Source organism: Zalophus californianus, chromosome 4, assembly GCF_009762305.2.
Source record: "Zalophus californianus isolate mZalCal1 chromosome 4, mZalCal1.pri.v2, whole genome shotgun sequence".
Lineage (NCBI taxonomy): Eukaryota > Metazoa > Chordata > Mammalia > Carnivora > Otariidae > Zalophus > Zalophus californianus.
In genome coordinates this window covers 66,022,840-66,167,018 of record NC_045598.1, presented here as the reverse complement: position 1 = coordinate 66,167,018, position 144,179 = coordinate 66,022,840, and the positions used below count along the sequence as shown (strand labels likewise).

Sequence of the window (144,179 nt, the reverse complement as noted above, 5' to 3'; positions counted from 1 at the left end):
TGAGCAGTGCAAAAAAAAGAAAATGTTTAGGTAAAGGCCCCTACCTGTAGTTGGTCTGTCAACACACATCTATTTAGCACTAAGAGTTCCTGAGGAACCTATAACCTAGTGGGACTTGTGAGCTAAGTCGGGAATTGAATGTTAACTTCAGGTGGCTCCACCTTAACTAGATTTTTTAATCTCTTTTTCTTATGGTATGGCCTTCATGTTAAGGAACATAGGTTAGGTAATTCTTCTTTGAAATACCTTAAGATTAACTACTTAGCCTGTTTTACTTACTAAAATACATTGCAAATTTTCTCTATAATTCTTCATTTCTAAAATGTGGGCTTGGGTGCCTGGGTGGCTCAGTTGGTTAGGCGACTGCCTTCGGCTCAGGTCATGATCCTGGAGTCCCAGGATCGAGTCCCACATCAGGCTCCCTGATCAGCAGGGAGTCTGCTTCTCCCTCTGACCCTCCCCCCTCTCATGCTTTCTCTCTCTCTCATTCTATCTCTCAAATAAATAAAATCTTTAAATAATAAATAAATAAATAAATAAATAAATAAATAAATAAAATGTGGGCTCAACTATAATGTGGAGACCAGCCGGTATTCACAGCTGATACCCTGTGGCAGGCATAAGTTCTCAGTAACTATTTGTTAAAATAATTAACTAAAAAACTACTCCCCACCCGCCACCAAATCCTGGGCCTGGAGGAAGCAATCCCGTAAGTGAAAAGAACTGATTATGTACAAAACAGCAGTCCTCTCAGAAGTACTAAATATACTTCGCAGGCATGAGTCAATCCACGTCTTTCCTAAATATGAAATAGGTGTAGGATATTTAACTTATTTATAAACCAAATAAAGTAACTGGAAGGATGCTTTTCTCTAGGCTTATGAAATTAAACCTATTTGGGGTTCATATTCCATCTTCGCTATGAGGGAAAGATTAGAGTGAGCGTCCCATGGATAAGAACTCCCTTTCGCTCACTCCATATTCATATATTAATCAGGTCTGTCATAGTCCTGGGCATTGTAGTTTAACATGTTTTTCTAATATTAATTCAACCAAATTCAAAAATCCTTTATTCTTGGGGCGCCTGGGTGGCTCAGTTGGTTAAGCGACTGCCTTCGGCTCGGGTCATGATCCTGGAGTCCCGGGATCGAGTCCCGCATTGGGCTTCCTGCTCAGCGGGGAGTCTGCTTCTCCCTCTGACCCTCTTCCATCTCGTGCTCTCTATCTCTCATTCTCTCTCTCTCAAATAAATAAATAAAAATCTAAAAAAAAAATCCTTTATTCTTCACCAATCTTTTGATTCAGGAGATTGTCTTTAAAAGTTAGAGGATGAAGATTCAAACAAGTGGATGGTTGCATTTCTTAAAATTCCCTTAAAAATAGTCTAACAAGAAATTTCAAATATACCCCAAAAAAGAAAGCATCCTGACCCAACTTTCTCAATGAACTCTAAATCTGAGTCTTACAATACATTATATATAAAGAGATTTTTCTATACAGACTTCTCTTAACCATTTCTTTTTTTAGCTACCAGACTAGGGAAAGTGCCATTTAAATAGGTATTGCAATCAAAATATCAAAATTATCTAAATGATATCAATACTTCCGGAGAGATAAAGAACAATGATAGTGATTCAATATTAATTACAGTGTTTTCTAACTTAACAAAACCTTGATCTTTACCAAAAATATTTTAATTTCCTAAGATGTGAGAAAATCAGAAAAGTAAATAATGGAACTGACTTCTGCTCTCTCTAAAATGCAACGTTCCTAGGTTGACTTAAAATGAAATTGTCTTAAATAATAAGAAAATCGGATAAGAAAATTCTTAATTGGCATACGCACTTGCCCAGAACTTCAATTATTCTTCAGAACTTGTGGTCTTAAAAATTTGGAGAAAAATATAAAGATTGATTGAAGGAAAAATAACCTCAATAGTTTTCCTAAGATATGAAATTCACATGATTTAAAATTTAAAATGATTTGAAGCATCGACATATTTCACGTAAAAATCAAGAATTTCAATTATTCTTGCTAAATTTTCTTCTTTGGGGGACCTTATGAAAGTGGACAGAAACCTATGTATGCACACATCTTACCTCTTCCGCCAAGAGGCTAATAAAACATCTTTTCAGTTCTAGTCGCCAGATTTTATTCAGCTGTTAGGTTATGGCACCCCTAGCCCAGCCTAACAGAATAGCAGTCAATTCCGGCACAAACTGAAGTTTAAAGGGAGCCTTAGAGAATGTACATAAAACACGGGAGCTTTTTAAAAATATTCTCAATTTCAAGGAGGTATTTTATGGGGTGGTAACTATTTTTATTTATTATTGTTTAGAATTTCTGGTATCTAATCTGTTCTGACTCTGAATTGTACCAATTGCTGGCAAAGTACAGGAAGCTGATTTACTCTAAAGATAGCATGGAACATAAACATATCCAACAGATTTTCACACGGTTCTCTAAATTTTTCCCCCAACTCCAGGTCATCAAAGAGCCAGATACCCAGAGTGCAAGTATGAAATACAGGACATAGATGTGATGGATATTGACAAATCTTTTGCTAATAGGCAACAGCTCTTTGGAGGAAAAAAAAAAATATATATATATATATATATATAAATACACATATACATTATTTAAAAATAGATCTGAATAAGACATGTGTGGCCACCATTCAGAAACGATATTTACCATTATTGTTTTATTTGTATATTGTACATTAAAGAAAGAGTTGAAAAATGAAGAATTCTGATGTTCTTATAATAAATTTAAACTGACTTTGCTTGTCCTATCTTTGAATCTTCATGGTTTCCTTATTAAGCTACAATGACTATTTCTAGCATATCTTAATAGTGCTGCTTGCATAGCACCTGTCAGTAGGAATTCAGCAGTATAAACCTTAAAGGCTTTGATGGGAATGTAAATGGAATACCAATTTGCCAATGCAGCACTCAAGCCTGTACTATTCATGGAGTTCACAGGATTCTGATTAGTCTGACATTTTTTGCAGACTTCAGGAAAAGAACTATTGTAAAACTTGGAAGCAAACAAAAGGTAAGTTTCCTCACCTTACTTAGCCCATTTTAGATCTATTTGCAGCAGGAATACTTGAAAGGCAGCTTCCTTTATTCTGAGATACTATAATCTAGATACTGTAATCACTCGGTCAATGTACATTAAATTTAATTTAGTCTGACCACCACTACTATTCAAAGACCAGCAAATTGATTGTGTTACTAAAAGGTGATCGCTTTGATACTGCCATTTAATGAACTCCATGCTCGTACATTGCTCCTAATGCACGCTATTTTAGATCACTTAGTCAACTGCACTCTAATTGAATTTATCATTTGAAACCTTGACTTGATGCTAATGGTCCAAAATAGCTGAGTCTTTCCCGAGTAGTCCTGTCTATGAAATGCCATATATTGATGTTTTCCTACAACAAACACTTGTCTTTCTTGTCTTTTTGGCAGGGCCAGTTGTCAGTCATGGAGGTACAATTATAAGAAAACTTGCATTTTAAAAAAGGTATTATTGACCTCTGCAGATTGACTGGCCACATCAAAATTGAAAAGTGGAGCTCTGGCAGACTTAATGGGATATATGCAAATTCTCCAAACACAAGCCTGAAACTGTCATATGGCTGCTGTTATTTTAAGATACGCATGATCTCCTTTTTCTGTTCCACCCGTTTTATTTTCACTAAATGGAGGCAGCATGTTTGCAAGACTAGTCTGGATTGAGAGAAATGGCAACAGTATTTACTGGGTACCACAGTGAAGGATCATCACCGGTGCCAGTTGGTTTTATAAGCCAGAGCTGGGAAAAAAGCGAAACTGATGTAAGGTGACATTAAACCCGGAAAAAGGAGTCTAAAAATGACATGATTTCTGTAAGTTTACAAAATCAAGGTAGCATTGTAGAAATTAGAAAAGAGTAGAGAATTGTAACTGATTATGCTTTAATTTTTTTTTTGTGAAAGAAGAACCTAATTTAGTGTTGCATTGTAGTTCAAAAATAGCTCCGCATAATTCATAAGGTGCTGTACTTGAGGAGCACTGAAGTTCCTCATTATGATAATGCTTTTTGATAACTTTTATTGAACATAAGCATTCCCATGATTAAATCTCTTAATAGGCATCTCTCTTCAGTACTGGTTGCCATAATTTCAAAGCTGTGCTACACACATTTCTGTGCCGAAACAAGATGATATCTGACACTGCTAGCCAAGAATCTAATGGGGGGATAAATGCATGGAAAAAATAATCTAATTTACAGTAAGATTTCCAATGAAAAATTACTACTTGTACAAAGTTTTAAGCAAAAAAAAAAAAAAGGATTAGTCATCATGGGTTTTACTCATAGAACCCAAGTGAAATAAAAAAATTAAGCATATTTTTGAAGTTTCTCCAATTTTTAAATTCCCCTTTCTTTTACATATGTGTGCCCTGTTAAGTTCAACCTCATAGGATCAATTAGCTAATCACACCTAGACCCATAATGTCTTCCTCCTCATTGGTTATATGGGGCTTCATAAAATTTGAATGTCCTGATAATTAAAAGTTAGTCATGACCAGGAATGCTCTTGTCAGGTCCCTTGTTGCTCAAATCCTACAGGATGACAGGAAGTTGTCCAGGAGGAGACTAGCATGCAGTAGGTTTGCTTCAAAGTTGAGGGACCCTGAGCTAAGGAACCCACAACCTTCTGTAATGATTATAAGCAAATCTGCCTAACTGAACCGGGAGGGGAGCATTATAATATCAATTATCATATTGGGCAGCATACTAACCTGTTCTTTGTTGTGAGGGATACACTATTTCAGCTTTCTAGGCTGCTTGATGTATAACGTCCATAAAATGATAATCTGGAACAAAAGAATCAGTGCTTCTGCTCACACAGAAATACAACAGACTCACAGAGAATCATCTCTCCAAACTCTCCTTCTGAACTCACATAGAATGCATTTTTTGCTCTGTGTATGTTATCAGATATATCTTTATGCTTTCATCAGTACATCTGGCATCCCCAAATCAACTATAAGCTCCCAGAAAACAAAACTCATTCTCATAGCAACATATATCTTAATGCCTAATACAGTGTTATAACCTGATTTGAGCTCAATGTGTATTTAAGATTACTGATGAGGCTGAATGATTGAGTAACTGGTTGATGGTGGAATGATTCTAAAACTGAAAGTTGCAGCCAATTTTCCAGAGGTTTTGCCCTCATGATGCCAACCGTCTAGATGTTTACAATCTGGAGAATGTTTGATGGTGGGAGTTACTTAGAACACAGAGTTATACAATCCACAGAGTCTCACTCTTTAAACCACGCATTTTGATATGATGTGGAAATAGTCTTTGTCTACAAACCTGAGCTGGTGAAACATATGCACGTTTAGTTAGAGGAATTTGTGCAGAAAATGCCCTTGAGACAAAAAGAAACAGAAATTTAGAATGAAGGGGAAAATAGAGTTAAAATGAATTCTAAGCCAAAAGTCATGTTCCCTTTTTGGCAGCTAATAGCTAGAAAGCTTGATTTGCACTGTGGAAACAGGGACCTGATGTTCAAAGTACTTCACTGGTAAAGTGCCTGGAGTACATTTCTCTGGTACACACATGTAGCTTGAAAGTTTCATTGTCTTTAAAATACTACTAAGGACTCCTATAATATATTTAAAAAAAAATCCTTACAATCAAGATTTTTTTTTAAAGATTTTATTTATTTATTTGACAGAGAGAGATAGCGAGAGCAGGAACACAAGCAGGGGGAGTGGGAGAGGAAGAAGCAGGCTTCCTGCTGAGCAGGGGAGCCCAATGCGGGGCTCGATCCCAGGACCCTAGCATCATAACCTGAACCGAAGGCAGACGCTTAAAAACTGAGCCACCCAGGCACCCCACAATCAAGATTTTTTAAAAGCACATTAGGGATCAACAAACAACTGCATAGAGAAACAAAATAAGCTGCTTCTTAAGAATTAATACATTGCTTATATCAATTGAATATCTTATCTATCAAGTGAAACAAGAGAGAGAATGCGGTTTTGTGGACAGCTTTAAATGTATCTTCATATTTAAGGTGAATATGAGAAGAATATGAAATCAACATACTTTGCAAATATCATGGCTCTTATTTTGTACAGTAAAATAAATGAAAGCTCAGCCAAAGTCTGAACCAAGAAAGGGCCAGTTCTTTTAGAGAGAAAAAGAAAATCATTTGAGATGTAAATATCTGACAAATAACGTACAGCAGCAAAGGGAATTTAAAAGGGGTTTTGGAAAGAAATGAACAGTTTCTAGTTGTTAAGGTAATTAACCTTTTTTTCAAGATCATTAAAAAATGTTTTTCCTGCACACTACTAATTTTCTTTCAGGTTATAGGGGTCATTGTTTAGCAGAACAGGAGGGGAAAAATTGAGAGCTGGTATTCATCTACCTAGTGCAAAGGGGACACAAACAATATTAACAATCAGTGTTACATTCTTTCTTTTTGGCCTGTGTCTTCCTACCCTGGAATTCTACTGCAGGGCAGTGAGATACACCTGTAAAAATAGCACCCATTCAAATATTAATTACCGGTAAAAATTATCAGTGTAAAATAGTTCCTTCAGTAATTTTTTTAAAGATTTTATTTATTTATTTGACAGAGAAAGACACAACGAGAGAGGGAACACAAGCAGGGGGAGTGGGAGAAGGAGAAGCAGGCTTCCCGCGGAGTGGGGAGCCCGATGCGGGGCTCAATCCCAGGACTCTGGGATCATGACCTGAGCCAAAGGCAGATGCCTAACGACTGCGTCACCCAGGCGCCCCATTCCTTCAGTATTTTGAATATGTCTCACCATCTCCACACTATTTGATGGAAGGACTGATGTTCTTTTTAGCATTCAATTTTGCCTGAAACAATTTGTCCGACTGTACTGCAGAGAAATTTCTTTTTGATTCCATGCCCTGTGGAGCTGATTTCTAAGGGATGGCTACATTAAGGACAAAAACGCTGTTCTTGGAGTACTCTCACAAAACAGAAATGCTGAAAGGCTAAGGCGAGGGAATAAACAGCTATAATACCGTTCTGGCCAAGCACATGGTCACGCTGACCTCCTTAATTTCATAATTGCTTTAGCTTTTCATATGAAGAAGTTTTATTTTCATGGGTACTGAGCAATTTAAAATACCTCTGACTTTTGTAAGAATCCTTCGATAGAAGTTGAGCTCATGAGCACAATTTCATATGTATCTAGAAATTACAATAACTGAATCTGACTAATTGCCCATGTGAGTTTCTGGCAGGCTAATCCAATCTACCTAGTTACCATACTGTTCAGTTTCTTTACTCAATATGAGGACAAAGCAGATAAACCATTTACAGTGTGATTGTTCAAGAGTTCAACTATCCTGAAAATCAAACCAACAAATAATAAAGCTGACGAGATGATAAAGAACCATGGATCTCATCTACAGATAGAAGAAACATGATATAAGAAAAAGAGGAAAAGCTTTGAGGTTAGATAAGCCTGGGTTTGAAAGCTTACCAATTGCCTTATTTAATAGAAGTTTTATTTGAAGGATGTATATGCACATGTACTTATGGAAATGTGAACAACGCCTCTTTGGTCTCCACAAGAACTGGCACACAGCTGAGCTCTAGTGAGAACCTGACACATGGCAGAACCAAGGTGTCGGGCCTGAATGTGAGGGCTCTGCTTCTGTATAAGACTTAATTGCATTTAGCTTATCGGCCTTTTTTTTTTGTCTCCTAACATATCTGCCTACTGGTAAATGACAAACTCACTCATATTTCTATTTCAGATTCCTGAAAGGGAAATGGAATGTTCCCAATGATCTTTTCCTACCTGGTTTGCCATCGCTGATCAAGCTGTCAATGAAGGCACCAACTGAAGGTCCCAATAGAGTGTGTCTGGGGATGGAGGTAGCCCTCTGGCGGTAGCAAATGTGACAAGGTAAACCCTCTCCCTAAGGGCTAATGGACAAGCATGGCAACTGACATCATCATTCGAAATTCTACCTTTGGAAGTGTGGTGAGGGCTGGCAGGCACAGCGTGACCGAATCTGTGTAGTACTCAGCAATTGGCAGCTGTGCTATAGCCTCATGCTTAAAGAAATAGTCAGGAATGGGTGCAATTTAAGAAGTTCCCCAAATATTTATTTCCCCAACTTAACATTCTTAATATTACCCTTATCCTTCTTACTTTTAGTTGGGCCTCTGGAACAGGTGGTCATTTTACCAGGAAGTAAAGTTACTGATTCTATTCCCCACTCTGTGCACAGATTGATATATTTTTTTTTAAGATTGATTTATTTAGTTGAGAGAGAGAGAGAGCAGGTGAGGGGCAGATGGAGTTGAGAGAGAGAGAGCAGGTGAGGGGCAGATGGAGAGGGGGAGAGAGTCTTAAGCAGACTTTGCATTGAGCACGGAGCCTGAAGTGCAGCTGGATCCCAAGACCCTGAGATTATGACCTGAGCCAAAACCAAAAGTCAGCTGCTCAACTGACTGCACCACCAGATTGATATTTTAAAGAATAAATATGAACTTTCCCTAGTTTAAAACCCTTCACTGGCTCCCTATATTCCATTAGATAAAATTCCAACTTTTTAGAATGTACTTTCTTGTTGGTTCAAGTTTGGTTTTATGTTTGGCTTTGTCTTTGATATTCTCTTTCCTTATCAACTTCAAACCCTATGTTTCACTTATATTTTTTTTCTCCCTTGCTAGATGCTGAAATTACTGAGGTCCAAACACCATACCAAAAAGAGTATTTGATCACCAAAATTCAGTGAAATTCTTTCTGACAGAGATGGTTCCTGATTTTTATATTGTGTCTATAATGGTTATCATTATTAAAACTCAACTATCTGTGAAATGTAACATATCTAACTTTCTAATACAACTTTCTAATAATTTTCTAATCTGACTTTCACAATATCCTCATGAAGGACATATTATACTAATTTTGCAGTTAAGGAAAGAGGCTCTAGTAGGTTCGAAAACTTGCCCTACAGCTAGTCAAAAACAGAGCCAGACAGAAGTCAATCCTAGGTCCATTTGACTTTAAAATTCATGTTCTGTCCCATAGTAAATGTCATAAGAATGGAGAATCTAAGAGCCACCCATAATAGAAAAAATAAGTGATTATTAATCTTTGCTAACTCATGAAGGAACACCAAATCTGCGAGTATGTAGGCATTTTTGTTCCTACTTTCTACTAATCCTAGTTCTCAAGAATGGGATGTGGATACAAGCTCCTACAGTTTATTGTCTATTGTATTTACTCTTCCTGCAGTAGCTCGGTGTCCATTTTTAAATGGTGGGTAAAAAAGTTGTTTGCTTCCAGCTGTGACCATGATGTGAAGAGAATCTGACAATCAGGTAAGAGAGTCAGGATAAAGTATAAAATCAGGTAAGATAATGGTTTGTGATTACCTCCTATACAGGAAAGAAAGAGATCCTTTATTTATTCATTTATTTTTGCACAGATGTGTCAAAATTCTAAGATACTCCATTTTTAGGTTTTCCTAATCCTTTATTTTGTTTTATTAGTCTTGCTGCTTTTGAAAACAAATAAGTAAGTGCTTCTTTGCTGTTGTTTTGCTTTATTATTAATTGGTTGTTGAAATAAAAAATAAGCATATTTTATAAAATGTAATTTTTTCTCATAGAGATAAGCAGTTAAAAAATTTCAAATATTACAATAATGAGGTTCAGAACAAATTCAATGCAATAGCATGTTACAAAGTTTCTTCACTGTTAATTTCCCAAAAGATATAGTACCAGTTTATAAAAAGATGAATTTATCTCTCACTTTCAGATATAATATGATAAATATATTTTAATGTAGATTATAATTACACATTGTAAACTAATATTAAAATACAGATATTCAAGCATTTCATAAGCTTGATAAGCCAAACATTCCAGTGAACCCCTAACAGGTACTTACTACTTGGGCTGTCCTTAGAACTTTGTAGAAAACCTATTATTACATTTCACGGATATTTGTTAACTTACCTTTTCCTCCTGAAACCTCAGAGCTCTTATCAGTGACAGATCTTCTCTTTTTGACCAAACTCTAGGCAGGATTTTCTGGACTCGTTTCTCAAATAGGCCCTGACTTTTGGGTTTTTCCATGTTCATTTCTGCATTGTCCAATGTTAGCAAAAATCCTGCTAAGTCCAGTTCAGCCATCTTCAATATCTGATGAGTCATAATATCTGATTACTGGGTAACTGGTTCTCCACCACCTCCTAGGTGATAATCTGCTTACACTGGCCTCCTTCCAGCAAGAATCCTATTAGGTCAGTTTAGCTAGAAGCCCCCTGTTATCTCTGATGTTTCTTTTTAGTAATTTTCCGTTCACTTACTCCCACTCTGTTCCTTGGTTATAAATTCATCACAAGGGTCCCTACATTTATTGTGATGATCCTGGATAAAGTCTGCCTTACTGCTCTTTAACAAGGGTCACTGAAGACTTTTTTCTTTTTTTTTTTAAGATTTTTTATTTATTTATTTGAGAGAGAGAGAATGAGAGACAGAGAGCACGAGAGGGAAGAGGGTCAGAGGGAGAAGCAGACTCCCCGCTGAGCAGGGAGCCCGATGCGGGACTCGATCCTGGGACTCCAGGATCATGACCTGAGCCGAAGGCAGTCGCTCAACCAACTGAGCCACCCAGGCGCCCAAGACTTTTTTCTTTAACATCAATTTGCAAGGACTCCACAAGGAAGTCTTTCACCCTGTAGAGTTGTTTTGAGTATTTAGTAAGTTAGCATAAATGACAATGCGGAGCTTAATGCAGACACTTAAGAGACACTCAGTCTTTAAATGCTATGAAAGTATAATTTTCAACATGGTGAAATCATGGCTTTCATCAAACATAAAATGAATACTTATCAAAGATTTTGTTTAGCTCACCAATTAGTGAGGAAACAAAAAAAAAAGTGTTAAAATTCATTCAGATGAAAATGTCATAATGATTTTTATTCTCTACTGGACAAAATTTATTTGCATTTCTAAGCACAAGCAACATTTACATTGTTATCAGTTTCCTAAAACATAACTTCTGTTCTGATAAAATTGTAAAAATAACCTAGTCAATATAAAAGACAATTAGGGGCGCCTGGGTGGCTCAGATGGTTAAGCATCTGCCTTTGGCTCAGGTCATGATCTCCAGGTCTTAGAATCTAGCTAGCTCAGCGGGAAGTCTGCTCTTCTTCCTCTTCCTCTGCCTCTTCTGCACCCCCGCCCCTCCCCCAGCTCACACGCTCTCTCTCTCAAATGAATACATAAAATCTTGAAAAAACATTATAAAAGACAGTCAAAGGTGCTCAGCCTTATATAATCAGACAATCCCCAGAGGATCCAGTAAACAACCCAGTGCTTCACTGAAAGGACCCCCACAGGAACCTCATTTGTTATTTCCAAGTCAATTTCTTTTTGATAATTTCCCATTTCCAAGACAATTTTTTGACACTTCCTTTTTTATACAATTGCTTTATTTTAGGATTAAGACTTTATTAATCTTTGTATCTTCAATACTTAATGTATGCTTAGTAGTCTAAAAAATGATGGTTTAATTTATTTATTAATAACCACTCCCATTTATGTATCAATTTATTATATGCAAAAGAGCTTTCTTGTGTTTCCGATCATCCATTTGATTATCTCACACAGAGCACCGAAAAACAAAACAAAACAAACAAAAAAACAATAGCAGTTACAACATTATTTTCAATTCAATTTAATAAATATTTAATGAGCACCTACCACATACTCCCTGAAAAGAGGGGAGAAAGCTAACAGGACTGGCTTGATTTAGATCTCTTCACTTTTCCTCCCTGGTGGTACACTGGGCTTTTCTTTTCTGTCCTTTCTTTAATATTATCACCATGGAAGCACTTCTGGAGTTATAATTCTGCTTTTTATATGGTGTTTTACTCTGAACGCCAGAAGACAATATAAAAGGCATAACTACCTCCTACTGGTTTATACCTCTATCCTCACAATAGCCCTTTCAACAAGCTTATGGGGCATTGTAGATTGCTCCAAGAGGGAGTACAAAGCAAAGAAGACAGAGGACTGTCTTGAGATTACACACAGTTAGAGCGCCCCCCTCTCCGCTGTTTGCTGCTCTGTCTCAGGGACACTTTTCAAGCCCATGCTTTTTATCAGCTGACTATCCCTTCTAATGAATCAAAAACACTTTCCATCCCTTGGGAATTTCACCCTTGAACTTGCCTTCAAAAGCAAAGGGAAATGCTGTCTAACTCTTCTCTTCTTGGCTGATCCCAGTGATAAGGTTTTTAGGAAAAAAAGAAACTAATGCTGCTTGAGGCCCTGGACAGATTCAGATGCTTTGAATAAATGAGCCTTCAAACTGGGCACATTACATGGAAGAAAATATAGCTCAGAGAGCCTAAATAGTTTAATTGGAATTAGGATCTCAGAGGTGAGATCCAAGCTCAGGATTCAAGGTTTGCCCAGAGGCATGGAGTGAAAAAGACCTCTGCTTCCATTGACAACCATGCTCTGCAACTGTCAGCAAATTACTTACCCACTGGAATTCTTCTAGAAATAGTAATAGTATGTACCTAATAAGGTGGTTGTCAGTATGTAATTAGATATTGCCTGAAAGGCAAATATTCAGTAATATTTTAACTTTCAAATATTATTATCTCTAGTTAATGCTGTCTGCCAAAACTTTTACTGCTAATGAATACCAAGAACCAAACAGATAATAACAAAAATAACAAACATGAAGAAGTTACAAAGATGGACATAAAGTCCATAAGGTCTATATAGTTGTAACTGGGAACATCTAGGAGTGTCTACTTTCAACATTTTTTCTTTTCCATTTCCATTACAGCTCTCCACCCCAATTCTCTCCTAATTTTCTAATTTTCCTCCTTCCATTAAGTGACACTTAACTCCATATTTTAGGAAATCCCCTATCTTCGCCCTGGGCTATTCTATTCATATCATTACTTGACTCAACTGTATAATTTTCATTTTTAAAGAAGTAAACTCCATCATAGTGGTCCACAGCTGGAAGTAAGGAAGGAAGGAAGAAAGGAAGGAAGGAAGGAAGGAAGGAAGGAAGGAAGGAAGGAAGGAAGGAAGGAAGGAAGGAAGAAAGAAAGAAAGAAAGAAAGAAAGAAAGAAAGAAAGAAAGAAAGAAAGAAAGAAAGAAAGAAAGAAAGAAAGAAAGAAAGAAAAAAAGAAAGAAAGATAGAAAGAAAGAAAAAGAAAGAAAGAAAGAAGAAAGAAAAAGAAAAAAAAGAAGGGAGAGAAAGAGGGAGAGGGAGAGAGGGAGTCAGGAAGGAAGGAAAAGGATTTCTTATGTACACACTTCTCACTTTAGAGTTAAAAAATAATGCATATTTTTAACATTTCTTCTTTGTATACACTCATAGAGATTCTCATTTTCTGTACAAGTCCTTAACAAGTCCTAAAACAAGAATGGCGCATCTGTGTCTAAGTGGGCTCAATCCTACGGTACCCCTCATATGACAAAGCTGGATTTCTATAGGACCCTCTTTCAGTTTTTAACATCTCATTCCATAGGGCTCAGTCAGGCCCAAGCTTTTAGATTGATTTAAGCAGTAAACTACTGGTCCCATTCATTTGTTTCAGTTTATCAAGGATTCCAATTATGGCAGATATTCCTTTTCCACTGCTGATAATTTTTTTTATCTCAGTAGTAATTTTTTTGACTATGATTTATTGACCCTGCTCTCTTCCCTTATAATAGGCAATTAGTAATCTCTTATTCAGACCTTCAATTCTACTTGTCACAAACTCACGTGAAAAGAGAAAAATTGACCCAAATCTGGACTAGGACAGAAACTTTGTTCACATTGTAATTTACAAATCCTTTTTGGGGAAAAAATATCATTCCTGATAAAAGGTTTAATTAATTTTCCAGTAAATTTTAATGAGAATAAGACTACTACTGAGAACTCAGCTATCTACTCCCTCAGTGGACTATTAATCTCGGGAGGGGCCTAATTACCTTTACCCAGTCTTGAAGGCATTGTTTAATAAATCTCAACTAGGTTCTTTGTTTGTCCTTTCTAGATAGTACAGCAATGGTTATCTAACCATCCACTTTACGGATAGTATCTCCTAAAGAAAAATAAATCTAAACTGACTTGTTAAAAGTCTTTTTCCCCTGTACCCAGATTATAATAAAAATTTGCACATGTTCAAAATTAAATTGTCTAAACAAAATTTCACCATGTTATTTTTTTTAATTACTCTTAGTTTTGTGGTATTCATCTTTTCTCCCACCTTACTAGCTTTTAAATATGTTGATGGTAGAGGATCCAAAAATATTTTTTTAAGTTTTCTTGAGTCCTTATACCCAGCACAATTCCTAGCACATAGTGACTAAATAAAGATCAAACAAAAAGAAAGAGAAACAGACAGAGAGGTAGGGCATAAAGTAATACTAAGGAGACCGAAGAAGGAAATGAGGTCAGAGTACCAGTGTGTTTCTGCGTATCTGGAATGCTATTCCAACACAACAGATCAAGAGCATTATCGAATATTAAGGAGCAAGCCATTAAGTTCTGAGGAAGTACATACCCAAGAAGACGTATAGAAAACATTTTGTTGGATTACAAATTTGAGAACACGTTGAAGATGGCTAATGAAGCATTAGTTGCATTCAAACTTGGAAACTCATTGAGGATGACTAATAAAACAGAAAAAAATAACAAAAATAATGCTCATGATTTGACCAGAATAAGGAGAAAATAATATAACCCCCAAATTTCTCTGAAGGGAGAAGAAGGGAAACCTACTACTCAGGTTTACGTGGAGGCAGCACCCTTGAAATAGGTGATGAAATCAGGATGCTCAAGACCTGTTTGATGGTGAATGGGGTGGTCATAGGTGGGGGAGGGGGCAAGATAAATGCTTTTAGGTACCCCTGGAATTTGTCTTCATGCAATCTGTGCTTGTCAAGACAAGGGACATGTGAGAGCAACAAAGACACTAGTCAGACTAGCAAGTAGAAGAAATAGTTTACTTTTTTCTTTAAATAAAGTTTGCTCCAAGAGGATATTGTTTCTTTTAACTATAGGTCATTTAGATAAAAGCTAAAGTACTTGGACAATGTTCAAATTTTATCTATGCTCAGTGTGGAACAGCAAATGTTTATGTGCTTTTCGTTTTCAGTACCATACTAGAAAAGAGAAACAAACAAACAAACGAATAAGAGTCATTTGGAAGAACAATTGCTAATCATCTGTCTAGTACTTACTTTATGCCTGGCAATGCCCTAAATGTTTTATAATTCATTTAATAGTTTATTTAGTTCTCAAAACAAGCCTGTGATGTATGTACTGTCATTAGCCCCATGTTGTGGATGAAGTAGGTGAATAATCAGATGAGGAGATTAAATAATGTTTCTGAAGTCACACAGTTGGTAAAATAAATATCCAGGCAGCCTGGCTCTAAATTTGACTTAGGGAGCTTCTTCCATGGAATCCCCATTTTTATCACCTCTTGTAACTTTACAATATTTCTCTGAAGTTTATAAAAAGAAATTTTCTCAGAAAACAGAGTCAACTGATTAAGATCTGTGATTCCACTTTGTGACTGGGGTTAAGTTGGGGAACAGGTCTTTTTTCTCATTGTTTAAAATAATAATAGTTTCTGCTTCATGGGGTTATTATAACAATAAAATTAAAATGTGAAATGTCTATTATTGACCTGGCACAGGGTATATATATACCTATGTCTATATTTATGTTTAGTTATGGACAGAGATACAGATTGATAGAATGATAAGTATAGATAACTGTCATCACTAACAATATTAAAATATTACCTTAGAAATGAGGAAACTGAGAGTCAACGTTAGGTTAACTTCTTGAGTCACAAACCTCCTGGACATCAAAATATGAAAGCCAAGTTTTCTATGGATTTTTTTAATACTAATGTATCAAAGACCCAAAAGTTCCACTATTTAAATAAAAAAACCTAATAGCTATAAACAAATAAATTTGTGCTATACGCCTATTAAAACCTCAGAAGTCCCTTTCTTCACTCAACAACTTTTATATCCTAAAACTTGTCACATTGTCAGTTTTTTTCCTCTTATATCTCATGCACCCATAGGTCGTATTTCTTCTTTTTCTCTGCACTCTTCCTTTTATTATGTAGATCACTTTATCAGGTTCATCTGCCTGGCCTTGAGCCCATAAAGCCTCACACTAATTTTTTGTTGTTGTTGTTGCATAATATTCTCTGTAATGAATTTGACATCTTCTAGAGAAGATCAAGTCCTTCTCCAGACACTTCATTTGCATTGTCTTGCATAAATGTGTTTTGCATTAGCTAATTATTCAAAGTACTTTTCTGAGTTTCGGACAATCTGAGACAGTATTCACTGCTCGTGTTTGTTAAATTGCTATTTTTCAACAACTTAAAATATTTATAACCAAGAAACATAACTGTGGTCTCTGGTGGGCTCTAGTATTCCTAGTGGGCTTTTTCTTTCATTTATGTTCAATCATGTACACAAGTGGAACCGAATGCCCTCTCGCTCAGCCTTTGCAAGCGCACATTCGTGGAGATTCTCTCAAACCTTATTTAATCTCATTTTGTGTAAAATCGGTTCATATGTCCGAAACACATATTGTACTGACCTTAAATATGTTGCAGCATATTAAATATTAATTTTTTAAGTTAAAAAAAGAAACCTAGAGGTACAGCAACTCTAAGATTTGTTTTTCCCAGGATAGAGACTAATTCAGCTGCAGCTAGACTGGATGAATGTTCTCTAAAAACATGAACTCCCACAAAGTACAAAAAAGGTTCTGCAAGTGTGGGTGAGCTCTGTTCATTGACTAAAAAAAAAATCCTTTGCATTTCAAGGAGCAGTGAGCTACAACCCTGAATCATGAATACAGGAATTTCCCAAGTCACTTGTGATAACTCATTTCTGGCATTGTACACCCTATTTGACACCAAATAAAACTTCTCTTTCATATCAGAGTTAAACTGTAATAATCTCTTGCTTGGTCTTCTGCATAACAGGCTCGGAAGTCTAGTGGAGTTGATGAGATCTCTTACAATATCTATTTTCAGCTATTGTCACAAACTACTGTGCTCTAGGGGTCCATGCTGTCAGCACAAAGCAAAACAAGGAACAAACAAACAAACAAAACAGAAAAACAACTTCATTTGAATTACATTACTAGAGTCCACCTGGGATCTATATTTTGCTCAGAAACTGACACCTATTGAAAGGGTACAATTTACATTCATAGAAGAACTAGCAAACTAGACATTTTCACTATGGCTGTCAATATAAATCGGAATACTGAGAGTAAAGTCTATAAGATATTAGGTCAAAATAAGCAACGTTGCTGGCAGTGATTTCTGAATTTCCAGAAGTGTTGACTGCTAAACTGTGATTCGTTAATGGCCTCTTTACTCTCTTACTTTAAGAATTTCCCATATTAAACTTTTTTTTTTTAATTTTCAACCTATAGTTTCTGGTATATGTACTAAGGAGAAAATATCTGAAATGTTTATTTCTTGTCATTTCTTATCTCTTACTCCCCATACAATATCCAATGGCTCGTAATTCTAATTCCCAGAAAATACTGCTGGATTTTACTGGAACTTATGTATGTATAATATAATAAGCAATTAGTAGCATTGTCCTTTAGGGGCCCACAGATTTGAATTTAAGTTCTGCTTCCACCATTTATGAGCTAAAGAATCTTGGAAAAATCAGGTTGGCAGAGTCTAAGTTTCCTGAGTTGCCCTATAGAGCAAATGAAACACTATATGAGAAAGTATTTTAGAAATGAGACTATGATACAAGAGTTTGTAATTGTTGTTATGACTATATCATATGGGCAATACTCAGAAAACTTGATTTCTAATTCTTATTTGAATCTATAGGGGAAAAAAGGATTAATCCATTTGGTTTTCATATCTTGAGTGTTTTTCTCTCAAATTAAGCACTCTCATCATGTATGTTTTTAAAGACATTTAAATGATAACATAAGAGCAAATGTGTGAAACCCTGAAGATTTTGCTATTCAAAGTGTCAGCTAGTTCATAGGCATGCTAACAGCCCAATTGCAGGGCCAAGGAAGTGTTTTATTCCTCATTTAAATATTTGACTTCATTCCAATCTGACCTAATTCACTTGACACTATCTGAACTGCAGGTGGCTAGTTAGTTGTGTAATTACAGTTCCACAGTTTCAGTTTAATACTTTGGACTCAATTTAGTTGTACAAAGAGAATGCAAGATCACTACATAGATTAGTTCTTTAAAGACTTTTGATCCTTTTGTATTTTAATAAATTTTCCAAATGCTATTATTGCTTCTCTTAAAGACGTGGTTCCTGAAAGCATTTGCTCTTTACAAGCTTAATATCTGCTGAAGAAAGCTGCAGAGAAATGTTCAATAATGGAAATACTAAGCCTTCATTTTCATAATCAACATGAGCTTTGAATCTTTATCAAACCTTTATCAACTGTTCATTACATTCTATCCTTTAAGCTCATGCTGACTTCACTATTGAACTCTTCGTTGTAAAGTTTATATTTCTTTTTCTTTGGCAAACACTTTTTTATGTATGTTTTGACTTTTGGAAGGACCATTATTTTGTTTTTATATTGTACATGGATTTTGTCAGTGTTCAGTATTAATGATGGGTTTCTACTCAACAACATCCCCATCTAAGTAGAAAAGTTTATTACATAGGAGGAAGTTCACAATTCATATTCCAGTTAAGGGACAGTTTGTCTATAGTTAAATTTATCTCAAAAAGAATTTCGTAGGTGGCTATTTTCCAGATGACTTTTAAACAGTTATCTTTAATCTCTACCTTCATTTATATAAACAAACATCATCATCTTGTGACTTATTATTTTTTATAATTTAAAAGCTAAGTTGTCAGTAGCAAAAATGATAAAGGTTCTTTGAGCCAAAATGCCTTTGTGTTTATACATTTATTTATCCCCTTAGTTGTTCAACAGTGATTAATTTGGGGTCACTGTGCACTAGAAACAGTTGTATACTGCGCCGGAGAACAAAGCTGAGTAAGATATACTTCCTGCCTTTAGAGGACCCATGGTCTAGTGAGTAAATATAGCAAGATTAGTGCTTTAAGGAATATGACGTAAGAAGTGACTGGTATATGACCTTCTCTGCCTTAAAGATTAGAGAGAGATTTCATAGGAGGGATGTTTGCATTGAATTATGAAGACTGCATAAGACCAAGATGAAAAATGCTTAAAAATGTAAATAAGAAAATAAATAATAGATGGAAAGGTTATTACAAATAGGAATATGTTGTTGCCCTTTGAATATCACTGGCCTTTCTCTAGTATAAATGAGTTAGAGCTTTCCTCCCTGTTTTGATTGTGTAACTTGTTGGAAACCCTATTTGTAGATCTGGTGTCTCACAAGAGCTTGTGCCCAAGGCAAAATCCAGCCCTGGCTTATATTCAAACTGTTTCAGCTTCACAGATGCATACTTTGAATGATTATTTAAGATGCTTAAGGAAGTTGAGAAGTTCAGAACTTACAGCCCTTTACCTGCCCCCCGAAATGGCCTAAATACTGATTTTTTAGGCATTCTGTAAAAAAGGGAATGTTCTATAATTCGAAATCACAGCTTCTTTTGGAATATGCCCTAATACGCAACACCTCATACTTGGAGACACTTCAGAAAATGATGAGAGGAGCAAGAAGCTGAGCTTCCCTCTTGTTCTTGACTTTCTACTTCCCACTATGGGATTTTCTAAAATTAACACTCTTCAATGTGACTACACAGCTATAAAATTAATACATAATTTACATTCTTAAGAAGACAACTCTCATTTATTGTTTCCCTCCTTTTTGTTACAGTTCTATGGCTTTATTCTAATACCAGAACCCTGTAAATAAGTCTTACTATCCCTTTTATTTGCAGAAGAACCAATGCTAAGTCAGGTTTGGCTCTTGCCTGTTTTCTTACTATGGCAGAACAAGGATTCCCACAGTATGTACTATGTCCAGAAATCGTAAGTCTCTCACTTGGGAAGTCGTGTAACTGGACTATTATTTTTTGTTTTGTTTTGTTTTTGTGTGTGTGTGTGTGTTTTTTAATTTTTTATTGTTATGTTAATCACCATATATTACATAATTTGTTTTGGTGTACTGTTCCATGATTCATTGTTTGTTCATAACACCCAGTGCTCCATGCAGAATGTGCCCTCCTCAATACCCATCACCAGGCTAAACCATCCCCCCACCCTCCTCCTATTATAATAGTGGATTAGAAAATGATTTTGTAGTTAAAAATAAATAAGGAAACTCTATGGTGAAGAATGTCAGACCAAAAAAAAAGAAAAAAGACTAGATGAAGAAAAATTTCAATAAAATTTCTGATTCAAGTATACTTTTTCCACTGAATTATAATATATTTTTCTGGTGTCAAAATTCTTGGCAGAGCAGAACATTTATTTCAATATAGCGAAAATTTAATAAGTCCTTATGATGTGCCTCTAACATTGTGATAGATAAGACCCACCGAATGGAAAGTGAAACTATGTAAGCCAGGGAGGGCTTCCCTCAAGACCCAAGGCCCCAGGAAAGAGGACATAGCACCTCAGGTGTGCGAGGCTAAAAAACAAAGTCACAGGCACCATTCATTGAATTGTAAAACTAAAGTCCATGAAACTGTTACTTTTCTGGAGTTTTTCTTTTAAAACATCCACAGACATATCCATTACTATCACAAGGGCTGTTCGAATAGGATTCTCCTTAGCAGAACTTCTTAACGTTTAGTGCTATTTGCTGAAGAGATCAATGCACAGGATCACATAATTTTATTAATACATAAGGATTGCCAGCGATTTCCTAAATCTTCCTTCTTGACAAAAGATCTAAATTGTTGGATGTGACTGTCCCTTCCAACTTACAGAGCCTGCGTGCCATAGTTTCAAAACCATTATTTTTGTCACCCAGACTAATGTATGTTTTCACTCATTTTTTCCCAACGGATGAGGGTTGAACAAGTAAATATTATACTTTGGAATCATCTTTGATTCTTTTGTTTCACACCTGACATCCAAAGGATCAGAAATTATTTTGATGCTACTTTCAAAATCTACATAGAAACGAATCACTACCTCCCTAACCTACCTTAGTGGAAGTCGTCACGGTAGCTTGCCTGAAAAATTTCCAATAACTTTCTAATCAACTTCCTTTGTCTTCCTTACAGTCTATTCTCAACAAAATTGATTGCCAGCAACCCTCAGATCACTTCTGATTTACTTTCTTTGATTTCTTACTTCACCTAGCGTCAAATCCAAACTCTTTTCTATGGCCTACAAACCGTATATTATTCTGATATTTTATCCTGCTGTCTTTTCTGCCCACATCTTCCATCACTCTTTTCCTCTCTGATTTTGTTCCAGCCACTGTAAACTCTTTATTTGTTCTCTAATGCAAGTAACATATTCGCACCTGAAAATCTTTATACTTGTCCTTCTCCCTACTGGAGCATTCCGCTCTCAAGTCTTCAGATGGCTCATTATAGCAATTTATTTATATGTGTGTTCACATGGCAGTCACCCTATCTGAGAGCCCTCCTTGACTGTCCTATATAAAATGCTATGTCTTATCCTCCCATTAATTCCCTGACACCACTTTTTTTTTCTTCCTAATGCTTAACCCCACCTGGAATATTACATAATTATTATTTATTTATTGTCTATCTTCTCTTATATCATTATAATAAAAACTGAGGACAGTTATATCTATTTTGTTTACTACTTTTTTTAAAATATTGGTAGCACCTAGAACCGTGCATGGTATATATTAATGGCCTATTTTGCACTAAATGAAGGTCAAAAGGAACACTGTATAGTCTTTCCAAATAGGAGTACTGACACACATTTTTTTTTAAAGATTTTATTTATTTATTTGTCAGAGAGAGAGAGAGTGCACACGTGGGGTGGGGGAGCAGGCGGCAGGCAGAGGGAGAAGTCGGCTCCCCACTGAGCAAGGAGCCCCATACGAGACTCTATCCCAGAACCCTGGGATCATGACCTGAGCCAAAGGCAGATGCTTAACGAACTGAGCCACCCAGGAGTCCCCTGACACACATTTTTACTTTAAATAAGAGTATTTATTTAAAAGTCCTACACCTTATGATAATTATCATATGGTTTCACTCATATGTGGAACATAAGGAATGGTGCGGAGAACCACAGGGGAAGGGAAGGAAAACTGAATGGGAAGAAATCAGAGAGGGACACAAACCATGAGAGACTCTGGACTCTGGGAAACAAATTGAGGTTGCAGAAGGGAAGGGGTGAGGAGATGGGGTAGCCAGGTGATGGGTATTAAAGAGGACACGTGTTGTGATGAGCCTGGGTGTTATATGCAACTAATGAATCATTGAACCCTCCATCAAAAACTAATGATGTAATATATGCTGGTTAACTGAACATAATAAAAAAAAGAAAACTTATGTTTACACACACAAAAAAATAAATAAATATAAGTGCTACACCTTTCCTTATAAAGCACTATTTCCAAATAAGAGCCCAAAGTCGGATCCATAAATTCTTTTTTAAGTTGAGAGGTTTCTCTGAAACAGGTTCTTGATCACACCCCAACACAACTGCACTTTGCTTCTCAATCTAGTTCAAAGGACAAATGTAAAGTATGTTGGGAAATGCTGTTTGTGCTTTGAAAAGTATTAGGAATTACAGGTGTGATTAATCTAAATCATAATAGTTTATTTAAAATAATTACCTAAATACATTTTCTTTATAAAATATCTAACTCTTTAGAAACTTTTAGAAAAAGACATGGTTAGCTCCCTATATAGCAATTTTTATAGTTGTTTACTTGACCACTGAACATAGATAAATATTACCATATAAATTAAAAGGAACTCTACCCATGAGTCAGTATGTTCAAGTTATTATTCTCCTAATTTAATGCTGACAAAATCCAAATTTGAGTTGTTTTTTTTAGAAACTCTCTAGAAGTTTAGAAACAAGTAGAATGTAGCCTTCTCTCATTTCCCAAATATTAATAAAATCATTCTGTTGCCCATAAAGCTAAAGGTGTATTTCCAACTGATTTTATATCAATCTTTTATTCTGAACACTCATAGGTTTGACTTTGGCACAGGCTACAAGAAATACACTTTATAAATCTCTTGCTCCCAAGTCTCTAAATTGCACATTCTGAAAAACTGGCTATTTCTGCGCATAACATAGAGATTGAATGCAAGGCTATAATTCACTTTCAGGTTTTCTGCTGATGACATAAACCACCAGAGCTTGTTGGTTTATGAACAACAACAGGACACAAAGATTGAATTATGGCATGTGTCAGGGATGAGAGATAAAGAATTGGCACCCACAACCCAAAGATAATAGTTTCATTCCATTTAAATTGGAGACATGGAGAAATATTTTTAAACATTTAAGAACAAGTCCATCTCTATAAAAGTTTATATTTTATAAAAGATAACTAGCAAGTGCAATTTAAGAAAATATCAGATCTATGCTCAATAGAACATAAACCAAAAAGATGATGTAAGAAAGTCCATAGGCTGACCTGGCACTTTACATAACTGAGATATTTTTAAATTTGCTGAGAAAAACTACTGTTTCTCCCTTCTGGAAGTAGCACTTTATAAAGCATTATATTAGCTCATTCATGACCTTACCTTGTGAAAGTGCTATACTTATTAACAGTGTAGGAAGAGGTTTCCTTTTTATTTCTTGATGTTTTTTGAGAGGGAGAGGAGAAGAGAGGTATAGGTAGAATAAGAAATGGCCACATTATAGTATTTTATAAAGGTAGCCAGCAAAGTGCATTCTGACAACATTCTTCATTTTTTAAGTTCCCACAGTGGGTCAGGTGCCATGTTTAAAACAGTCAGCTGGGTATTAAACTATGTAGAAGGAGTAAAAAATAAAGAGTTTCAGTTTGGTTGTCCTAGAGTCAATGCCTAACACCCAGTGCTCCATGCAGAACGTGCCCTCTTTAATACCCATCACCAGGGTTACCATGAGAGACGATGGACTCTGAAAAACAAACTGAGGGTTCTAGAGGGGAAGGGGGTGGGAGGATGGGTTAGCCTGGTGATGGGTATTAAAGAGGGCACGTTCTGCGTGGAGCACTGTGTGTTATACGCAAACAATGAATCATGGAACACTACATCAAAAACTAATGATGTAATGTACGGTGATTAAAATAACATAACAATAAAAAAAATAAGGTAAGGTTCTAGAGCAAGTATTTTATTTGAGAGGGACTGGGAACATGAGTAGAGAAAAACAATGTTACAGGAAAAAGAAAAAGCAGCTACTAAGGGGTGGGTTATTAAACCAGCTATCTCAGTGGTCACTGGATCTTTGTACCAAACGAAAACTCCGGGCAAGGTATAAAATGATGCCTTAGCATTATCCTATGGGAGGGGTGATGACGTGGGTTAGTTATACTCTACAGTTATTGGTTCAATGACCAGGGTAGAGGAAGGCTATGTTAATTCATAAAAAACCCACAGTCCTAAAAGAAAATACACTGACAAAAGTCAAGGTCAGAGAGTTACTGACCAGGTACTAGCACTGTCTGCTAGAGAGGGAATGCTTCAGGACACTGCCACCAAGAGAGGTCCAGAGTGGCATGACTTTTATGGTCAGCTCCTTCACTCATCAGAAATGCAATTGTAGGGGGCACCTGTGTGGCTCAGTCGGTTAAGCATCTGCCTTAGGCTCAGGTCATGATCCCAGGGTCCTGGGATTGAGTCCCGCATCAGCCTCAGGCTCCCTGATCAGTGGGGAGTCTGCTTCTTCCTCTTCCTCTGCCGCTCCCCCGGCTTGTGCTCTCTCTCTCTGTGTCAAATAAATAAATGAAATCTTAAAAAAAAAAAATGCAATTGTGAACAAGTCCCAATTTCCTGCATATCTGCAAAAAAAAAAAAAAAAAAAGTTTAGAGCAGGTGATTTTTAAGGATTCACCCATTGCAATATTTTACAAACTAGGAATTTCCCATGGAATTAGATTATTAAATTCTTTAGGACCAAGGACCGAGACCATTTCTTAAAGCTTCAAGGCCTGGCTTAGCATCTAGCACCTGACACCCTCCCCATACCTGCATGCCCTCCTCACACCTGGCACTTCCTATGGGTAGATGGCATCAATATCCAACCACCTCTTTAAGATTCTGATTTGTTCTCACCCCACAGCCAATTCATTAAAAGTCATCCTGATTCCACCACCAAAAATACATACCAAATCTGACCATTGTAAACATCTTCACTGTTACCAACCAAACCCGAGCCACCCTGCTCCCAGCCTGGCCTGAAGAAGAGCCTTCCATTGTTTGTCCTTATAATCCTTTCTTCAGAAAGTAGCTGGTGTGTCCTTTTAAAACATAAATCTGCTTTTATACTTCAGATAATTTCTATTCAAATGAGTTTAAAATCCATATTCTTTTTTTTTAAAGATTTTATTTATTTATTTGACAGAGAGAGACAGCGAGAGAGGGAACACAAGCAGGGGCAGAGGGAGAGGGAGAAGCAGGCTTCCCGCGGAGCAGGGAGCCTGATGCGGGGCTTGATCCCAGGACCCTGGGGTCATGACCTGAGCCGAAGGCAGACGCTTAACGACTGAGCCACCCAGGCACTCCTAAAATCCATATTCTTTTATCATGATCTATAAAACAGACCTTCCTTGATTTTTCTCTTCTGCTTAACTCATCAGTATTGCTTCTCACTCCTCTTCCTCTTATTTCCTCTACTTTAGGCACTCCGGAGGCCATCTTGCTGCCTTGATTAAAAAACACTCTGGCCTTCTTCTCTGTCTCTCTTGGCTGAATACTTTTCTTCTATCTTGGCAGGGGGCAGGGTTACATCCTTTCAAGTCTCACCTTAGATTCTCTCTCTTCAAGAGATTGTGCTAAAGGAGCCTTCGGCTATCCCTGTGCAGCCCATTACTTTACTTTCTTCAGAGCACTTAACTATTATTAGATATTATTTCTTTTACCTAGTTTTCTATCTATTCATTTTCTACATTCTCTAAATGGAATTTAAGGTCCATTAAAGCTGAGGTTTATGTTGATGCATTCATTTCTATTGCCCTAACATCTAAAACAATGCAAGAAACTTGATAATGAATAGACACTCGATCGACATTTGTCTCATGAATGAATAGTTGCTCTTCAATAAATGATTGCTAATTTAAAATGAACAGAACTCTTCATTTGCAGATATATTCATTGATATCTTAGATTTTTAAGGAAAGGAGAAACAATATAATTGGGGCAAAATCACTATGTGGAAGATACTAAGGGGCCACTCTATAGAATTAACTTGAAGGGGTGCTATAGTAAGTGGAATAATGGCCCCACAAAATGTCCATCCCCTAATTCTGTGAATATGCTAAATTACACAGCAAAGAGGAATTAGGTTGGAAATGTATTTAAGGTTGCAAATCAGCTAACCTTAAATAGGGAAAGTATCCTGAATAATCTGGGTAGGCCCAATGTAATCTCAAGGGTCCTCAAATGTGGAAAAAAGGGACAGAAGAGAGTCAGAGGAAGATGTCAATATGAAAGAAAGGTCAGAGTATGCAATGTTGCTGGTTTTAAAGATATTGACCAAGAAATGGGCTAGTCTCGAAACACTAGAAAAGACCCGCACCCTCCCCTAAAACCTTGGTTTTAGCCCAGTGAGATCCATTCTGCACTCCTGACTTCTAGAACCATATAGTAATAAATTTATGTTGTTCAAGCTGCTTAGTTTGTGGTGATTTGTTAAAGTGGCCATAGGAATCTGACACAGGTAATTAGGACATTGACATAATATCTGAGGCTGGAGAATAGAAAGAGCAAATAACCCAAAGAAATAAAGAATGTTATTTCAGTCTCAATATAAATACATGCCTTAAGTAGTTCTAACAATTCTGTCGAATTGTTTTATATTTAAATCTTTCCTTGCCAGGACGCCTAGGTGGTCGGTTGGTTAAGTGTCTGCCTTCGGCTTGGGTAGAAACCCAGGGTCCTGGGATCCAGTCCCTGCATCAGGGTCTTTGCTCATTGGGGAGCCTGTTTCTCCCTCTGCCTGCCACTCCCCCTTGCTTGTGTGCTCTTTCTCTCTCTCTCTGACAAATACAGAAACAAAATCTTTTAAAAAATTTTAAAAAATAAATCTTTTCTTGCCTATGAATAGATCATCATAATGACCCTATGAAGTTTCAGTATTCCTATTTTACAGATGAAGGAACTAAGGTCGTAAGAAGTCTAGGTGCTTTGTCAGAGACTGCATCAAAAACAAGCAGCAGATTCAACACAGGAAACGCTAGGTGGTATATAGGAATGACAATCTCTACTTAAAGACTGTAGAAATTATAAAACAGAATCGTTCTGAAATTGATAGCCAATAAACCAATGAAAATATGTAGAAAATCAGCTTCAAGATATTCCATTTGTTGGTATAATAAGTAGATCCAGAAGTAATCTAATGTATTTATGCTTTTAAAGAAATGTTTATTTTTTTATCCAAAGAGATTTTGGCAAGCAACAAAAGCACAGAAAAGAGGAGGAGTTAAAAGAAAGCAAAAAACCATTGGCAAGGCTTTTTCAAGTGTCCAGTATGTGAGAAGGAACTCTAACCCAGAAACAAGAATGCTCTATTCATCAAGCAAATATGATCCTTTATTCAAGATACAATTACCATTTTTGGCAAAATGAGTTTATCCAATTCTTGGTGCTCTGATTCTATGTTCACCAATCAAGCTTCTAAATTACTGTTATTGTTTCTTCAGCTAATATTAATACATGAACTAATAAACTTATCTATGCCCTATCTCAAGTCCTCCTAGCTTTGCCATGAGTTTGGTACTTAGACATCCATTTTGCAGACTACAAACAGATGCTTTAAAAAAATGGTACTTTTTCCATCACACTCCTTTTATCTCCATACATTTCACTAGAGAAAATGTGCCACTTAGTGAGATTGTAGAGCCAGCTACTTCTCAATAAAAATTAATAAATCTGCATTTTATTGTTATAACGTAATCTTTGGTGTTTTGTAAACAGGTGCCTGGACATCCCCTTGAAACCTGCACATCTTTTCAAATTGTACCAGAGCCTGGGCCTTCTGATGGCAGGTTTTCCCAGAATGGAAAAAAATGCAGCCCTGGAAAAGAGAGAGTGAAGCTGAGATCATACAAGGTATGAGGGTTAAAGTAACTTTTGTGGGAAAGGGATTTTTGGCTCTTATGCTAAGCAGCAAAACACTGAGACACAAAGAGCTGGACTAGGAAGGTTACCAGATAAAATGCAAGACATCTGGTTAAATTTTACTATCAGATAAACAATGAATACTTTTTTCAGTATAGCTATGTCCCAGATACTGCATGCTAACCACCCTGTGAATGTGCACTATCTCTGTTCTGAAAGGGCCATACTTATATTTTAAGAGTATTCATTGTTTATTCGCAATTAAAGTTTATGCATCTTGCCTTTTATTTATTACACCTGAAGTGGATAATGGGCCCAAAGCATATTTGTATGGAAATGTGTAGGCAAACAGTTCTGTTGATGGATGTGAATCTGGGATTCTGGTGGAAATCCAAGAATCACTATAATTTGAATTTGCAAAGCTGCATGAAGGCAGCACCATATAGTCCACTATTTCGGAGCATCTTTGTGCCTTGGAGTCCGACAGGCCTGGCTTGGAGTCCTGGCTCCTCCAACTCATACCCTACTTGTGTGACCTTGGGCAAGTTGCTTACTTCTCTGAGTTTCAATGTCTTCCTATCTAAAAATGGAGATAGTAAGCTCTTGGTGTTCTTAGGAGGGTTAAATGAAATAACACACACAAAACAAATTTTAAAATACCATTGGGTAAAACATTCGCAGGAATCCTCTTACACTGTTACTCATAGGCTACTTTTTTTTTTTTTTTTAGCCCATTTGAGAATAAACAGCAATTGAACATGTGTCGTAAACACACTGTTGAAAATTGCAGGTAGAATAGACACTCAACATCCAAGCCTTGATACAATTAAAACAGAAACTGTCTAAAAGACTGAGAGTTGAGAGGTAGAGACTTTTATCTGTCATTTTATACCTCAATGCAGTGGGAAAAGTTTTGTTTAATTTTTCTCTTTTACTCTATACCTGGATTGTTTATTGAAAATGTTGAACAAGAAACCATCTAGTGGTCTCTGTTGAACCTCAGTGCCAAGTTTCCTTAAAATCAGTACTGAGATAAGTTTTATTTTAGAGACCTCTGAGGGGCAGACAGGGAAACCAGATGAGCTACAACTTGAGCTATCTGTCCCATCACTGTATTTGTCAACTAGGGAGTCAGTGAATTTTTGGTGACCTCCTTCCTAAGAGTACTACCCTCTCTTCAGTGACTTATCAGCTCCCCAGAGTTTTATTAGCAGTAAAATATCCAGAGTTCATCATACAAGTTTAATTACAAAGGATAATCACTCAATGTTATTGACCATATCAGCAGCTTAATTAAGAATTCTGCACATGGTAATGTTAGGAAAGCTAACATATTTTCAATATCAACTGTCATTACTCAAGCCAAAAGTGTAACAGATGTTTGTTCAATAATACTCAGATATGTTGTGGATTGGTGTGGGACAATTAATATCTACTGTAAACATAAAATCTTGTATTGGAAAAACAAACTTTCCAGACCACTGTTATTGTTCTTAGATACAATCGTATTTCTCAGGTGAAAAAAAAAAAATGTGTAAGCTATTTACAAATAGACGTTGCATTGAATCATGCAGAACAACACTTTCATTTGATTGTAATTTAAAAAACAATGAGAAATATAAAATGCAATCTGTACACGATAGTGGAAGTCACTTCATACTGAAATGCTGGAGACTCAGCTTTAAGTCCAGATTCTGCCACTGATAACATTATGACATTAAAGTATCTGACCTTCAGTTTTCAGATTGTCTAGGGAGTATGGGTAAGTTTTTCAGTGTTTTGGGCTAGTGAACATGTTTTGAAGGTAGGTAGAAATTATGTTAATTCTTGGCTACGATAACTCCCTGCTTTGTGTTACTTAACCACTTGCAGTCTTATTTTACTCTTTTGGAAAGTAGGGATCATAAGAGCACCTACTTGAGTGAGTTTTTCTGAGAACTGCCAGAAAAGCATTGATCATGGTGGGTAGCACAGAGCAAGAGCTTGAGAAGAATGGTTCCAGTTCCTTTCTTATTCCTTCTCTCCCACAGCTTCTTTGACAAAGTTTGTGATTTTTCATTCTCACACAGGACTATTACTTTGTTTAGATTTAATAATATAAAGGCATTCATATACTTTTATATCTCTAGATGACTTATTTGTTACTATGAAATATCAAGTGAGTAGTTATAAGGAAAGTAAGAAAGTTTATTATGAAAAATTATAAATTACATTCAATACAATAATGAACGTGGATAAAATGGAAAACTTAAGAATGGTTTACTGAAATTCTAGTATGAGTTAGAAACAATCACTTGCCCATTTAGAAAAGTTCAATGAAAAGAGAGCTATTTCCATCTCGATAGTTCAGCACTAACATCTCGATGTTGGCATGTGAAAGTTGGAAGTTGTGTAGATTGTAGAGTTGGTAGAAAGAGCGTTGTACACAGAAAAAAGCATAGCAGAGACGCTGAGTTTGAAAGTAGCTAGAAATGCACAGAGATATGCAAATACTCCGTTTTGGCTGTAGCATAGAGTACAAGAAAAGGAAGAGTGGGAGGTAAGCCTGGGAAAACAGCTTGGCAAGAGCTTTTGGAGAGCCTTCAATGGATTAAAGGAGTTGCAAATGTTTTCAGTTAATGCTGAGGAATCATCGAAGGTTTTCCAGCTGGGAGTGGGAAGGTACATGATCAAAATTTCACTGTAGGATTATTAGCCTGGCAGTATCAAGTTATAGAGATTAGAACAGGAGGAGACTAGAGGTCGGGAAAGATTTTAAAGGGGCATTTGGCAGTTAGGGAGGGTAGATGATATTGAATTCATATACCTGAGCAGGGGAATTAACAAAGAAGAGGTGGTTAAAAGAATTATCAGATATTTATTACAATTCTCAAGCACTCTAAATGCTCTAATTATCCCCAGAAGCTGTGTTCTTTCATGTCTTTAGGCCTTTTTATGTTCTATTTCATCTCCCTGGAATGTCTTTTTTCCACTTCCTCTTCTGGTGAAATCCTCCTCATCCTCTTGGAAAGAGCTCACATATTGCTCTCTTTTGGAAGGCTTCCTTGACTCTGTATAATTAATTTTGTTTTTTAAAAATGTATTCAATCTCTATCATATACCAAGTGCCATTGTTAATATAGCACTCATTCCACCTTCTAAGTAGTTTTTTCTTACTAGAAGATGGATAACTATAAAACTGTTACAGGGACTTGTTCATTCATTATAAAGGCAAATGTATATTGAGATCCTATGGTGAGCCAGGTATGATTCTTCTAGATGCTAGAGATAGAGCAACAAGTGAAGAGACAAGATTTTTGACTCAATAAATGTTACATTTTATTAGTGCTACAGGCTGGCAGTGACTGGAATAGAGATTTTTTTAAGTCAAATAAATTAAAAATATCATTTTATTTAGTAATGAATGTTCATATAAGAGTATAAATTCACAGAGTAGGTATTCTGGTTTCTGTGAGAGGATTAGGAAAGGCATTTCGATGGAGAAGTGAAGACTCAATTAATAAAATGGAACAAGCCATAACTAGAGTCAATGGAAAAGGTGTACAGGAAAGAGCATATCCAGCACAAAGGCCTGGAGGGGGCCTAACTTGGTATACTTGAAGGAAAAGGCTCTAATTACTTTGGTGAGTGAAGGTGTAGAGGATTTTGAAATGAGATCAGAAAACTGAGATGACTCTTATAAGACTTCACAGGCTTTGGTAAAGAGTTTGGATGTTTTCCTAAGTGTAAATGAAAGTCATTGGAAGGCGTAAGTAACCGAGTGACATGCTTATGTCCTTACAGGATTGCTCTGGATGCTGGATGGAGGGCGGACTTTAGAGAGAAAGAGTAAAAACTTGGAGATCATTTAGGAGGCAGTCACAGGAGTCCAAGCAAGACATGATAATGTGCTTTGGGCTTGGGTGGAGGCAGTGGGGATGGAGAGAAGTGGAAAAGTTGGAGAAACATTTCTGAGGTTGCATTTGAGGGACAATGGAGAGGGAAGAATCAAGGATTTTGCTTAAACAAACTAGGTGGATAACGGTTATCAAGAAGGGAGATACTGGTGATGGTACAGACCTGAGGGATACTTGGGAATTATTCTGGGGTTTACATGATTTTGAGATTTATCCCAGAAAACTAAAATGTGATATCAAGTTAGTAGCTAGATTTTTAAGGCTGGGTCTCCAGGGAGCAACTGAGACTTGAGATATATAAGTTTGATAGATATCGGTTTATAAATGCATTCATAGCCAGGGGACTAGCTAAGACTCACAAACTCAACACTACAAATAAAGAAGATAAGGTGCTCCATGACCAAAACCTTACATAAAACCAAATATTTAAAGATGCTATAGAGGAGAAGAATAAAATAGTCAGAGGGAGCTGAGGGAGAAAACCCAGTTTGCAACATGGAGGTTATCAGTTGACTTTGACAACAATTGCTTCACTGGAGTTGTGGGGAAAGAAGACTATTTAGCATGAGTTGAATATTTGAATTTGAGATGAGAGAAAGTATGATAAAGGAGCAAAAACAATTACATATTGTGATGTCCTTCTTGAGCAATCCATACATACTCCTCCTTGTGGCACTTGACTATGTTATAATGAAGTTATGATTGGTAAAAAACAAACAAACAAACAAAACACACACACACACACAAACAAGGCTATAGAAGGTTACTAAAAAGTGGATAATGTGGAAAAGGAGGGAGTAAATGAACAGAAAGTAGTTTTTAAAAGAAATTTGATGAGAAAAGGGGGAATAGGTATTCTAGTTTGACAGACTAGCAGAATAAAGGAAAGGTGCTAAAAAGATTATGAAAAATTCAGCATGCTGGTTTGTAAAGTTACAGAAACTCTGATCATCCCATTGGCAGACATCATCATTTCTTGCATGATCAGCTATAAAAACCTTGACTGCATCCATTCTTGCTACTTCCCAATCAATTGTCTAAGGCATAGCCATAATTATTTTTAAGGGGTTCAAATTTGATAAGGACATTTATTGACTTTACTTAATGATTAAGTCCAAAGACATTAACATGGCTTATGGGATCTTGCTAATCTTTCATATTTTTTACATATTAGTATCTCCATCTTCTCCTTGATAGTAGTAATTTTTCTGACTCATGAACTAAGTCATGAATTTCACCTCTATGTGTCTCAAAATGCTGTGTTTTTCTCTTATAGTGATCACTACATTTTCTTTTCTCTGAATTGCCCATTCTCACTAACAGTTGGTAAGTTCTATCAGGGAAAGGACCACGTCTGTCTTATACAGGCAGTTAGCACAGAACCAGGTACCTAGGTTCCTCGATAAATATTTGTTGAATGAATGAATGAATGACTAAATCTCATATACAATAATGGGTTTATGATGTAAGACGGAGAGATACAGAGTCCAGGCAGAGTTGGGATGATGTAAGATCTCGATCACAAGGTAGTAAAGTGGGCAAAGATTAATAAATGTGAGGTTCAGAACACAGAAATATGATTATTTTATCTAGAGGGTAACTCTCTCCAATCCAACCATATGGAGAATTCCTATTTATATTTTAAAACCCAAGTTGAGAGGCTTTTCACAACCCCTCACTCCTTATCCCCACTCAGATATAAGTAATCACTGTATCTCTATATCTTTATGTAGTTTAAAAAATATAATGATGAATTTAGTGCACTGTGTTATAATTTATCCATAAATTACTTATGAATACCTTATGGTAAAAACTGTGGCATTCTCCAATATCTCACACAGACCTCCCCTATAGTAAAAATTCAATTACATGTGACTTGAACAGACTGTTGACTCTTCTTATTAAGAAAAAAAATCAAAACATGATTATATGTCAAAAATGGAAGGGCAGGGCAAAGGTGGAGTGCTTGAAGAGAATAGAAGCAGTGTACCACCATTGTTCTTTGGAGTATGCTAAGGACTCAACTGGAGATTAATAAAAGAATTGATGAACAATAGCAAATGAAGCCAAGGTTGTTGTTGTAATTGTGCAGGAAAATAAATTGGTCTAGTTTTATTCACTAGTACTTTGTTGAATGCATATAACTCATGACATTGTTTTAGGTACCAAAGATGAAAAGATGAATAATACAGTCTCAGATGTTTAGAAATTCACAAGCAGTTTCATGATGTGCATAATAGAGCAGCCATGAGAAAAACAGTAGTTAGTAGGGTTTCACAAATACGTACTTTATTAAAGTTAATAAGACTTGCTTAGGATGAGGAAGCCTCTGCTGCTAAGGAAACGTGATTGGGAAGACTGGCCATGGAGTTGAAAATGGAGGCATGGGAGGTGAGACAGAAAGCAGTATACCAAATGAGTAGAAACAGACAGAGGACATACTGAGCAGGGTCAACAGGAGAAAGAAAATGGCATAGGAGATTATGGCTCAAGAGGAAATTTTTAAACAGACTTTAAAATTTTTAGGCTTTATGTGTCAGTCAAGTTAAAAAAAATTGTTCCAAACATTGCAGGGTCTCCAATATGTTATCTTATTAAGGAAACCAGATATAGTAAAAAAAAAAAAAAAAAAAAAAATTGCTTTGAGGAAACCATTTGGGCAATCATTATATGTGACAATAATGAAAACAAAATAGAACATATTCACAAATATCTGCTTTGATGTGAAATGACAAGTGCATATGGACACAGAAATAGTTGCTCTGCAGCTTTGAATCTAAACTTACTATTCAGTTGTTTCCAAAGTGTTTAGATCAAGTATGCCATTTTCAAAAATCTACAAAGCAGTGGTAGGGATGTATTATAGAGCCAGAAAATGGTTTCAGAAACATCAAGACATTATTACTAGAGTCAAAGATTTTGGGAGATGTTTGTAGCTTTCATCATGTTTCCTATCTGAAGTATATATACCATTTTTGTTAAATGGGTGAAGAAAATATATGAGCACTTCATAGTACAAATTTTCACTGAAGGTAAGTTAAGAGAGGTAAATAAGTGAGTACAATTTAGCCTATGGACATGTGGAGCATTTGCCAGTAAAGCATCTAATTATAGAATGTTAATACAAAAATGTATGGATCAGAAAGGCAGACTGTTGTCTCACGTCTTCTGTGCTTTGTTTTTCTCTGTAACTTTCAGTAGTCAGCACAACAGAATTGAAAGCATTTTGAACATGAATGTAATGTTGTAAACAGTGCCTTAGTAGTCACTTGGAGTTTTAAAAATCTCTCCGTTGTGAATGGAAACCCTCCTACACTGTTGGTGGGAATGCAAGCTGGTGCAGCCACTCTGGAAAACTGTATGGAGGTTCCTCAAAAAGTTGAAAATAGAGCTACCTTATGACCCAGCAATTGCACTACTGGGTATTTGCCCCATAGATACAAATGTAGTGATCCAAAGGGGCATGTGCACCCCAATGTTTATAGCAGCAATGTCCACAATAGCCAAACTATGGAAAGAGCCAAGATGTCCATCAACAGATGAATGGATAAAGATGTGGTATATATGTACAATGGAATATTATGCAACCATCAGAAAATGAAATCTTGCCATTTGCGACGACATAGATGGAACTAGAGGGTATTATGCTAAGCGAAATTAAGTCAATCAGAGAAAGACAATTATCATATGATCTCACTAATATGTGAAACTTAAGAAACAAGGCAGTGGATCATAGGGGAAGAGAGAAAAAATGAAACAAGATGAAACCAGAGAGGGAGACAAACCATAAGAGACTCTTAATCTTAGGAAACAAACTGAGGGTTGCTGGAGTGGAGTGGGGTGGGAGGGATGGGGTGGCTGGGTGATGGACATTGGGGAGGGTATGTGCTATGGTGAGCACTGTGAATTGAATAAGACTGATGAGCCACAGACCTGTAGCCCTGAAACAAATAATACATTATATATTAATAAATTGTTTTTTAAATCCCACCATTGGGAAAAAAATGAAGAAGAAAGGAAAGATTCAACCATGTTTGTTAGACATAGTCAGGTTAACACCACACTTAAGTCATGCTGGGTGTTCTGAACAAGGAGGTGGGAAGATGGGGTATGATTTTAGGCCAGGAGCTCAAATCTCTATTTTCAATAAAGTATAGAGAAATTGATTTCGGCATTGATATTCAAGAAGTGCAATTTTAGGGGGCTGGAATGTCAGGCTAAGAATGATGCTAAGTAAATCTACCAGATTTTAGCTCAGACAGACTTTCATAGATCAGGACAGCACATGAGAGTAGTGTCATGGAATCTAGGTGTAGGATCTGGCCTCCAGATGTAGGGGTAAACTTCTAAGAGAACAGAAGGAGGAACAAAGAAAAAAGTCATTAATTCCCCCTAAACACATGAAGTGGACATTAGATAGGAAGTTTACAAGGTGTTGTTTATATAGATATTCAGTGAGTTATACCTATAAAAGGCACACAAAAAATTGATGGTAAAGAAAACATATGACTTTATATTCTAATAACTAATAGAGGAAGCGTGGGTAAGAAATGGAATTTACATGGTAGAAATTAAGAATTGACCACATGACAATCATTGTGATAGGATCCCACTTTATGTTATTTTTTAATACCCATTTATCAAAGGAGACAAGTGAAGTGCAGAGAAGTTATTTTGTCAGAAGTCGTATAACTAATGTAAAGAGAACTCTAATTGAATCTATATCTACTGACTCTAGATCTACTGATGTTGCATACTAGGAAAATCAACTGCCATAGTCTTCCACCAAACCTAGCTTTTCTTCATTTAGATAATTAGTAGAAGTGAGTCTAAAAACTGCCTGTCCTAATTGCTGATGTCCACGCAGGCCCACAGATGTCAGTTTTAACACAAGGACAGTTTGACAAAACAACACTTCAAGCCACCACTTTACTTCTATCCCTGTATCTCTGTGAAATAGGATAATACATGAGCTGTCTCACTGATTATTGTTTTAAAATGATCAGATTTATAGAAGATGTTGGCAGTTATTCAATTTTAGTTAATAAACACTAGAGCATTTTGTGGGGTTTTTTTTTTTAGTTTTTTAAAAGGTTTATTTATTTATTTGGGGGGGAAGGGCAGAGGGAGAGGGAAAGAAAACTAGGTGCCCCAAAACTTGAGCATTTTAAGATGTGACTTCCCACATTGTCTCAACATATGCTAATATTTTAAAATACAGGTAGATTAGTTTTTTTCAGCTCAGGGCATAAACAAACAGCTAGTCATGAATTCAGAGTGAAGAACCAGATATTAGAGAAAGGAGAAAAATCTGAAAAGGGAAAATTGAGCATAACATGGATTTAAACTGTGAGGGTCCACTAACATTGGGATTTTTTTATAGTACAATATTGCAAATGTATTTTCTGTTCCTTATGATTTTTTCTTTTTTTAAAAAAATATTTATTTATTTTAGAGAGAGAGAGAAAGTGCAAGTGGGGGAAGGAGAAGAGGGAGAGAGAGAGTCTCAAGCAGCCTCCACACTGAGCATGGTGCCCAACGTGGTGTTGGATCCCAGGACCCTGAGATCATGACCTGAGCCTAAATCAAGAGTCAGCCACGTAACCGACTGAGCCACCCAGGCGGCCCTCCTTATGATTTTCTAATTAACATTTTCTTTTCTCTAGCTTACTTTATTATAAGAATGTGGTATATAATACATATAACATACAAAATATCTGTTAATCAACTATTTATGTTATCAGTAAGGCTTCTAGACAACAGTAGGTTATTAGCAGTTAAGTTTTTGAGGAGTCAAAAATTACATGCAGATTTTTGACTCCATGAGGGCCAGTGCCTTGAACACCTGCATTATTCAAGAGTCCAACTGTGGGTGGCTCAGTCGGTTAAGCGTTTGCCTTTGGCTCAGGTGATGACCCTGGGGTGCTGGGATCGAGTCCCACATCATGCTCCCTGCTCTGCAGGGAGCCTGCTTCTCAGTCTGCCTCTGCCCCTCTCTCTCTCTCTCATGAATAAATAAATAACAACTTTTTAAAAAGACTGAAATCATTTTTTTTTTTTTTAAAGAGTCCAACTTGCATTATAGTAGTTCTTAACCAGGGGTGATTTTTTTTCCCCCAGGGATATTTGGCAATATCTGGAGACAGATTTGGTTGTCATGATTTGAGGCATAACACTGTAATCTAGTAGGCAGAGGCCAGGGATGTTGCCAAACACCCTCAATGTGCACGACAGCCCCCTACACCAAAGAATTATCTGGTTCAAAATAGCAAGAGTGTTGAGATTAAAAAGCCCTGGATTATTATGTTACTCTAATTTAAAAGTCTGAAATGACTACCTGACTGTTCTGTGAAAATAATAGTAAAAGTAAGATCACTCTCACATGGATTTAGAGTTTATAAAGAGGAAAATGAATATGTAAGTGATGAATCACTAAAATCCACTCCTGAAACTAATATTACACTAACTAACTAACTAGAATTTAACTAACTAGAATTTGTTAACTAACTAAAATTTAAATAAAAACTTGAAACAAGAGAAAAGGAGGAAACTGAGGCAGCATATTCAGAAAAGCAAAGCATCTAAAAATATTATACCTATCTCTCTATACATATAAACACATATTTATCAGCCTAATTTGTAAAAGGAACATATTCCATTGCAAAGGGTATACTTTTTATTAAAATGATTACCCAGTGATTATGTTCAATTAAGACATATTAATCTCAAGCTCAGAGTTAAGAACTCTGAGATCTCAGTTGGAAGTTAGAACTTTGCAAATTTTGTAGACTTTGGCCTGAGTGCACTGCAGCAGAAAGGCATTTCTGTTAAGATACAGTTGTCTTTTAAATCGCTAAAAATCGTTGAAAAGATAACTACAAATCTGCTCTTCCATCAAGTGCCAGTTGCAGAACCTTTTTTTAGACATAAACATGGGTAACATAAAGAATAATAGCATATCTCAAGGGATATTATAATTCCTTCGAGGGTGCATGTAATGTCATAAATTGTAGGAGCAAACTCAAGCAGTTTAGTCATAGGAAGCTTGAGATGAAATTACAGCTTTTATAATCCCCTGAGAGGATATTCTTTTGGTATAATGGAAATTGTAGTCGTTTAGAAATACTTTGCACCCTTGGCCCCGGAAAAGTACAATGGTCATTCACAGATTGAAAAACACTAAGCAGGTGTCTGAAAAGTGAGTTGAACTCATCATAAGAATAATAGAAAAATTATATTGAAGTCATTATGATATCTACTAAGTATAGCACAGTTCTCTTTCTAAAATAAGAGTTACCAGAGACATGTACATAAATTACAGCTATAAGAAGAGATTTTCCAGGTGTAACATAAAGATACTAAAATACATATTGCTGAAGCTTAGCCAGCTTTGCATTAAATATATAAAAACCTTTATAGCCACATGAGAAGACAGATCCTTTATATTAAATGTCAGTAGCTAAATAAGCAAATGTACCAGGTTAAAAAGAATAAAATTAAATATCATGGAGTGTTGAAACAGCAGGAAGTTCACAAAATATCATAATTATAGATCTACTTAAGTTTTGAGTTATAAGAACCCCAAGGCTTATTGTTCAATTTCAAGACTCTTGTATTACCATGAATTGCATAATGCACATATTAACAGAACCAGTTTCCCTTTGATGAGAGTAATCCAATAGGAAGTTAAGTTTGGTAAACATTTCAACTATATAATGAATGAATGTAAGAAGATAAGTGAACTATTTTAAGCAAATAAGTATCATCCTTTATGTGTCTAATATTGTCATAATTGTCAATTAAAGTACCCAGAAGTCCTGAGGATTAAAAAAAGTTGTATCATATATTTACACAACCTATGCCAATATTTATGGAACACTTTTATGGTTTTTACATTAAAATAAAGGGAAAAATAAGTTGCTATTAGAAGATCCTGTCTAAAAGAGGTCGAAATATTAAGATTCTGAATTCATTTTAGCCAGTTTCCTCATTTTTCTTAGGATGGTATCTAAATACAAATTTCATTAAAAGATACATTGTCTAAGTAGATCAATGCACACGCCTGTTTAACATCATGTTGCTTTAAATTTGCAATTATGAGTGTTTCTCTGTAAGCCAAAATTGTATAATAAATGAGGTTAAAGCAATTTGACCACGGAAATTAATTTTTTTAACTTACATTTTCATAATATGTGCTTTCTTTCTTCAGCAAATAAAATAAATGTATATGAAGATACTTAATGGCCAGTAAAAAGGAAAGAAAAGAAGTTCCAGATTGTTAGGTTCATCAGTGGAGAATAAAACTCACTACTGTTTGGTTCAAATCTTGTCAGAGCTTATAATTTTACATAGGCGACTAAAACTGGCTCCAAAAGCAAACTAAACTGCTTGCTTTTGAAGACTTATTTCTTCTTAGGTCATTCTATTTGTTTTTTGTCTACTGTCACTATATTTGTTTTATTTACTATTATATTCTAAATTGCCACTACTTAATTAGCCATTGACTTGTAATTCATAGTATGATTTTTAAACATAATCAATATCATCAAAATCAATAATAACAAAAGGTCAGGCATTTAAGTCTTGCATAACATAAAATACACTTTTCCTGCATTATTGGAGAGATCATATTAATAACAAAGATATGCAAAAGTGCATAAACATAAAACCGTTGTTTCAAATGATTTTTTTTTTCTTTTTAGAATCTCAATGAATTCAAATGTATGTTCCAAATTTCTCTTTGGTCTTGCGAGGTTGACAAGTGCAGAGTAACCTAAATTCGTTGTTTGTTTTTACATTTTAATAAAAGGTAAAAATTCAAATTTTCAGAATTTCATTGACTTGACAACTTTTTATTTTTCAAAAAAGCATAATCAAAACCTAATACCTATTATGAAAAATTATTTTATACAATATTTTAACTTCTAAGATGTAAAAGGCAAAAGGAAGATAGAATCCCATAAGAGAGACTGAAACTTTGAATTGAAAACATAAAATTTTAGGAGAAACACATTGCTAAATGAGTTATTATTACATTCAGCTACATATAAAAGACACCATTTACTCTGACACACACATGCACACAGTAGTCGTTTAATATGACAGGAACGCATTTTTGTCGGGTGAAAAATGGCTGGAGGTAGGCAGCGCAGGTTTGGTGTGGAGAACCTGTAGCCATCACTTACCCAGATTTCTGTTACAGTATTGTTCTCCCATTAGAGCATCTCAAAACTGCTAAAATGGCAGTTGAATGCCAACATCACATCTGTATTTCACACCATAGAAAGATTAAGAGACGAGTACAGCCTCTCTCATCAAAAGAGACCTCTTGGATTTCTCAAATAATATTTTCATTGTCCCATCATTAGCTAGAATTTAGTCACATGGCCACATTCAGCTGCAAGGGAGAGTAAGAAATATAATCTTCTTGATGGAAGTAATATGCCCAAGTTAAAACTGGGGTTCTATTACTAAGGAATAAAGAGAGATTGATATTGAGTTGCTTTTTTTTTTCTCTTTTGGAACTGACACAAATTTATCATTCCACAATACTGGACCAATGGGCTTTGGAAACTCTGACCTAAGACTGCCCACTGAGTCTAATTTATTCCCAAGAAATATTGCATAGTGGGAAGAATGCTGGGGTAGAAGTAGGGAGACCCAAGGGACTTTGAACATTTTACATAAAATTTTCTAGGTCTCAGATTCCTTACTTATGACATGAGATCAATATCCCATTCAACAAATTGTTCATTCAACAAGTTGTTCATGCAACGAATACATATCGAGTGTTTATTGTATACTATCTGCCTCCTAAAAATTCTATATTGCAAGCATCTCTATTTGTGTCCCCAAAGCAGAGACTAAATGCTGCAGAAGAAAGAGAGTGAAACTGTAGGTCAATAATCATTTTTTCATTGGTCAGAAATTAAACAAAACACTCAGTTTAAGGCAGCTTCAGGAAAGTGTTAGAAGTCATCATGAGCCCTTAGACTCATAATGGAGAACGTGAGACATCTATTGAAAATGGCACAATTCCTCCCAATTAACTGTAACTATACGAGTAGCTCCAAGCTGCTGGGCTGACTTCAAACCTGAGTTGGGCTCATTTTGAGAAAGAACTGAGGTTCACTTTATTTTTTTTAATTTTTTATTGTTATGTTAATCACCATACATTACATTATTAGTTTTTGATGTAGTGTTCCATGGTTCATTGTTTGTGTATAACACCCAGTGCTCCATGCAGAACGTGCCCTCCCCAATACCCATCACCAGGGTAACCCATCCTCCCAGCCCCCTCCCCTCTAGAACCCTCAGTTTGTTTTTCAGAGTCCATCATCTCTCATGGTTCGTCACCCCCTCCGATTTCCCCCTCTTCATTCTTCCCCTCCTGCTATCTTCTTCGTCTTCTTTTTTTTTTCTTAACATATATTGCATTATTTGTTTCAGAGGTACAGATCTGTGATTCAACAATCTTGCACAATTCACAGTGCTCACCATAGCACATACCCTCACCATTGTCCATAACCCAGCCACCCCATCCCTCCCACCCACCCCCACTCCAGCAACCCTCAGTTTGTTTCCTGAGATTAAGAATTCCTCATAGCCGTGAGGTCATATGATACATGTCTTTCTCTGACTTATTTCATTCAGCAAAACACCCTCCAGTTCCATCCACGTTGTTGCAAATGGCAAGATCTCATTCCAGGTCTCCTGCTCCTCTGCCATCTTGCTCTGCCAGGTTCACTTTATTTTTATTTTAATTCATATTTTTTGTGTGGTCCTCAGTGCAAGTGTCATCACCTCTGCAGTTTTTCTATGTTGGATTACCAACATGAGCTGTAGACATTTCCCCCAAGGATGAAACCTTTTTAAAAGGGAGGTTGGAAATCTTTTGGTTTAAGAATAAAATCTGAAAAAGAAAATGTGAGGCTCAGTATTAACATAAATACTTTGATCATAAGAAACACTGGTCATTGGGCGCCTGGGTGGCTCAGTCGTTAGGCGTCTGCCTTCAGCTTGGGTCATGATCCCAGGGTCCTGGGATCGAGTCCCGCGTCGGGGTCCCTGCTCCGCGGGAAGCCTCCTTCTCCCTCTCCCACTCCTCCTGCTTGTGTTCCTGCTCTCGCTGTGTCTCTCCGTCAAATAAATAAATAAAATCTTAAAAAAAAAAAGAAACACTGGTCATTTATAATAAAATCAATAGAGTATAACATTTCACAGTGTTGTTTTCCCTTATAGCAGTGAGGTCATATGATACATGTCTTTCTCTGATTGACTTATTTCTATAAGTCATATATAGATATATATATAGAATATATATAGAATATATATATTCTATATATTACTATAATGATATTGTTTTAAGTAATGCCATTTTGTAAAATAACACTAGAGTACTTTCAGATTTTTAATTTCATGTATGTAGTTAACAGTCATCTAGTTTAATACACTGAATTACTATTAATTTTCTGATTATTGATATTATCTTAAGTTGTTCCATATTTAGGGAAGCAATAAAATAATTGCTCTTATTCTGTGCTAGAGGTTATTTTTAACTCTTAAAATAGTGCATAGCACTATGGGTTTTTCATAATTATTTAATATTTATTTATCCAGATTCTTCAAACATGTAAAATGATTCAAAGCATTACGTGTTGAAAACACTATATAGTGGTATCGAATAAATGACTGCTTTATATTTTAAGTATTTCCACAGTTGTATGTTTTAGTCACATAGTAATACATAAACTAGAATACCTGTTATTCATTCTATATGCTCTTTTTATTGTATATTATATTATTTCAGTATTTTACAGGTGTTTTAAAATAACAAGAATTAAAAAACTTTAATCTATGGGTGTGTATCTAAGTTTTTACCCCAATCATACATGAGATATAGTTTTATGAAGGATATAGTACAACTTTAATAATTCATTCTAAGGTAAATGAGGTTCTGTTAGTGTTGTCTGTTTGTTCTTCTCTAAATCCTTGCAATTGCAATGCTGCAGTAAAAAACTTCGTATCCAATCCTAGGTATGTTTCTAACCGTGAGAGGTTGGCCCACCTATATCATCGCTGTACCCCCAAATTGTTCATTTAGAAGTGAATGAGGCATTTCTGAGATCAGGGTATAATAACATTCAAGATTTTCCAAACATACCATGTTACTGTCTTAGAGATGTTGTTACAAAGTACCATGGATTAGGCGCTTAAAACAAATGTATTCTCTCCCAGCCCTGGAGATTCAAAGCCTAAAATCAAGGTGTTGGTAGGGCCATGCTGCCTCCAAAGTCTCCAGAACAGGATCTTTTGGCTCTTCTAGCTTCTCGTAGCCACAGAACTCCAATCTCTGCCTCCGTGCTTACATGACTAGCTTCCCTCTGTGGCTTGGCATTCTCCCTTCTTTGCCTAAATGTCCCCTTTTTCTAAAGACACCAGGCATATTGGATTACAACCCACTCTATTTAACTTGATTATGTCTTCAAACACCTATTTTCAAATAAGGTCACATTCACAGGTGCTGGGGATTAGGACTTCAATATATATTTGTGGGGGAGCGGGCACAATTCAACCCATAATACATTTTAAACCATAAAGTACTTTTCCCCCCCATAGACAATACTGATACCTGTATTCCATTAGGTGCCCTTCCACAAGTCCTGGGCTATCTAGATCAGTGCTACTCAAAGTGGACCCCACAGACAGGTGTCTGCTTGTGAAATGTTTTACCCATCCACACTGAGAGAAATTCAGACCATTGAGAGGAGGGATTTTACAAACTTTTATAAAAATCTTTAAAGCAATTTAATTTAACTCTCCCTATTGTTACACAGTTATCCAAGACAAGCCGACCATGTTAAGTTGAGAAAAGATGATATTCCTTCAGTTATAGCGTGGCCATCTAACAGCTAGTAGCCAAAAGCATTGAACAAATTCACACACGTGTACAACGATGATGTATACAAAAGGTTTTAAATTGAGAACTTTACATATAAAGATTGTTTTTGCAGGATTCATTTCTGGGTCCCCTCCCCTGCTAGAAAGGGAAAATATGAACTCTCAACTCCTGTCTGCACACTAAGAGAAAGGGCCTTTGGAGCTGGACTTGTGGTGGTCGAGACTCAGAGAAGGCTTTGAAAATCCTGATTCTTAATAAAACTGAGGTCAAAGTACAGGACCGGGAGCAGTGGCAACAGTAGTAAATAACAATTATCAGTGTGGACAGTAAGGTAACATGTAATCCTGAGAGGTGCGAGGCAGTTCTAGTCTGACATCTGCGATGGAGCAGCTTTCATAAAAGATAGTCTATAACGAGTGACAAAAATGAAGGCTGCCTGACAGAGAGAAAACTAGAAAAACCTTCTTTGATAGCTTTCTATTTTTGTGGTTTCAGTTTCTTCTTAGAGCTTGTCTGAATTCCTTCTCTCGAGGTCCATGAAACATTCCTCTATAATAAAACTTTTTTGCTTAAGGTGGTTTCGTTATGGGCAATCAAGGAACCTTGACCAAAATAATACTTTCCATATGCCCTCTCATTCTGAAAACCTCCAATAAGTGACCATTGCTTACAGCAGTGCTTCTTGACCTCAGTACCATTGACACCTTGGCCCAGATGATTGTTGTAAGAGCTGTTCTGTGCATTTAGGTTGTTCAGCAGCCTCTACCTTCCAGGTGCTAGGAGTACCCTGAGTTGTGACAACTAAAAGTCTCCAGATACCTTCAGCCCCCTTACTCCCAGATGGAGGGGGGGCGCAAAACTATCCCTGGATGAGAACCACTAGCCTACAGTAAAAGCCTAATGCCAACCAACAGTAGTTATAGAAGATTCCATTCAGATCTCCTCTGGCATTTTTTCTTCAATTAATTATGCCACAAAGTTTAAGGTCCCTTACTTAGCTCACTCAAAACTGTGGAAGTCACCAATACGGCCCATCACAGGCCATGCCTCCATCTGGTTGTGCTGGTTGCCTTCTCTCTAGACGGGTTTCTAGGCCCTTCAAAAGAATGAATCTCCAGGTCCTTCCTTGAAGCTTCTTATACATGGATTCCCTACCTTTTTTCTGCTCCTCTGCTTTTCATTTTCCACCTTGTTCATAATCAGGCTGGGAGAACTTCCATTTAATCATCACTTCCATAGAGACCCACAGACACATAGGCAAATAGTTGTAATACTATACACTGAAGTCCAAACTCTCCAAGGCCATTGCTTAAGTCTCTGGGTCTCTGACAGGTACAGCTGTATAATTCTGTGAAAGGACATTTGCATATTGCCCTAACCAGACTATCTTAGTCACCTTTGGCTCTGTCAGGATGACGGCAAAGATCTTAATCTCTTTGGGTAAAGCATTTCCTGAAATTCTCTGGTTTAGGTGATAGGACATAGGCATTAAAGTTAAGGTTTCTGGTAACTATAGGGTGTCAATAGGGCCATTTAGATGACATGGTCATCCTTCCTGACCTCAGCAGGCTTCACACTGAGAAGCTGTCAGGACTACCCCAGATAGTAGCTTTGGGCCATCTACTACCTTAATTATGCAATGAATACTCATTGGTCATCTGTTGTGCGATAGATAGCATTCTAGGAATTGGGAATCCATAACTGAAAAAAAAAGAAAAAAAATGTTTTGACTGAACTTATATCCTTTAAAGGGAATTATATGTAACGGTTACTGGCATAGAAATAAGATAAATCAACCAAAACGCACCAATGGAACTGGGAAGGCAGAGTGGATAGTTTAGATAGCATGACCTTAGAGAGAGTTTTTGAACAGGAGACAAAGAATTGAAATTTAGTGGTGAGAGGTACATAGCCAGGTGAAGATCTGGAGAAAGAACATTTCAGGAAGATAAAACCACAAGGGCAAAGTCCCTGATGTATTCTCAGCATGGCTGGAGACTAGTAAACTAGGGACTGAATGATAAGTAGTGAGCCTGAAGTGGCAAGAAGAGGATAGATCATCTGAAAAATTTGGGCTTTATTTTAATTACAATGAGAAGACATTGAGCAATTTAAAATATATGATTAATAGGGTTGGAAACACAATTGGAAAGAGTTAATTTGATTATGACTGATTTCCCAGAGATATAGTCAGATAGAATGAGACTGCATTTCTCTCTGTACGTTCTTGGCACAATGGTTGCCAATGAAATATTTGAGCAGCTGGTGTCCTCCAGAAATCTCCTGTATTCCCTACAGAGGTAAATCTTTGATTCAGAACCAGTAGTTCATATTTACTTTGACTTTTCTGGATTAAACACTAATAAAGCTATATTTGGAACTTGTGTGTATCTGAACTTGTAGGAAAATTAGGAAAAATTGGTTAGCTTTCATACCACAAAGATAGAGGAGGAATAGAACAATAAACAGGGCAACTGATCCTCAGCTGGTAAGGTTTTACAGTCTGGCATTAGTAGTTTTGTCCCTCTCTTCTATCAATAAAACAATATTGACATTCTGTCAGTATAAATTAGCCTTTCATTCCATAGCACTGTAATTTATGGGTAAGGGGAATGGGACTAGTACAAAATCTTTATGTCTATTTTTGAAAATTTATAATATACAGAAAAGTACCCAAAATTTCAAATCTGACAAGTATTGTTGACTAGATATCCTGAAAATCCTCCTGATACAAAGTACCTAGAAATGCAGATATGATATTCTCTTAAGTGTAGAGTTCAAAACCATCCGATGATATCGGTGATGCTACAAGTGAACTAATCGTGGTGATCAAGAAGCTAGGGCTGCATTAGGCAAGAGGAAAAGAGATAAGTTTTGGACAACTTCAATTTGGTAAGTTGGAATAGACTCCAGCATGAATTTCTGATACTCTAAGAAATCCACCATCAGTGTTCAGAAAAATTAAGCATCCCAGCAAAAGGAGACAAAGGAACTCATCTGTTTTGGCCTTTGCTCTGAATGGGGAGTAAAAATTTCCTTTGTAAAACCATAATGTCAAGACTGTCTTCACATGGGTTTGACATTTGAATTTTCCAGAAAACACACACACAAAAATACACACATGAGTCCATGCTAAAAAGTTACCACACAGCAGTCTCTGGTAGCCAGTCTCTTCCTGGGAACTTTTGGGAAGACCAAAGCCTACCTCTTTTCAGTCCTCAATGGATGTCTACAGAGAAAACCTGATGAACATGGATTTGCCATCCAAATTCATATCTAGTATATCTCATTGATTTTCAAGAGGAAAATAATACTTACAATTAAAAAGAGGGGCTGTGATGTACAACATGATGACAATAGTTAACACTGCTGTTTGGTATAGTGGAAAGTTGTTATGGGAAAGGAAGGATGGAAGGAAGGAAGGAATTAATTTACATTGAGACACCTCATTGTAATATTGACTACAGATTATAAGAAGGCATTCAAGTAGAGCCTTATTAAGGAAAATTTGATAGCATTTATCAAAATTTAAATTGCATGTAGCATTAAATGTGACCACTTTAAAAATGGCACCCCCTCAATTTTCCTGTTCCCTTACTGCACTTTTTTTTTCTTTATAGCACTTAATCATCACCAGGCATATGATTTAAACATAAATTTATTTATTGCTTTTTGAAACCACTAAAATATCAACACCATGTGTGTCAGTTTACCAATCCAGTCCTATTTCCAAAACACATAATATGGTTTCAATAAAAATCTGTTGGAGATATAAAGAAATATATGTATATGCATAGATATGCATACATATTTACATATAGTCATATATGTATTAACAAATATATAATGTCTAACATAATATTTATAATACATGTGATTTTGTATACCATAAGTAATATTATAAATATTTTTTAGTCTAGCATTTTACGCTACAGTAAAATGTAGAAATAACCTAATTGCCTGCAGCTAGGAATTCCAGCACTGTGGCCATACTACTCTACACAGACCATGCATCTATATGTCCTGACATGCAGAGACATAGAGGACATATTAAATGAAAACAAGTCATAGAGAAACATGAGTGTAGTAGGTAATCATTTATGTAAGGTATTATTCCACTCAAATTTTTGTTCCAGAAAAATACTACAGATACGTAAATGTAAAAGAAAATTTTTCAAAGGATCAAACCAACATGCTAGGGCAATAACTTCCGGAGAAGATAGTAAAAAGGAGGAGGGAAGCTGTGAGTGTGTTTGTATGTGGTGGGGAGTTTCACTTATATTCTACATACTTCTGAATTCTTTGACATTAAAATAAAGATAAAGGGACTATAACTATAGAAAAGATTATTTCTAAAAATGTTTATAAAGTTTTTTTAAAATAATTTTAATACCTCTGACATTTTAGCCTATATACAGTGAAACATTTTTGTTCATTTAACTCCAGTCCAAGTTAACTGCCACTTAATTACTTAGCTAAAAAAACAATTTTCTTCCTAAACAAGTAGTTGCTATTTATTTCAATGGTAGTTATGCAACATGTAATTTTGCTTCTTGTCAGAGCAAAATAGGTCATTAAAAACTCAGATTTATCTATCTGTATATCTATGTGTCTATTTGCCTATTTACTGATAAAATGACAAATCCATCATCTATCAAAATATCTACCCATGTCTATGTGTCTATTTATTGATAAATTGATAAATCTATCCTCTATCTATCAAAGTATCTACCCAACAAATTCCATTTGTTTGCAGCACTTTTCAAATCATAGAACTACCTGCTTTCAATTCACTTAGGTTTCTTTTAAAAAATTGATTGAGTGAATATGACACCTAAATCACAAAGAACAAAATTAAAAAAATGCAAATGGGACTACATCAAACTAAAAAGTTTATGCATAGCAAAAGAAACCTTTAACAAAATGAAAAGAACATATGGTATGGGAAAAAAATTTGCAAATCATATATCTACTAAGGAGTTAATACCCAAAATATATAAAGAACTTGTACAATTCAATAGAAAAATAAAAACAATTTAAAATGGTCAAAGGACCCAAATAAATATTTTCCAAAGAAGATACAGTAATCAACAACATGTACATGAAAGATACTCAACATCACTAATCATAAGGAAAATGCAAATCAAAACCACAATGAGCTATCACCACACATGTGTTAGAACGGCCATCTTCAAAAAGCAAGAGAAAACAAATGCTGGCAAGAATGTGAAGAAAAGGGAATCTTTGTGCACCATTGATGGGATTGTAAATTGGTGTGGCCACTGTGGAAAACAGCATAGAGGTTCTTCCAAAAATTAAAAATAGAATTACCATATGATCCAGCAATATATCTGAAGGAAAAGAAAATATTATGTCAAAGAGATAGCAGCTCCCCCATGTTCATAGCAGCATTATTTACAATAGTCAAGACATGGAAACAACCTGTGTACATCAGTGGATGAATGAATAAAGAAGTTGTGGTATATATATATATATATATATATATATATATATATATATATATATATAAAACAGAGATGTATATGTATAATGGATATATATGATTATATATATGATCAGTATTATTCAGCCATAAGAAAGAAGGAAATCCTGCCATCTGCAACAAGATGGAAGGATCTTGAGCACATTATACTAATTGGAAATAAACAGGCAGAGAAAGACAAATACTGTATGATTTCACTTATACCTATATATATTCTTAAATACTAAAAAAAAAATCTTAAGAAAAAACTCTTAGAAAAAGAGATCAAGTTTGTGGTTACCAAAAGCGAGGGATGGAGAAAGTAAGAATTGGAGGAAGGTGGTCAAGAGTTAGAAACTTCCAATTATAAGATAAATCAGTACTAGAGATGTGATGTACAACACGATGACAATAGTTAACACTGCTGTTTGGTATAGTGGAAAGTTGCTCAGATAGTAAATCCTAAGAGTTCTCATTACAAGGGAAAAACTTATTTTTTGGTATCTATGTAAAGTGATGGATGTTAACTAAACTTATTGTGGTAATCATTCACAATATATGTAATGAAAACCATTACATGGTACACCTTAAACTTATACAGTGTTCTCTGCCAACTGTATCACCATTAAACTAAAAACTAAAAAATAAAAATAAAAAGCCAGAATTAAAAACAGGAATATAAAAGTAAAGCCTAATGGACTACAACTGAGACGAAAAAAAAAAAAAAAGATTCAGGATAAGACTATTTGAGGAAGGGACCGGAGGAGATATGGGTTTTGTGCATGTTTCCTAGATGTTTTTCTTCCCAAGCTTTGAGAACCACTATTATATTGACAAGATATAGAAACTTGAATCAAGATTAGGGAAATGTAAAATGTGTGGACAAAATGGACCCTTTTTTTGATATTTCAATGAATCAGATATCTATAACTAGGTATCTGCTACTACCAGAATATTCCAATTTTCAAAACATCCTCAAACTTAATGCCCTGCCGTTCTCCTACACACCACCCTCTTGACATTGGTGCTGAGACTCTAGGATTCCAACTCTTATACCCCTCCTATTAGATCTGACAGTGATGCATGGGCTCAACTCTGAGCTCTCAGATAAGAAGTCCTCCTCTTCAAGTCCGAATCCGCTTAGCTGAAAAGAACCAAAATTATTCTTTATTTCTTTTCTCTAGACATCATCTTCATTTATGTGATTAGCACTTCCGTTTGCTACTCTTTTGAAAAACGCTGACGCTTTGATCTAACTTATAATATCTTCCAACCAATCCTCAAATAATCACTTTTTCCTCCCTCCTTGAAGAAAGATAAGGTTAAGAAATCAAAGAAAAACGATTTCTCTATCCCTTTGATCTGTGTGTATTTTATATATAACTCTGTGCTATATTGCTCACAATGAGCAAAAAAATTTTGATGAATGAATTATTAATTTAACCTACCCCATACCCTCTCTTCATTAACAAATTGTTTAGGTAAACAAATATGTATTGAATGTCTATGATATGCCAAGCTCTGTGCTAGGTTCTGGGGCTATAACAGTGACTAAAACAGACCAATGCTCTGCCCTCCAGGTGTTGACATTCTTGGAAAAGAGAACTGATACATGGACTCTGACAACTGCTTCTCTCTCTCTCCATCTCACCATGTCTACTTTTCCATTGCTTGTGATGCTTGTGGTAACTGCTGTCTCTGCATCAAAAACAGACAAAAAATATTAAATATATGGTTCTGTTAAAAATAGATATTATTTTTCTCTTATACCACCTTTTTAATTTCTAATTGAGGTAAAATACCCATAAAATTTACCATTTTAACCATTTTAAGTGTACCGTTCAATAGTGTTTAAGTACATTACATTTTTGAGTGACCAAGCTCCATAATTCTTTTCACTTTCAAAATTGAAGGTCTGTGCCCTTTGAACAACTCCCCATTTTCCGTTCTTTGAGCCCCTGACAACTACTTTCTGTGTCCATGGATTTTTACTACTCTAGGTGTCTCATATAAGTGGACTCAGAATCTTTCTGTGACTGGCTTTTTTTACTTGGTATACCATCTTCTAGATTCATCCATGTTGGGAGCATCCATCAGAATAATATTACATTATATGGATCAAACACATAGTGCTTACTCATTCAGCTGTATATGAACATTTGGGTTGCTCTACATTTTAGCTATCATGTTTATGAGTGTTCAAATATCTCTTTGAGATCCTTATTTCAATTAGTTTGGGTATATACCCAGAAACGGAATTGCTAGATCATAGGGTAATATGATTCCCCTATATTTTCACATGAGCTCAACTGCCAACATCTTTGCATGACTGTATCCTTTTGCCATTTCCATCAAGAGCTTAAATAAAAAGCCTTCCTGAGAAAGGCCTTTCCCACTTGGTCCAATAGAGGATAGTTACCCATTCATTCTTTATAACAGTAACTTATTTTTTTTAATTTTATTATGTTATGTTAGTCACCATACATCATTAGTTTTTGATGTGGTGATCCACGATCCATTGTATCCACGATCCATTGTATTCATATAATAACACCCAGTGCTCTGTGCAATACATGCCCTCCTTAATACCCATCACCAGGCTAACCCATCCCCCCACCCCTCTCCCTTCTAAAACCCTGTTTGTTTCTCAGAGTCCATAGTCTCTCATGGTTCATCTCTCCCTCCGGTTTCCCCCCTTCATTTTTCCCTTCCTTCTCCTAATGTCCTCCATGTTATTTCTTATGTTCCACAAATAAGTGAAACCATATAATTGACTTATGCTGCTTGACTTATTTCACTTAGCATAATCTCCTCCAGTCCCATCCATGTTTATGTAAAATTTGGGTATTCATCCCTTCTGATGGCTGAGTAATATTCCATTGTATATACAAAGACAAGTGAAACAAAAGCAAAAATGAACTTTTGGGACTCCATCAAGATAAAAAGCTTCTGCACAGCAAAGGAAACAGTCAACTAAACAAAGAGGCAACCCACAGAATGGGAGAAGATATTTGCAAATGACGCTACAGATAAAGGGCTGGTATCCAAGATCTATAAAGAACTTCTCAAACTCAACACCCCCCAAAAAAATAATCAAGTCAAAAAATGGGTGGAAGACATGAAAAGACACTTCTCTGAAGAAGACATACAAATGCCTGACACATGAAAAATGTTCATCGTCATTAGCCATCAGGGAAATTCAAATCAAAACAACACTGAGATACCACCTTACACCAGTTAGAATGGCAAAAATGGACACGGCAAGAAACAACAAATGTTGGAGAGGTTGTGAAGAATGGGGAACCCTCTTGCACTGTTGGTGGGAATGCAAGTTGGTACAGCCACTTTGGAAAACAGTGTGAATGTTCCTCAAAAATTTAAAAATAGAGCTACCCTATGACGCAGCAATTGCACTCCTGGATTTTTCCCCCAAAGACACAGATGTAGTGAAAAGAAGGGCCATATACTGGCTGAACAAGATGGCAGAGGAGTAGGAGACGCAGATTTCATCTGGTCTCAGGAATTCAGCTGAATAGGGATCAAACCATTCTGAACACCTACGAACTCAACAGGAGATTGAAGAAAAGAATAGCAACAAATCTCTGAACAGAAAAGCGACCACTTTCTGGAAGGTAGGTCATGTGGAGAAGTGAATCCGAGGCGATATTCAGGAGGATAGACGGCGGGGGAGGGGTCTCCGTAGGCCGCTTCTGGCAAGTGATAGAGCCACCGAGCACAAAATCGGAACTTTTAGAAGTCGGCTCCACTGAGGGACGTCGCTCCAGTGGCTAAGCGGGGGGAGGAACCCTCATGGGACAGTGTGGTCTCAGGACCCTCGGGGTCCTGAGTGCACCAGAGCTCCCAGGTGTCGGAGCGGGGAAGCTGGATGCAGAGACAGAGCTGAGGCGCGGGCTCTCAGCTCGGGGTTGCCATAAAGTGTGATTGGTGACAGTCGGGCCACTGCTCCTCCAGCAGGGACCCAACAAGTGGCAGATCCGGGGAGACTCCCCTTCCTCCCCGGGGAGGAGCGGCGCGGGAGCGCACCGCAGGGATCTGTGGGTTTGGAGACTCCACATGGGGTCGGGCGCAAGAGATAGAAAACACTCAGTCACAGGCCAGGTGAGCAAGGAGTACGGCCGGAGACTGGGGAGACGGGAGTGACTGCTTTTCCCTGGGGGTGCACTGAGGAGCGGGGCCCCGAGTTCTCAGCTCCTCACGGGCAGAGATTGGGAGGCCATTATTTTCACTCTCGTCCTCCAAAGCTATACAGAAAGCTTGCAGGGAACAAAAGCTCCCGAGAGCAAACCGGGCAGATTACTTAGGCCTGACCGGGCAAGGGCGGGGCAATTCTGCCTCCGGCAAAGACATTTGGGAACCACCGCAACTGGCCCCTCCCACAGAAGATCAGCACGAACAGCCAGCAAGCCAAGACCAAGTTTACCGGTCAGTGAGAACGGCAGAACTCCAGCACTAGGGGAATACTGCACATAGAATTCATGGCTTTTTTACCATGATTCATTAGTCTTTCAAAGTTAATTTTTTTAACTGTTTTTTTTTTGAATTTTTCTTTTTCCCTTTTTCAACCAACATCTTATCAATCCCTTTTTTAAAAAAACATTTTTATTTTTCATTTTTAGAGTCATAATCTATCCCTGCATAGTAGTTACCCTTATTTTTGGCATATATATATATATATATATATATATATATATGTTGTTCTCTCTTTAAAATTTTGAGATACAGTTTCTTCTAAAAGATCAAAATATACCCTAAATCTCTAGTGTATGTATCTCTTTGTTCTAGTGTCCTGCCTGATCATATTCTCCACCTTTTTTTCTCTTTTTTTAAAATCCTCTTCTTTCTTTTATCAACTTCTTATCAATTCCTTTTATAAAATTTTTTATAATTTTCATCTTTACAGTCATATTCCATCCCTTCTTCATATCAACCCTTATTTTTGTACATATATAAGTTTTTCTTTCTTTAAAATTTTGGGAGGCACTTTCTTCTAACAGACCAAAATACACCCAAAATCTAGTGTGTGGCACTGATCTATGCACCAGCCTGATCATATTTGATCATATTCTGTTTTTTTTTGTTTTGTTCTGTTTTTGTTTGTTTTATCTTTATCTTTTCTTTTTCTTTTCTTTTTCTTTTTCCTTTCTTCCTTTCCTTCCCCTGGTTCGAAGTCTTTTCTGATTTATTTAGAGCATATTTTCTGGGGACATTGTTACCCCATTAGCATTTTGTTTTCTCATTCATCTTATTCTCCTCTGGACAAAATGACAAGATGGAAAGAAATCACCTCAACAAAAATAACAAGAGGTAGTACCGACTGCCAGGGACCTACTCAATACGACATTAGTACGATGTCGGACCTAGAGTTCAGAATCATGATTTTAAAGATACTAGCTGGGCTTGAAAAAAGCATGGAAGTTATTCGAGAAACCTTTCTGGAGAAATAAAAGAACTAAAATCTACCGAAGTCGAAATCAAAAAGGCTATTAATGAGGTGCAATAAAAAATGGGGGTGCTAACTGCTAGGATAAATGAGGAAAAGAGAAAATCAGTGATATAGAAGACAAAATGATGGAAAATAGAGAAGCTGAGAAAAAGAGATAAACAACTACTGGATCATGAGGGCAGTATTCAAGAGATAAGTGATACCATAAGATGAAACAACATTAGAATAATTGGGATCCAAGAAGAAGAAGAAAGAGAGAGAGGGGCCGAAGGTATATTGGAGCAAATTATAGCAGAGAACTTCCCTAATGTGGCAGAGGAAACAGGCATCAAAATCCAGGAGGCACAGAGAACCCCTCTCAAAAATCAATAAAAATAGGTCAACACCCCGACATCTAATAGTAAAAATTACGAGTCTCAGAGACAAAGAGAAAATCCTGAAAGCAGCTTGGGAGAAGAGCTATGTAACTACAATGGCAGAAACATTATATTGGCAACAGACTCATCCACAGAGACCTGGCAGGCCAGAAAGGACTGGCATGATATCTTCAGAGCAGTAAACGAGAAAAATATGCAGCCAAGAATACTATATCCAGCTAGGCTGTCATTGAAAATAGAAGGGGAAATAAAAAGCTTCCAGGACAAACAAAAACTAAAGGAATTTACAAACACGAAACCAGCCCTACAAGAAATATTGAAAGGGGTCCTCTAAGCAAAGAAAGAGCCTAAAAGCAACATAGACCAGAAAGGAACACAGAGAGTATACAGTAACAGTCACCTTACAGGCAATACAATGGCACTAAATTCATATCTTTCAATAGTTACCCTGAATGTGAATGCACTAAATGCCCCAATCAAAAGACACAAGCTATCAGATTGGATTAAAAAACAAGGCCCATCAATATGCTGTCTGGAAGAGACTCATTTTAGACCCAAAGACACCCAGATTGAAAGTGAGGGGGTGGAAAACCGTTTACCACGCTAATGGACACCAAAAGAAAGCTGGGGTGGCAATCCTTATGTCAGACAAATTAGATTTTAAACCAAGACTGTAATAAGAGATGAGAAAGGACACTATATCCTACTTAAAGGGTCTATCCAACAAGATGATCTAACAATTGTAAATATCTATGCCCCAAACATGGGAGGAGCCAATTATACAAGGCAATTAATAACAAAAGCAAAGAAACACATTGAGAACAATACAACAATAGTGGGGGACTTTAACACCCCCCTCACTGAAATAGATCATCTAAGCAAAAGATCAACAAGGAAATAAAGACTGTAAATGACACACTGGACCAAATGGACTTCACACACATATTCAGAACATTCCATTCCAAAGCATCAGAATACACATTCTTCTCTAGTGCCCATGGAACATTCTCCAGAATAGATCACATCCTAGGTCACAAATCAGGTCTCAACCGGTACCAAAAGATTGGGATCATTCCCTGCATATTTTCAGACCACAATGCTTTGAAACTAGAATTCAATCACAAGAGGAAAGTTGGAAAGAACTCAAATACACGGGGTCTAAAGAGCATCCTACTAGAATGAATGGGTCAACCAGGAAATTAAAGAAGAATTTAAAAGATTCATGGAAACCAATGAAAATGAAAACACAACTGTCCAAAATATTTGGGATGCAGCAAAGGCAGCCCTAAGGGGAAAGTATATAGCAATACAAGCCTTTCTCAAGAAACAAGAAAGGTCTCAAATACACAACCTAACCCTACACCTAAAGTAGCTGGAGAAAAAACAGCAAATAAAGCCAAAACCCAGTAGGAGAAGAGAAGTAATAAAGATCAGAGCAGAAATCAATGAAATAGAAACCAAAAGAATAGTAAAACAGATCAATGAAACTAGGAGCTGGTGCTTTGAAAGAATTAACAAGATTGATAAACCCCTGGCCAGACTTATCCAAAGAAAAGAGAAATGACCCAAATCAACAAAATCATGAATGAAAGAGGAGAGATTACAACCAACACCAAAGAAATACAAACAATTATAAGAACATATTATGAGCAACTCTATGCCAGCAAATTAGATAACCTGGAAGAAATGGGTGCATTCTTAGAGATGTATCAACTACCAAAATTGAATCAGGAAGAAATAGAAAACCTGAACAGACCTATAACCACTAAGGAAATTGAAGCAGTCATCAAAAATCTCCCAACAAACAAAAGCCCAGGGCCAGATGGCTTCCCAGGGGAATTCTATCAGACATTTAAAGAAGAATTAATACCTATTCTCCTGAAACTGTTCCAAAAAATACAAATGGAAGGAAAACTTCCAAACTCATTTTATGAGGCCACCATTACTTTGATCCCAAAACCAGACAAAGACCCCATCAAAAAGGAGAATTACAGACCAATATCCTTGATGAACATGGATGCAAAAATTCTCACCTAAATACTAGCCAATAGGATCCAACAGTACATTAAAAGGATTATTCACCACGACCAAGTGGGATTTATCCCTGGGCTGCAAGGTTGGTTCAACATCCACAAATCCATCAACATGAGACAATACATTAACAAAAGAACAAGAATTATATGATCCTCTCAATAGATGCAGAAAAAGCATTTGACAAAGTACAGCATCCTTTCTTGATCAAAACTTTTCAGAGTATAAGGATAGAGGGTACATACCTCAATATCATAAAAGCCATCTATGAAAAACCTACAGCAAATATCATTCTCAATGGGGAAAAGCTGAGAGTTTTCCCCCTATGGTCAGGAACATGGCAGGGATGTCCACTATCACCACTGCTATTCAACATAGTGTTAGAAGTCCTAGCCACAGCAATCAGACAACAAAGAGAAATCAAAGGCATCCAAATCGGCAAAGAGGAAGTCAAACTCACTCTTTGCAGTAGATATGATACTGTATGTGGAAAACCCAAAAGACTTCATCCCCAGACTACTAGAACTCATACAGGAATTCAGTAAAGTGGCAGGATATAAAATCAAGGCACAGAAATCAGTGGCATTCCTATACACCAACAACAAGACAGAGGAGAGAGAATTTAAGGAGTCAATCCCATTTATAATTGCACCCAAAACCATAAGACACCTAGGAATAAATCTAACCAAAGAGGCAAATGATCCGTACTCAGAAAACTATAAAATACTCATGAAAGAAATTGAGGAAGACACAAAGAAATGGAAAAACATTCCATGCTCATGATTTGGAAGAACAAACATTGTGAAGATGTCAATGCTACCTAGAGCAATCTACACATTCAATACAACCCCCATCAAAATACCATGCACTTTTTTCAAAGAAGTGGAACAAATCATCCTAAAATTTGTATGGAACCAGAAAAGACCCCGAATAGCCAGAGGAATGTTGAAAAAGAAAAGCAAAGCTCGTAGCATCACAATTCTGGACTTCCAGCTCTATTACAAAGCTGTCATCATCAAGACAGTATGCTACTGGCACAAAAACAGACACATAGATCAATGGAACAGAATCGAGAGCCCAGAAATGGACCCTCAACTCTATGGTCAACTCATCTTTGACAAAGCAGGAAAGAATGTCCAATGGAAAAAAGACAGTCTTTTCAACAAATGGTGTTGGGAAAATTGGACATCCACATGCAGAAGAATGAAACTGGACCATTTCCTTACACCACACACAAAAATAGACTCCAAATGGTTGAAAGACCTAAACGTGAGACAGGAGTCCATCAAAATCCTTGAGAACACAGGCAGTAACCTCTTCGACCTCAGCCACAGCAACTTCTTCCTAGAAACATCGCCAAAGGCAAGGGAAACAAGGGCAAAAATGAACTACTGGGACCTCATCAAGATAAAAAGCTTTTGCACAGCAAAAGAAACAGTCCACAAAACCAAAAGACAACCGACAGAATGGGAGAAAATATTTGCAAATGACATATCAGATAAAGGGCTAGTATCCAAAATCTATAAAGAACTTATCAAACTCAACACCCAAAGAACAAATGATCCAATCAAGAAATGGGCAGAAGACATGAACAGACAATTTTCCAAAGAAGACATCCAAATGGCCGACACATGAAAAAGTGCTCAACATCGCTTGGCATCAGGGAAATCCAAATCAAAACCCCAATGAGATACCACTTCACACCAGTCAGAATGGCTAAGATTAACAAATCAGGAAACGGCAGATATTGGCGAGGATGCGGAGAAAGGGGAACCCTCCTACACTGTTGGTGGGAATGCAAGCTGGTGCAACCACTCTGGAAAACAGTATGGAGGTTCCTCAAAAAGTTGAAAATAGAGCTACCATACGATCCAGCAATTGCACTACAGGGTATTTACCCCAAAGATACAAATGTAGGGATCTGAAGGGGTATGTGCACCCCGATGTTTATAGCAGCAATGTCCACAATAGCCAAACTGTGGAAAGAGCCAAGATGTCCATCCACAGATGAATGGATAAAGAAGGTGTGGTATCTATACACAATGGAATATTATGCAGCCATCAAAAGGAATGAGATCTTGCCATTTACAACGACGTGGATGGAACTGGAGGGTTTTATGCTGACTGAAATAAGTCAATCAGAGAAAGACATGTATCATATGACCTCACTGCTATGAGGAATTCTTAATCTCAGGAAACAAACTGAGGGTTGCTGGAGTGGTGGGGGGTGGGAGGGCTGGGGTGACTGGGTAATAGACATTGGGGAGGGTATGTGCTATGGTGAGTGCTGTGAAGTGTACAAGACTGTTGAATCACAGACCTGTACCTCTGAAACAATAATGCAATATATGTTAAGAAAAAAAAAAAGAAGAAGATAGCAGGAGGGGAAGAATGAAGGGGAGTAAATCGGAGGGGGAGACGAACCATGAGAGACGATGGACTCTGAAAAACAAACTGAGGGTTCTAGAGGGGAGGGGGTGGGGGGATGGGTTAGCCTGGTGATGGGTATTAAAGAGGGCACGTTCTGCGTGGAGCACTGGGTGTTATGCACAAACAATGAATCATGGAACACTACATCAAAAACTAATGATGTAATGTATGGTGATTAACATAACAATAAAAAATTAAAGAAAAAATAAGAACACACACAAAAAAAAGAAAAGGAGGGCCATATGCACCCCAATGTTCTTAGCAGCAATGTCCGCAACAGCTAAACTGTGGAAAGAGCTGAGGTGCCCTTCAACGGATGAATGGATAAAGAAGATGTGGTCCATATAGCAGTAACTTATTTTAATTGTCTACATAGCACTGACTGTCAGAATTTTACTTCTGTATGTGTGTATGTAAATGTAAGAATTTTGTTCATTTATATTAAATTTATTTTTAACTTATAAATTGTATTTAAATTTAAAATTAAATTTTCAGTTAAAATTTAAAATCTATGTTGTCTTTTTTTTTCACTGCTATGTACTCAGTCCCAGGGGATATAAAACCTTTAATAAATACTTACTGAATTTGATCAATTATATAGTAAGAGTGAATAACAGGGTAAAAGAAAACACAGATAATCGGTATCAACTATCTTCACTTTGGTTATGTAGATACAGCTTTAATTTTTCTGACATAAGTGTAATGACAGAATAGTGACTTTACCATTCTCATAAAATTAGTCCCAAGATGAAGAAAAATAAAGGCCACGGTCAAAGTAATGGGTCATATCCAACTTTAATATAAATGATTGAATGTGTCCATTCTGTAGTAGTTTTTATCTCTCTTTATAGTTAGAAAATACATGGAGTATTACAGTGGGGTAGGGAATGGTTTCAATTGTTGAACTAAAAGCTAGGTTTTTACTCTGTGATTCCTCATTTCATCACAATGACATAACACAAAGTTGAGAACATATAATGGGGTGAGAAAAAGAAAGTCTTCCAAATAACCTGGCAGGCATATCTTTCAATTTAATTCAGCTGTCAGCCCAGCAGTTGTGACTGAAGCCATTACGGCAGTTGGGTACCTTAGCTCCTTCCAGACTCTTCCCTCCTTCCTGTCTGCACAGAACAGGTCACCGAATCACTCCACTGACTCTGGGCATTCTGTTTGAGATTTGTAGAGTAAGAGATCTCGATCAGAACGAAGTGGCATGTCACATTTCCCCCCTTTTGATAAGGAGAGGTATTTCATCTTTGTAGCATTGAAAAATCATCTTTTTAATTCAACTACTTTATCAATGTTATTATAAATGAGAGGCAATCTACCTATGCTCATGTCATTCATCATAATGAAAAAATCATCTCATTTATTTTACTTCACAAGGCAGAAAGAAATAAAGCAAAGAAGAGAGAAACAAAGAGGATGGGAAGGTTATAGGGAGAGGGAACAGTATGTCCAAACCCGCCAGCCTCTTTTCTCAAAGTCACACATTGGCTTTACTGTGTCTGGTGGGAGCATTGCCATGATGCCCCGTGGGGAAGCTCTGCTTATTCATACGTGTGCAATAAACGTGCCCAAGGAGAGAAGAAAGCCAACACTGAGGCTTGAGTGTGAAAAGATATTTTTTTTAAAGAGGGTAAAGTCACAACTCTCATACAGTTATAAAAATGATCACATATTAAAGATTTTATATCACTCATTAATGAAGAAACCAGTGAGGTGTTACCACCCATTCAAAGGGGAATCCAAGGACAGATACTTTTATATGTAGAAATAGTGAAACGAGTGTAGGAATGGGGGCAAAACTGTTATTTCCTGGGCTCAGAAGAGGTTCTTCCTCCACCAGTGGGATTAATTTGCACTTCTATAGACAAGAATTATTTTGCAGTGCGCCCAGTTATCTACAACTTTCAGAGCTATAAAACAGCTACCGAGTAATTAGGATCAGGTAACCAGAAGGGTGTGCTGCAGACAATGCACACATCAGTCCCTGCTTGGATTAAAGGTCTGTGTGACTTCTCCACCTTCAGCATGACTTGCCCCTTTCTTGGTTCTTCTAATACCTCATGCATACAAGCACCACCAGTAACCTGCTCACGGACAGCTATTAACCAGCGTCTCAAGATTATCTGGGGCCCAACCAACATACGAATAGCCATTTTAATATACAATTTTGAGATGTAAAATATTTATAAACAAAAAACATACATTTATTTTATTCTCATTTTAGGTAATAGAAGAGACAGTTTTGGACAGAAGGCCCTAACCTGCATTTCTCAATTCCTAACACATTAAACTTCAGGTGTATGAGATTTGGGGAGTATCTCCTTTTATACGTGAGAACACAGAAGCTTGGAAAGGTTACGAAAGAGACCTAAGTCACACGTTATTTGGTAGTAAACCCAGTTCTCTCGACTCCAGAAATTAGTTTTCCATTTCTCTGAATGAGAGGCATGCACGAGCCCTGTTTGACATTCCACACAAGAGCTGGGCTATGGCAGTTTATCACCACGAATGTGATCCAGGAGTGAACAAATATTCATCTTGTGCCTCCCTTTGACTGGAAGTTTCCTCAAGGAGGTGAAGTCAGGCACAGACCAGGAGAGAGAAATGATTACTTCATTCTCCATGAAATGCTGATTCAGGACTCTTGCCAGTATTACTTAAAATAAGTCATGCAAAGCACTTAATACAGTGCTTGGCACACAGTGAGCACCAAATGTTAGTTAATGTAGTGAAAACAATAAGTATTACTAGTATTAAAAAATAAAATAAGAAGGAATCGTATGTTGAAATATTTTTTTCACAGTGCTCTCAATTTTTATGACTTGTGTGTGCCACCTTCAGGATACAAGGAGGGTTGTAGTCTACACAACATCTTAGCTTTGTTCTCACTCAGTAATGTTCATATCTTATACTCTATGGTTTACTTACATGTTTCTTACAGATGGAAGTTTGTGGGTTGGTTGGTTTCACGCAAAGGAGGCCTGTGGATATCCCTGGAAATATGTCAGTGTTCCACGGAGAGGTTATGAAAGTCAGCCAGAAGTCAGATGTTCCCAATGCCATCCTGCTCTACTACCTGGTGGATATGTTCTTCTTTCAGTCACCTTATCAGGCCATGGACCAAGAGCAATAACTGGGACGCACACACCGGCAGTGGCCATTGTGTGATTCAAACACAAATTCAGATCATCCATTCTGCCAGAGAATGCCTCTTCTGTTTGCTATAAATGCTATTGAACTTTGCCTTCTTAAAAGAGAACTATGAGCTGCCAGAGGCACAATCCATCTGTAGCATCCAGCAGGAAAAAAAAAAAAAAAGGAAGATATATATGCCTATTTTTAACTTGTTATAATTAGTACCCCAATGACCAGAGCTATTGAAGTCAGTTGGTCCAGATTTTTCTACTGAGCCTACAAAATAGGCTTTTATCCAAAAAGGCGATTTTTATATTACTATGAAAATGAATGGGAAGAAAATAAAAGTAACTTTTCAAATATATATATTTTTGTGGAGCAAATGTAAAAGAATAAAGTAACTTGTTTTGTTGTTAGGTTCTCCCATTCCTTTTTTTTTTCTTAATAAAATGCTTCCAGATTTTGCAGTCATGCCGAAATCGGGTCCACTGAAACCATTTCAGCTCCATAGTAAATAGTAGATAATTTTGTTAGTTCTTCAGGCTGAGAGTATCATTTTTTCCAGGCCTCTCTATCTCCATAAATTGAAATTCATTTCATTCGGATAGAACAATTATTCTTGAACTGAATAAATTCCTGACATTCATTTTTCTTAATGTCTTTAATATTTACCACACAATGACACTGTATTAGACACGATACAATATGCAGAATATATTCTCATTAATCCTAAGAGATTTACAGCTTAAAAGTAAAGACATAAATAAATCTCTTCTTATTTGGTGTTTTTTCCCGAGATACCAAGGAAAAATTTGCAGGGTGAGCTACATTTAGAGACTAAAGGAAATGGTTTAAAAGGAGAGAACAGAAAAACACTCAGGGAGGGCAGGGATTTTCTCAACATAAACATGATCTCATTCATTTAAGGACAGATTAGCTTCAGTAAATAAGATGAGGAAAATAGTTTGTGAGATACAAGCAAAAGAAACATGGTTTCTTTTTTTTTCTGGTTTTGAAACTTTGATGTTCTTTATTTGGGGGTCACTCTATCATCTTCAAAGAGATAATTTTTTTTATTTTTTTAATTTAATTTTATTATGTTATGTTAGTCAGCATACAGTACATCATTAGTTTTTAATGTAGTGTTCCATGATTCATTGTTTGCGTATAACACCCAGTGCTCCATGCAATACGTGCCCTCCTTAATACCCATCACCAGGCTAACACATCCCCCCATGCCCCTCCCCTCTAGAACCCTCTGTTTCTTGGAGCCCATAGTCTCTCATGGTTTGTCTCCCCCTCCAATTTCCCCCCTTCATTTTTCCCTTCCTTCTCCTAGTGTCCTCCATGCTTTTCCTTAAGTTCCACAAATAAGTGAAACCATACGATAATTGACTTTTTCTGCTTGACTTATTTCACTTAGCATAATATCCTCCAGGCCCATCCATGTTGATGCAAAAGTTGGGTATTCATCCTTTCTGATGTCTGAGTAATATTCCATTGTATATATGGACCACATCTTCTTTATCCATTCATCTGTTGAAGGGCTTCTCAGCTCTTTCCAGAGTTTGGCTATTGTGGACATTGCTGCTATGAACATTGGGGTGCATATGGCCCTTCTTTTCACTACATCTGTGTCTTTGGGGTAAATACCCAGTAGTGCAATTGCTAGGTCATAGGGTAGCTCTATTTTTAATTTTTTGAAAAACGTTCACACTGTTTTCCAAAGTGGCTGTAACCAAATTGCATTCCCACCAGAGGTGTAAGAGGGTTCCCCTTTCTCCACAACCTCTCCAACATTTATTGTTTCTTGCCTTGTCAATTTGGTTTCTTACCACTGAGTGCATCCGGAAGACCCTGCAGTTTTGTTCCAATACCACACCCCCCACCATTGTAGGACTGGTTGGTGATGAGAAGAGAGAGAAAGCTGTAAAAGGAAGACAATCTTGTGCAACCAACAGAAAGTCTAAGAATGGAAATCAAAAGCCAGCTATTGGAGTAGCAATAATTCTTAAAAAAAAACAAAGATGATTTGGGAAGAAAAATAATTATTCAGGGTTATACATTGTCATTGGACCACGAACAATAAAAGCTCTTTAATTTAATTCAACTTAAATATACTATGTTCTAAGAAACATAGACAAACATAATGCTTTATTCAATCATCCTATGTGCCTCTACTATCTACTCAAAACAGAAACCAATTTTATTTTTTCCTTAAGGTGGAAATGGGAGGCATGAAGATAGAACAGATGAGTATACATTTTTGTCATTATGATAAACTTTGTAATTAAATTTAATTAAGGTTAATTAGTCACCAAAGGAGAAAAAGAAAAAAAAATATCCAGACATGTAAAATTTCCTTTAGACATATTTTAGAACCAAAGGGCATATTTTCAATGAAACTAATCTGCTTTATCAAGTTATTGGAAATGTTCTTAATAACTACATTGCATTGGTTGTGAAAATGCCATAAGATATTAAACAAAGCTAACCATCATCTCAAACTACCCCAACACAAGAATTATAAAAGGCACAAAACAAAAAAAAATGATGTTTTAGTTTCTTAAAACAAAAATATTCTTTTGCTGATTTCCTTGATATACAATAAAATAACAGATATCAAGCAATTCATTTTTTAACTTTATTGAGGTATAGTGGCTATGAATGATTGATGATTTATACAATTATGTCTACTGTGTAATCACTGTTTCAATCAATATAGGAATTTCTGCCAGCCCCCAAATTCCCTTACCTGTTTTCAATCCAAATGACTCCTATTTCCCTCTCCACACATTCACTAATCTGATTTCAGTGGTTACAAGTTAGTCTTGTCTGTTTTAGAATTCATACAATAGAATTTACAGTAGGTACTCTTAGGTATCTAGCTACTTTCAGTCAGAATGATTTTGTAATTCTTCCACATTGTTGCATATACTAGTGATTGATATCTTTTTTCATAGCTAAGTAATATTACATATTATGAGTATACTGTAGTTTGTTTATCCATAGATTTGTTGATTGACATGTGTGGGGTTTTTTTTTACATGTCTATAAACATTTGTACAAGTCTTTTGTGGATATATGTTTCTATTTCTCTTGTGTAAATAACTAGGAGTGTAATTTCTTGGTCATATGGTAAATATAGGTTTAACTTTATAAGTTAAAAGCAGCTCTCCAAAGTGCACAATTTTACGATCTCTCCAGCAAGGTATGAGTTCCAGTAATTCTTCAACCCTGCCAAAACTTGATATTGTTTATATTTTTAATTTTAGCCATTTTGGTGGGTGTGTAGGTGGTATTGCATTGTGGTTTTAATTTACTACATATGCTGAGAATCATTTATGTGCTTACTGATCATCCATATAGCTTATTTTATAAAATATATTCTTAATCTTTGACTCATTGTTTATTATATATTTTTGTCTTCTTGTTTTTGAACTTTCAAAGTTCTTTATATATCTGGATAGAAAACTATAAAAAATATATGTACTGAAAATATCTAACAAAACAACTTTCTGTCACTTTCTTAATGATTTTTGTTGAAGACAAAATGTTTAACTTTGATGAAGCTCATCTTATCCATATTTTCTTTTTTGTTACTATTTTCTCTTTATCTCTTTTTTCATTGATTACTGACCTTTGTTAATATCTACCTTCTACTTATCTTGACTTAATTTGCTTTTATTTTCCTAGCTTCCTATATTGGAAACTTAGATTGTTGATACAAGAATCTTCCTTTATTTTAATATAAACATTTAAATTTACAATTATTTTTCTGACATCTACCTATCTTCATCACACAAATTTTGATAGTATGTGTTTCTATTTTCATTTGGGTAAAAAATGTTTTCTAATTTCCCTTGTAATTATTTATAACTGAGTTGTTTCACTTCTAATTACTTAGAGATTTTAGAGATATCTTTTAGTAATTTATTCCAAATTTAATTCCTTTGTGGCTAGAGAATATATTCTATATGATTTCAATCTTTTTAAATTTATCGAAGCCTGCCTCACTTCCGTGAAAGGATATTTTAAGGGGCTTCATCCTCACCAGAATCATCATTAATCTCAATCTTCTCTTTGAATATTCTTTTCACCTTCTTTTTCCAATGAAATCTTATTCTGTAATGTGACATGTCTCTTAGAAGCTTTCTCAAAACATAATCCTGGAGATGGGGCATCTTTCCTCCTTGTTCTATATTGCCGCTGCCCTCACTTAAAAACTTTCTCAGCTTTGAATCTCATTCCAGACCAAGACATCCACTGCCCTCCACATTGTAGCTACCTGTTGATCCTCCATGTACTAGTAACATTCCATAAATGCATTAGTACCTGGTTTGTTGGTAACTCTAACACTGTTCTTTTTTTTTTAAGATTTAATTTTACTTATTTATTTATTTATTTATTTATTTATTTATTTATTTATTATTTATTGACAGAGAGAGAGCACTAGCAGGGGGAGTGGCAGGCAGAGGGAGAGGGAGAAGCAGGCCCCCGTGGAGCAGGGAGCCTGATGTGGGACTCGATCCCAGGATCCTGGGATCATGACCTGAGCTGAAGGCAGACTTTAAATGACTGAGCCCCCCAGACACCCCTTGTCAACACTATTCTTGTTGGTGGTCATTACTGGTGGTCACAATAATCACACAGATTATTTTCTCAATGCCCTAATCCTCTTCTATTCTTAACTTCTCTTCCTCCAGTGAATTGGGTCTCTACTCAAGTGTTCAATGTGGAGACTCGATCCCAGGACCCTAAGATCATGACCTGAGCTGAAGGTAGACACTTAACCGACTGAGCCACGCAGGTGTCCCACACATCCTAGATGTTTTATGTCCCTTCTTATAACACTTTCACCTTTCTGACTTCACTACTCTCCCCATGGCTTTCTTCCTGTTCTTTGAACATATAAAGAATACTCCTGTTCAGTCCCTTGGAATTTATTTTTCACTCTTCCTAGAAAGTTCTTCCCCTAAATATATAGCATGGCTGGGTCCCCCACTGTCTTAGATTTTTAAAAATTAAAAATTTAAAAATTTAAAAAAAATTTTAAAAATTTTAAAAAAATTTTTACCTTCTCTGGAGGGTTGACTCATGATCCCCCCTGTGCTACCAAGATAGTAATGTCCTAATCTCTAGAGCATGTGAATATTTTTCCTTACATGGGAATAGCAACTTTGCAAATATAATTAAGAATCTTGAGATAAGGAGATTATCCTGGATTATCCAGGCAGGTCCAATCTAATCACAAGGGTCCCTATAAAAGGGGGTCATGAATCAGAGTAAGTTTTGGAACATGAGACAATCAGAGCAAGAGGTTGGAGTGGTATGAGGAAGGGGGTACAAGCCAAGAAATGCAGGCAGCTTCTAGAAGCTGAAAATATGAAGAAACCAATTCTCCCATGAAGGCAAAAAAGGAGCACTGTCCTGCCAAGTTGATTTTAGACAGCTGACCTTTAGAACTGTAAGAATAAATTTGTATTGCTTTTCTCCACTAGGTTTGTGCTCGTTTGTTACAGCAACAATAGGAAACAGAAATACCTTCTCACTGAAGTCTTCCTTGACTATCTTGTCTGAAGTTATAATGGCTACTTGTTGGGTTTATTTTTCTTCTTAGCCTTATAATATATGCCTCCTACTATACAACACAGCGTTGATTTTATTTAGTTATGTAGTATATTGTCAGTCTCCTCCTCTGCCATAAAGCAGAGATTGGGGTCTATGTTTTAGTAACTTCCTTTACTGCAATACCTAGAACACGTCAAACACATATTAGATGCTCAATGAGGATTTGCTGAAAATAGTAAGCGTTAAGAATGATTTTAGACTTTTTGTTTCTTTCTAATCAGTGATTTCTATTCTTTCAATGATTGTATGCATGAATCTTCTGTGCTAGCACAATGTACTCTAACAGTAAATGTGTCTGTGTATGTGTGTGTATGTGTATGCACACTATAGTCGCATATTTATATTTAACTGATAATAGCATGATTAATGGGTAGGACCACGTGGTGATTTTAATGCATAATCAATAGGATCCGCATGACTAGACCAAAAATTTTACATTTCATATCTGCTTATTTCTGCCATGGAAATGAGGAGTAAAATTAGTTGTGATGTGTAATTAAAACAAACAATAGAAAATAGACAATGACAAAATTAAGGACAAATGGCATTGTTTTGAATTTTACTTCTTAAATTCTTATATTCTTCGTATATTCCTAAACATGGTGGACAATGTAGTGAAGGAATCTCAATGCCTCTTTCACTTTCTGTATATACTCCCTGCTTTTAGCACATAATTGTAAGTCCCACCTACTGGCTTATAGCCACAAATATACCATAGCTTTTATAGAAGAAAGCATCACCTCTTAAGCATCATAGTAGAATGCCAACATCCTAGATTTTGACCTTAAGTAAACACAAAACTACATCCTCTATTTTTATCTGTATCAGTAGAGCATCAGGTTAGAGGAGCAAAAAAAAAAAAAAAAGTCTTTGAAATAAACGGACACTGTATATAAAAACAGACTGCACTTTAAGTTTTATCTTTCACAAAGAAGACACAAACAAAGTTAACTTGTGCAACTGTGCATTATTTTAGTATAAGGGACTTTTTAAAAAAAAATCCCTGCTTCTGTACTTAATAGAGCTGAATTCTCAATCAGCTTGTTACTTATTCAATATCTGTAGCATATTCAGCCTCATTATGCCATACCACAGGGAGTACATCATTCTGAGGAAGACATGTTCTTAGTGATATTTTTATTTACAGCCTATGATGTAGGAATTGATTGAGGAAAATGTTCTTTTTTATTACAGAATTAGAAACTTTAGCAACTCTTTCCTATTTCTGCCCCCAGGATTGACTTTGCAGTGTAAATTCATATTTAAAATATATCGATAATTCTCAGGAAGGGGGTTTCATCCTATTAATCCTATTAATTGGGATCTCCAAGAGGATTCAGTGGGGTTAAAATTAAAGCTGTTTTGAGTCCTTTCTTTCCAGCATGCAAAAGATAAACACTGTTCCCTTGTCACTGTAATTATACTGAGCAGGTGAGGCATCAGGGTATGGACTGGGAAAAAAATAGGCCATTGCCATAATTCAGTGTTAAGGTATTGATATCACACCAATGGCCAAATAAAACTCCTCTGCTGATAGAAAATTAGTGACACTGGCAGAATCATGCTCAGAGGAGAAAAAAAAAACAAGAAGAATATGCATTTCTCAAGCACTTTATGTAAAAAGTACCTATGTGCTCACTGAAAGAGGCTTATGTGTATTGTCCAATAGGCCATTGGAACCACACACTTAGGCATATTCCCTTAACATACAGCTAGCTCTCCTGACAAGCTACTCTTACTTGAAAAGTGAAAAGTGATATCACAGCCAGCATATATGTATATATAAATGCTTTTTAAGTATTAATAATACTACATATATAAATGTCAACTTTGATCAAGGAACTCAAATCGCATTGCAGACTATGCTTCTTTAAAGAAACTAGCTGCACTATAGAGGTAAGGAAACTGAAAAATAAAGTAAATTAATTACTTATCCAAGGTCAATTTCATAGGTCAGGAATAGAATCAGAACTAGACCCTCTCCATTAGAATAGATAGAATAGATCAACTCTCTCACTTGAAGTTGGCATATTACATTGAAGGTAGCATCATACGAGTATCTAATAAAGACTTTAAGCTATTATAGTAGAGTGGCTTCAGACAAAATTCGAATTGATTGAAAGTTTCCTCTGAAACTTGAATCAAAGCAAACTCCATCTTTTTTTCTGTACCTCTTCTCTTGTAGTGAAGGATCCAAAGATAGCACACAAATGGATGTTTCTCTGATACCTGTGGCTTATCAGTAAGAATAGAAGTAATGGAAATCTCATGAGAAAGCTGCTCTTAAAAGATTTCCAATCCAATTTTTGAACTCAAAGGCTTGAATTAGTATCAGATTAACAGCCAAGTCTTTCAAAGTACATCTTCTAGGATTCAGTTATCAAGAGGATATCAGACACTGGAATTTAGGTTCAATTTTTTGTGGCAAGAAGAGAGAAATAGGCAAATAAGCAGGGTTTTCTTTTCTTGTCTTTTCTTTCTTTCTTTCTTTCTTCTTTCTTTCTTTCTTTCTTTCTTTCTTTCTTTCTTTCTTTCTTTTTCTTTCTTTCTTTCTTTCTTTCTTTTTCTTTCTTCCTGCTTACACTCTCTTTTATATCTTTATATCACTTTTCTTCATGTAATTTATTTTACCATTTACACTTTCATTACCATCTTTTAAAATAATTCCAGATATGCATTTATGTATGCATGTACAACCATGCATATGCAATGCAATGCTTCTTAGTATTCTGCTAAAGCAATGGTTAACTCAACATGTTGCCTTACCTCCCTTCTTATGTGATACTCTATAGCTGCCAATCCCATGAGGAATAGAGTCCAGAAATGTTCAGTTTCAGTATCGTTCAAATGCATTTCAGTAGAGGGAATCTCATTCCACAGTGCCCATGAGACAGTATATCTACCATCCTTTTCCTGTCTCTGACTCTCAGATTCTTCCCATTATAGATATGGTTGGGTCAGCTGCCAAATTCTTTCTTACATTTCTTCTCCCAATTCTAGGTCAGCTAGTAATCATGCAAACATCTATGAGACGGACAAGTGGCAAGGGTGTTTCAGAGATGTATCCATCTCAATCTACCATGGAGAATTTGAAGCAAGAAGAAAAAATATGATTCAGAATTCAGAGTGGAAGCCTTTTGGGAATTCATACATCACAGATGCAACATAGCAGATATTAATTCGAGAAACAGAATTCAGTTGTTTTTTTTTTTAACAGGCCATGGCAGTATTCCATGAATTCCACCCCAACTTACTTTCAGCAATGTATTCATCTGTGTCCTTTTAAAACCTTCGGTTTGAGGATAGTTCTCCTGCTGAGGTCTAGCGTCTGTAGAGGGTTGCACTACCTTGAAGTTTTACACTGTAGCCCTGCGTGCTATGTCAAATTCTAAAGAGGAAAGTGTTTCCCATCTCACCATACAAATGGAGGCAAATGCTAATACGGTGTTATGTTCACACGTTTATTTTTGGAACTAATATTTAATCTGTTTCAATTAAAATCAACCACGTGTTATTTGCCTGCAGATTGCATATATTTGAAAGCTGATGGCCATTATATGGAAAAACATTTGAAAACACATGGGTTTTGTAGAGTGCTGAGTCAAGTGTAATATAAACTGAGGATGGTCCCTGCTGTGTAGTTGCAAATGCTTCTGGTATGGATAAGGCTGCTAATGCCAACATAAAAGGGAAAAAAAAAGGATGCAGAGTGAAGATAACGCATTTCTTTAGCTTATGTTTTTCTTTCTAAGAGAACTTTAATATGCCTCCAAAACCTGATACAGATTCCAAGTTTCCTTATAACATAAGGTCTCACCACAAAAAAAGAAAATGGTCACTTTCCCTGAGAATATCTGGGTTCTTCCAATTGAGAAATGCCATATAGCTTTCTTTGTTCAAAGCACTTGATATAGTTAGTGCTTCCATGTACAAAACTACCTGGCACTTGCTTACTGCTATGAAATGCACAACTTAGAAATTTCAAACCCTGCTGCAAAAATGGAGCTATATTTTTATTTACTCTTAGACAAAAAGCAGGGCTAACCCCTTTCAAAGGACATTTTGTTGACCTGTTATTATATTTCTCTGATTCTCCTGCCTGTATAGTAGGATAGTAACTTCTAAATCAACTGATTCAATAGAGTTGGGGGGAGTATCAAAGGATTCTTATTTGTAAGCTCCCTAGACCAATCTGACTGATAATCAGCTAATTTGAAAAACCTTTGTTTTACTTCAAAGATACTCCACGATGAACAAAACCCTGATTTTTAAATATATAGTCCAATATAGAGGAAGAGTCAACTAGGCACATGTTTATAATTTTATACCCATGTCCCAAAGCACTATGCGTCCTTTTTAGTTCCTGTGAAACTCAGTGTACTTGTCCAGTTGTGACACTGCAGATAAGAATCTGCCTCCTCCTCTCCTAGTCACTTTATTTTCCAGAAACTCTTTCATTGTTTTGCTTTTTCCCTTGGTGTTTTTCTTTCTAAACTCAGTTTATCCCTCTGTTACAATTGTCTCCTCATAGAGAAAGGACTCCAGTTTTCACTCCTCTAGTGAGTTCAGTAGTAGGCCCTCTAAAAGATATGTCCGTATCCTAACCACCAGAACCTGTGAAAAAGGGTCTTTAAAGACACAATTACATTAAGGATCTTGAGATGAGATCCTCCTGGATTACATGAGTCAGTCCTAAGTCCAGTGACAACTGCCCTTATAAGAGACCCAGAGAACGCCATGCAAAGGCAATGACAGAGATTGGAATGGTGTTTTGGGGAACCAAGGAATACCTGAAAACACCAGAAGCTGGAAGAGCAAAGGAAGAAATTTCCCCTAGATCTTTTGAAGGGAGTGTGGCCCGTTGACACCTTCATTTTAGACTTGAGGTCTCCATAAATAGGAGAGAATAAGTTTCCATTGTTTTAAGCCACCAAGTCTGTGGTAATTTGTTATGGCAGCCATAGGAAACTGGTACAGTCCCTTTTCTTCTTTCCCTGACTAGCGCAAAACTCACTTACTTCACGCACGCACACACACATTTTTCTGTTTGTTCCCTCTTTCTTCTTTGTCTTCTCTTCTCATAGTAGGGTGCCATGAAACATAACAGCTTAAGTCATAAGTCAAGGAGTAGAGTTCATAATCCATCTCTATGGAGAAAACAGAAGTTACAAATAAATTTGGGTTCCTTAAGGGCAAGGACCGAATGCTTTCATCTTGGGATTGCTCACTTCTAAGATAAATGTGGGCACAAGGTTGTTGTTTAATAAATATTTTTATTGGCAACTTCCAATGTTAGATAAATTAGACTTCGGTGTTTCCAACACCTGAAGTATTTGAAAATTCTTCAAACTCAAATTCCCCTCAGATTTATCAAGATATTTTCATCTATTTCCTTACTCTCTTCAAATTTAAGCTTGTGTCCTCAAACACCACTCTTCAGATGAGAAAATAAAAATAGCAACAATAAATAATAATAACAGTCTAATGGTGTCATGTCAAAACTTAATATTTTATTTGCATTTTAGGACAAATATATTTGGGGAGTTTCATCTAGGAATGTAATTCCTATTTAACAGATATTATTTGCTTTAAACATATATTCTTCATTCCAAGAAATATATCACAAAGTAATTCTTGGAACATAATAGATTTATGAGCTAGAGGCTGTTCTCTTTTAGTTTTGGTAATCCTAGCACTATGTTTGCATGTTGGATATACTTATCTCTTACTATATCCATGTAATAATGTAAGAAGTAAGGCAGATTTTATTTAAGAGAGCTATTGTGATGAGTGTTCAACAGGGCCGGTAGAGTGCAACAGGTTTTATAATAGGGAAGAGAGATTGGGTTCAACTATGAATACAACATGGAAAAGTAGGAATTCATAACCAAGTAGCAGGATGAGGATGGATAGAAAATTACTAAAAGGAGGAGCGCCTGGGTGGCTCAGTCGGTTAAGCCGCTGCCTTCGGCTCGGGTCATGATCCCGGGGTCCTGGGATCGAGCCCCGCATCAGGCTCCCTGCTCAGCTCATCGGGGAGCCGCTTCTCCCTCTCCCTCTGCCTCTGCCTGCCTCTCTGCCTACTTGTTCGTTATCTCTCTCTCTCAAATGAATGAATAAAATCTTTAAAAAAAAAAAAGAAAATTACTAAAAGGAAACACTGGGGATAAAGGGGATTCTGGCTAAACTGATGTAACAGATTCTTGCTGAAGGCAGGTGGGGGTGACCAGATATCACTGGGGAATGCTGGGGATGGTGAGACTTGATCATCAGAGCTCCAGGTTAATCAGATATCAAAGATGGGAGATTCAGGCTAAACTGACTTAGGAGGATTCTTGCTAACATTGGACAATGTAGAGATGAACATGAAAGACCAAAAATCAAGGCCTAGTTGAGAAGAGAGTTCAGAAGAGCCAGAGTAGAGGTTGCTCAAGGAGAGAATCTTAATCAGAACTTATAACATTAAAAGAGAATCTTCTAGGGGCACCTGGGTGGCTCAGTATAGGGCTCAGGCTTCCTGCTTAGTGGGGAGTCGGCTAGGTGTTATCTCTCGTCTTCCTCTTCCCCTCCCCATCCCATGTACTCTCTATTTCTAAAACTAAATAAATAAATCGAGAGAGAGAGAGAGAGAGAGGGAGAGAATCTTCTAATAATGGTACCATTACCAGCAGCTTCTCATTGGTGATTTTATACTGAAAAAACTTACTCCCTATCTTTTTTCTAATCCAAGATAGTGATATTTCTTTCCTTTATGAAAAATATCAATACTTATTCCTTAGTTCCTCTTTCTTTAGCCTTCACTTTATGATTGCCTCATTTTCTCTCATGATTCCTCATGTTTTCTATTACAAGGTAACAGGCACTTAGGTTTTCCTTGTTAGTCTCCTTCAACACTCTTTGCTTTTCATTAACTTTACTATCTATATTACCCACTTTACTATGGCTTTTGTTTCTTTACAATATTTTGATTTCTAGACCACAGTAGTTGCCTTTTCTCTTTAAAACCTCACATTGTTTAACTTCCTCTTCATGTTGTTTCCTTGGCTCAAATTCTAAAATTCAGTGCTAAAACTTCCTGCTGCTCATATCCCTTTAGTCTTAATGTCTACAGAAGAGTTTTCTTTCTTGCATTTACTAAGAAAGTTTCTTACTAGAGTTCTCTAGCCTGTGGCTTTGTGTACTCTCTGAATACACAGTATGCTGCTAGCATTAAAACCACATTTCTTGGCAATCTCCAGATAAGGGAGAGCTGGGATGCTGGGAAATCCTGGGTGACAGTAATTTCCCAGGTTTGAATAGGGATGGGTTCCTGATCAGGTTATGTACTGAACTAAATTGATTTTCCTTACCTAGAAAATAGTTGATAATACTACACTTACAAAGATCCTGCATGGGGATACATTTAAAAAAAAAAAAAGTGAGGGCACCTGGGTGGCTCAGTCGTTAGGTGTCTGCCTTCGGCTCAGGTCATGATCCCAGGGTCCTGGGATCGAGCCCCACATCGGGGTCCCCGCTCAGCAGGAAGCCTGCTTCTCCCTCTCCCACTCCCCCTGCTTGTGTTCCCTCTCTCGCTGTGTCTCTCTCTCTGTCAAATAAATAAAATTTAAAAAAAAAAAAAGTGAGTATGGAATATATTCAGAGAAAAGAAACAGGATATTCAATATCTTGAGGGTTGATACCAAAGAGAATTTACGAAAGAAATTAGGTAATGAATGGAAGTACAACATGCTGAGTGTTATTGAAATTATTCCTTAGTTTTCATATACTTTTCATGTTGTGTGTCCTTTCTTGTGGCTAGCACAATGAAGTTCACTGAAGAAATGCATTTGGACATTTGGGCATTCTGATTCTCATCCATTCATTCAACAGTATTATTACTTTTGATGTGCTTTGTGCTTGAAATACTATGATGAGCAAAATACAGATAGAAGCAAAACTAGATATTGGTTCTGCTCTCATAGAGCTTAAAATATGACATCAAATCACTACCAAAATAATATAAATTTTCAAGTGTGGTCGGTGTTCCGAATGAAATGTAAATAGTGCTATACGGACCTATACTGGGGAGATTTGACATATTCTGGCATATCAGAGAAGGTTCAGCGGAGATGTCATTAGAGGCAGAGGGGTGCTGTCTGACGAAGCTGAAGCAAGCAGCTGCCAGGCCATTAGAAGCCCCACTAAGTCTGCCATGACTGAATTATCTAATACAAAAGTATAACTCTAGCTGTAATATTGTGATGGGTAACTTTGTGTGTCAAATTGGTGGGGCCACAGGGCCTAGATATGTGGTCAAATATTCTGGATGTTTCTGAGAGGGTGTTTTTGGGTGAGATTGACATTTAAATCAGTGGACTTTGAGTAAAGCAGATTGTCCTCCATAAGATGAGAGGGCCTCATCTAATCAGGTGAAGGCCTAGAGAGAACACACAGGAAGAAATTCTGACAGCAATCTTCAGATTTGAACTGCAGCTCCAGCTCCTCTTTGGGAATGCAGCAAACCAGGCAGATTTCGGACTGGCCAGCTTCTGTAATTTCATGAATCCATTCCCTCCTTCCTTCCTCCTTTCCTTTCTTCTTCCTTCTCTCCTTCCCCCTTCCTTCTCCCTTTCCTTCCCCCCTTTCTTCCCTCCTTCCTCCCTTCTTTCCTTCCTTCCTTCCCTTTTTATATAAAAAGACAACTTAAAAAAAAAAATAAGGACCTGAAGCAGGTACGATTTATTTATATCTATATCTATGTATATGTACATATATATACACATATCCATTCTAGTGGTTCTATTTATCTGGAGAAGCCTAATGCAAATGTGGACATTTATTAGTGGGGCCAAAGGGATGTTGGCTATTATAGCATTCCAGGTGTGCATTCATAGTAGTTTGCCTGAGGGTAGTACACTGGAAGCTGAGAGAGGTGGGTTGAAAATCCAATCAAGAAGCCAAATATGGAGGGCATGGCACTATACTGGATATTGGAGACATGGAAAGTGGCAAAACAGACTCCCAGACCAGAGCTGCATGTCTAAATGCATAGTAGTGCTGTTCAGTGAATGGTGTCACCCAGAAAACCAGTTTGGAAAGGAAAAGTATGATTGTACATTTAGAAATATTGAGTTTGAGATGCTTTCAATAAATCCACAGAAGCTACATTAATGGTTGAATATAGAGACCTAGGTCATAGATGAGAGATATAGATTACACATAAATTAGAGAATAATACTCTTATAAATGGTAATTGAAGAAATGGACATGGATAAAAACACATGATAATAGAGAGAAGAAGAAAGCTACGACTAAGTCTTGGAAAACTGCAACCTTTAATGGTAGGATATGAAACTGCAAATATATCGAAATTTTAAATAAATCTTAAGGTTCCAAATTTTTTAATCTTAATACAGGATATAGGACTGATGTGTATGGACCTCTTTGCAAAGTGCCATTGCTACAAGAAAGGATTGATATAACTTCTGGTTTGGCTCTCCTTGCTTCATCATTCAAGGGAGAATTTCATTGTTTGCATTTTTTTAAAATTTCTCATGAATCAGAAAATCAGGACAGAATGTTGTGTAATTATCATAATAGTACCTGCTTCGGGTCCTTATTATTTTTTTTTATGTTGTCTTTGAGTAGTGTTTCCTGGGCATTATGCATAAGCAAGTTAGAAACTTCTTCAAGTTTATCAAGAAGCCAGCTCCCTGTTAATTTTACAGAATGTTTTGGAAGTTATTCCTGCGGTTTCTTTTATCAGTTCTGCAGGAACAAAACCATAACTATTCAACATTCAGGTGAGAACATTAATTTATAAAGTTACCCAGATATATAAATTTTATGAGCATGTAGGTGTCTTGATTATTATCAGATTTATTAAATATTATTGGACTTACTATAATTTTGTGTTGTCTAAATTATACACATATAATGTTATCTGCTCTAATAGCAATACTGATTCATTTACTTATTTTTTCAACAATTATTAGTAAACTAAAATGTTCCAAGTGTTGCATGAGACACTGGCATAAGATTATAATTAAGATACACATTCAGTGCCATAAATGAGTTCACAGTCTGGTGGATATATATAGTGATATGTTTCATACAGTGTGCTGCAATCTATGAGAAAGATGGCCTATAAGAACAAAGAAGAGCAGATAAACGATTCCACCTGAAATGGGACAGAGGCACAAAAAAAAAAAAAAAAAAATTCGGAAAGCGGCAGGAGTCAGGGAAGTTTTAAAGGGTTAGAAAGTATTAACCAGACCAAAAGGGAATGATAGCAAATGCATTCCAGGCAGAAGAAACAGCAGGACGACAAGACTCCGATCACATTTCCTCAACCAAATACGATTTGTGTTATATGGGTCATTTGCCAAATTCCTTGTAAAACAAGCCAGTCCTGTCAGCATTGAAAATCACCTCTTCTACATAATCCCTTTCCTATATGCCACAGATAGCAAGTGTATTCTAAGTTCTTCCACAGTCTCCTGATCTGCAGAGCTGGTCTCACCTGCAAGTTTAGCATTTTTCAGGCCATATTATCTTTTGAAACATCTGAGCCAGCCAGCACAATTAGAAAAGGGTTTACCATTCTCCTGACCCTGGTAAACAGGAGCGTAAATTTCTTTGGCTTTCAGCCTAATGACAGTGTCATCCACTGCACTTTTTTAATCAATTGAAACCACAAATTGAGCCATTTTTCCATCTTTTCCATAGCTTCATCACACACTATAGACGTTACTTTAGCACTTTCTGGAGTGGTCTCATGTACAGATTGGTGAATTTTCTCTTCTTTTTCCTGGATGTACCATATTGTTAATTCATTAACACTTATGCCTGAATAAAGCTTACCCACCACACGTATTTTCCCCCACAAGGCACATTATAGCTTTCTTGTATTTAGGAACACTAGACAGCATGTTGACACTATGTTTAGGAGCCATTTTAAACAGAAAATCACTAATAATAACAACAACAATAATAATAGATGGCACTAAATATACTGCAAAATAAAAATTTATTTACAGTATAAAATCTGAAACAAGAAGGCAGAGCTTTGCTTGTTCAGCCTCAGTGGGGAATATGCGTGGTCAAATGACTCAAAATTTGGCCACTTTACACATGTGTGCAAATGATCTGAAAGCCATCAAGTATTGATTTTGGGGTAACAAATAAAATTTAGTTGGCAGGCATACTCACAAATATGGACTCTGTGAATAATGGGGATTAGCTGTATTTGTTTCTGTATTAAATAAAATAGCATGCATTTTTTGAACCAAGACTGGACTGATACCATTAGAAGTTCTGTAGAAACTAGACATAAGGCTTAATACAGGTCTGTTAACCAAATTCTAGAACTCACACTTAATAAAGAGAGAAAAAAATTATGATATCAAATTATATTTATTCAATTAAGCTAATATTTATCAGTTACCAGGCAATTTAAAATAACGACATGATTTTTTTTGTTGTTTAATAAAATAAATGCACTATCATATACTTTCCTAGCAGAAGCATTGTTGCAATTCACTAAATGTAGAAAAGGCAGCCAATCTCCTAACAAGTATGCACTGACATTTGACAACAGAATATACATGTAAAGTAAACTATAATAAACACATTACACGTATAGTGTGAGAAAATGAATGTGTGGCTACCCATCTGATCCCAACATCTGATGACTAAGAAATGCAGAAGGTTTACCAAAGAATTTTGTTTTTAAATATTGCTTACAAAGTAAGATTGAGGAACAGTAGTTCTGATCCAAAAGGCAGAGGATATAAAATGAAAGCAAATGTACAGAACTACAGTGGAATGAAGCAGAGTGGCTAAAACCAAACGGGTGTTTACTTACTTAGTTGTCAGTTATAAACACGTAACAATGGGCAATAAAACTATGGCTCCAACCTGTGTAAGGCTTCATATAAAATGTCAAATTTCTGGAGAAACTAGGTAGAAGTTAGTGCTATTCAATCTTAAAGAATAAAAATAAAAAAGAGCACCACTGATGTCTGAGGCTTTGCTGAACAAATATGACTTTTTTTAACAGAATATGATATCTAACTTGCCATATCACATATCAGATGAGTGCTTCATTTTACCTTCTAAAATACACAAAGATAAAAGTTAATGAAGTATGTTTTGTGCATAATTATAAGAAACACTGGCATCATTTAAATGACACTGATTGTGAAATAAAGGACTTTTTCCACTTCCTACTGGTAATAGAACCTACATTTTCCAAGATAAACTCTTCAGCATCAGGAGTTTTGACAGCTCTGGAGGGAAAGAAAAAAGCATTTTTATTCTCGATAGAACGTACAACCATAGGTATTAATGCAGTTACAGCTTGAAAGCATTCTTAAGCATTGAAAATGACTCAGTAGGGAAATGGTGTGCGCTTAAGTTTTGATAATGCCACAGTAAAGAACAGAACAAGAAACTTAAATTATATGTGCTTCAGTAAAGTAACAATGTACATTTACTTTGCAGCTCTTGACAGGTGAAGCCATATATGACCCTCAGTTGACATGGACAACTCCCACAACATTGGCTAAATTATAATTTACCTGTTGGAAATTGTGCTGCTAGCCATGGTTAGCAACAGGCAAGAGCCATGTGAAATATTATATGACACAGAGATAAGACTTCCTCCTCTCTTGAAGTCATTTTTACAGAAATTATCGCATTTTTATTCCCTTTGCCTCTCCACTCTTCCTTACTGGAATCTCTATGTTCAGCTCTTTGCCTTGTATAATTTTCACCCCATACTCATCAAAGCCAAAGACTCAAGGAAACAAACAAGAAAATGACAAAAAGTAGGTAGTGCCTTCCCACAAAGTTTTTACAGTTGACGAAAAGAAAAGCGTGAAACTGCATTTTTGTCCAAGAGTCTTGGGAAATGACACTTATTTTCTCCCTGTAAAGGTGGTAATTATGACCTCAATGGTATAGTGGTCACTACTGGTTGTTTACATGAAAATATCTGCGAATTGTTAACATTTGATTCAAACCTGATAGTCTCAGAGAGTTTGAACACCTGCGAATGTAACCAGTTAAGATGCTGGTCTCTAGACTTCTTCCCATCTCCCTTTCTAGCGTCATATAACCACAGGGATGCTTTGAGACCATGGTAGCAGCCATGAAGCTAGGATCAAGGAAGGGACCACATTCTTCCTGTAGCAATGAGAGTCAGCAAGGAGGAGCTGGGGAGAGAACTTGCCCTTCTCTAGGCCAAGATCAAGCATGGGATTCACAGATCTCTGGGAAAATCCTAACACCAAAAAGCAATGAAATCCCCACAGAAAGTGTTACTTGTGCTTCTGGAAGGACCAACCCTGACCATCATCGCAATTTCAGGGTAAGCTACATTAACATCAGTCTCAGCACCACTGGTTAGGTTCTTTCTTAGGAAAGAGCTGTGATTTACACAAAGGAAATCAGGCACCATCAGATTCTGCCCATTCCTCAGCAGAAAGTAATACTCTCCAGTTTGTCGTCAACTGAGCCACAAGGACAGAAATTTTGATGCCTTCCTTCCCAAATTCACCTGCTACTCTTTAGACTTGTATGAATGCTGATGGAATACATAAAGAAGAAAATAAAGTAATGTATCACTTTGGAAGACTGACAGAAGATCAAATGTTGATTTGGAATAGTTGGCAGCAGCTGAAATGGAATTGATTGAAAGTCAGGAAAAAAAACTTGAAAAAAATCGCTAATACACATGGACAAGCAATTAGAGCATAGAATGTATTCTAAGACACATATTATATAATTTTTAAATGTAAAATGTCAATAGAGAAACTGGAAATGGGAAGGATCACTGCCAAGGACAGATCTATTGATCTTGAAGATCAAATAGAAAATGAAATTTCACAACACAGGGCAAGAATAAAAAGGATGGAATCTTCAGGGAAAAGCTAAAAGATAAGATAGACAGCTATCTAGAGATCTAAAACTATAGGAAATAAGAATGCCAGACAAATAAAAAAAGAATAGAATGAAAATTAATAATTAAACAATTAATAGAAAAAAATTCTGAGCTGAATGGTTTGATTCTGCATATGGAAGAGATTCGCAAATTGCTAGGCAGGATTAATAAAAATTTATAAAACCCACATTAAAAAGAGAAAACCTAAGCAGGTTGAAGGCAAGGGGGAAGGAGGATTTATTCATTATGGGAATCAGATTAGCACTAGACTTCTCATCTGAAACATTGGGAGGCCATAAAATGATGGTTAAAGACTACTGAGTAAAACACTATAATCCCATAATCTTGTCAGGTCACAAACTAGTAGAATTAATAAAATAATTTGGTATAATGGCTAGATACAAGATCAATATAACATATTAATAGTTTTTTAAGGGCGCCTGGGTGGCTCAGTTGGTTAAGCGACTGCCTTCGGCTCAGGTCATGATCCTGGAGTCCCAGGATCGAGTCCCGCATCGGGCTCCCTGCTCAGCGGGGAGTCTGCTTCTCTGACTCTCCCCCCTCTCATGTGCTCTCTCTCTCTCTCTCTCATTCTCTCTCTCTCAAATAAGTAAATAAAATCTTTAAAAAAATAGTTTTTTAAGAATAGCTATAAACAGTTAAAATGGAAAATAATCCATTTACCATTATGATGAAACTATAAAATAATATTAGAGCAAACTATTTGTGAGGTAGAGCTCATTTAAAAAGAACTATAAAATGCATTGAAGAGCATGAAATAGACTCTGAATAAATGAAAAACCATCTTGTGTTCCTGCATAGTAAGACCTGATCTCACAAAAATTTCAATTCCTTGTATGTTTTTATCATTCGTGTTTTTCAAGAATTATTAATTTTCCCTATTCTGTGTATTGAGAATACAATGGTGATAGTGATGGGATATAGACAAAAAATAAAATAAACAAGCAAAACATATTGTATGTTAAACAGTGGTAAAATGCCCTGGGGAAAAATAAAGCAGGAAAAGCAAATAGAAACTGTTATAGAGATAGTAGTTTCTCACAGAATGATCAAAAGAGGCTTCAGTGAGAAGGTGACATCTGAATGCGGACCTAAAGGATGTAGGAGAGTAAGCCACGTGGCATCTGGGTAAAGAACATTCCAGGCAGAGGGAAAGTACAATGTCTGTGAGTTGACAGTTGTGTAAGAAGGCTATTAGAGCTGTGGAGTGGACAAAGGGTAGAGTACTAGGTGAGTTCAGTGAGGAAGGACTGGATCATATCACTGTATTTTGGTTTTTACTCAAAAGCAAATGGGAAGTCACTGGAGGGCTGTAGGCAGAGGAGTGACATGATCTGACTAACTTTTCACAGGATAATTCTCTTTGCTCTATCAACCATACTCAGGGTGCAGGGAAAGAAGCAGGAAGAATGACCATGAGGCTGTTATAGCTGTCCTAGTCAAAAATAGAGGTGGCATGGGCCAGACTGCAGCCATAGAACTTGTAAGAAGTGATTATATACCGGACATGTTTGAAAGCTAAAGCGCTAATACTGGGTCTTGGGTAAATGGAAAAGAATGAAGTTGAGGATGGCATCAAAGGTTTTTGGCTTGACTTCACAAAGGATGTTACCATTGACTGAGAATGGAGAAACTGCACAGAGGCTTGATATTCAGACCTGTTAAGTGTGAAATACCTATTTCGATTTACGAGTGGAAATGTAGGTAGTTATACGTGAGTCTGGAATTTAGGGGGAAATGTCATATTATATATATTAATATATATTCCAATTATTATTACTTTATACATTAATTTTAATTAATTATAAAGTTGATTTGAAAGAACAAATATGGGGAAAATACGAGAATATTATAATAAGAAAGAACTAACAAGAAAGAACTACATAGATATATTTGACTTACCAAATAGGAAAACTTACTACAAATTCACTATGATAAAAAGAGTATGGTATTGTGAAAGGAATAAAATTATGTCTGTATAAAAGAACATCCAGAAATAAGATCTGTGTATAGAAGGAAATAAGATATTACAAAATAACATTGTCTTTTCATAAAAAAGGATTCTTGAGTAAATGTTGGCTTGTCAGAGAAGACCATTTTTCATACCATATACAAGATATAATTATAATTATATTCAATATATACATGTAAACATCACAACAATCAACACACAAACATCAAGCTTAGTGATGTTTCCCATTCCAAATGTGATGCAAATTGATCACTAACTAGAAACAGGTTTAGAAAAATCAAGCAATTTTCCCAAATTAACATAGCTATTAAGTGGTGAACTAGGATTTAAAATCTGTCATGTGCCAAAGCAAATCCTTTTACCCCTCTGTTAAATGGTGTGTCTGGTCTTTCTTGCAACAGCTGTATTTATAAAATACTATTAATGATTTTACAAAAGAAAATGATTCAAAGCAGATAAAAGAAGCTGCCTACAACTGGCAAGACGTAAGATGAGGCTCTACTCAAAATTTTGACTCCAAGACTTTATATTAAATCCCAGATGCCTTTCTAGCTGGATGCAGTGATGTCCTAGGAGCTGTGCTGGACCACCATAGGAGGCTCTGTGGAACGGGAAGGAGGGAGCTGCCATATCTACTGGAGGGAGCTGGGAGGTTCTCAGGGGAGACTTCAAAAAAGTGCCACTGGGTGTTGGGTCTAAATTTGAGATCTCAACAGGCAAGGAGGGAGAGTCCCAGTCCCTAGATCCAACTCCAATTTTTATGATTTTCACAACTGACCTCTCCTAAATCCTGAGATTTCCTGAAGTGTTTGGCTCACCACTTAGTCCACATCTTTTTAAATCAATGCTTATGCTCTCCACTCCATAGACTTGTAGTTTCCCTACATGAAGCCCACTTACTTCAGACTGGTTTGCAAAAGGAATTAGGTCTCTGCTTTAGTGTCTAACAGCTCTCTCACCATACTGTGAGGAATAGTGCTGGGAACGCTGTAAAGCAGTGAGAAGAATCAGAAGCAGTGTGAGAATGGGAGATCACTGCCCCTAAGAGTCCCATTTATGACCATTGTAGCAAAGGTTCCTGTATGTAAAAACCAAATTTCTATCTCTAGAGATTGCTATCCCTCCTTCAGGCAAAAATATCTTAGGCAATTCCCCAAATAATATTCCAAACATTTCATAGCATCTGTATGAATAAATAGGGAGAGGGGCACCTGTGTGGCTCATCGGACTCTTGATTTCACATCAGGATGTGAGCTCAGAGTCATGATCTCAGGGTCATGAGATCGAGCCCCGCTTAGGGCTCTGCGCTGGGTGTGGAGCCTGCTTAAGATTCTGCCTCTCCCTCTCCCTCTGTCATTCACCACCCTCCTACCCTCTTTGCATGCACTCTCTCTCTCAAAAAAAAAAAAAAAAAGAAGAAGAAGAAAGAAGAAAGAAAAGCAAAAAAAGAAAAAATATATAGAGAGAGAATTCTTCCTAATATAGATAATATGGTCAACACAATAAGCTGTTCTGGCTACAGTCCATAGTTAGGTATCATTTAATAAATTCCCAAATAGGTGGGTGGCTAACTTTCTCCTGATAGTATCAGAAATACAGATTGTTGCCTGATTATTTTATACTTTTTTTTTCTTTTAAAAGTATTTCCCCCATTGAGTTAATTAACACATATCAGCTCACATATTTACCTTGTTTTTTTCTTGTGAGAACATTTAAGTTCTACTCTCTCAGCAAATCTCAATTATACAATACAGTGTTATTAACAACATTCACCATGTTATACATTAGATCCTCGTTTTATATTTTTTAATGCACGCTATTGAGAATGAATATGGATACTCAAGAAGACTGAATTTAATGCAAGCAAAGGAATGTGAGATTGAAGGTAAATTTGTATTATGTTCAAAAATATTCATACTCTGCAATCAAGCAGACTATGAACACACTACAGATTCAGGTTGACTCAACTTCCACGTCTACTTGAGTCCCCGAGTATAATTGTTAGGTGGATTGTGACTCTCCCAATGCCCATGCATTTAATTCTCTTAACCATATGAATTTTACAAACTCCAATACAATATAGCTCCCTCTATTGTCATTAAATCACAAGACCACAATGTAAATAGAAGGAGGAAAAAAAGATGTTCCTAAATAAGACTTTTAAAACACTAGCTCCAGAAATACAAAATAGAAAACTACATCCCCCACAACAAACCACACATAAACTCAAAGTTGCATAAAAGTGCAGTAGTAAAAAATGACAGAAACTGTAAAGGTTTGGGACCATAAAATATCCTTGTTTCATGTTTCATATTTCTTCAAGATAACCTGCAAACTTCACTAGTAATATGCCTATAAAAAACGGAAGTGAGTTGTTTGAATTTATTTTACTGAATACAGCTTTAAAATCACTGACAAAAGCAAGTCTGGTATCTTCCACAAGTAATTCTTCAGAGTAAAAGAAATGGGTGAACCTCAGTTACAAGCTCTAGTTATGTAGGGAAACCAAGGCTTCAACTCCTAGAGTCTGACAAATCTCCCAGCTGGAATTAGACTCTTCTATCCATTTTATTTTGTACCTTTACTTAGCATCATGGTGTGTCTCACCCAAGTCCCCCTTACCAGCTGGTACTCTTAACTCCTGCTGAAGAACTGTATACACACAACCTACTCTGAAGCCTTTCCCTTGGCTGACAGAGCCAACTCTGACTTTTCCTCCTAGGAGGCTGTATCCCTACCCCCAGGATGGCTGATGACACCTGGCTGCATGGGGATGCAAAGCTACTTCCCCTCGCTGCAAGTGGAATACTTTTAGAGTGCAATTTATACTCCAAAATAGTCCTTGGATCAGGCCAGCAAAATGAAAAAGCATTTAACTGGGACCACATTTTTGTCAGTTTTTTCCTCTTCCTCATTGTTCTTCCTTCACTCCCCTAAACATTTTTTTAAATTTATTTATTTATTAGAGGTGGGGAGGGGCAGAGGGAAAGAGAGAATCCTGAAGTAGACTCCCCACTGAGCACAGAGCAAAATACTGGGCTTGATCCCAGGACTCTGAGATTATGATCTGAGCCAAAATCAAGAGTAGGCTGCTCAACCAACTGAGCCACCCAGGCACCCCCAGTAAACATTTTTCTTAAAGATCACTACTTCAATAAATCAAGGAACCTAAAATCTCTGTTTTAGGCAGGCTCAATTGCTAGAAAATCCAAACTAAGATACAAACTATGTTTCTTCCTCATATTTAAAATATTAGTAGACATGTCTATCTTGTCTTAGGTTTAAACTTCTTGAAGAAATAGTCTCTCATTCATTTTGTGAAAATAATTTTGTTTTACTGATTCTCCTAATGCCTACTTCTCCACCGTAACATCTCTTTCCTTTTCCTATTGGGTTTTAAATCCAGGGGTGGACCAGGGCAAGAGTTTGCATTTGCATCATACTTATAGACCCAACAATGAACATGCTTGTTCTTCACTTTATCTCTGTTTTCTTCCTTCTTCATTTCCCTTCCCACTAATCAGCCTTCTCCAATAAAAGTGAGTAAAATGATTTGTAATTAGATAAACCATATGGTTAGTACGTATGTGTGTATGCATGTACAAGCGTAAAGCTCATTTAACCACTTAGAAAATAAGTACATACCAATCTTGACATTGACTATTTTATATTAAAAAAGGAGTTGTATTTATCTTTTCCTATCTAAATTTTTGTAATCTATGAAGTATGTATATGGACTTAGTCATAAGCTCCAATGTTCTAGAAGTTTCTCATAAAAGAATAACTATTTAAGGCATAAAAGAAGAAAGTCCATGGTAACACTATTTATTGTGGTGCTTTAATAATATTATTTTTCTAGGGGCGCCTGGGTGGCTCAGTCAGTCAAGTGTCTGACTCTTGGTTTCGGCTCAGGTCATGATCTTGCTACCGTGGGATCAAGCCCCAGGTTGGGCTCTGCACTAAGCACAGAGTCTTCAAATTCTCTATCCCTCCTGCTCACTCTCTCTTTTTCTCAAATAAATAAATAAAATCTTTTTAAAAAATTTTAAAATATTGCTTTTTTAAATCAACTGATTTCACTGGTTATTTTAGTAATTTTAATTAGTCATCCCATGCTGTTTCAAGTTGTATTATGATCAACCTGAGAGGAGTGGCTGTCTTGTATTGATCACATCTCTTAGTATATACTATTTTTACTTCTGGCCCAGAGACAAATTATTGACATTTAGCAAATGTGCATTTCATATAAATTCTTTGCATGATAGGTAAGTTTGTCTAATTTTAAACAGTAGTCAGTGATTATATAAAGAAAATCTGCTCCACCAAAGTAAATATATATATATATATGAGAAAATTTTGTTTCCAACAAATCTGATAAAATGGTTCTTTTTCTCCCATTCAGAACTAAAGAAATAAAAAAGAGTAAAAAAACAAAAGCAAATAATTTAATAGTAGTAGCATATTAAATTTAATGATTCTCAAAATTTTAAGAAATAGATTTTTTGACTGAAGCTGGATATTTTGAAAATATGTGACTATCATGTAGTATAAGAGTATAGAAAATTATATCAGTTGATAATTGTAACCGGATGAATGCATCTTTTTTCTCTATTAAAATCTTTTTTTTAATTTTTTTTTAAGATTTTATTTATTTGACAGAGAGACAGCGAGAGAGGGAACACAAGTAAGGGGAGTGAGAGAGGGAGAAGCAGGCTTCCTGCTGAGCAAGGGGCCCAGTCTGGGGCTCAATCCCAAGACCCTGGGATCATGACCTGAGCCGAAGGCAGGCACTTAACTGACTGAGCCACCCAGATGCCCCTCTTTTTTAAAAATTTTATCCCAACTTTTCATAAGTTTGCTAAACCTCACTGAATCAAGACTATGCACATTTGTGGGTTTTGTTTCTTTGTTTCTTTTTTTTTTTCCGATCTTCAACTATGGTTATAGACATATTTTCGGACAAGAAAACAAAACAAAATACCAACATCACCTTTAAGGACCTCTCCCTTTGCTGAACAGTAGCATAAGAAAGATATCAGTATAAATTGGAAGTCCCAATACAATTTCCCCACAAAAATGGATAAAATTACCTCAGGAAGGGGCGCCTGGGTGGCTCAGTTGGTTCAGTGACCAACTCTTGGTTTCAGCTCAGGTCATTATCTCCTGTTGAGAGATTGAGCCCTCTGTCAGGTTCAAATTCGGATTCCCTCTCCCTCTTCCACTCCCTCTCCCTCCCCCTCTGCCCCTCCCCCAACTTGCGCACACGCCACATGCGCGCTCTCTCTCTCTCTCACTTGCTCTCTAACAAAATAAATAAATAAATAAAATCCCTAAAAAAATTTTCTCAGAAATCCATATTTTCCAGAATATTAAAAAAAATCTACAAATCTGTTTTGTCCCATTTTTACCACTGTTTAAAATTACTTTATTTACCTGTTAATCTTCTAAACTACATTACATATCGGCTTAGAATGCAAATCACTGTCTTCATTGATTATATATACTTATACTCTGGTGAATAAATGAGTAAATTAATAAACGTATTAACGAATAATAAAAACAGCAATTTTAATGTAATTAGTATTTCAGTTTATCTTTACAAAAAAATGAAGGACTGCGTCATTGTTGCAAGCATATGTTTTGAGTTTTAGACATTAAGTGTCTCTTAAAAATACAACTTTTCAAAGCCAATTTCCAGTTCCACATGTAAGGAGCTCAGAAATCACCACTATGTCCTAACAACAAGACAAAGCTGAAAAACCAACTCTTTTTGAATTCCTAAGAGAGGGGAAGACCCAGGGCAAGCTGCTGCCCCCAAGATTGAAGAAACAGGTGAATACATGGGGTCATAGCTTATCTGAGGGGGGAATGGAAGGCTCCGTGGAAGCCAGCACAAGGGTAGTAAAATCTAAACTGTAACAGCTATGTTGCCGAAGGCCCAGTGCAAACACTGTGAGAGTTAAAAACTCCGGAAAGACCCAGTCACAGGAAGAGCCTCCTATTGTGAGATTTATCTCCAGGAGCTTGACATGTTCCCACAGTTAAATATCAGAGAAAAATCCCTGAAACTTCTGGCAGGGAGAAGATAAAGAACCATTTTGAAACACACCAGAGAGCACTGTGTTCTATTTAACCAGGCCTGCCCTCAGGAGAAACTAGTTAACCAGAACCTAATCTGGTAAGTACTATCAGAGCCTCACTGACCTGGGGAAGTAAAATAGCCAATTTCAGCTGGCTCCAGCAAGACTCTCCCCTCTTAGATGGGAGAAAAAAACTGACAAACATTTGTGAAGGTCACAGTCCAGAGGCACAGGCTTACTAAAAGACTGAGACCTAATCACAGGATTATAGAATGCTTCCCCTCCCTCCATACCTATCACCATAGTATCACAGGCCTATTTACAGCAGTTCCTTTGACCCAGCACATCATGGCCAGCTACCAAGAAAAAAATTACAAAGTAAGGGGCGCCTGGATGGCTCAGTAGATTAAGCATCTACCTTCAGCTCAGGTCATGATCCCGGGGTCCTGGGATCCAATCCCATGTCTGACTCCCAGCTCAGTGGGGGGCCTGCTTCTCCCTCTCCCTCTGCCCCTCTCCCCTGCTCCTGCTGTCTCTTTTTCTCTCTCTCTCTCAAATAAATAAATAAAAGCTTTAAAAAAGAAATTTACAAGGCATACCAAAAGGCAAAATAACACAATTTGAATAGGCAGACCAAGTATTAGAACCAGACATGGCAAGGATATTAGACTTAACAGACTGAGAACTTAAAACAACTACATCTAGTATGCTATAATGGATAAAGTAGATGGCATGAAAGAACAGATGGGCAATGTAATCAGAAAGATGGAAAGCCTAAGAAAAAAACAAAAAGAGTTTCTAGAGATTAAAAAAAAAAACAAAAAACAAAGAATGCCTTTGATGGGCTTATTACTAGACAGGACACAGCTAAGGGAAAAGTCTCTGAGTTTGAAGATATAACAACAGAATGCTCAAAAACCAAAAACAAAGAAAACAAAAATGAACAAAAGGAAAAAAGAAAGAATAGAATATCTAAGGACTGTACAACTACAAAAGGTAAAATTGGAACACCAGAGGGGAAGAAAGAGAAAGATACAGGAAAAAAAAAAATTTAACTGGTAATGATTGATAATTTCCACAAATTAATGTCAGAAACCAAACCACATACCCCAAAAGATCAGAGAACACCAAGCAGGGTAAATAGGGAAAAAATTGGTCTACAATTTCAAATTATAGAAAATCAAAGAAAAGGAAAAAAAAAGAAGAAGAAGAAGAAACCAGAGCAGGGGGAAAAAACACTTTATCAATAGAGGAACAAAGATAAGAATTATATCAGACTTCTCAGAAAACCATGCAAGCAAGAAGAAAGTGGAATTGAATATTTAAAATGTCAAGAGAAAAAAAACACCTAAAATTCTGCACTCTGCAAAATTATTCTTCAAGCTGAAGGAGAAATAGAAACTTTCTCAGACAAAATTGAGGGAATTTATTGCCAGTAGACTAGCCTAGCAAGAAATGTAAACAGAAGTTCTTTAGAAAGAAGGAAAATAATATAATTGAGAACCTCAGGTCTACATAAAGAAATGAAGAGTATTGGAGACTAAATAAGTGAGGGTAAAATAAAAACTTTTATTTTTTTATTCTTAATTGATCTAAAAGATAACTGTTCAAAATAATAACAGAAATGGATTTGCTTATGTATGTATGCTTATACATATTATGTATATCTACCTGCATATAAGTGAAATATAAAAAGTAGTCTTAAAACTCAACAATAAGTAAACAAACAACCTGGGGGCACCTGAGTGGCTCAGTTGGTTAGGTGTTCGAATCTTGATTTCTGCTCAGGTCATGAGCTCAGGATCCTGAGATTTAGCCCCGCTTGGGCTCCCTGCTCGTGCTACCCGCTTAGCAGGGAGTCTGCTCTCCCTCTCCCTTCTTCTGCCCCACTCTCAAATAAATAAGTCAATCTAAGAAAAAAAAGAAAAGAAAGAAAACAAACAACCCAATTAAAAAATGGACCAAAGACCTTAACAGACACCTCACCAAAGAAAATATACAGATGACAAATAAGCATATGAAAAGATGCTCCACATCATATATCAGCAGAGAAATACAGATTAAAACAACAATAAGATAATACTACATACCTATTAAAATAGCCAAAATCCAGAACATGACAATACGAAATGCTGACAAAGATAAGGAGCAATAGGAATTCTCATACGTTGCTGGTGGGAGTGCAAAATGGTGTAATCAGTTTCGAAGACAGTTGGATGTTTTGTTTTTTTTTTTACAAAAATAATCATATTCTTATTATGCAATCAAGCAATCATGCTCCTTGGTAATTACCCAAAGGAGTTGAAACTTATGTCTACACAAAAGCCTATACATAAATGTTAATAGCAGCTTTATTCATAATTGTCAAAACTTGGAAACAACTAAGATGCCCTTCAGTAGGTGAATGTACAAATAAACTGGTACAATCAGATGATAGAATGTTATTCAGTGCTAAAAAGAAATGAGCTATCAAGCCATGAAAAGACATGGACGATACTTAAATTCCTATTATCAGTGAAAGAAGTCAATCTGCAAAGAGTACATACTGGGTGATTCTAACTATATGACATTCTGGAGAAAGCAAAATTGTGGAGACAGTACAAAGATCAGTGATGGGGGTGGGGAGTGGCAAGGAGAGTAGGTAATAGTCAGAGTACTGAGTACTGGGGATCTTTAGCGCAGGGAAAATACTCTGTGTATTATAATGATGGATACATATTATTATACATTTGTCCAAATCCATAAATGTATAACACCAAGAGTGAAACCTAAGTTAAACTATGGATGTTGAGTGATTACAATGTGACAATGTAGGTTCATCCTTGGTTTAAAAAAAAAAAGTATCATTCTGGTGTCTGATGTTGATAACTGGGGAAGCTATGCATGTGTATAGACAAAGGGTATATGGGAATCTCTATATCTTCCTCTCAATTTTGTTGGAAACCTAAAACTGCCCAAAAGAATTAACCCAATAGACAAAAATTTAATCAGCCTATTTCCCTCTCCCTTAATTTATTTGCATTTTATCTACTCTAGCCATAGGCCATTACACAAATACTGAATCTGTGAATCAGATGGCATTTTGCTATTTTATAATAGTTACTGAAATATTTATTATTATGCTTATCTTCAAAAATGTTTACGCTACCTTATCCTATCTGTGGAAATATTTGCAACAGTTAAATTCAAAATTCTTTTTTTTTTTAAGATTTTATTTATTTGACAGAGACACAGCGAGAGAGGGAACACAAGCAGGGGGAGTGGGAGAGGGAGAAGCAGTCTTCCGGCTGAGCAGGGAGCCTGATGTGGGGCTTGATCCCAGGACCCTGGGATCATGACCTTGAGCCAAAGGCAGACGCTTAACGACTGAGCTACCCAGGCACCCCTAAATTCAAAATTCTTAATATGATATCTCAAAACCCAATACTAGTCAAAGTGATTATAATAATTTTTTTTCTTTTTTAAGAATCTATAAATCTTAGCATGACAAGGGTGCTCACTTTTACCACTGCTATTCAACATTGTACTGGAAGTTCTTGTCAGAGCAATTGGAAAGAAAAAGAAATAAAAGTTATCTAAGCTAGAAAGGAAGAAGTAAAACTAACTCTATGCAAAGAGGACATGATCCTACATAGGTCCTATATAGAGAAAAATTTAAAGAATTCACAAGAAAGGTACTAGAGCTAATTAATTTAGAAATGCTGCTGGGTACATGATGACAAACACATAAAAATGAGTTGTGTTTCTATATACCAGCAATGAACAATCCAAAGGAAGTTAAGAAAGCAATTCCATTTACAATAGTATCTAAAAGAATAAAATATCTAGGGATAAATTTCCCAAGTAGGTGAAAGACTTACTAAAAAACACGTGTTGCTGAAATAAGTTAAAATAAACCTAAATAAATAAAAAGAGACCACATGCTCATAAATAAGACTTAATATTGTTAGAATGCTAATAATACCCAATGCTAGCTACAGATTCAAGGCAATCCCCATCAAAATTCCAGCAGTGTTTGTTGCAGAAATGGAAAAGCTGATTCTCAAATTCATACAGAACTTCATAGGACTCTGAATAGACAAAACAATCTTGAAAAAGCAAAACAAAGTTGGAGGACTTACACTTTCTGATTCCAAGCCTTACTACAAAAAGCTATAGTAATCAAAATAAGATGGCACTGGCATAGGGATAGACATATAAACCAGTGGAAGAGAACTGAAAGTTCAGAAAACAAAAACAAAAACAGAAACATACATATTGGTCAATGGAATTTTGACAAGGGGCCAAGTCCACTTAATGTGGAAAGATAGTCTCTTCAACAGAAGGTTTTGCAACAACTGGATTTTCACATGGAAAAGAATGAAGTTGGAGCCCTACCTCATACTATATATAAAAATTAACTCAAAATAAGTCAACGACCTAAATATAAAAGCTGAAACTATAAAGCTCTTTGAAAAAAATATAGGATAAATAGAGGAATACAAATCAAAACCACAATGAGATATCATTTCTTATCTACTAGGAAGGCTAAAATAAAAAAAAAATCAGAAAAGGAGTGTTGATAAAGATGTGGAAAAATCAGAACTCTTATCCAATGTTTATGGGAATATAAAATGGCTACTATGGAAACAGTTTAGTGATTCCTCAGAAGACTAAATATAGGATCACCATGTGACCCAGTCATTCTACTCCTATGTATACTGAGAAGAATTGAAAACATGGACTCAAACAGATACACGTATGAAAATATTTGTTACAGCATTATTCACAACAACCAAAAGGTAGAAACAACCCATATACTCAAAAAAAGATGAATTGACAAATCAAATACAGTATATACATTCAAAAGGAATATAATTCAGCCATAAAAGGAAAGGAAGTTTTGATATATGCTACAGCATAGGTGAATCTTGAATACATTAAATTGAATAACTAAGCCTCAAAAGGACAAATACTTTATAATCCATTTACATGAAATATCTAGAATAAACAAATTCATAAAGTCATATGATAGATTGGAAGTTAACCAGGCTCTGGAGGGGGAAGGAATAGGATTATTGCTTAATGGTTACAGATATTTGGGGTGATAAAAAACCTTTGGAAATAGTGCTAATGGTTTCATAACATTGTGCGTATAATTAATGCCACTGAACTCTACACTTAAAATGGCTAAAATGGCACATTTTATGTTATGTATATTTTACTACAATTAAAAAAATGAAAGACAAAATGAAAAGAATCTATAAATCTTACAACTCCATTTACTGACAATAAAGATAATATTTTTAAATATGAAAATCTGACTTCTATATTACTTTGTCCAATAACTGGATTTAAGTGAATTCAAGTCAACCTGCTTGTGTTGAGTTATTAGGTAGTGAATATGTGACTTAAATGTGTTTTGAAATTGTAAAAGATTTTTTTTCCATTTCCACTAAGTTAACTCAATATTGTAAAATAATCATTCTATAAATAACAATGTCTTTTAAAAATGTAATTCTAAAATTATTTTTATTAGGATATATATGGCCTGAAAGAGGGCAGGATTTGTCTCAATAAAAAGTCCATTTAAAAATAACTCATTCAATAGAGTTGCAGAGACAAAAAAGAAAAAAAAATATGCTATCTGTCAATAGTCAGCAATTAGAAAACATTGAAAGAAACTATTACATTCAAAATAGCAATGATATAGCTTTGAGATTAGAACCCTGGCCCTTCTACAATAGCTTTGCTTACATGGGCATTATCAATCTTGACTTTTATATTTAATTTTCCTTTGACTGGAAGACTCTCCCTTGCAGCCAATCCACTACCTTCCCCTCAAATAACTCCTATCATTTTTTTTTATTCATGCCTCATAAGTGACTATTTTTTTTTTTTAAAGATTTTATTTATTTATTTGAGAAAGAGAGAATGAGAGATAGAGAGCACGAGAGGAAAGAGGGTCAGAGGGAGAAGCAGACTCCTGCCGAGCAGGGAGCCCGATGTGGGACTCAATCCCGGGACTCCAGGATCATGACCTGAGCCGAAGGCAGTCGCTTAACCAACTGAGCCACCCAGGCACCCGTAAGTGACTGTTTTCAAAGAACACTTCAACAATACCTAACCCTGCATTGGTTTAGGAGTCTCCTATGTGTTACCTTTTTGTCTTCTTGCTTAATCATTTCTCTTTCACACCATATATATACTTTATCAAGGTGGGTACAATTTTGCTTTGATCACAATCCTATATATCTTTGAAACAGAGTGTCTGCCACAGAGTAGATGTTCAATATAAATATATTTTAATAAGTAAGTGATAAAATGGCATAAACCTATGAGACTTACATAAAGAAAATGAAAATCTTTACTGAGAAAAACATGGCTATGAATGGAAATCCTGAAAATTCTAGAGATGTTACTATTTCCCAAATTAAATTATATGTTTGGTGCAATTTTAATCACAATTGGTGTGATCTTTTTTACAGGTGAACATAAAATGTTTCTTAAGTTTATCCAAAAAAACATAAATTTGTAGTATTATTAATAAGAATAATATTCCTAACATAATTTATGAAGGGAATATTAATAAATATAAGAATGAAGACTTGCTCATCCCAATATAAAAACACCATAAGGTTAAAATCACATATTTACTATATTTAATTAAGAACCAACAAATGCATCAGTGGACCAGAATATTAATAGGCAGTACAGAAACAAACATTATGCATAAAAGAACTTATTATATTGCAATTATTTAGAGAAAGAAAACTATTCAATCAATGATATTGTGTTAACAGGTAATTAATTAACAAAATATTAATAATATTAGTAAATTATTACTATTGCATAACAACAAATTTACAAAATAAGTATCTTAACAGCAAACACTGATTACTTGATAACTTCTGAGGGTCAAAATTCAGGCACAGCTTGGCTGGATACTCTGCTTCAAGGTTTCTTACAAGGCTGCTATCAAGTTGTTTCCAACCCTGTGATCTTATCTGGAGGCTTGAAAGGAGAAGGATTCACTACCAAGCTCACGTCCTTGTTGGCAGGATTCAGTTCCTTGGGGCTCATGGCCTGGGACATCCTCCATTCCTTACCATGTGGTCCTCCCCAACCTCCTGACTGGTTTCATCAAAGCCATCAAGAGAGAGATTGTGCTAGAAAGGTAGTCAGAATCTTTGGTAATCTAATCATGGTAGTGACATCTCTCAACATTATAGTATTCTACTGGTTAGAAGCAAGTTAATTAAGAGGAGGGGCTTCCACAAAATTGTTTATGCCTGGAAGATAATAAGGATTATTTGGGCCATCTTACATGCTACCTGTCACAAATAATAATGATAGTAATGATCACAATAATAATAATAAAGAGGAGGAGGAGAAAGAGAAGAAAAAGAAGAAATAGAAGTTAGACCCTAACTTCCTCTCTTAGATCAAAATAAATTCCAGATGAACTAAGTAGTTACACTTTAAATCAAATAAGAGACAGTAAATCTATGTAAATTCATTGTTTTGCTACTATTATAATGGAGGACTTTCTAAACATATAATCAATAGACAGGAAAAAGGTGGTGTATTTGTCCATAATGTAGACATATGTAAAAAGAAAACTAAAAAATATACATAATGGGGCAGCCTGGGTCGCTCAGTTGTTAAACGTCTGCCTTTGGCTCAGGTCATGATCCCAGGGTCCTGGGATGGAGCCCCACATCGGGCTTCCTGCTCCGCGGGAAGCCTGCTTCTCCCTCTCCCACTCCCCCTGCTTGTGTTCCTGCTCTCGCTATCTCTCTCCCTGTCAAATAAATAAATAAAATCTTTAGAGAAAATATATATATATACACATAATGAAGCAAAGAACAAATTGCTAATATTGTTAATAAAGAACTCTAAACAAAGGAATAAGATTTAAATCACTTATAGATAAAAGACATGACCATATAACTTATTTAAAACAAATCAATATTAACAAACATTGCCTAAAGATGATAAATATCAAATTAGCTGTTCAGAATGTAAACTTGAAAGAAGTCACATGCCATTCACCATTCAAGAAGTTAAAAAAATACTTAAATAGCATGCTAGATAATATATGATAATAACAGAAATAAGGTAGGTGGTTACATAAAAGTAACATATTTTTAAGTATATATTGACATTCTTTAACTTAAAACAATTTTTATTGTGTATCGGTAGCATAAAATATTAATAATGCATTCTAAAAAAATCATCAGGAATATACTCAAATATTTATGTACAATGATGTTCATAGTGTTACTTATACTAATTAGAATGAATTCAATTTTCCAAAAATAAGGGCTTGGATAGGTAAATTATATTGTTTCCATTAGATAAAATGTAATGATCCCATGTTATCAAAAATATCTAAGGACATACAAAAATGTACATAATATAAAGTTAGGTAACAAAGGCAATATATCCATTGGTGATATGAGGTCCGCAAATATATGCATTTTATATATAGATAGATGTGTACATATATAGAGAGCATTATGTATGCATGCGTGCGTGTGTGTGTGTGTGTATAAACTTCCATAACCAACATATTGACAATTATAATTAATAAGGACAGACGGACAAAGGGATCCCATACAGATTACACCTGAACAATCAAGTTTTCTTCATTCAGAAGATACAGAAGAGGGGCGCCTGTGTGGCTCAGCGTTAAGCGTCTGCCTTCAGCTCAGATCATGATCTCAGGGTCCTGGATGGAGCCCTGCATTGCATCTGGCTCCCTGCTGAGTGGGGAGTCCGCTTCTCCCTCTCCCTCTGCCCCTCCCCTCTCCACTTGTGCACGCTCTCTCTCTCAAATAAATAAATACCTTTTAAAAATGTATGTGCTTTCCAAATTTTCAACGCTAAAAAGATATTACTGTATTTAATATAAGTGGTAAATTATTTTCAATTTTCCTTCCTCTCCAAAAATTATAATAGACACTAACCATTCAGACTTTACTAAATAAAGTAATAAGAACCCCATTTCCAGGGTTGCTATGGCTATGTGTATTTGCCTTACAATGTTCCCTTACTGCCATGTTTCCTAGCTTTGAGAATTTTTTGAACCTTTTTCCACTACTTCCAATAAAGTACTTAAAAAATATTTTTAATTATATATATTTTATCCAGTTTATATCTCTAAGCATGCATACCTTTGAAGCAATTGCCCTTACAAATAAGTCATTAAATATAGAGCAAGTTAGCAGTCCATTCATGGATCTAGGATTTCATAGTTCACTGAAAGTCTTAACCATAATAACTTTACTTTAAAATATATATATATATATATATGTATTTCCAGTTGTTGTTTGTCCAAATCCTCTTGTAAGGGTTTTTAAGAATACAGGTTATAATAGTAACAAAATATTTAGACTATTTTTGATTCTTTATAAAGATTACTCCATCCAACTATTGTAGTAAACATAGTTTTCCCTTCCTCTATAATGAGACCCAAATTTTGTGCATTTATTTTGCTTAAAGAGAGAATACCCACCTTCAGGTGTGGCTGAGAGATTATCTCTCTGTCTCTTTTTCTGTTTGTGTCTCTAATCTCTATACCTATATATCACATTATAGGACTGATGTTACTTTAAATACACAATCACTCTCCTCCTGTGAGGGCTCACTGCAGCCTTACCATACTGCATTCCATTAGTGCACTTTCCATACACACTTTTTTAATTTTTTTTAATTTTTTATTATGTTATGTTAGTCGCCATACTTTCCCACATTCCTTAACAATAACTCTCATATTTCCCTCTCATACTCTAACACCTCCTTCTGTACTCTGTTTCTCTGTTGATGACCTTACTGAATACTTCACTGAGAAAATACCAGCAAACAGAGAGAATTTCTAAATATCCTACTACCTCAGCTATTGGCTAATCTGCATCAGTGGCCATATTTCCTGCCTTCCTTCTTAAGGTTACTGATGAATTTACCATATTACAAATCTTCCATTAGTATCCTCTCACCTACTTAAGGACAGAGAGCCAACAGTTCTCCTTGGCCAATTTAGATTCTCAGTTTTTCTCTTTACAATGGATCATTCCTGTCAGCATATAAACACATTCTTGTCTTTAAAAAAAAAAAAAAATCACCTTTTGACTATATGGTCCCTTACCACATACTTCACTTTTTTCCTTCTTTGTGTTATAAGCATGTTCGTAAGAGCTATCTATACAGCTACCTCATGGAAGTGTCTCATGAAGCCCCTGCAACCAAGCCTTTATCCTCATGATGCCACTAAAACTATACCAATGATTTTTGTGTTGGAGTGGCCAATTCTCATTTCTCATACTGAATGATCGTCAGAATTTTCCCTAAATGGTAGCTCTCTCTGTTCCTTTGGCATCCAGGTCACTATACTCTCCTGAGTTTTCTGCCATGTCTCTGTCCTTTCTTTCTTATCTTCTTTTTTTCTCTCTCTCTCTCTTTTCCACAACCTCTAAATCTTAGAATACTCTAGAACTCAGTTTGCATCCTCTTCTTTTCTCTACCCTTACTCCCTTATTGACTTCATCAAATCTCATTGCTTTGAATGCCATCTATATGACTTATGATGCCTAAGTCTATATATCCAATTGTGGAATCTAACCTCTAAAAGTGGCCTGCATCTACTGGTATTCTCATTCTTGAATATTTCCCTCTCCTTGAATTGGGCCTGCCCCTATGACTTACTCTTGACCAGTAGAATACAGCAGAAGTGAGGTCATAGGACTTATAAGGCTAGGTCATAAAAAGTCCTTCAGCTTGTATGTGGGCTTTTGAAGTGCTTGCTCCTGGGATGGATCTCTTTCTTGGAACCCAGCCACAATGCAAGCCAAAGCCACAATTAAAGACCATGGGTAGATGCTCTGTAGATAGTCCTGGCTGAGTTCCTCGCTAACAGCTAGCATCGACAGTGCATTATGTGAATGGGGTTCACATAACCCATTCACATGTGAATGGGTTCTTCTCATGCTAGTTCAAGTCTTCAAATGGCTCCAGCCCCAGCCCCTGTTCGACTACAACCATATGACATACCCAAAACAAGAGGCACTCAGCTGAGCCCAGTCAAACCACAGAATTGTGAGAAATAATAATAAATCATTGTTTTAAGCCACTACATTTTGGATAGTTTGTTAGGCAGCAATAGATAACTGGGTCACTTGAACTTCCAGCTGAGATATTCTTCCCACTAGATATCTCTGCCTGGTGATTAAAAAGCATGTCAAACTCAGCATGTCTAAAATAAACTCTTGATCATTCTGTAGCAAGCATGATAGCCTCCTAGTCTTTCCCATCCCAGTGAATGATCACTCATCATAATTACAGATGCTCAGACCAAAAACTTTGGTTTCATCATTGATCCCTCTTTTATTCACAGGGTAAATCCAATCTAACAATGAATTCCATTTGTTTTACCTTCATCATATAGCCAGGACTGGCCATTTTCCACTTTTTCCATTTTAACTTCGTGTTGTTAAAATCTCCCCCTTACTCTATTTCAGATGCCTTGGAGCACTCCATATATTGTCATGCCTTAAGGCTTTTATATTTTGTGTTTCCCCATATAAAGTATGCATTATGGCTCTGCTCAAATGTCATTTTTTTCAGTGAAGCCTTTCCTGACCAACCAACTTAGAATTACAGCCCCTATCCCTCAAAGACATTACCTATTCACTATCATTCTTTCTTCATAGTACTTCCTCTAATCTGACATATTCAATTGTTATTTTTTAATTTTATTACTTATTCAATTATGTGATTGTTTGTTCGTTTTTGTTTTTTTAAATCTGTCTTCCCATTAAGCCCCATGAGGGCAGGGATTTGACTGCTTTATCTTCAGCACTTAGAATAGTGTCACAAATAAATCAGATAATACATACTGGTAGAATTAGGGAATGAGTAAGATCCTCTCCTCTTATAAAGTTATTTTAATATATGCAATTAAAATGAATTGTGTTTTGGTTTAAATTTTCTTCTATAATTCATGAGTTAAAATTAGTGACAAATTAATTAAGGTAATAAAGGAAAAGAATGTTTTGACAAAAGTTGTTAGAGATGAAGCGAATTTTCTGCAACTCTTATCCTCAGTGTTGTGTCATATTTTTCAAAGACATTTTAAATGTATGTGAGAGGTAATTAAATAAATTTTTAACCACCCAACCCAGCACATACTTGTGTGTGGTTATAAAATTTAAAGTGAATTTGCATTTTTTTCCAGCCTGCAGTGTTTACATTTATATGCATATCTTATTTCTTATACTCTTTATTCTGAAACCTAAATCTCCACCTTGGTTTAACAACTTTATCTTTAATATTCTATAGCCAAGATGAAACACACACACAGGCTTTAGAAATATCTTTGGTGGTAGGAACTTAAAATTTGCAACAAAAAATATGTTGATATAATTTATGAAATTTAACTGAGGAAAACTTGTGGGGAATAGAAAATATGAACTAACTAAACATCCTTCAAAGCCAGGAAAGACCACAAAAAAGTTAGACCTCAGGCTCCAGAGAAAGCCAAGAGGCCGAGATAATGCGTTTAACCCAAGAAGATGAAAATTAATAAAGGCGGGGGGGGGGGGGTGGAGCAAGATGGTGGAGGAGTAGGAGACCTGGATTTCGTCTGGTCTCAGGAATTCAGCTGGATAGGGATCAAACCATTCTGAACACCTACAAACTCAACAGGAGATCGAAGAAAAGAATAGCAACACTCTGAACAGAAAAGTGACCACTTTCTAGAAGGTAAGACGTGCAGAGAAGTGAATCCGAGGCGATATTCAGGATAGACGGCAGGGGAGGGGCCTCCGTAGGCCGCTTCTGGCAAGTGATAGAGCTGCGGAGCACAAAATCAGAAATTTTAGAAGTCGGCTCCACTGAGGGACGTCGCTCCAGTGGCTAAGTGGGGGGTGGAACCCTCGCAGGACGGTGTGGTCTCAGGACCCTCGGGGTCACAGAAAGACCGGGGGTGCCTGAGTGCGGCAGAGCTCCCAGGTATTGGAGCAGGGAAGCCGGCTGCAGAGACAGAGCCGAGGAGTGGGCTCTCAGCCCCAGGTTGTCATAAACCATGATCCGCAGCACAGTTGGGCCACTGTTCTTCCAGCAGGCACCCAACAAGTGGCAGAGACAGGGAAACTTTCCTTCCTCCCCTGGGAGGAGTGGTGCAGGAGTGCACCATGGGGATCTGCTGGGTTTGGAGACTCCACACGGGGTGGGTGCCAGAAATAGAAATGCTCAGTCACAGGCCGGGTGAGCAGGGAGTGCGGCCAGAGACCGGGGAAACGGGAGTGATTGCTTTTTCTCTGGGGGCGCACTGAGGAGTGGGGCCCTGAGTTCTCAAATCCTCCGGGGTGGAGATTGGGAGGCCACCATTTTCACTCTTGTCCTCCAAAGCTGTACCGAAAGCTTGCAGGGAACAAAAGCTCCCAAGAGTAAAGGCGAGCAGATTACTTAGCAGATTACTTACTGACCCAGCAAGGGCGGGGCAATTCCGCCTCCAGCAAAGACATTTGGGAACCTCGGCAACAGGCCCCTCCCGCAAAAGATCAGGAAGAACAGCCAGCCAAGACCAAGTTTATCAATCAGAGAAGGGCAGAACTCCAGAGCTAGGGGAATACTGCACATAGAATCCATGGCTTTCTTACCATGATTCTTTAGTCTTTCAAAGTTAATTTTTTTAACTATCTTTTTTTTTTAATTTTTCTTTTTCCCTTTTTCAACCAATATCTTGTCAAACCCTTTTTTAAAAGATATTTTTATTTTTCATTTTTAGAGTCATATTCTATCCCTGCATAGTAGTTACCATATAAGTTGTTCTCTCTTTAAAATTTTGAGATACAGTTTCCTCTAACAGATCAAAATATACCCTAAATCTCTAGTGTATGGCTTTGTTCTAGTCTCCTGCCTGATCACATTCTCTCCCTTTTTTTTTAAATCCTCATCTTTCTTTTTTTCAAACAACTTCTTATCTTATTAATTCCTTTTATAAAATTTTTTACAATTTTCATCTTTACAGTCATATTCCATCCCTTCATTGTATCAACCCTTATTTTTGTACATATATAATTTTTTCTTTCTTTAAACTTTTGGAAGGCACTTTCTTTTAACAGACCAAAATACATCCAAAATCTAGTGTGTGGCACTGATCCATGCACCAGCCTGATCATATTTGATCATATTCTGTTTTTTTGTTTTGTTTTGTTTTGTTCTGTTTTTGTTTGTTTTTATCTTTTTAAATTTTTTTTCTTTTTCTTTTTTCTTTCTTCTTTCCACTGGTTTCAGGTCTTTTCTGATTTGTTTAGAGTATATTTTCTGAGGACGTTGTTACCCTGTTACAATTTGTTCTCTCATTCATCTATTCTCCTCTGGACAAAATGACAAGATGGAAAAATCACCTCAACAAAAAGAACAATAGGTAGTACCGACTGCCAGGGACTTACTCAATATGGACATTAGTACGATGTTGGACCTAGAGTTCAGAATCATGATTTTAAAGATACTAGCTGGGCTTGAAAAAAGCATGGAAGTTACTTGAGAAACCTTTCTGGAGAAATAAAGGAACTAAAATCTAACCAAGTCGAAATCAAGGGGGCTATTAATGAGGTGCAATAAAAAATGGGGGCACTAGTTGCTAGAATAAATGAGGCAGAAGAGAGAATTAGTGATATAGAAGACCAAATGATGGAAAATAGAGAAGCTGAGAAAAAGAGAAATAAAGAACTACTGGATCATGAGGGCAGTATACAAGAGATAAGCGATACCATAAGACGAAACAACATTAGAATAATTGGGATCCAGGAGAAGAAGAAAGAGAGAGGGGGGCAGAAGGTATATTGGAGCAAATTATAGCAGAGACCTTCCCTAATGTGGGGAAGGAAACAGGCATCAAAATCCAGGAGGCACAGAGAACCCTTCTCAAAATCAATAAAAATAGGTCAACAACCCGACATCTAATAGTAAAACTTATGAGTCTCAGAGACAAAGAGAAAATTCTGAAAGCAGTTCAGGAGAAGAGATATGTAACCTACAATGGTAGAAACGTTAGATTGGCAACAGACCCATCTACAGAGACCTGGCAGGCCAGAAAGGACCAGCAGGGTATATTCAGAGCACTAAACGAGAAAAAAGTGCAGTCAAGAATACTATATCCAGCTAGGCTGTCATTGAAATAGAAGGAGAGATAAAAAAGCTTCCAAGACAAACAAAAACTAAAGGAATTTACAAACACAAAACCAGCCCTACAAGAAATATTGAAAGGAGTCCTCTAAACAAAGAGAGAGCCTAAAAGCAGCATAGACCAGAAGGGAACACAAACAACACGAGGTAACAGTCACCTTACAGGCAATACAGTGGCACTAAATTCATATCTTTCAATAGTTACCCTGAATGTGAATGGGCAAAATGTCCCAATCAGAAGACACAGGCTATCAGATTGGATTAAAAAACAAGACCCACCAATATGCTGTCTGCAAGAGACTCATTTTAGAACCAAAGACACCCACAGATGGAAAGTTAGGGGGTGGAAAACCATTTACCATGCTAATGGACACCAAAAGAAAGCTGGGGTGGCAATCCGTATATCAGACAAATTAGATTTTAAACCAAAGACTGTAATAAGAGTGAGGAAGGACACTATATCCTACTTAAAGGGTCTATCCAACAAGAAGATCTAACAATTGTAAATATCTATGCCCCTAACATGGGAGCAGCCAATTATATAAGGCAATTAATAACAAAAGCAAAGAAACACATTGACAACAATACAATAATAGTGGGGGACTTTAACACCCCCCCTCACTGAAATGGACAGATCATATAAGCAAAAGATCAACAAGGAAATAAAGACTTTAAATGACACACTGGACCAAATGGACTTCACAGACATATTCAGAACATTCCATCCCAAAGCATCAGAATACACATTCTTCTCTAGTGCCCACGGAACATTCTCCAGAATTGATCACATCCTAGGTCACAAATCAGGTCTCAACCGGTACCAAAAGATTGGATCCCTGCATATTTTCAGACCACAATGCTTTGAAACTGGAATTCAATCACAAGGGGAAAGTTGGAAAGAACTCAAATACATGGAGACTAAAGAGCATCCTACTAAAGAATGAATGGGTCAACCAGGAAATTAAAGAATTTAAAAAATTCATGGAAACCAATGAAAATGAAAACACAACTGTTCAAAATCTTTGGGATACAGCAAAGGCAGTCCTAAGGGGAAAGTATATAGCAATACAAGCCTTTCTCAAGAAACAAGAAAGATCTCAAATACACAACCTAACCCTACACCTGAAGGAGCTGGAGAAAAAACAGCAAATAAAGCAGAAACCCAGCAGGAGAAGAGAAGTAATAAAGATCAGAGCAGAAATCAATGAAATAGAAACCAAAAAAACAGTAGAACAGATCAATGACACTAGAAGCTGGTTCTTTGAAAGAATTAACAAGATTGATAAATGCCTGGCCAGACTTATCAAAAAGAAAAGAGAAATGACCCAAATCAACAAAATCATGAATGAAAGAAGAGAGATCACAACCAACACCAAAGAAATACAAACAATTATGAGAACATATTATGAGTAACTCTATGCCAGCAAATTAGATAACCTGGAAGAAATGGGTGCATTCCTAGAGATGTATCAACTACCAAAACTGAACCAGGAAGAAATAGAAAACCTGAACAGACCTATAACCACTAAGGAAATTGAAGCAGTCATCAAAAATCTCCCAAGAAACAAGAACCCAGGGCCAGATGGCTTCCCAGGAGAATTCTACCAAACACTTAAAGAAGAATTAATACCTATTCTTCTGAAACTGTTCCAAAAAATAGAAATGGAAGGAAAACTTCTAAATTCGTTTTATGAGGCCACCATTACCTTGATCCCCAAACCAGACAAACACCCCATCAAAAAGGAGAATTACAGACCAATATCCTTGATGAACATGGATGCAAAAATTCTCACCAAAATACTAGCCAATAGGTTCCAACATTATATTAAAAGGATTATTCACCACGACCAAGTGGGATTTATCCCTGGGCTACAAAGTTGGTTCAACATCCGCAAATCAATCAACGTGATACAATATATTAACAAAGAAAGAACAAGAATCATATGATCCTCTCAAGAGATGCAGAAAAAGCATTTGACAAAATACAGCATCCTTTCTTGATCAAAACTCTTCAGAGTATAGGGATAGAGGGTACATACCTCAATATCGTAAAAGCCATCTATGAAAAACCTACAGTGAATATCATTCTCAATGGGGAAAAACTGAGAGCTTTCCCCCTAAGGTCAGGAATGCGGCAGGGATGTCCACTATCACCATTGCTATTCAACATAGTATTAGAAGTCCTAATCACAGCAATCAGACGACAAAAAGAAATAAAAGGCATCCAAATTGGCAAAGAAGTCAAACTCTCACTCTTTGCAGATGATATGATACTTTATGTGGAAATCCCAAAGACCACCCCCAAACTGCTAGAACTCATACAGGAATTCAGTAAAGTGGCAGGATATAAAATCAAGGCACAGAAATCAGTGGCATTCCTATACACCACCAACAAGACAGAAGAGAGACAAATTAAGGAGTCAATTCCATTTACAATTGCAACCAAAACCATAAGATACCTAGGAATAAATTTAACCAAAGAGGCAAAGGATCTGTACTCAGAAAACTATAGAATACTCATGAAAGAAATTGAAGAAGACACAAAGAAATGGAAAAACATTCCGTGCTCATGGATTGGAAGAACAAATATTGTGAAGAGGTCAATGCTACCTAGAGCAATCTACGTATTCAATGCAATCCCCATCAAAATACCATCCACTTTTTTCAAAGAAGTGGAACAAATCATCCTAAAATTTGTATGGAACCAGAAAAGACCCCGAATAGCCAGAGGAATGTTGAAAAAGAAAAGCAAAGCTCGCAGCATCACAATTCCGGACTTCCGGCTCTATTACAAAGCTGTCATCATCAAGACAGTATGGTACTGGCACAAAAACAGACACATAGATCAATGGAACAGAATCGAGAGCCCAGAAATGGACCCTCAACTCTATGGTCAACTATCTTTGACAAAGCAGGAAAGAATGTCCAATGGCAAAAAGACAGTCTCTTCAACAAATGGTGTTGGGAAAATTGGACAGCCACATGCAGAAGAATGAAACTGGACCATTTCCTTACACTACACACCAAAATAGACTCCAAATGGTTGAAAGACCTGAACGTGAGACAGGAGTCCATCAAAATCCTAAAGGAGAACACAGGCAGCCACCTCTTCGACCTCAGCTGAAGCAACTTCCTAGAAACATTGCCAAAGGCAAAGGAAGCAAGGGCAAAAATGAACTATTGGGACTTCATCAAGATAAAAAGCACAGCAAAAGAAACAGTCAACAGAACCAAAAGACAACTGACGGAATAGGAGAAAATATTTGCAAATGACATATCAGATAAAGGGCTAGTATCCAAAATCTATAAAGAACTAATCAAATTCAACACTCAAAGAACAAATAATCCAACCAAGAAATGGGCAGAAGACATGAACAGACATTTTTCCAAAGAAGACATCCAAATGGCCAACAGACACATGAAAAAGTGTTCAACTTCGATCGGCATCAGGGAAATCCAAACCAAAACCCCAATGAGATACCACCTCACACCAGTCAGAATGGCTAAAAATAACAAGTCAGGAAATGACAGATGTTGGCGGGGATGTGGAGAAAGGGGAACCCTCCTACCCTGTTGGTGGGAATGCAAGCTGGTGCAACCACTCTGGAAAACAGTATGGAGGTTCCTCAAAAAGTTGAAAATAGAGCTACCATATGATCCAGCAATTGCACTACTGGGTATTTACCACAAAGATAGAAATGTAGGGATCCAAAAGATACGTGCACCCTGATGTTTATAGCAGCAATGTCCACAATAGCCAAACTGTGGAAAGAGCCAAGATGTCCATCGACAGATGAATGGATAAAGAAGATGTGATATATATATATATATACACAATGGAATATTATGCAGCCATCAAATGAGATCTTGCCATTTGCAATGATGTGGATGGAACCAGAGGGTGTTATGCTGAGCAAAATAAGTCAATCAGAGAAAGACATGTATCATATGACCTCACTGCTATGAGGAATTCTTAATCTCAGGAAACAAACTGAGGGTTGCTGGAAAGATGGGGGTGGGAGGGATGGGGTGGCTGGGTGATAGACATTGGGGAGGGTATGTGCTATGGTGAGCACTGTGAATTGTGTAAGACTATTGAATCACAGATCTGTACCTCTGAAACAAATAATACAATGTATGTTAAGAAAAAAAAAGAAGAAGTAGAAGATAGCAGGAGGGGAAGAATGAACGGGGGTAAATCAGAGGGGGAGACGAACCATGAGAGATGATGGACTCTGAGAAACAAACTGAGGGTTCTAGAGGGGAGGGGGTGGGAGGATGGGTTAGCCTGTTGATGGATATTAAAGAGGGCATGTTCTGCATGGAGCACTGGGTGTTATGCACAAACAATGAATCATGGAACACTGCATCAAAAACTAATGATGTAATGTATGGTGATTAACATAACAATAAAAAATTTAAAAAAATTAATAAAGGCAAATATCAATTTCTGGTGTTCATCTTAGTAAAAACCACTCTACAAGTATGAGATTGGGAAGTATGGCTTAGCAAAACTCTGAAAAGGATGTATGGATTTAAGATACCACAAGCACAAGAGAATTGTTCTGTTTCTGTACAAAGGAGGCAAATTTACTTTTAAAAACAATATTAATGAAAGAGTTTGAAGAAGGTGATGGTGATGTTCTGCTCTGTGCTTCCCCCCACCTACCTGTAATGTTTTTTTCAGTTCTTGGTTCATAGATAGAGCCAACGGAAACGCACTCTGAGGCGATAGGCCAATATGTTGAGTGGACCTGAAATAATGCCCAATGGGAAGAAATGTAATAGGTCAGAAGGAAGTCTAACTCACTAAAAAATTTAGATAGAAGGGGATCCATCTCAGTAGCTATTTTCAAATACCTGAGGGGTTTTATTTTGTAAGGAGAATTAGACTTGTTTTAAGACCACTCATGTGTAGAAATACTACTAATGGTTCCATATGGTACCATTCCAGTACATAGATCAACTGAAAAACCCTCCATCTGCAAAACACTTTACTAGTAAATTTTTACAAATTTACTCTAAATTACTAATTTCAAAATAAGAAAAGAAATTACCCAGGGATTAAGAAATAATGGAGCAGAATTCTGAAGCCAGAATGATAAATAAATACTGAAGCTGGGCTACCTCATGGTAAAAATGGATCCCAGGACTTAGGGCTGGTGTCAAAGGGCAGTGAGTACATGGGAAAAGGCAGATGGGACTTTGATCTGCAAAACGTGGGGAGGAGGGTGAAAGTGAGAATGCCCCTCTCCTTGACATGAAGATGCTTACCTCACTAGAGTCCCCTTCTCACTTAAGATATGGTTACTAAAAACACCCTTCTGTCTGTAGCAAGGCCCAAGAAGAGGCCTGTGCCACAGTAACAGGTGGGAAAGTAACCATAACAACAGCAGTAATAGCCAACTCTGAGAATTAGATGACTATAAACTCACCTCAGGTAAGTCTATTTATGGTAACCAGAGAAAGATTATAGTCAGAGGCTAACTCCAAGAGAAGAAACTGATTTAAAGTAGACTGTCAATGCCCGATTGAAACACACACTAAATAGGTCTGAATTTGTTTTTTATTTGTACTATTTGGAATTCATTTGGGATTCTCAAAATTTAGAATGGATTTCTTCATTCATTCTGAATAATTCTTATTTGAATGAGAAACTAAACTAAAAAAAAAGAGAAAGAGAGAAAGAGAGAGAGAAACAAAGAAACAAACACAATTCCACTCAAGAAAGAAGATTCTCAACTTAGGCTTCCTGGGATATACACAAATTAAGTCCTGGTAAATGTAGGCTCACAATAGAAAGAAAAAATCAAATACACTAGGAAATGAGCCACCATGAGTGAGAAAAATACTGAGACCAGAAATAATTAGTATTAGATTTACATCAAGGGCTTTAGATACTTGAGTCGTCAAAAACAAAATATAAAGTGTATAAAAAAACATTCAAAGAAATAAATGAAGGTCTCCAAAGATGAGCAAGGAATCAGAGTTCAAGCAGATTTGACAAAGGTCCAAAATCAAACAAACTACTGGAAATGAAATATATAATCATTGACGTTAAAAATCACAGCTGGCTAGAGAACTGGTAAACAAGAAATGTAGCTGAAAAAAAAAATCACTAAGAATGCAGTAGACTGAATTAAGTTGATAGAAAACATGAAAAGGGTATTATAAGAGGAAACAAAAAGAAGAGTCTGAAGGCATAATATATGTGTAGCCAAATTCACAGAATGAAAGAAGAAAGAGAACATAGGAGAGGCAATGTTCAAAAAGTTAATTTTTTTAAAAAAGGAAAAAAGTTAACAAATGAAAATTATTCAGAATGAATGAAGAAATCAATTCTAAATTTTGAGAATCCCAATGAATTCCAAATAGTACAAATAAAAAACAAATTCAGACCTATACTCATTGTAGTAAAACTGTAGAATAGTTCTTGCTCTCTACCCCCAAATATCTAAAAGCTCTCTAAGGTCAAAATAAAGAAAAAACAATTGGATGGCAGAATTACAAAAGTGGCAATGTAGGTAGCCAAAGTCAATAGAGGAATGTCTGCCAGTGGCAAGAAGATGAAAAACTTCAACCTAGCATTGTGTATTCAGAAAAAAATCTATTTCAAGAGAAAGGGTACAAAAAAGACATTTTTCTCTTTAAACAAGCAAAGAAAAAACTATGTGTTACAACCAAATCACCCTAAAGAAACTTATAGTAGCTCTTGGAGAATTTGTTGCATGAAAACAAATAAGGATATCTAAAACTTCAAGATACTGGATTCCGAATCAGGTAGTCTTGCTCATGAATGCTGCAAAACGTATTCATGAGAATCACAGCTATGTACCAGAACTGGCCAAGATGTTATAGGGTTTGAATATTTGAAATAGTCTCTTTAAAGATGCCTAGGGTTAGTAATATTCAAACCAGAGAGACTAAACTGAAATCTAATTACACTGTTTAGTTAGGTGGTAAATGATTTTTGCATAACCATAATAAGTGTGTTAGTTATCAGTCTATAGTTCTTCACAGAAACAGAACCAATAGTAAAACCAATGAATAGATTTATTATAAGGAATTGGCTCACATAATTATGGAGGGTGAGAAGTCCTCAGGTCTGCAGTCAGCAAGCTGGACATCCAAGAGACTGCTTTGTAGTTTCGGTCAGAGTTGGAAGGCCTGAGAACCAGGAGAGTCCATAGTGTAAGTTCAAGTCCAAAAGCTGGTAGGCTCCACACCCAAGTGCTGAGGCCCAAAAAGACCAATGTTGCACCTCAAAGCAGGCAGGCAAGAGGAGTTTCCTCTTAATCAGGCTTTTTGATCCATTCAGTTCTTTAATTACTGGAGACTTAGGCTAGGGAGGGCAATCTTCTTTACTCAGTCTACCAATCAGATGTTAATCTTATCCAGAACATCTTCACAAACATACCCGGGATTAACGTTTGACCAAACGTCTGGGCACCCCATGACCCAGGCAAGATGACACATAAAATTAACCATTATGATAAATAACATAAAGGCTTTATTTTGAAAATGATTATACAAAACCCCAAAGACTTAACTGTGGTTACAGAACATAATATTAACAGCATGTACCAAATATTTATGCATCTGTATTATACTACTGTTATGGGAAAGGCTTTAGAAACATCTCTAATTTAAGGTGGGAGAGAAAGGATTTAGTTTGGATTGCTCTCCTGAGACTCTCCTCATATTTCTCAGAAACTCTTTTCTGGTATTGCTTCCTGTGTCTTATTATGTGACATTTACTCCAGGTAAAACAGCTCAGGATTGAAAATCATTTACTTGCTGACCCACCAGTGTTTTTCTACTTACTCATGTCGTGTTCACTTATATGTGGGTTTCTATATTCTGACCAGAAGACGCATGAATGGGAAAAACTCAGTACTTCAAGGCGTAACATCACATTTCCATGTGTGAATTCATGGTCTAAATACAAGAGATTGTGTTTGTCTTTGTGCATATGTGGAAGGAAGATTATAGCATCTAATAAATCTTCATGCCAGTATATTGCCCATGAATTTGTCCTAAGTACACATCTCAGATTTTGCTTTCTAAAATGTGTATTTTGAATACTATGTGCCTTTAATTTTATTTAAAATAAATACAAGCTCATCAAAAATATACAAAGTATTTAAATATATCAAGATGAAAAATAAGTATCATCCAAAGTTATATCACTCAAACCCAACAACATATTATTTGAAATCATTTCTCTTTTTATCTTCTTCTCACTCTCAACAAGATTTGGGAGATTTTTAACATAGTTTAATTATACTATATTTACAACTTGGCATCCTGGTTATTATGGAAAATAACAATCTGCTGACATTTTAAAGTACACTCATGCTCAGATCGAACTCAAGACCAATTAAATCATGATCCCTAGAGGTGGGGTTAGTCATATTTTTTTTTTAAGTGCTCCCTAGTTGATTGTAAAGTCCAGCCACGGTTGACAACCACTGGCATAAGCATTGTCCATGTTGTTAAATATTTTTCATAAACATTACTTTAAATGAGTGCTTGCATTACACAGACATACTGAAATTTATTTAAAATTCTCTTAGTGTTGGACATTTAGGTTATTTTTAATTTTAAATGTACATATAGATAGATCTAAATATATGTAAATACTCAATCTTCCTACATATTATTATCAGAATATGCAGGTGTGTTGACCTTTTGAGAGGAGTTAAATTATAAAATGGACCTAATACCCTGAGATGACATGTATTTTCTTTTAGTTCTTTTGGCCACTGATTAACTGACAGTAGCTGGGAGCTATAAAGAAAATTGGAAAAACTGAACATCACTGCTAGAATTCATAATTTTGTTAAGAATCTAAAAGTGATTAATTACAACTTTAAGAAGCCTCCAATATATGCTTTGAATTTATTGCTTTGTATATCATATATATGTATGTAAATAGAAATAATTTTTAATTGTGTAGGGCTATTTTTTGGAGGGGTTATAACCTCAGTCCTTAAGAATTTTGCAGACTAATAACAACACAATTCATGGAAGAATAATTTATTTTAAGAAATAGAGAAAAATCACATTGTATTTGATTGGGGGGGTTGTGATAAAGAGAGGTATTTTGTCAAAATCCAATTCAGACATCCCTATGGAAAATTAAGACAGTTGGGATTAGATAGTATCCACTTATCCAATTTCTGCCTCACTGTGTCTTTTTTATTTGAATTAATCTGGGTAATGAACACCCAAACCAAATTATTGTGGGTTGATTACCCATGAAAAGTGGGTTAATTGTTTAATAGCCATGGGTGCAAGCGGGTATAGGTATTTTAATATACATAAACTTCTAGTTGGCATATTTGATAGTAGCATAAAATACATATACAATGAAATCAACAATACAGTTTCACATTAAAAGTTGATTAATCTTCTTGTTAGCATAATTTAATTGTCTGTAAAATTGGTTGCTAAATACTGGAAAAATAGTCATCTATTATAATTGCATCTGTTTAAAAAAAACAAGGATAAATGAGTGTTTTCTGAGTACTAAACAAATAAATCTTAATTTTGAGAAAATATTGGAAGAAAAGAGATATTTAGTGCCACTTACAATCAAAGGCAAATGTAACAAATGGTTGTTGCCATTGTCAGCTTAGCTTGGTATCAAACTTGGCTATAGTCAGATGCAGCCATCCCCATTCCTACGCAATTTAAAGTGAAATCTACATAAAAATATTCAGTTGCTAAGGAAGAAGTTGGCATCTAATTGAACGATGCTGGCTAGCATTTACATTCTCTGGGCAAGACAAATGGACCTACTCAAGCAACACCAGCTATAGCCATGTTTTCTAATTTACTTTCTAAGGTCATTAAGGGGAAGACCTTATCAGAACATAGCTGCCAGAGCCATTATCTTCCTATCACTCTCAATAAAGGTGCACAGGATTCCAAAGAAAAATGCCAGCATTCAGCTCTCCTCTCATGACAGAAGCAATGGACCCAATTAAACAATTTGGTGAATGGATCCATTACATTAGGCCCTTTCTTGAGAAACAACAACAATGGAACGCAAGGGAATAACAAAATAACAACAACAACCAAAAAAGATAGAGAGCAGGAGTGAGCATGCGGAATCAGCGGGGAAGCTGCAAGTGTGGGCGAAAGGTTAGTCTAAAGTTCACAAAGTTAACAAAGAAGCCAACCAAAAGGCTTTGCTTGATTGTCAAATCATCACTAATTTTCTATTTTTTTCCTTGTTTTATTTTCCTCTTTTTTTCCAACTTTTCGTTCAGCCGATTCCTTTTTTCTTATGGTAAACTGGGCTGCAGCCTGCCATTGCATTTTGCTGTCTTAAGAGATGAAGAAGTAATGGTATATTTTTTCCTTTAGCATTCATTTCAGAGGACAAGCCCCAGTGACAACTGATTTCAAGCATCATTTTGGCATAGCCCTGATACATGTCCTCCAGCTGAATGGTACTGAAAACCAACATCACAGAAATCTCGTTATGTCCAGTTTGGGGCAAAACCCAGAGATAACACCTTTGCTGTGCTCAGGGCACTCATCTTCTTGTTCTCTGAGAGTCAACAAGGCTTAACGTCATCTCACACCTGGGCCGCTTTAAGATGATTCTTGGTTGTGCAGCCCAGAGACCCAACCGCCACATATTCACATTCCCTCGTCCCCCTCTCCTCCTCTCCAGGTTTTGAAAGCCAAGGTTCACAGCTAAGCCACCTCTCTAGACTATGCCTCAGAGAGAACCAGACCAAGAACTCTTTACAACTGGCCATGAGGCTAAATCAGAAACAATAACGGCAATAAATACCTACAAGGCTGACACGTGAAAGGAACCAGACTTCTAAGAGGATGAAAGAGGTGGTCACTGGGGAGCTGCAGTTAAATTTCACCTAGAAAAAAACAGAAAAACAAAGCACCAGAAGAAAGCAAGAGCAGGCTGATGGTGCCTGGGATTTCATCAACCTTACCCAAGGCAGCGACATGGTCAGAGGAGGCCCTAGCTGCTCAGCTCTGCTCCTCGCTCCGTACTAGCCAGATGACATTCCTATGCTACAAGACGTATTCCCAATTGTACATATTAATTTTGATGCTTGCCTAGAGCCACAGTTTCTCATTCTCTGTCAACCAGTGTGGTTAATTATGTACTGTAATATTTAAATTACAATTCTGATTATTTTTGAAAGATAATTAGACTAAGAAAAAGGAGACAGAGTTGCAAGGAAGGTTGTTCAGAAAATTCTGGTGATAACAGGAGGACAATATATTCTCCCAGAAGTAACAATCATTTGTGGCGCAGCTGGGCCGTGGGGAGACTGCAATGAACTCTTTGGAACCATGCATTTATATTAATTAAGGGGGGGCCATCTGGTTCAGAGAAAAAAAGAAAACCAATTCTAGTAGATGACTTGTCAAACTTTGAGTGATATGTGTACATTCCAAGTAAATTCTTTCCCTCTGTATTATCCATCTCTTTGCTTCAGAACTTCTATTTTGCCCACAACATAAAAAGGACTTCTTACCTAGTTCGTGTTCTTCGTTTACTTGCATTTGATACAAAAATCTTGTTGTTAATATAGGAGTATTTCATTGTTTCACTGTCTCTTATGGTATCTCTTCAAAATTACCATAAAGTATTGGATAAGAGAGAGTCTGGTGGATACTTGGTCACTTTGTTTTCCAACAATGGAGCTATCCATGTAAATTTAACACATGCATCTGTATAATTATTGGACCTCTTAGTAGATGGATTTGTGCCAAGTAGGGAATAAATATTCAATTAAAAGAAATGAGCTCTTAATGTGTTTCTCTGGCAATATCAAAGACATATTTGGCATGAAACGTAACTTATTTTTATTTTAAAATCTGTTTTCACTAATTTTTTTTACACACAATAATAAAGCCAAGTAGACATAGTCAAGTCACATATTCAAAGAATGACATTCAAGAGCTAAAGCACACTCCAGGGTGCAACACTATCCCCCAGGTTCTTTTTGCCTCTTTTTCCTCTTTCCTCTGTCCCTCTTCTAATCCTTTTCTTTCCTCCCTCCCTCCCTTCCTACTCCCCCCTCCTTCCCTCCTTCCTTCTTCCCTTCCTTCCTTCCTTCCTTCCTTCCTTCCTTCCTCCCTTCTGTAAACATTTGAGCAAATTTTTGTGTTATTTCAGGTGCACGTTTAGGTACCAGGGAAACAAAAACAGGCATAGCTATGGAGAAACAAATAATTGTGGTCTCACCCAAAGTAATAAATGCTATCTCACATGGATTTCTGCAATGTTAAATATAAGTGGTGGTGAATACAATAAGGTAGGTAATTCTATCTAGTCAGTGCTTCAAGGAAGCTGGACAAAGGCTAAATTACTATAAAATAATGAGCGCAAAACAGAAAAGGGGTCTTCAACAACTTTTATTATCACATGAAATCAACCAGATTTTTTGAAAACTAATACAGTATTTTAAAGTATTGGTAATAGCATAACATAATGGATAAAAGCATTAGCTTTGGCTTTACCCAGATTTGGGTTCTAATATCAGGGTCAATACTGAAGAGCGATGTGACTTTGCATAAGCTACTTAATTGGTCTAAGTTCCAATTTTCTTATTAATAAAATGGGATACAACTGCTTTATTCAGAGGATTAAATGACATAAAGTACGTTAAGGGCTTATGACAAGAACTGGTTCATACAATTAATAACTATATTATTATTTATGTTACAATTATTATCACAAAATTGAAACAGCAATCCTGCTTGTCAAAATCACTATCAGACAATTCCCCCATGTGCATAAATAGCTACCTGATGGTGGTTTTCCCATCAGGAATCCAATCCAATATAACTTAGGAGAGGTAAACCCATGTGTTCTCTTAGTTCTTTAAAGGACACTCTAGATTCCCTTAAATGCAGGGTTTCAGAATAATGTAATGCTTTTAATGGTTAAATAGGCTCATGGGTAAATCAATACTAATGCAAAGAAAAGGGGGGTGTGACTGGAAGCAGGAATGAATGTAATCTTTACATCCCATTGATTATAACTGAATTCACAAAGAGCCAAAAAGTTTGTTGTTTCCTTTGAAGTGCCTAGGTGAGCTTCTATCTAACCAATCGGGGTTAATCTTTTGCTCTGTTGACCTTTGTAAAATGGTTTGCCAGGAAAAAGCTCAAGTCCCTAGACAACACTAACTACACACCTGGCTGTTGTCTAGAGAACATAACAATCAAGAGGGTCAGAAGAATAAAGGAAAACATAACGAGCTTCACATGACTTTTACAAAAGATTCCAATCAAATCTCACAGTCACAAAATAAGTTGTATTGGAAGCATTTGGAGCAATATGTATAATATCTGTATTGTTGAATGACCTCATAAAAATATCCTAATGCCCAGTGGGAGGTAGTTACCTTCGCTGGAGTTATTATGGCAGTGAGATAGGACGGTATACTAACTTGATTATTCTTCCCCTAAATATCCTGTTTCCTCTTAGTAATTGAATTCCACTTTCTACTTTAAAATGCCAATCTTGAATAGACAGTTCATTTCTTGAGATCTTAAAACACTCCCAGAACAGACAACATGGATTCCAACAGCTGCAATCTATATATCCTATGTTTATAAATTGTGTTGCTTGTTCATATAATTCTGTTTTCAAAAGGAAGCCAGAAAGATAGATTTAAAAAGAAAAGAAGAAACAGAAATACATACCTAGCATTTTTACCAATCAGTAAATGCAAGAAATAAGTTGAAAACAATTCAAATTATGGATGTCTCAGTGCGTAGCCTAGAGGAAGGCATAAGAAGGCCACATCTTAGGCAGTCTCTTCTCAGGATGTAAGGCCTAGAAATGTCAGCTGCCATATGAGAAACCCTATCAAACTTAGTATAATCTATCCTCATCTCGTAACCAATAGTGCAAAATAATAATAATAATAAAATACCAGTGTTGCATCTTGGAAATGACCCAGTTCAATTATTTATCAGTACACTGAAGGCATGATAAATTGCTGTCAGCTTCTTGAATGAGAGAATATGGAACATTTGAAAAAGACAAAACTGTCTCATTTGTTGTTTCTTGGGTGAAGATCCTAGCTACCAATTTGGCAACTGAATCACTGACCAGATAGTTTAGGTCTTTTACATGCTTTTGTTCTGGAATGAATTAAATAATCCTTTTTCTGGTAACAGAATTTTAGCTTCTTCCCAGGAGACCTACTAAGAGATTAAGAGGAATTTTGGGTGCCATATTACAATGAATGTCATAAATATCTCACACTTTTAATTTGGTTTTAACAAGATACTTAATCCCTGTTGATTTTGAATATTCAATTGAATATTAAAAACACATTTATTGAAAATTTAACCACCAAGAATAAGATAGAGTAGGTAACTATTGCATAGTTTTTAACATTGTGTAAATAAGCCTGAGAGGGAAAAAAAAAATCCATATTTATTCAATAGCAGCTATTTTTATTTGAAGCGTTAGAATAAATACAGTCATCTTGGTACAGTATGTTAAAGACCAATAGAATATTCAAAGCATATTAAGTGAGATTTAGTAACCATAAATTTGATATGTGTCTATGATATAGCTGCTCATCTTCAATAAATAGTTTTTTAATAAGCAGTTGGTATTTATTCAACAAAAGCAACTGTTACAATGAATAAATTAAACGCCTCTTTAAGACACTTCATTCAGCATAAAGAGGTAGTACGATTTCCCTGTGGTCCCAGAAATGATCATGTTAATACTGGAGTGAAGCCAGTGGTCTAATACCCTATTGTCAGCGGGAAGCACGTCATGCTCTGCTCTGCAGCATGACCAGCATTACACAGCACGAGGAGTCATAGACATGAAGAATCAATCCAGGAATTTTGACAAGAGTCTGTTGGCTGAAATCATTGTGATCCTTAAACATCAGCATAGAGTACATGATAAAGAAAGCAAGTCTCCATTTCTTTTCAACAAGTCTGAAAGAAAAGGCCCTCAATGTTTGCTTTGATTTTATGGCGCCATGCTCTCCTGTTATCAAATACGCCACTCATCCTGGACTGTGATTTGCCAACTCACCACTGGTACGCCTATGCGGTTTACTTATCACGGATGCTGCTTCACCAGCACCTGAAGCAGGAGGTATCTGAAACTATTATAGGCTCCATTGGTATATTTCCAGTTGATTTCCCAGTATCATTCAATTTTTCTTATGTGGATGTTTTTAGAGAAAAAATCATGTATTTTGATAATTTAATGTTGTCATTTATTATACCATGGGCTTAAATGATAGAGAAAAATCATAGTGACTATCAAATCTCTCTCCAACCAGCAGCACTACCCTTAAATAGATGTGAATATCTTTAGGTAGTACCTCCTTGGTCATACACGTTTAGATGAATGGATAGCTTGCATGTCATAAGCAAAAATGATTCTGTTCTTATTTATACTTCATCATAAGCATCTTATATAACAACTTAGTGTTCATATTCGATTCAATTATTAAAATGCTGCTTTCTTCCAGTGAACGGGAAAGTCATTATAAAACAAACTGTATTTCGATTCATCATTGTCTTTTCTTACTTCTGGCTAGCCACAAGGTATTTTGCCAACTTTTTTATATGCAAAATGAGACTGTACTAAAAAGATCCTAGAGATTCTAGGAGACTTGTTCTTGAGGGGCTCCAGCCATCTATTATGGACCTTGTCAGTGAAATAAATCATGGCCTTTCCTTAACTAACCTGCCAGGTCTAAAATCATAAGCTTCTACATAACTTAGTGTACTTTCTTTTAAGTCAGGAACTTGCAATATAATAAATAAAGAGATAATATGAAAGGATTAATTCCCAGGTTCCTTAAATCTTAGGAATTTAATTCTCAGAAAACTGAACAATTTCTTGAAGGCAGATTCTGAGTGAAAAGAGTCACGATAAACATTGTGGTAAAGAGTCTAATAAGCAACAATGAACTGAGTCTCCAGGCTTAAGGGAGGAGCCAGACACGCTAGTTAATGCTTCTTGGATGACCAGTTGATTCTAGTGCCAAGAAGAAAGGAAGGAGAAGACTGACACTCTGGATAAAGCAATCACTCTGTGACTCTCCTCTTACTTCTCTCCCCTCCCACCCGTTGCCTCAATACTTATTAACCTTTAGGATTTTCTCTCCTAGAAACTAGGATGCTAGATAGAAAGCTGTGTGTGTGTGTGTGTGTGTGTGTGTGTATGCATATTTTATATATGTGTTCCCAGTTTCTCTTTTCTTTTGTTTTCTATCAAAAAGATTACACACACACACACACACACACACACACACACACACACCTGAGTTAAGGGAAGGAAGAAACTATTGAAAACATTGAAAGGTCTCCCATAAACGAACCTATCCCTCTTCCATCACTTCTTGAAAATTGGAGAGATAAAGTGGTAAATCAAGATGGAGGCTGTAGTGGGCAGAATTCTAAGATGACTGGTAAGATCTCCTGCGCTCCTCTCCTGTAGTGTACATGTACTGCATCATCTCTGGGACTGTGAATATGATAGATTTTACTCTCATGACTAGGTTTTGTTATACGGCACAGTTGACCTTAAAACAAGGAGATTATCTAGGTAGGCCTGACATAATCGATTGAGCCCTATGAAAACAAAAAGTTTTGTTCTGGCTGCTCACAGAAGTCAGACATTCAAAGTATAAGAAGGATTTGATATGCCATTGCTGGCTTGAAGATGGAGGGGTCATGTGTCAAGGAATGTGGACAACCTGTATGAGCTGAGAGCAGCACCCAGTGGAAAGCCAGCAAAGAAACAGGGTCCTCAGTCCTACAGCAGCAAGAAAATAAAATTTTCCCTACAAGCAGTTAGCAGGAGTGATCACTCCAAGCACAGATGAGAACCATGACACAGGCCAACATCTGGATTTTGGTCTAGTGAGATCCTAAGCAGATGTCTCACTTACAGAATCCATGAAAGAATGAATTTGTGTGTTTTACACCCCTGTGTTTGTAGTGATTTGTTACACATAAACAGGAAACCAACAGGAAACAGGCAAATGTACCGCTTTTAGTATTCGTAGATGTTATGTTGGAGAAGTTTGACTAATGGGAACACCAAATGGACTTGGTTACTGATCTCCAAAATTAGAGTGATTTGTTAGCTTTGGCATAGGCAACATTGAGCTGGAGCAGGCCTTCCTATTTTCACAGAAGGGAAATTTTCACAGAAGGGAAATTCAGTAAAGAACAGCAGAGAAGAAACTGAGCTCACAGAAGTCAAATCCCCTCGAAAGAAAGGTGGAGTTAGCCTGAAAAGTTTAGCTATTTTTCCCAAATTGGCTACTCAGTTACATCATTCCACCTCCCCAGAGGAATAGCAAGTAAAACCTTAGAGACCCAGATTTATACTAATTGAACTTTTTTCACTGGAAGGAAATATTAAGAATAGGGAAGAATTCTCCTGTAATAAAAAGCAAGAGGAAAGGAGTAAAGAGAGAAGTGGGAGGCCAGGGGCCTGTCTTAATCATTTTAATAACTAATACCTGCACTTGGCTGAAAATCATTGCTCAATAAAAGCTTATTGAAAGAAAGGTTGACTAGTTGAATGAATTATTAAATTATTTTCTTTTAAACTTAGAATAATAATTTTTCACTTGACAACAGGTACACCAAAATTATATACCTAGATATGCATAGTAAGAGAAGCATAGTGAAGTGGCAAGAACGCAGACTTGAAACCATAAACCCGTGTTAAAAAACTAACCAGTGGGGCACATGCGTGGCTCAGTCAGTTAAGCGTCTGACTTTGGCTCGGATCATCGTCTTGGGGTCCTTTGGATGGAGCCCTGTGGCGGGCTCCATACTCAATGGGCAGTCTGCTTCTCCCTCTGCCCTCCCCGCATTTGTGCTCTCTCTCTCTCAAATAAATAAAATCCTAAAAAAACAAACAAACAAAAACAAACTAACCAGCTAACAGCTTGAGAAGTAACTTCATCTCTATTCTTCATCTGTACATTAAAGCCCATACTAACTCATGGGACCATTGGAAAGACAGAATGAGAAAATCTAGTGCTCAGCACGGTCTTACCCCATAGTAAGTGATTATTAAGTGGAAGTGAAGAATCATTTCTTAACTGGTTCTTTAATGTTGATAGACTCAGACTTTGCTGTAAAGTACTTAGCAAGTATAAAAATTGATGACACTCCATGGCCACTGTCCCTATGTGGTAGCTAAGTGTTTCAGGCTGTGTTAATATTGTAATACTTCCATTTCAAAATGTAGCTTCAGAATTATCCTTGGTACTGTAAGGAAACATGGAAAATTATATACCTCCACTTTGGTCCATTAACTCATAAGTGATACTCATCACCATTGTCAAAACCGTTGGCCATCACTAGTCATATGACCCTGCTCAGTGGCATAAGGACCTGTGAAATTTAATCTTCCATTAGCCCCGGAAAGGGAAGATATCAGAAGTATTGTGTTAATAATGTCTCCCACACAAAGTTTCTTGTACTTTCTTGGCTTTGGTTCTTCTACTACACTCCAGTCCTTGAAGACAACATCCAGACCTTCCCTTCCTAGACAAGAACCTGAAGTGACAATAATTCTCTCCTAAACAATTGTGTTTGCTCCATGCTCTATTTCTTTGAAGGTCACTCGTCATGCTGCTCTCTGAATATTAACATGTAATGACACAAATACTGGAATGAGGGAAACATGTCTTTGCTTTTAGAAAATAAGTTCTGGGAAAAACAAAACAAAACATAGTTTAAGGTGGTGAGCAGAACAACTGCTAAATATTTGGTTTTGTTGCTAGAAGCATAGTACCCAAAGATAGTGGTTCCAGTCTTGTTTTTCTTGATATTAGTCAATCCACAGTTGTATTATGTTGTTGTGTTCTGGGCAATTCACTTAGATAGGGATAAAGATAAACTGTAATGCATTCAGAGAACAATCAGAATAGTTATAAAATTCTAAGCTAAGTTATATGAGCAAAAATCGAACTAAGCGATGAGGACACATAACCAGGAAATGAACACCCTCGGGCAGGACATGATTGCTGTCCTCAAATATTTGAAGGGCTGTCATGTGGGAGAAGCATTACATTTGTTCTGTATAACCCTAGGGTATAGTGAGAACCAGTGGGTGGAAGCAAAAAGTTAGATCTAATTTGGTTTATTTTAAGGAAGCTCTATCAGAACCAAACCACAGTGTATTTGGCTGCCTCAAGAGGTAGTAAGTTCCTTGTCAGAAAAATAGTTTAGGCCAACTGATAGCCACATGAAAGAGACATAGCAGAAAGATCTCAAGCATGAGATAGAGATCGGACAAATATCTTTAGGTAGCATGACCATAAATTTATTATTCAAACCCAGACCAGAGTGAAAAGGAGTACTATTAACAATTGTACCAAAAAATAGGCAGAAACTGGAACTATCTCAAGCAAAGGAGGTTATGTGGTCCACCTATATTTAGGGTTGTATTCCAATTCCGAGATTATGTTGCATTATTTCTTAGCATTAAGATATCAATAACAGTTTAATAATTTACGTTCCTGAGTGTATTTGCAAAACAAAAAGATTTCTGAACAGTCAATTGTGGGATTTTTTTTGTTTTTTGTTTTTTGTTTTGACATCGTGGTAAGCCAATGGGGGATGTTTTGAGCAGGTTGGCATCTTTGTTGTGTAGCTTTAAATCGCACTGTTCTGTTGCCTTCATATACGATTTGGTTACAGGTAAGGTTAGTTCAGAATACAGCCATACAGTGGAATGCATAGCAGATACTTAGCAAGCCATGTGGAAAAAAAAAATTCATGGTCCCCCAGATTTGTCCACAGGCTAAACTAGTTAGACAAGAATTTGGATTAAGTGCCTACTGTGAGCCAGATACTACACTAGGTACTACACACCTGAGTTCTGACTGGCTTCTTATGAGCTGGTGGGCATTATCGCCTTGTTGGGTAGGTACTATTGTCACCATTTTACAGATAAGAAAACCAAGTATGAGAGAGGTACCATAACTTGTCCAAGGACATAAACTTAATAAGTGGGAAAATTCAAATTTGAATCCATATCTATTCAGAAGTATGTGCTTGCAACATTCCAGGGTGTCAGCATTGGATAACAATAGTAAGGAACCCAAAGAGGATCTGATAGGTGCATAAGACAGTTAACATTCATATAGCATTTTAGAATTTCTATATGACTTTTATTCATTTATTATCCTAACTTTCAAACATCTTCTAGGCTCCAGGCATTAATCTAGGCACTGGGGATGCTAAAACAGAATTGGTTCTACTAAATTCTAAAGAGTGGAATTACAACCAGATGAAAAGAAGTGTTCAATTCTTGTAGCTGAGTTTGCCTATATTCAGTCTAAAAACAATAGGGATGTGTAATAAATGTGAGAATTTTCCCTTAGCTGAGAAATGGTTGGGTAATGGATCAGAGGAGAAAAAAGAAAAAAAAAGAAAAAAATAACAAAAACAAGCTCTAAAGTGCAATATGAGGAAGATGTCTCCAGCATAGTGGGGAGGGTGGGCTGGATTGAAAAAAGGAGATAAGGAGAGAAGGTAGGAGGCCTTTGGTGTATGTGGTCCATGTGTGAACTGCTCTAAGCTAACTATGGTGTTGGTAACTGGGTAGAAATGTATAGGAAGACACACAATTTCATCCTCATAACAAGTAGGGAATTAATGCATGAATTATTACTATTCACCACATATTATGGATTAGAATCCTGTGTTACCCAAAGTCACATAAATTCCAAAGCTGGTGCTCATCCCTTTCACTGTACCAGGAAGGGCTGTCAGAAGCAATGCCTAAGCTGCAAATAAAGCACTGGAATGTGACAAATAAAAACCAAAAGGACCCTTTCAGCGTTGGCTTTGTCTGGATCACCAGGGCATTGTGAGTTAGAACACTAACATTTCAATCTCTTCCCTTTTCCCTTCTAGCTCCCTCACCTCCTTGTTTTCTGTAAAATTCCAAATAAAGCAATGAGCAACAGACAGGGATTTCAGCTTAGCTAAACTAAAACAAGAAGGCTGTAGGCAAGAAAATTGTTCTGTAACATGTTCCAAGGAGAAATTCCAAAACAGAATGAAATATTTCCTGGTGTAAAATGCCCTCAGTGGACTGAAAAATCTCCTTGGAACCCAAGACATCAGGTAAAGTCTGTTCCTCATTAGCTGGTGTGATAATGACCCAATCTTACATTTTCTATTTCTTTGGAATTCATTTGTTTTCATTACATCAGGTGGTTGTTATTATGATGTGTTAATGGGCTTCAAGCAGGGCTGTCCTCTGTGACTCAGACTCTGATTACTAAAATGAGAGTTTTGATATTTCTTATTATACCAACTCAGTTTGCATTCCAATTGTTAATATTCTTGTCTACCAGAAGAGTGCTCTGAATTTCAAAGGCGTGCCAAGGACAGAAAGTGAGAATTTTATTTTTATTTTCAACTCTAGATTCCTTTCATCTAAAAGTTTGTCTTCCATGACTTTAGCACCATATTTCAATTCTTTTACACCCTTGGTCTCATTGCTAAAATCTTTTAAAACATTTTTTAAACATGAAAAAAACCACTCACAATTCCCCTTTCTTTCTTCATTTTTTCCTTTCGGGTTCATATAGCATATTCTGGCATAAAGAGCCTTCCCTGCCTTTGCCTTCTTCTGATCTTATTCCCACAGGATGAAGCCCTAGTATTGCAGGTAATGACCTTTTGATTCAGGATAATTGTAATGAACTTCTGTACTCACTACTTTTAAATACAAATGTAACTTAGATGAATTGCTCCTAAGTATGCACCTCTTCCAGGGTTGAGCCCCACTGTTAATGCAATATCATTGTTGCTCTTTTCTTTTTTTTCATGTGTAAGAAATAAAAATCTTGAAGCCAGAGTTCAAATTTAACAGGGTTTTTTGTTGTTGTTATTGTTGTTTTTGTTTTGTGTTTTTTTGTTTTTGTTTTTGTTTTTTTGTTTTATGAGAGTAGAGAACCATGACGCTTCTAGTCCAATTCAGAACTGGGCTATTTTTCAGAAGCTTATGCTACATAGATCCTACAAATGGAGCATTTTCATACTACCCATTCTATTTATCCCAAACCTCCTGATACTCCTGATTCATACCCTGAATGCATACTTCTCTTCACCCTGTTCTAAAAGAAACAACAAACTCCCTATTTAACCGGATAATAAATGAACTTTTTAAAATGCCTAAATCTATGTTTACACACACAAGATGAGATTGGTGTTTACCTAAAAGGACTGCCTTTACTCACTAATGTGCACTTCACAATAACCTAAGAAAACAAAAACAACCTTCTCACTCCCAGGAAAATTGTGCTTGTGATAATTGCAACAATACTAAACAGCTTTGCTTTCCCAGACACTACAGAAGTACATTTGCTTGAACACATTTTTGTTCTGTGTCTATAGGAAGATTTATTTATGTTTTCTTTGGGTAATTGTTAACATCATTGCCGTTTATACCACAGGACTTGCAGATAAGGCTTGCATTTCTGAATGCCTCCACTTTTGCTGATGTCTGCCCCATGTTGGTTTACCTTGCATTATTTCTCTCCACCTCGCCCACCCCCAAAACATCCAGTTTCACAGATGGCATTTTATAGACAGCTATTTTGGCATAAGTGTGGGTGTTCTAGTTTGCATTCAGCCGAGGACGGAAAATGTCATGAGGGCTTTGTCCTCCAAAGTGTGCTGTTGTGTCGCTGCTTCCCTTTAAAGCTAAGTGTATGTTTCCTTGTCAACTGATTAGATATTCTGAATATGTCTATAAGCAGTCCTTTCTAGTTTCTCCTGTGTGTCTGGGTCAGATCACATCTATAAAGACTCAGGACAACAGCAGTCTTGAGATCTTTATAATATGGAGATCTAGAAGAAGCTGAAACACGCTGGGACAAAAATGATAGATATAAACTAAAACTGTAAGCTATTTCATTAACAAAAATATTCACCTTCATATACAGAATAGTTATACCTATGACTATTTCACTGGGTGGAATATAAAATGTGTCTGTCTCACTTCATGATATGATCTTACCTTGAATTGAAGAGCTCAAACCAATGAACAAGACAAAAGGATTTTTTTTATAGTATTTAGCCTCACAACCCAATCACTACTTTCAAATGTGTTGTAAACAAATGACAATTATAGAATCAAAGGGATTATAGTAAAGATGCTATTATTAATTTGTCCGCCAAGAAAAAAAATACTCTTATTGTTTAATGGCATCTTTGAAAATGCAACCCTTTTAAAAGAAAACCAAGGTAGTTCAAAGGAAAAAACCGAGGAGGAGCGCATGGGTGGCTCAGTTGGTTAAGCGTCTGCCTTCAGCTCGGGTCATGATCCTGGGGTCCTGAGATCGAGCCCCACATCAAGCTCCCTCTCCCTCTGCCAGCTGCTCCCCCTGCTTCTGCTCTCTCTCTCTGTCAAAAAAAAAAATCTAAAAAAAAAAAAAAAAAGAAAGAAAGAAAAAAACAGAGGAGACCGGAAAGAAAAAAGTAGACCAAAAGTAAAGAAAGAAGGTATTAAAGATTATAAACCGTCTGTGGCAGGATCATCGGCAGAAGTTAGAAGTAGCCAGTAAACAATAGATAAATAATCACAAACCCAAATGCCTATGGGGCAGGTAAATAACCTCAGTGAAGGTGGAAGGTAAGGTGATTTAAGTCATGATCCTGAAACTCTTGTTTGTAAATTAGATCCATAAGAATATTCTTTCATCCACAAATAAACATCCTTTCTCATCTTTCTTGTGCACTGCATGCTATTTTCTCAGTTTTGATAGAGATATGGCTACGAGGGGTATTTCACTTTCCTCAGAGCTGGATAATGGTAGTGCAAATGTGCTGATAAGCAGCAACTGACAGTTGGCCTCAGTGTGAGGGAAGCAAAAAGCACAACTGTTAATTTGATATTTTTTAAAGTATAATAGATCGTAAATTTGCCATGGGCAGAAACGTCCATTATCCAGCCTCAAAGTTTACTCTAGTGCTTGACCCATAGAAGGCATTCATCAGAAGTTTATGGAATTTAATTAATTTTTACAAATATAAAGAAAATACAAAGAAGGAACGGAACTGGAATAGCTCCATAAAGAACGAGAGAAGTAGGGAACAATATAGTCAGGTCCCTCTCCAAACTGTAACATTTGATAACTGTTTGCATTCATAATGCTTGAGTATGTGTCTGTTTACCTGTATGTCAATATTTACCTATACCTCAGAAAGCCTTACGTCCTGGGGCCATGGGGCCACGAAGACACACTTACCAGAATAATACAGCCGTGTGGTGAAGAGGTAAGGCCTGGAAAGAAATAGCTGGATGATGGATAGTGACAAGTTTATGCCATCTGCCCCCATGCCTATTATCACTGTTCTGATACAATAATATGTATCCCCATAATGTGTCACTAAGGAAGTCTGAATTACACTCCCCGGATTAAGGTTAAATAAAGATAGAAATGAAGAATGCATTTTTCAAACATCTAGAGTTAGAACTGCAAAGACTCAAAGTAGAAGGGAAATAATCCCACTACTCCTGAAAATTTTTATATAAACTCTTTCGTCTCTTAATGGCCCAGGTGAACAGAGGTTTGCATAAGTGACCCTATAGATAAAGTCTATCGGCAAGTCTTGAGGGATGCTGGCATTTTGTTCAAGAGAAGCATAAAGTGCAAGTCCACAGATAGCCCAGTTACATTTAGCATTTTACCTTTGCAGACTTCCATTACATTGAAATAATAGCCTGTCTTGTGTTGTCCTGAATAGACAGAAAGCAGTGAGCGAGAGAGAGACAGAGCACAGGAGCAGGATTGGTAGGGGGAGGGGAAGGGGCAGAAGCAGGTTCTCCACTGAGCAGGGAGCCTGATGCAGGGCTCCATCCCAGGACCCTGGGATCATGACCTGAGGCGAAGGCAGACACTTAACACACTGAGCCACCCAGGCGCCCCAACAGCCTCCTTTCTAGTGAATAACAGATTAGCTAATCAATTAATTACTTCAACAACAGTTTACTAGATAGCAAGCGTGGGTCGGGCATTCGGTGGCTGTTGGCAATGCGGAGACATAGGTCCCTGCTTCTTAGATCCACAGATAGCCCTTGGACTACTTGATCACATTACAGTTTGTAACATACTGATTTTTGTTCGTCCAAATGATTTCTTTATTCTACAGATCTATTCTTCGCACCTCTTATTTATATCAAGCCCGTGTATGGTAATAAGCTCTTGAATTATTTTTCATCTTGGTGTTGAGGAAACCATACGCTCCCATGAGGTGAGATACTTATTTGCTTATCAGATGTATCGTTCGGCAGAATTTTTTGGACCACACAACACTCCTGTGCTGAGTAATTTTGAGGGATCTATGTTTCATTAATACTTTCAGCAAGATCATTACCTCCAAATTCAACAAGAGTTAAGCTTTTTTTTTTTCCTGTGGGGCACAAAGTGAAATTCGCAGTGGAAATTGGTAGCCTCATTCTGGTCAATTAATAATTGATCAAATTTATACATGCAGGTAGCTTAAAACAACACAAAACAAAATAATGGTGCTCTGCCAATCTTCTGATCCCTTCTTCAATTATTTTTCAGCCGCTTCTAGATAAGAGAAGGGTGCTTCTTCTGCTCTAAGATAAATTATCTTCAGTATTCATTTCAAAATCCAAATGGAAATTGTAAGGCAGAAAAAGAGAGTAGAAGAGAATAAGAGAATAAAAAGCTTGCAGCTCCTCTTCCTACAAATAGTGTTCTCGGGCACAGCATGATTTTGCCTACCAATTTAAACAACTTGGGGATAGCGGCTCTCTCAACACTAATAATGTGCTTGAGAGAAATGGAGATCCTTTAGCAGTAGCTCGTAAGCAGGAAGTGTCATTGCAGGTTAATATTTCTACCCATTTGGGCCATTTTTTCAAGCTTGCTTTCTAGATTTGTATTTCTCTGGTTCTATATGGCAGCTCGATTTTAATCCTAAATCTGCTGCAAACTAGATTGCATCAGCTGGTGAGGGTTTTTGTTTTTTTGTTTTTTGGGGTTTTTGTTGTTGTTGTTGTTGTTGTTTCATTTTGTTTTTGATTTATTCAGGGCTTAGTTTAATGAACAGATAAACCCCATGATCTCTAAAACTACTTTTCAGATCTCTGAATCTAAATTTTATTGCTTATTTATTTACCAGATCAAAACAACATGTATCATTTTATCATCTTACTGTGGCAGCCAGTTCACCTTATCTGATTTTATGGGGAACTGCTTCAGAGAGGGTAGGGAATGTATTAAAATTCTTTCTTTAAAAAAAAAAAAAAGGCAAGACCTTGGACCAGTTTCCTGGCCATAAACTGCATTGGTATGAATCTTGAACCTGTGACTAATTGTTTCCAGGCGCTAATACTTTACAAAGAGTGGAATACGCTAATGAGATATTGTTCTTATTCCACAGTTATCATTTGTTTTTCTTTTTTCCACAGGGTTAGCCAAGCACCAAGACATCTTGTTCATAGTAAAAAAAACATTAATTGCCTTACTACTAGAAATAAATTTGCTTTATTTTTGGCCATTTCTGTCTAAAGTAGAAACATCCGTAATGCATTTGGCATGTGACAATTTTAAAATGTATGAGATCAACTCCTTCCCATAGATACTTTGCATGGTGCTCTTATAAGTAATATTCTCTTACACAGATGAAATCCCAATTAAGAAACAGTGTAGTCCTCGATCCTCAAACTTCTCCCACGATGCAATCCACTGCAAAGACTCACACTGTCCAGTGTCTTGAATAACTGAACTCATCATAAGGATTACAACACAGAAGTGAACTCTCCATAAATATTGAAATTATCTAGCCCTCACAGATGTTCACTCTGCTTATTATCTGCAAACTTTCTGGATCAAACGTTCAATATGAATATATTAGTATCCACCAAAGATTGGTTTTGGCAAGGTATATGTTGATATCAGCAGGAAATAAATAGGAAAACATTAAAGGTATGAAACTTTAAAACAATAGCTTAAAGGTGTTTTATAAACTACAGATGGCTTACACCATTTAAGCAAGTATTTGCTGGGGGATGAGAAACAGTCAGGACTGAGAAAAAAGGAAATCATTTGAAAATAATATCTCCCATGCAATATGTTGTAATTAAAGCAGAGATAAGCAATGTGGAAATTGCCTCTTATTATCTCTCCTCATGTTATAGGAGAGATAAAGTATGCTAGGGTATATGAGCATAGAATCAGGAAAAAAAAATGAAAAATGCCCAAACAAGTAATCTTAGATTTTATTCATTTTTATTTTTTTATTAAAAGATTTTACTTATTTATTTGAGAAAGAGAGGGGCGCCTGGGTGGCTCAGTCGGTTAAGCATCTGCCTTCGGCTCAGCTCATGATCCCAGAGTCTTGGGATCAAGTCCCGCATCGGGCTCCCTGCTCATCAGGAAGGCTGCTTCTCCCTCTCCCACCCCCCTGCTTGTGTTCCCTCTCTTGCTGTGTCTCAAATAAATAAATAAAATCTTAAAAAAAAGAAAAAAAAAGAAACGCTTCCCGAGTTGGGCAAAGCACCCCACACCTATCCTTCCTCTGTTGTTGAATGGGTGGATCAAGATGAACTCCAGCTTTCCTGTCCCAGGTTGGGATCTTGCGAGTGCTCAGCGGGTGAGCAACACAGAGCACTGAGCGAGTGATCAGGTGGCAGAAGGAGATGACTGTAGGAGTAGACAAAGGAGAAGCAGTACCAGTTCACAGAGGCTCTCGTCATTCGCAGCTGAACCCGCACTTGGCTAGAAGGCACCCTTGCTTTGGGTACTGGCTCTGCAAAGTGACACTAAACCATGTTCCCTAATATTCCCATACAATGGTTTTAGAATAGTTAAGGGAATTTGGACTCCATAGTAAAATTCTGATGAGTTCTCTGTTATATCCATATATTCCTGACTGGAAAATAATTCTTTTTATCCCTACAATGAGCTAGTGCATTATGGACGACAGCCTTAGCATTTCTCTGAATAAAGGACTGTTTGTATTAATCCATAAAGGAACACGGTATAATATACTAAATTAAATATATGCTTTGGGTGTTGAAGTAGGACAAGGTATTGGGGAAAACATGTCTCATGAAGCAGAAGCTAACATAACGATTGTGAATCAACAGGTTTTACAAAGTATTGCAAAGTCGGGTTAACATAATGTGTGCAAGCACTGGTTTTTTGCATAAAAACTGAAGTAAAATTCTAGGAAAAAAACTTTATCTCCCCTCCCAAAGCATCTTTAATACTTACTTCCCCATCCAAATCACGACCTATGACCCTCTGTTCCATCGTAGGTGCCTTCTTCGACTCTTACCATATAGAGTAACTCTCTTCTTCAAAACACTCTCCTCAAAATTAAATCTATGTGGCTTTGATTATTTGCCTTAATCCACTGTTGATTCTCCCTGTTATAGGCAACCCTATCCTGAAACACTTAATGGAAGATTTACTTAAACATAAACTTCCCTCCGGCCTGGTGTGTTGTGAGCACAGGGGATTCTTGCCCAAACACCACAAGGAATTCTGAAATTGCCCTGATTCAAATTTGATTGATTAAGAAATGGTTCTCCACAAAGTCCTCATAAAACCCTGGGAATTGAGGGAAACTATGTGACTTGGGCAAAGAACACACACACAAAAAAAAAGGTTAGGCCAAGAAGTACCCATCATAAATAGGAGGGGAGCAATGAGGACTGGTTTTCTTTTGTTTTTAGTCAGCAGAAAAGCCACGACCACCAGAGTAAGGACGAATTATCCTTGGACCAAAGAGCAGCTAGGAAGCTTTTAGAAATCAAAGCCTGAAAGAAGGCAAAGAATGAAGAAGAGAGGCTGAGAAAAGCAGACACACATAAAGTTCCTGGAGAGACAGTCAACTCATTTTATTGCTCGGGGATCAAAAAGAAGATACCTCAAATCAAATCAAGTCGTGCAATAGATGTGGGATTTCAATTTTTACAGGTTGATTAGATTCTATTTTCACTGAACCCTGTGGACTCTCTGAGAGGACTTGAAACTCCTCTCAGTGCTTGCAAAATTTCTGTACATGTAAATTTTCTGCAGAGGGATTGCTCTGTACATTAGCCACCAAACAATAGCATGGAGAGGACAGATGCCGTAATAGATACTGAGTGAAGGGTTTGAGCCACATTTGTGATTCTCCAGCTCCCAGACCATCGGAGTGAAAGGATCCCCCTCACCACCATTAGCAGTCACGGGCTATTCCGGAGCAGTGTACCCTTCCAAGACTTTACTTCCTAAAGGGTAAATATTCCTCGCTGTCTTTTAATCCCTTAACACCATGTGCACAAACACAAAGAACGAGTGGTTCCGGCCCACTGAATACTTGGCATAGCTGAGGTATCAAGAGGGACAGAAGTTCAACAAAGAGAAATGCAAAGCATTGCTGCAAGAGAGTTCTCAGGTGAGGGCATGTGGCTACTGAGGACCTTAGCACCTGCAGCAGGTGCGAGACACCAAATATCCTCTTGTCAAAGGGACTAATCAGCAGATGCGTTCGAAGGTCCCTATCTTTGCCGACTGCACACGTGCTAGACAGTGTTTATTAAAATTGTCCTATTGCTAGGCACTCAGCGTAGCTAGGAGATCAGAGAAACAGGGAAGTATAACGCAACAGAGGGAAATCAATTTCTCCTGGGCGCTACTCCATTTAAACCATGTGAATACAAGTGGGGAAAAACCAGGCAGTAGCAGACTTTGGATTCCAAGCCAGTGAGCCTGTTGAGAGAGGGAGTTTTGCATGCCACGTTGTGAATTATTACAGCAAGACCCAGGTGGGTAAACGGGAAGTGAGAGGTCTGTGCTCTCGGGTTTTTGTTTCCAGAATGACTTCGTTGAGGTCTTTTCAATTTAATCCTAGAAGTAAACAACTGCTGAGAGCAAGTAGTGATGGAAAGAGGAAGGGGAAGATGACTTCAGTGGGTTGTTTCTGAGGAGGCTGGGTCCCTAAGCCCTTCAGGATCTAAAGAGGAGGCGAAGGGTTTTAATTGGATTTTAAATTGTATTAGTTGTCAGGAAAGGTTTAGGGTGCACTGTGGCCTACTCTGGGAGCCCGGCAGGCAGCTGTGTTTCCAAGCTGACCTTTATCAGATGGTGGTAGGTTTACTTCCGTCTGTCACAGGGAAGGGATAAGAAAACACGGCTCCTAGGCCATGCAATTTTAGTGACCACAATAAAACAGAACGAAAACCCAAACTAAAGACACTCTGCCTACTTGGCTCAACTCCTAAATGAGGGGATTGGGAAGAATTCAGTAGAGTTGGGGACGGATGATGGCTCAGCCACCAAGGGACGGAGGCCAGACGCCCCTTGCCCAGGCACTGAGGCGAGCAAAATCAAGCTAAGGTGAAACAAAAGTAGGGAAACTTAAAATAGGCGGCAAGCAGACTTTAATTATTCAATAGAATTCAGGGCAGAACTCTGCCAGTGGTAACTTAACTCCCCCTCCTTCTCCCTTTTCCTCATCAAGGTATTTTTTAGGCATCAAAAACTGCAGCACCTTCAGAGACTCGGCTCCAAGGTTAAGAAGGAAATGCTACGCTGTACTTTTATATAATAAAGTTCAGCTATATCTCAAACTCTATTTCCCTTTTAATTACAATTTTCTTACCTGAGCCTCAAGTGATTCTAATGTTACCATTAACCCTGGAGGCCTGAGTTCTTTTATGTTCAGCGACAAGTATTGGAACTGCAGATTCTACATGGGCAATTTCTCCCCTCTGTGAACTTTAACCAAGTGGACAGCATCAGACCAAAGTTCCTAGTTATTCATGCCCTATAGAGAGACAGGTGCCCTAGGGAAAGCTCAGAAATTTGAAATAAACTGAAGATTATATTGCTTCTGAAATATTTGGGTACTGTGGAATTAGAGAACAGAGAGCAGAATTTTAAAGTGAGGGATATTCTAAAACTGGGCTTTTTTTATATATAAAAGATGACTTCGTGCCTATTTTAAATTTTAAACTGTCATGTTGAGCCAAAATTTATTTGGAAAGGGTTATTAAGGAGGGTTATTAAGAAAAAAATGAAAACTAGACTGCTTAGAAACTAGTCTGTATAATTAAAACAGAAGAACCATTTACACATCTATAAGAATATTGGTTAACAAGTGTCTCTCATTGCGTCTATGAAGACAAAGATGGAAGACACATGAGACAAACACTTGCATGCCAGCCCTTCATCGGTGGCGGGTACTGTCCAATCTATCACAGAATTGCTGCTTTTGTGCCAGATACTGCTATCTGGACCATTAAATGGATTTCCCCTTCCTCCTGGGCACACAGCTGGATTTCACTTCTGAACCTCCCCATAGTGAGGAATGACTACTTGACAGTTCTAACCCTCAGAATGTAGTAGAAAGGATATGCGGTATATGTAGCAACGACCTCCACATACCATGTACTTACGATTCCCCCTGGTGGTTGGAATGGAGCTATTCCCAGTGTGGCCAAATGTATTCTAGAATGTGTTACTGGAAGCTAGAGCTGCCAGAGCAAAAAAAAAAAAAAAAAAATGGCAGCAGGTGGCGCTAAAACGGAGAGCTGAGACTGGAAAACTATAGATCTTGGCTGTACCGTAAAAATACCTGGCAAATTTGCAACGACGTGGATGGAACTGGAGGGTGTTATGCTGAGTGAAATAAGTCAATCAGAGAAAGACATGTATCATATGACCTCACTGATATGAGGAATTCTTAATCTCAGGAAACAAACTGAGGGTTGCTGGAGTGGTAGGGGGTGGGAGGGATGGGGTGGCTGGGTGATAGACATTGGAGACGGTATGTGATATGGTGAGCACTGTGAACTGTGCAAGACAGTTGAATCACAGATCTGTACCTCTGAAACAAATAATGCAACATATGTTAAGAAAAAAGAAAAAGAAGAAGGTAGCAGGAGGGGAAGAATGAAGGGGAGTAAGTCAGAGGGGGAGACGAACCATGAGAGACGATGGACTCTGAAAAACAAACTGAGGGTTCTAGAGGGGAGGAGGGTGGGGGGATGGGTTAGCCTGGTGATGGGTATTGAGGAGGGCACGTTCTGCGTGGAGCACTGGGTGTTATGCACAAACAATGAATCATGGAACACTACATCAAGAACTAATGATGTAATGTATGGTGATTAACATAACAATAAAAAAATTTTTAAAAAATCCCTGGCAAAATCACTATGATAACTTGAAAGCATGCCTTACCTGTTAAGTGAGTAGGTCTAGGAGAAGTGTTGGAAAGAGCCAGAGTGTTGGCCACCCTTGCCTGGCTTTAACAAGCTATTTAAGAATGAGATAAGAATAAACATGGAGGGCCAAAGATCAAAAGCCTTAGGGATTTGGAAAACCCAACTCCCTCTAGACCCCATACAGTTAAGTCCTATGATCAAAAAAAGTCTTTAGTGATAAAAATCTAGTATTGTTTCTCAGGTAAACAAAGTGACTCAGCTTTCCCTGAAAGATCATATTAAGGTTTGTCCCTTCTCACTCAGGTCTATTGTTTCAGGTGGTCTCTTTGAGAGACACAGAGAGAGACAGAGAAAGAGAGAGAGAATGAGAGAGAGAGGTTGAGAAGCTGAATTTCTATGAAGCATCAATAGAGTCTCCGTCAACCCCACGGGGAATTCTGAAGGTAGGATGAATTTTTGTGATCTCTACCTCATTAACTGCTCTCTTACCTCACCACAGACCTTACTCTTCTCAGCTTTCCTGAAACTCCATCTCTAGCTCCTCATGCCCTGTAAAATCTTCTCTCGTTACAGCAGATGAAAGTTGTCTGCAACATACTTGGCAAATGTTTTTGATTTCTTGTATGTTTATCTTGCAGGCAGAGAACCTTATCTCTTTATCTAGGTGTAAATGTCTAAGTTAGGGCCTATATCGTATATGCCTTTTAGAACCTCTAAAGCTTCCAGGAGAGTACTTTGAATATAGCTTAATACAGTTTTGATGTATTAATAAATTTCCAGTGCATTCAATCATTCTCCGCTTTGTTTCTCTTGACTGTAATTAGTAACTCTTTTAATACCATCACCTACTTCTTAAGGCTTCAGGGACTCCCTACTCCCTAAAGCTCCATAACTAAAATATACATCTCTGTTCTCAGGCTCAGAGTTTTCTAAGTCCCCCTCCTATCTCTACACTGATGTGATCATCTTAGTTCAAGATAAACTATCTTTCTCACTCAGGATAATAGAACTTTGGAGCCAATCCGGTCAAATTCCTCCTTCCCTCTTACCCACCTACTTTCCTTGTTTTCTTCTTCTTCTTCCTCCTTCTTCCCACCCTCCATTCCCCTTCTTTTCCTACCTGCTTTCTTTTCTTCCTCTCTTCCTTTTCTATGTGGATGAGAAAACTCCCTCACAAAAAATGGCACAGAGCCTTGGCTAACACCACATGGTGATCAGTCAGGGCCCATGTCTTCTAGTTCTTTGCTAAAGATTCCTTTTACCACATCTTCTTCCCATCTCATGTTAGCACACGCTCAAAACTAAAAGAAATAAATGCCTTCAACTGGAGCCATCAGTTTTCTTTGTATCTGGGACTCGTTTGGAAGATTAAAAACTTGCCCTTTTATTCAATGTACTATGCGTGGAATTATATGTCATGCTTATAATGCAATACTGACAACATACTGACCCACATCATAAAGAGACACTGGCCCCATCATCATGTGTTATCTTTGGAATTTATCCGTGGGATCCACGAGCCAACTCTCAAAGGAATCGGACCTTCTGGTTACATTGATGCAAATACACTTCCTGTTCCATTTTCATGTCTGATCACAAATTGACACATTAAAAAGTCCTTAGATTTAGAAAACTAGGAAATGAGAATTAGCATATCTTATCACCTCAAAAATATTATAATATTTTAAAATTTTCCTTTTATTAGAATAACACCTGCACAGCGTAACAAAGAGCACAGAAGCTTATGGTGAAAACTAATGTCCCTATTACCTCTTACCACCTGTAGTTCCACTCCCTGTAACTCTAAAAGTAGCTCTTCTAGTGCCTACTTCCATAAACACCATAGCGGAAAGTGTCTATATACTTCCTCTTATACAGGAAGATCTAATTCATTTGCCCTCTCTTCTTCTTCTCTTTATGGTTGATAATTATCAGTTTTATTTTAACTTCCCCTACTAGATACCTTTTAAACCCCAGTTGCTAGTTTCAGTGACTTTGAAAAGTGTCTCTTGATTCTCCATTTTGTCAGGTAAGTATTTTAACACTTCTACATTTTCCTCCACCTCTCCCTAATGCTCTTTTTCATTACACCTTCTCTCAGCTACACACATAACATTTATGCTATGGATCAATGTAGGTCATATTTACAATCTACACTGAAAACACATGGAATGTGTTTCCATGAATGCTGATTGATTCGAAATTTGAGAACCAGTACAGATGTGACTATGGCTGTGTGTATCTTGTCCACTGCTGGCCCAGGCAGTGGTGCTCTCGGATCAATGGCCCAATTCCATCACCCCTGGGCTATTGTAAAGGGAATGTTCTGAAGATCAATATCCAGTGTGTTCTCCTTTCTTATACTCCTTCAGTTTCTAAGAATTATGCCACTTTTCAGTTTAGTGTATATTTCAAACACATTGAAACCATTTCTGCTATTTTGAGGGCTGCTAAAATTATTTTTATTTTATAACATTTTATACCTTCTTCATAGTTTCACTTTTTCCCAAAATTCCACTTTTTGTTTTCTCGCCTTTTTTTCCCCCTATTCATCACTATCCAGAACCTCTTACTTCCTGCTCCCATCGGAACTAATTTATTTCATAGACTGCTGCATACAGTCTCCCGGGAGTTCCTTTCTTTCTTCCTTCTCCTCCCCTGAGTTGTGTCAGATATTTCCTTGATCCTATGTATCGGATGCATCCTTTCTTTGTTTGTTTGTTTTACTTCGTTTTGCAGACCTCCAGATACTTCCTGGGAGAAGTTTTGGAGAGATCAATTTTTCCAGTTCATGAATGTCATAAAAGGCCTCTATTCTGTCTTCACATGTGGTTGATTGCTTGGTTTGATATAAAATCTGGATTGAAAACCATTTGATCACAGAATGTGAGTGCCTTTTTGCTTTCTGGCTCATAGCAGAGTTGAAAAGAAGTCTGGATACCTCTCTGGTTTTTACTAACCTGTAAATGACTTTTTGTTTCTCTCTCCCTCTGGGAACTTTTCATTATTATTATTTTTTTTTTTTTCCTTCTGGGAAGAAATAGAGTTGACTGCATAACTGCCAGGTTTTGGAAGCAGGTTTTTTTGTTACTTGAGCTTGTATCTCAATTCTGCCACTTACTGGGCTGGGAAATATGTGTTACTTAACCACTAAGGTTTCTCAGCTATAAAAGTATACTCATCTCAGTGTTATGAGGACTAAATAACTTAATACATGTAAAGTGCATAAAACAGGGCCTGCACAAGGCCAGTGCTATGTGAATATTGTCTATTAATATTTTCTACTTCTGTTAGCTTATTTTAATTTCAGCTTTCATATTTTAATCTCTTAAGAGCTCTTTCATGTTTTTTAATCTTTTTAAATAGCCTCATAACTTCTTCAGTATCTCTGAGAATATAAGTAAGGAATCTCTAAAAACTCTGTGCTGTGAATTATCTGTTTCCTATGAAGCAAATTTTCCCATTTCTTTATTTGCTGTTTCTCTTTTCCGTGTTGCTTGTTTTCCCCAGATGCTTAGTGATCTTTGTCTTTCAGTTCATCTTGAAGACAGAAGGACATGTCGCTGGTGTGAGTTTCCTCTGTTTTTACTTCTGATAGGTAGGTCTCTTCCCTAAGTAAGGAATTCTGCCTGGACACTCCAACTCAGTTTTAGGACCCAGGGTAGGCTGTGAATGTACTGGCTGGCTCCACTTTGAGGGGAGCAAGCAGAGACTGGGGTCAAATGGATCCCCACCCTTCACCCCCACATACCGGTGCAAAATGAGAAAGAATTTATTGCAAGGCATCACTGGCCACCCTATAAGCCTAAAGTTTGCTCAGATGGTATGTTAAAATAAACATAAGATATAACATAGGAATCTAATACAGATTTCAGCTTTTAACTTAAGTTTCTCCGTGCTCATTTTCCTTAAAAAACTAAATCTGTTGGCTCTACTAATACGATACTTATTCAGCATTAAACTTTGCACGTTCCTCTCACACAGAATATTACTTAACCCTATGAGATTTTTAGAAATCAAATTGTTATAATCAAATAAATAATAGACATGAAACAGATCTTTGAAACTATAAAACATGATGCTAAATTACAAGGTATTACTTTAGATCTTACATATATTTATTGTATGCTCTATTTGGAAAGTACATTTTATTGTCAGATAACACATTGTTTATTTTTATTCTACATTGACCTTCCCGTGAAAATCCTGAAAAGAGATACTAAGTAGAATACGAGAAATGATTCAAAAATCAAAGGGACCTTGAGCTCTTCACCTTCTTCGCTGTACCGGTGAAGGACTCAGAGGCCCCGTGAGGCGAAGCTACGCACCCACGGTCCCAGGGCCTGTGAATGAGGCAACCCCTCTAGGGCAGAACCAAAACAGGACCTCCTCTATATGTCTTTCGCTTTAGCTTCCTTTCCTCCAACCAATTCTTTCCTAACAAAAACCCTAAGACATTAAATTCTTCCCCGCACTCCAGATTTCAGGAATGTGCTGGAAGAGGCTCCAAAGATCAGAAGGCTGTACAACGAGGATGGGGAAATGTCCCACACCCCAACAGAAGCGAGGCTTCAAGCCCCCTCATCAGTGATGCATCAGAGGCGGTTGGTGGCCGCAGCCTTTCCAGTCGCCAAAGGCTTTCCAAGGCCACCATGATTACAGGCCGAGTGCCGCGCCGTGCTCTGTGGCTTGCGGCACTTTCCACTGGAGTGTAATAGAATATTGGAGCGCTATTGTATTTTTAAAGGCAATTAATATTTTATTATGCACAGACTTTTATTTGCACCATTTGGCTTCCTCTTCTCTAATTAAATCTTGTGATTTACACAAACAGAACTGCTGTTCTTTAAACTCTGCAAATTATAAAAATTAACACATACTTGTTAAAATGAAGCAAAAGCAACCAAGGGTCCTATTTTTGTGACAGAACCAACTGGAGGCTACAGAGTGAATTGATAGTGTCTCTTTTTGAGTGGGGCAATGTGGCAATTACATAAGAAATCCCTTAGTTAAGTAGAACTGATAGAAATTCCAGCTGTCGGTAAGAGAAAGGTTAATTCTTTAAATAAATAAAACCAGAGTATTTTATGTGTCCATGTAGGATTTTTGCTTCGTGACCTTGTGTACAGCATTTTGTGTTATGGGATTTATAAATCAAGAGTGTAGTTTCAAGCATGCATTACC

The 144,179-nt window shown here is 36.8% G+C and overlaps 1 long non-coding RNA gene across 1 annotated transcript in view; it reads left to right on the top strand.

Annotated features, from left to right (window-relative positions):
- Positions 1 to 136,473: 136,473 nt before the first annotated feature.
- LOC113916885 overlaps positions 136,474 to 144,179 on the top strand; it is a 10,386-nt gene continuing 2,680 nt past the window's right edge. Inside the window, exons 1-2 of the long non-coding RNA XR_003518069.2 lie at positions 136,474 to 136,595; positions 139,313 to 139,438. This is a non-coding gene — a long non-coding RNA (uncharacterized LOC113916885). The remainder of the gene's footprint in view (positions 136,596 to 139,312; positions 139,439 to 144,179) is intronic.